At 48.9% G+C, this 141,446-nt stretch overlaps 4 protein-coding genes across 9 annotated transcripts in view; all 4 read right to left on the reverse strand.

The window, feature by feature from the left end:
• Window positions 1-5,470: 5,470 nt before the first annotated feature.
• EFHD1 (EF-hand domain family member D1) lies at window positions 5,471-50,810 on the reverse strand. Of its 2 annotated transcripts, none has more exons than XM_055345838.1 (4): window positions 50,456-50,810; window positions 26,614-26,761; window positions 17,609-17,743; window positions 5,471-6,758 (listed from the first exon to the last, which is right to left on the reverse strand). In XM_055345838.1, the coding sequence occupies exons 1-4, from the start codon at window positions 50,743-50,745 to the stop codon at window positions 6,624-6,626; spliced, it is 708 nt and encodes a 235-aa protein (XP_055201813.1). In that variant the 5' UTR covers window positions 50,746-50,810; the 3' UTR covers window positions 5,471-6,623. The 2 variants fall into 2 exon arrangements, with proteins under 2 accessions (XP_055201813.1, XP_055201812.1); XM_055345837.1 differs by having other exon boundaries at window positions 50,447-50,808.
• A 46,212-nt stretch (window positions 50,811-97,022) lies between these two features.
• EIF4E2 (eukaryotic translation initiation factor 4E family member 2) lies at window positions 97,023-127,207 on the reverse strand. 3 transcript variants are annotated; one of them, XM_055346266.1, is made up of 8 exons: window positions 127,110-127,207; window positions 120,970-121,084; window positions 119,154-119,288; window positions 112,501-112,605; window positions 110,759-110,911; window positions 110,525-110,661; window positions 103,738-103,815; window positions 97,023-97,549 (listed from the first exon to the last, which is right to left on the reverse strand). In XM_055346266.1, the coding sequence occupies exons 1-7, from the start codon at window positions 127,127-127,129 to the stop codon at window positions 103,770-103,772; spliced, it is 711 nt and encodes a 236-aa protein (XP_055202241.1). In that variant the 5' UTR covers window positions 127,130-127,207; the 3' UTR covers window positions 97,023-97,549; window positions 103,738-103,769. The 3 variants fall into 3 exon arrangements, with proteins under 3 accessions (XP_055202241.1, XP_055202242.1, XP_055202240.1); XM_055346267.1 differs by lacking the exon at window positions 103,738-103,815; XM_055346265.1 differs by lacking the exons at window positions 97,023-97,549; window positions 103,738-103,815 and adding an exon at window positions 108,527-108,792.
• A 2,105-nt stretch (window positions 127,208-129,312) lies between these two features.
• Window positions 129,313-134,741, reverse strand: CHRNG (cholinergic receptor nicotinic gamma subunit). The gene is made up of 12 exons (XM_055346264.1): window positions 134,687-134,741; window positions 134,352-134,491; window positions 134,050-134,094; window positions 133,749-133,858; window positions 133,054-133,209; window positions 132,220-132,317; window positions 131,707-131,907; window positions 131,393-131,507; window positions 131,066-131,180; window positions 130,134-130,350; window positions 129,810-129,943; window positions 129,313-129,558 (listed from the first exon to the last, which is right to left on the reverse strand). The coding sequence occupies exons 1-12, from the start codon at window positions 134,739-134,741 to the stop codon at window positions 129,385-129,387; spliced, it is 1,560 nt and encodes a 519-aa protein (XP_055202239.1). The 3' UTR covers window positions 129,313-129,384.
• A 4,878-nt stretch (window positions 134,742-139,619) lies between these two features.
• The window catches only part of CHRND (cholinergic receptor nicotinic delta subunit), a 7,104-nt gene continuing 5,277 nt past the window's right edge, over window positions 139,620-141,446 (reverse strand). For all 3 annotated transcript variants that reach the window (XM_055346270.1, XM_055346269.1, XM_055346268.1), the window contains 3 exons: window positions 140,956-141,160; window positions 140,747-140,865; window positions 139,620-139,874 (listed from right to left, as the gene is read on the reverse strand). In XM_055346270.1, coding sequence (XP_055202245.1) covers window positions 139,692-139,874; window positions 140,747-140,865; window positions 140,956-141,160 — 507 coding nt within the window. In that variant the 3' untranslated portion in view covers window positions 139,620-139,691. The remainder of the gene's footprint in view (window positions 139,875-140,746; window positions 140,866-140,955; window positions 141,161-141,446) is intronic.

Genomic DNA, 141,446 nt, shown 5'->3' on the forward strand with positions numbered 1-141,446 from the left:
GTGTCTGCCTTCAGCTCAGGTCATGATCTCAGGGTCCTGGGATTGAGCCCTGTGCCAGAGGGCTCCCTGCACAGCGGGAAACCTGCTTCTCCCTCTTCTTCTGGCCCTCCTGCTACCTCGCTTATGCTTCCCTTCTCTCTCTGTCTCAAATAAATAAATATAAATTTAAAAAAAACTATCTTGGAATACAATAAATGTATTTTTTTCACGTAAATGCCCCACAGTGTGTCCCAAAATGTTTTGTTTTCTCCTGGGTCTTTTGCTTATTTAGGATTTCATATTGCAGCTGTTCATACTGCAGAGGGTTCCCATATATATGTGCAACTGCCTTTTCACTTTCATGATGGTCAGTCTCCTCTCTTTATTATTAATTGTTGTTAAATGTAGTAAAGCAATACATGCTATGGTTTTTAAATTTTCAGAATGCAAAAACATATAAAGGAAAAAATTCAAATCCTCCCCCCCAAGACCTACCCAGGACCCTCAGGTTCTCCCCCATGGAGGTAACCCACTCTTGACAGTTTCTGGTAAGGGTTCCCCCCAAATGTTGTATGCATAAACAAGTATGATGTGCTTCATTCTCAGCACCATCAAGTGCTGAGGGTATGCTGATTGCCCCAAAATCCACTTGGTCTCTGACCTCATGCACCTTGGTCTACATGGGCTGGGCCATGATTTTGAATCTCTCATGTAAAACAAACAAAACAAAATACCTAAGAATTACTATACATGCTGCTCTGCCCCTGACCTTTTTCTAAGAAACAATATGCCTTGGTGTCCTTGGCATTTTTTAAATGACTGCCTCATATACAGACACTTATATGTCTGTACCATAATATACTTAATCGATTCCCTACTGGTAGACATCCTGATTGTTTCCGGTAGTTTTTCTATTGCAAGCAATGCAGTAATGAGTATCACCCTAAATATACCCTTTATTATGTTTATATTTACCTATAGGGTAAATTCTCAGAAGTAACACCACTGGATCAAACTCATGAGTAGCTCTGCAACGGACATCTGCTACTCTTTCACAGCTATTCTGCATCTGAAATACTTTCCCATATTTGGAGAAAACAAAAATCTTGGCCAGAGGCAGAGCCTGCCTCCCTTTACAGAAGAGAAACTGTCCAGATACTAACCCTTCTGACCCCAACATGTGGGCACATGACTGGACTTGGCCTCAGACTCTGGATCTGGATTAAGAACCTGAAGAAACAGAGGCACCTGAGTGTAAGGTAATCTCCACACCCAATGTGGGGCTCAAACTTACAACCCTGAGATCGAGAGTTGCACACTACTGAGCCAGCTAGGCACCCCCCAGAGTATGATTTCTTAAGCTAGATTTTAAAAGACATTGTGGCTTATATCTGCTGTCTTGTATCACTTGTTTGAGGAAGGCCAGTTGCAATGCTGTAAGGTACTCAAACAGCCCAGTAGAGAAGTTCATGCAGCAAGTGACAGTCCTCTGGCCAACAGCCAGCACCAACTTGTGAACCGTATGACAGAGCCACCTAGAAAGGTAGATCTCTAGCCCCACTTGAGCCTTCAGATGACTATAGCCCCAACTCACATTATGCAGCCTCATGGAAGACTCTGAGCTAGAACCACCTGTTAAACTGCTTCTGAATTCCTGACCCTCAGAAACTGTGTGAGATAATAAAATGTTAATCGTTGTTTCAAGCCACTAAGTTAGAGGATGATTTGTTAAAACAAAAATAAATAATACAGATACAATTTTAACAGCTTACCAAACTGCTCTTCCAAACCTGTAAGAACAGTGTGCACTTCCACTGATACCACGTGGCAGAGTACTGAAAGTGATTGGTTACAGAAAGGAGGCAGGAGAGGGACAACTGAACCCTGATAAGGTCCATGCTCAGCACTTCCTTAAGTTGTGGAACTCTATGTTGCCCCTCAGGACCTCCCACCAGCATAGGACCCAGGGGATGGCTATGGAACCACTGTTTTGTTTGCTTGTTTGTTTGTTTGTTTTGTTTTTTAGATTCTTTATTTATTTATTCATGAGAGAGACCGGGGGAGCCTCGGAGGGAGAGAGAGGCAGAGACACAGGCAGAGGGAGAAGTGGGCTCCATGCAGGGAGCCTGACATGGGACTCGATGCTGGGTCTCCGGTATCATGCCCTGGGCTGAAGTCGGTGCTAAACCACTGAGCCACCCGGGCTGCCCTGGAACCACTGTTCTTATAAGTCAGTCCTGTGAGCAGGGATGTGGCCAGAATCTGGCCTGGTGGACAGGCAGGGTCAGGAGGGTGAAATCTGAGCAGGGACAAGGCCACAGGTGTCAGGCCTTGAGATCCACCCAGGAGGGCTCAGCAAGTGGCAGCTGCAGAGGGTGTGGCAGGTAAACAGGCACACTGGCAGGAGTCCCTTGGGCTCATTGGGTCAGAAGCCTCAAAAGAATAGAGAAATGGGAAAGAAGGCACCTGTGCTTAGGTCCAAGGCAGCAGCCAGAACTGGGCCACCCTGGCCTGGGATCCTTTGCCTATGACTCTGGAGACCCAGGGCTCAGGAGGGAGCAGATTTACAGTCTTGCAAGGTGGAGGATAGAGAGGGAACCAATTATGTCCTGAGCACTAATAAGTGCCAGGTAGATGATCATCATCATTTTACAGGTGAGGACTGAGGATCACAGAAGCTAAGCTACTATTTATATCTGACTCCAAATCCCATTACATCACACAGCCCCCAGAACAGAGGCAGAACTGGTTTGTTGATTTGTTGGTTTCCCTATTGCTCAATCAAAGAGGGGGCCTTTGGGGAGTAGACTCATCACTTTTCCAGTGAGAATGATATCCCCACAATCTCCACTATCCTCACTTTCAGAGCTCTTCTCTCAGGCCAGGCTCCCGTGTCACTACACTTAGAAAGTCCTTGAGTGGGTGATAGAGGTCCTTTCTTACCCATCTCTGCTGCAACAAACCCAATTTGTCCTTATGAAGTAGGCAGGGGAGCCTGTCCCAGGCTGGGCACCATACTAGGCCTACCGCAGTGAGTAAAGCAGAGTTCCTTGTCCAAAGAAGAAAAAGAGAAGTGAAAGGAAGGCTATTGCATAATGCCATGAAGATTATACTAGAGGAAAAAGGAAACAGAAACCCAGAGAAGGGGCACCTCACCTAGCCTGGGGCATCAGGAAAGCTTCCTGAAGATAATCTCTGAGCTGAGTCATCAACAATAAGAAGTCCTTTGCCAGGGGAAGGGAGGGGGCAAGCTCCAGGCTGAGGAGACAGTCATGCAAAGCCCTCAGGAGCCGTACTTTCTAGGAACCACTTGGTTTTGCAGGTGTACCTGGAGCACAGTTTGGACAGAGAAAGAGGGGAGGGAAAAGGGACAAGCGATAGGGCAGGACAGGGGAGCAGGGGACTGGATCCCCAAAGTGGGGGAAGCAAAAACTGAAGGGGAAATATTACAACCAAATGTTATCCTAACTTCAGGGTGGACCATGCAGGCAAAATGATGGCAGGGAAAGCAGTCAGGAGGCCATTGCAGAGACCCAGAAAGAGCCCAGGAAGTCCATGGCCATGGAGGTAGAGAATGGGAGCTGCGGGTGAGAGGTGTAGAGGGACAACATCTATAGGACTCTGTGATCAAGAAGGGGCTAAGAAGTCCTATCCCTGGTCTCCAGTTACATGAACCCAATTATTTGTCCTTTTTGTCTTCACCTGTTCTGTGTCACATTTTTTATCATTTATAATCATGAGTTTTTAGTTCTTGCAGGGCATGGCTGTCCAGAGAGGCAAGTGGATGCTTGAAGTAACTACACACACACACACACACAAAATGAAGTAACTACACAGTTGTCCCCATTCCTTTTTTGTTTTATTCATAGACTATTTTTTAAATTTTTTTTTAGATAGCCACACACACACAGAGAGAGAGAGAGAGGCAGAGACACAGGCAGAGGGAGAAGCAGGCTCCATGCACCAGGAGCCCGATGTGGGACTCGATCCCGGGTCTCCAGGATCGCGCCCTGGGCCAAAGGCAGGCGCCAAACCGCTGCGCCACCCAGGGATCCCCATAGACTATTTTTTAAAGCAGTTTTAGATTTGCAGAAAAACTTAGCAGAAAGGATAGTTCCCATATACCTCTCTCCCTGTCCCCCACCCTTTCTTCCCCTGGTACTAACATCTGGCATTAGCATGCTATGTTCGTTACAATTAATGTGCACATAGCGATGCCTTATTATTAACTGAAGTCTATGGATCACATTAGGGTGAACGCTTAGTGTTGTACATTCTGTGCATTTTGGTTAATGTCTAATGACCTTATGGGATGACTATAGGACTACTAAAAATCCCCCATGCTCCACCTATTCATTCTTCCCCCTTTCTCTCTCAACCCCTAACTTTTTACTTCACCGTCTTTGTAGGTTTGCCTTTTCCAGATGTTATAGTTGGAATCATACTGTGTGTAACCTTTCCAGACTGGCTTCTTTCACTTAGCAACATGCATTTAAGTTTCCTTCGTGTCTTTTGGCAACTTGACAGCTCGTTTCTTTTCATTGCTAATATTTCTTTTCACTGCTGAATTAATATTCCATTGTATAGACATATCTACCAGTTTATCCATTTGCCTACTGAAAAACATCTTGGTTGCTCCTAAGTTTTGGAAATTAAGAAATAGCTGCTATAAACATTCATGTGCAGGTTTTTGTGGAGACAAAATTTCTTGGATTAAGAAAATACCAAAAAGCACATTTCCTGTATTGTATGGTAAGAGTGTCTCCATCCTGGGGTGCCTGGGTGGTTCAGCTGGTTTACTGTCTGCCTTCAGCTCAGGTCACGATCCCGGGGTCCTGGAATCAAGCCCCACAGCCTCCCTACTCAGCGGGAAGCCTGTTTCTTCCTCTCCCTGTACCATTCCCCCGCTTTTACACACTCTCTCTGTGTGTCAAATAAGTAAATAAAATCTAAACAAAAAAAGAGCATCTCCATCCCTTTTTTGTGTCCACTTCCCCTGTGGGGAGGTGACCCTACCTGAAAAATGACACCCAAGAATTGTAGGTCTTAGGTTTGTGCAAAAACAGGTATAATTCTCCATGGGGAAGCTATGAGTATTTTTTATTTTTTATTTTTTTAATTTTTTTGCTATAGGTGTTCTTGTGAGACAGAAGTCCTTACTCAGGTCCACAAATGCCCTAGAATCTACATGGGAGGGAGGGAGGGAGGGGTCATTGGCCCTCATCAGAGTTTCAAGGGATCTAAGAAGCAAGAGAAATCAAGCTACAGATTTTTGCCTGCAGCTGAGAATTCTCAGTGATGGGAAGGGGAGAGCAGCTGACAGACAACCTCAATACAAAGAGTGTCCCTGAGTAAAGCTGACCCTTAATTACCACTTCTAACTCTACTTCTGGGAGTCAGTGTCACACAAGAGCTTGGGCTGGATGTAGCCCCTACAAAAAACACTCCTCTCTCTCCCCCCAAGTCAAAGAAGACTAAAAGCACATTGATGTGATGGCAAAGTCCATTTGCATGGTTTATTTAAAAAGAGACAGCTGTAAAGTAGAAATGCAGATGTTTTCCTGTTATAAAGACAGCAGTTACAAAAGAGAAGTAATAAATATGATGCTAGGAATTATTTTTTAAAAATACAACCCCCCTGGCATTGGAGAGCAATCCCAAGAGCACACAATGCATAAAAATTTGCAGTGGGGGTAGGAACAGTTTCATCTTGACATCTTGGGAGCAAAAGTTGGAAACTGGCCAGATGAGGATGGTCATGACTTTGGGGATTTTGAAAAGCTCTGGATTTGTCACTTGGAAGTGTAGGGGTCTGCTGTAATATAATTTGCATAGTCAGAATTAACAGGGATTCTTCTACGCATTAATAGCACTTCTGGTAATTCTCTTTTTCTTTCAGGTAAAAAGCATAGAATTTAAGAGTAGGAGGAAAGGGTGAAATGAAAACACACGAATGGAGGGGGGATGAAGAGGGTGGGTCGTGGGAGACTGCTAGGAGGACAGGAGAAAGGTGATAGGAAGGAACAGAATGTTCTATTTTTCTACTATTTTGTCATCTCAGCAGTGTGCCACTCCTCCTGTTGAAGAGAGGACAGGCAGTGGTCCAGCCTAGCTTGCCTTAAACCTTACCATCAAAAAAGGACAGAAGACGCAAAAGCAACGGGCAGAATCAGGCTCAGAAGGAAAATAGGGAAGTCGGATGGCAAACAAAGAGGAGGGGGACCCAGAGAGGAGAGGGCCAGAGAATACCTAAGAAAACAGGCCACGTTAACATCAGAGCCCTCCAGGGACTATATCCTCTGAGGACCATCAAAGAAAGAAAGATCTGCACAAATTAATACTCTTTGATACAGAATGGCAAAGGGACAAGGAAAAAGTACAAACTGCCAAGTAGAGGCACAATCTGGCTACAGAGGAAGGGGGTCAGGAAAGAGAAGCAAGGGAGGCAGTTGGCTCATCCCGGGACCCTTGGGAGGGGCTCCCACCCAGGGATGAGAGCCGCCCCTGCCACCCCGTGAGGCTAAGGAGCTTGCATTGGGTGGTGGGGCGGAGGCTGGTTGGGGGCAGGGGTGGCAGGGGTGAAGATGCCCAGCCAGCTCTCTTGGGGGCATCTGTGAGGCACTGTGGATGGAGGTCAAGACAGCCTAAGTACTGAAGGCCGCCTTGAGCTCCCGGAAGGCCGCCTGGCGGATCCTCCTCTTCTCCTCTTCCCGCTTCCGCTCATCTTGCTCGGCTTTTAGCTCAGCTTCAAACTTACTGGCACAGGACAAAGCTTGGACCTGCAGAGACACAGCAAAAACAAACCAACAGCCTGAGGGAGGGGAGGAGAAGCTTGGAGATGGAGCCACGCATCAAACAGAGCTCAGGGGGCTGGAGCCCTGAGACAGGGGAACCGGTCCACTGCAGGGCAGGACCCCGCGCCCCCCAGAGCCGGTACCCCTCGGAAGTTTGATCCCCGTGGAGGATGGCATCACTTTATCTGCCACTGTCCTATACACGGTCCCACCCGCTACGGTTGGTCTTCCCACTTCACTTCTTTGCCGGGACATCGTTTAACCACCCGCCTATTACCGACTTCTGTGTCAACCTTTAATCTCACAATAATATAGTTTTGTTCTAGGGGGAGAAGACCAAAAACCAAACCAAACATTCTGACTGCAGTCGCATCAATCTGCCTGTGGCAAGCGGATACCTTTACAACATTATCAATCATTCTGAATTTACTTCCAAATATCATGTGTTCTTGTGGATGTTGTGGATGGAATTTGGTGCTAATTCTTTAAACCTAGTTTATCTATAATAATACCATATCAGATAAGTCCATTTTCCAATCCTCTATTCTGGGGGATCTCTGGGTGGCTCAGCAGTTTAGCGCTGCCTTTGGCCCAGGGTGTGATCCTGGAGTCCTGGGATGGAGCCCCACATCGGGCTCCCTGCATAGAGCCTGCCTCTCCCTCTGCCTGTGTCTCTGCCTCTGTCTCTCTCATGAATAAATAAATAAAATCTTAAAAAAAAAATCCTGTATTCTGGAAACCAATTCCTCCCACCCCCCCACCCGGCCCCCCGGCTCAGTGTCTCATCCATTTGGTAAAATTCCCAAATGCACTGGGTGTGCACGTTATTTTAATAAAGATTGCCAAATTGCTCTCCAAAATAGCTGTTCCAATTTATACCCCCACCATCCTCATGGAATGTGAGTACTCATTTCCCCACAGCCTCACCAACGTTTATCAGTAACCTTTTTCCTGTTTGCCAGTCTGATAGGGGGGGAAAAAACCCCACAAACCTGGCACCTTCTTTTATTTCCTCTTGGGTGAATTACCCATTTCCCCGGGATTTCCCACTTCACCATTCTTTACATAATTTAGTCTTAGTCTCTTTCTATATATTTTTCAGCTACTCTTAAGTCTTTTGCTGGTCTAACTTCAAGATACCTGAGGCCATGCACATATTTAAATTTTTTTTCACATATTTAAATTTTGATGTAATCTAAATTTTCAACCTCTTCCATTCTAGCTTTGAGCTCTCTCTCTCTAGGTAGGCTCTATGCCCAAGGTGAGGCTTAAACTCACGACCCCAAGATCAAGAGTCACATGCTTGGGGATCCCTGGGTGGCTCAGTGGTTTAGTGCCTGCCTTCAGCCCAGGGTGTGATCCTGGAGTCCTGGGATCGAGTCCCACTTCAGGCTCCTTGCATGGAGCCTGCTTCTCCCTCTGCCTGTGTCTCTGCTTCTCTATCATGAATAAATAAAATCTTAAAAAAAATCTAAGTGAACTATGGATATTATTTTTTAAAAAAAAGTCACGTGCTCTACCAACTGAGCCAGGCACCCACCCCATGGCCTTCCTCTCTTATGTCATGTTTAAAGTCTTCTATACCCCAGGGCTCTACACCCATCCTCCTTTCATACTTTTCTGGTTTTATTTTCCCATTCAGCTCTTAAAGTCACCTATATTTTATGTCAGTGAAGGAAGCATACATCATAGGAGGACTTGACTTCATTTTCCTAAGTGGAGAGCCAATTTTCTCATGCCTCTTATTGAATAGCCCATGATTTTCCCACTGATTTGAAAATTATCTTTTTCATGTACCAAATTCCCACATGAAGGAGGTCTGTTTTTACTATTTTTAAAAAATATTTTATTTATTCATGAGAGACACAGAGAGAGAGAGAGGCAGAGACATAGGCAGAGGGAGAAGCAGCCTCCCTGCAGGAGCCCGATGTGGGACTCAATCCTGGGATTTCAGGATCACACCCTGGGCCGAAGGCAGGTGCTAAACCACTGAGCCACCCAGGGATCCCATTTTTACTATTTTCTATCCTGTTCCACTGACTGATTTGTTTACTCCTACACATGTACCACATTATTTAATATTACTGTTTATAGAATGCCTGGATATTTATGAGGAAAGTATTCTTTTTTGTTCTTATTTATTTATTTATTTATTTTTATTTGAGAGAGAGAGAGAGAGAGAGAGAGAGAGAGAGAGAGAACAAGAGGGAGCATGAGAGCACAGAAGAAGAGGAAGAAGCAGACTGCCTGCTGAGCAGGAATCCTGATGCGGGGCTGGACACCAGGATCCCGAATCATGACCTGAGCCAAAGGCAAATGCTCAACTGACTGAGCCACCCAGGCAACCTCTGAGGAAAGTATTCTTTCATTATGCTGACTAAGCACACTTTTTTCATGTTTTCCTCCCTCCCTCCCTCCCTCCCTTCCTTCCTTTTTCTTTTTTAAATATTTTTTATTTATGTATTCATGAGAGACACACGGGGGGGGGGCGGAGAGAGAGAGAGAGAGAGAGAGAGGCAGAGACACAGGCAGAGGGAGAAGCAGGCTCCACGCAGGGAGCCCGACATGGGACTGGATCCCAGGTCTCTAGGATCAGGCCCCAGACTGAAGACAGTGCTAAACCGCTGGGCCAACCGGGCTGCCCTCTTTCTTTCTTTTTTATTCTTTTAAGTAGTCTCCATGCCCAGCATGGAGCCCAACGCGGGGCTTGAACTAATGACCCTGATGAGATCAAGAGTCAGATGGTAACTGACTGAGCCACCAAGGCATCCATCTTTCCATATTTTTAAATGTCTTACTATGAATATTAAACTTCACCAAATGTTTTGAGATGTCTTGCTGAAATGATCACATTTTTTCATATTTGATACCTATGAGAATTTTAAAATTATCCCTGCAGTCTTAACATAAATTTCACATGTCTTAAGAGTCCCACAGCTATATTCATTACGTTAATATGCTTTTTTTTTCTGACATGTTTTTATCTGATTTTCTTGTTAGAATCATGATGGCTTTAGAGAATGAATGTGAGAGGTGGTTTTGGCTCAGGTCATAATCTCAAGGTTGTGACACTGAGCCCCATGTGGGGCTCCGTACTCAGCAGGGAGTTTGCTTGAGATTCTTTCTCCCTCTCCCTCTCCCCTGCTGCCCAGGCTTGCTCAAGCTCTTTCTCTCTAAAATAAATAAATCTTTTAAAAAAGAGAAAATGAGTGTGATGTAATCTTTTTCAATATATTCGAACTAGTTTGTGACTTTGAAAAAAAATCTGTAACATTGAAGAATTAATCCCTAAATTCCCCAGCACTTAACTTGTGGGGTGTTTTTTTTGGTGGGGGCAGGGAGGGGGCTCCTAAATGTCTTTATAATTAATCACTGTCTACTTATCTCACATTTATAGAAGAGCATTCTGTTTTGTTGAGTGTTTAATAATGTTAAATCGACGTGTCCTAACCTCTACTTTTTTTTTTTTTTTGTAATTTTAGGTAGGCTCCACAGTCAACATGGGGGCTTGAACTCAAAACCCTGAGATCCAGAGTCTCAGGCTCTACCAACTAAGCATCCAGGAGATCTGACCTCTATTTTTAACTAACACGTTCCTAGATCCATCATCTTTTCCCCATCACAAGCTTCCACGTTTAGGTGTCTCCATGCCTATTCTCTGGTTCTACTCCCTTCTGTGCATTACAGCTGAGATTTACCATTTCCAGGAATGCTCTTTATCCGGTCCATTCTGGTTTTCAGTCCATTACATCCTTCGTAGCACAATGCAGACTCTCACATCTCAATGAAAAATGATAACACCCCTTCTCCCTGTAATGCACAGGGGTCCATGTCTGAACACAGGACACCTCTGAAAATATTAACCATGGAGCTTTATGTTTTTACTCTTTCTGAATCAGAATCCCTAGGGGGAGGAAATTATGTTTTCCAAAGTTCCCAGGTATTTCTTAGGGAGGCCCTGCTCTGTCTCAAGCAGTTCTCCCCTGGCATCGGAGTCACCAGAGGCCAGATTTAATTGCCTCAAGCAGAGTCTAGCTTATGCTGACTCTCATCACCCTCTGTTCCCAGACTCGGGCTGGAAGTTTGAACCCCAGTCTCCTTGTCTAGCCCTGACCCCTCTCCTCTTCACCTTTATTCATTTTTTTCCTTGTAGTTCTGTTTTCAGGAATTTTATGAGCTGGCCATTAAATATTAAAAGCTGAGATGCCTGGGTGGCTCAGTGGTGGAATGTCTGCTTTTGGCTCGGGGTGTGGTCCCTGTCCCAGGATGGAGTTCCACATCGGGCTTCCTGCAGGGAGCCTGCTTCTCCCTTTGCCTGTATCTCTGCCTTTCTCCCTTTCTGTGTCTCTCATGAATAAATAAATAAAATCTTTAAAAAATATATTAAAAGTTAAATTATATAAATCTATAAGTAAATTATATTAGAAATAAAGGTAACAAATATTAAACATTTTAATTTTTAAAATTTTATTTATTAATTCATGAGAGACACACACAGAGAGAGGCAGAGACACAGGCAGAGGGAGAAGCAGGCCCCATGCAGGGAGCCTGATGTTGGACTTGATCCCGGGACTCCAGGATCACGCCCTGAAGGCAGACGCTCAACGGCTGCTTTAAAAAGCAGAGACACCCAGGAGTCTCTGTAACAAATATTAAAAAGACATTGCTTTCCTTATTATCTTGCTACATTTTACTCTTTCTGTGTTTTTGAAAGTTGTCTGTTTCTGGTATAACTTTAAGGTGGAAATCCTATACAATAACACACTATCTTCCCAAATCCATGTTCAGCAATATCCTGTTGGAAGCTTGAAAGCAACCCTGGTGGGAGTATTTACACCTTGGAACCCAACAAAATGCTACAAAAGTAGGGCTTGATTTATTGTGTAATTGACAATCTTTTCCTAAGAAAGTGATGGGAATGGGCAGCCCAGGTGGTTCAGCGGTTTAGCACCGTCTTTGGCCCAGGGCCTGATCCTGAAGACCCGGGATCGAGTCCCAAGTCGGGCTCCCCGCATGGAGCCTGCTTCTCCCTCTGCCTGTGTCTCTGCCTCTCTCTGTGTGTGTGTCTCTCGTGAATAAATAAATAAAATCTTAAAAAAAAAGAAAATGATTTTTAAAAGTGATGGGAAATGTTAAAAATGCAGATTAACTGAAAAATGTGTAGTGACTGCGGTCTTTCCATTATGAATAGCTCCAAAGAAATTCAGGGAATATTCTTCCAATATTTTAAAAGTATTATCAAATTCAGCAAAGGGGCATGTATGTGGCTTAGCTGGTTAAGTGTCTGCCTTCAACTCAGGTCATGATCCCAGGGTCCTGGCATCAAGCCCCATGTTGAGCTCCCTGCTCCCCTCATCTGCTTCTCCCTCTCCCTCTGCCCACTCCCTCATGCTTGCTCTTTCTCTCTCTTCTCTCTCTCTCTCACATAACAAAATCTTTTTAAAAATTTCAGCAAACAAGTTGTTCACATCATTGAGGAAAGAATAAAATTCCGACATGCATCCCTTTACTTTTTCTTATAAATTAACTTACAGTATCAACTAACATTCATGTTGGAACTAGGTTCTGTTGTCATTTGCAACCATAGGCAACAGATACAGAGCCCAACAAAAATCAAGGAGTTGTTCTTTGAGGATCAATAGGCTATGTGGAATTTATAATAAAAGTAAAGTATACAGGGCACCTAGGAGGCTCAATTTGTTTTGTGTCTGCCTTCGTCTCAGGTTATGGTCTCAGTGTCCTCGGATCTAGGCCCGCATTGGGCTCCCTGCTCAGTGGGGAGTCTGCTTCTCCCTCTTCCTCTAGGTGCTCTCTTTCTCTCCCAAATAAATAAATAAAATATTTTTTAAAAAGTAGAGTATACTTTATTATTTGTAAATTGTGTCTACATATCCTTTATATCATTAAAATCTATAATAAAGTTATGCATATGTATATATGTATATGCATCCATAGGCATACTTCGTTCAGAGAGCCAATTGCTAAATATTTACCCATAAGCCACAGTTTAAGCCTCAGTGTCCTCATCTAGAGAGTGGGATGCCACTGCCTCCATCCAGAGTGTCTGTGTGAGTGTTAGATAAGACGTGACCCTGAGGTCTTCAGCTGAGGGCTTGGAGCACTTGCCTACTACTGCTGGCCAGGTCAGAGGGGGAGGGGACCTTGTGACTCCCTCCCTTGGGGTCCTTGTTCTCCACTATAAAAGTCTGCCTCGGGCACCTGGGTGGCTCAGTGGTTGTGTCTGCCTTTGGCTCAGGTCATGATCCCAAGGTCTTGGAATCGAGTCCCACATTGGGGTCCCTACCAGGAGCGGGCTTCTCCCTCTGCCTGTGTCTATGCCTCTCACTCTGTCTCTCATGAATAAAGAAATAAAATCTTTGAAAAAAAATATTAAAAAAAAAGTCTACCTCTCCCCTTGATTCTATGGTCTGTGAGTCCTGTCTCACCAATCACCCCACTCTGTCTTCATGTTTCCTTCTCTGTGGACCACTTCCCTGGGATCTAAAAACATGCCAACATCTGTCTATTCTAGGTTAAACACAACAACAACAGACATCTTGCCTGATCCCAAACTACCATCCCCATTTTGTCCAGGCCTCCCCCACCAGCGGTCTACATGGAAAAGTTGGGCTCTACCTCCCCGCTTCCCACTTCCCATTCACCTCTTACCCTACTGCCATCTGCCCTCCACAGGGAACCTGGGCTCCAAAAGTCTCCACTGACCCACTTGCTAGACCCAAGACCCGCACTCTGGCCTCATCTGACTTCAAGTCTTGGTTTCCTTGTATCTCCAGTCAGTTTCTTCCCCCCATCCAGTCACCGCTGTTTTCTACCATAGTCACCCCTGCAAGTTCTTGAGGAGCTGCTTGTATCCTGTGAAGGCAGATCCCGTGGTCCGTGAGCTGGGCATCCATGAAGCATTCATTTCCTCCCTCCTCTCATGCTTGGAGACGTGGCCCGAGGGTCTGGGGAGACTGACCTGTCTACCCTGAGCTCCACAGAGAGCCCAGTGGGGGTAATGGTATCCTAGCCCTCAGCCAGTGCTGGACATGTGTGGAAGAGATAATTCCATGACCCTCACTACCTAGTGTCCCCATCCTTGCTAGTAGCAGAATTACAGCTGCGCACACAGACCCCAAGAAAGAAAGGCAGGATGAAGCTATTTGTGGACTAACGTTGCGCCCTTCATTTTTTTCTTAAAATTTATTTAAGCAATCTCTACACCCCACATGGGGCTCGAACCCATGGCCTTGAGATCAAAAGTCACATGCTCTTCTGACTGAGCCAGCCTGTCAGGCACCCCCATGTGCCCTTCAAATGAAAGGGCACACCATCCCCTTCCTCACACTATTCCCATATTGGGAGGGAGGAGGAGCCCCTGTCCTGATTTTTAAAATATCATCAAGCCCTCTCTACACAGCTCCACAAATCTAGTCCTAATGGCATTTCTTACCATCCACCTCCAAGCAAGCAGTCATAAATACCGAGAGTGCTAGCTAGTTTGAGATTCATTACCACCTCCTTCTCAGTCCCACCATCCCTGTGCTCAGTGGACCCACAATTCTCCAGATGTCCATGGAAGCCTGGCTGATTCCAGCTTTTCCCCAGACACGTCCATCCCCAGTGCCCAGCGCTGGTCAGGGGGAGGCCCGCTGAGGGCCCCCAGCGCCTTCAGCTGTCTTTCCTGAGCATGTCTTTGCAGTGCAACTGCCTGCAGAGCTCATTCAGCTCCATGTTTCTGGGGCCCTACCCTGGAAAAATCCCAAGGAGGTCTAGGGAGGGGGATCTGAGAAGCTGGTCTGCAGATAATTCTGGTGGTTAGCAGCCTGGGGAGGCCTGACCTTCCGCTGGATGTGCACAGGGGCCAGCCTCCAAATGCGCTTCACACTCCGTGCCCGGAGCCTTTGCTCTTGCTGTTCCCACGGCAGGAACGCCCTCCCTTCCTTGATTACAGGTGAATTCCCATTCATCTCTGAACATCTGTCGCAAATGTCAGCTCCTTTATGGCCCTCTCCCAAATCTGAGTGATGATTCCCTCCGTTCGCATTTGTGCAAACATTTATTGAGGGCCATTATGTGCCAGGCTCTGTAATTACGAAGATAACACACCTACTCTGCCTTTGAGTCTGGCTTGAGGAGGCAGACACAGGACCGATTCAAAACATTGCATTGTTATTCTTTTAATCTTTTCTCCTCCTTATAAAAATACTGCACACATCACAAAACATTCCAAAAATATAAAAAAAGAAGTCCTTATGTCATAACTATTACTAATACTTTAGTATGTAATTATCTGGGTTGTATTTAGTAATTAACACGATTAGGTTTCAAACATAATGTTTTGCATTCTTTGTTTCGGACATTTGTCCCCACACAGGGTGTACAAGTGGGCGGGCCACCAGGATCTCAATTCCCTGATAATGGAAGCGTTGGTCACTTCCAATTTTTCTCTTTTAATGCTGTATGAAATCCCTGTCTCTAGGTCAATGTTTAGTTGCATTTTTATACTTCTAAGGGATAAAAAAAAAATCCTAGGGACAGAATCCCAGAGGTAAATGAGACGAAGCATTTACAGCTAAGCCCCAAATTGCTCTCCAAAAAGCTGGGACAGTTTGTACTCTTACCAAAAATGTCTGAGAATGGGGAAGGGGCAGAGGGAAAGGGGGAGAGAGAATCTTAAGCAGGCTTCATGCCTGTCATGACCTGAGCTGAGATCAAGAGTGGGACGCTTAACCTACTGAGCCAGCTAGGTGCTCTGTGAACAGATAAATTATAATACCATTCTCTTCATAGTAGAGGCCCACAGAGGAGGGTAGACTTTCTCAGGAGAAGTGGCCAAATGGAGGAAATTCTTTAACGTGGAACGAGTAGAGTTTTCTAGAGAAAGCCCTTTGGGTTGGGTATTCCAGGCAGAGGAAACAGCAGACACTAAGGCCCAATCATTAAAAGGCAGTTATTTGAAGAATTGTGCATCAGATGGAGGCCAGAGCAAGGATCAGAATCAGATTATAAGATTATTCATCATTGGGGCACCTGGGTGGCTCAGCAGTTGAGCATCTGCCTTTGTCTCAGGTTGTGATCCTGGGGTCCTGGGATCAAGTCCTGCATTGGGCTCCCTGCTCAGCAGGGAGCCTGCTTCTCCCTCTGCCTATGTCTCTGCTTCTCTCTCTGTACCTGTCATGAGTAAAAAAAATCTTAAAAAAAAAGAAAGAAAGAAAAAGATTTCCCAGAGACTGTGCTGATTCCTTTTTTTTTTTTTTTTTTTTTTTTTTTTGGTGGGCAACAAGTAAGATATATTGAGTGATAGTACAAAGCTCCAGAGGAGGAAGAGGACTTGAGAGTTGCCTCGTGCAGACTTTAACAACAGCACTTGGTGTGGTATGTTGACCGATAGCAGTGACCAAGCTAAACTTGGGTCTCAATCTTGGGCCCCACCCAAGGCACAAAAGATCTGAAAGTGTTGGCTCATCAGGCCTTGAATAGAGAGGACCCATCCTTCCAGAATTCACCCATCCCTCCTCTCTATTCCCTCTCTTTCAAAGCTGAGAGTTTTTGTTTTCCTCACTAGACTATGTGTGTCCTGGGGAAGGCAAAAGTTTTGTCTAATACCTCCTTGTAAAGGAGTTGCATTTCCAGAGCTTCATGTGCCTGGCATTGCCAGAGCTGTGTTGAATCCATGTTAAGTCATGAAGGAAGGACCAAACTACTTTCAGGATTGGGCATAGGATGCTGGTGTTCAAGGTGCCATTAGTGGTTGGCCTGTCCCAAGAATTCTCAGATGACGGCAGGAGGAATATAGGGGTTAGGAGTCCACCATGATTCACAGTCTACATATTGGCAGAAAAATGACTGAACCTGCCTCCAAGCAGCATTATAGGGAAGTCAGGGGACAGCCCTATTCAGGGGTCAGGGACACTTTGTTGTCCTGGATGTGTTACCAGGGACACTTTGTCTCTGGGCAAACTCCTGGAATAAACCAATACTCCCCAAGAGGCTGGCTTCCATCTGGGATGGAAGTCCCAATAGCTCATGTCACATGTGAGTGTTCACAGTGAGCCAGGCACTTATTAAACATGTGAGCTCATTTAATCCTCATGGCCATCCTATTATCACCTCCACTGTACAGATGAGACAACTGAGGCACAGAAAGGTAACAGGGTCAGTGGAGGAAGCAGGCAGCCCACCCCACTGCACTCTACTACTCTGGCTGAGAGGGGATTTAGAGGGTTCTCCGATTTCTCTTTCTGCAGGTGTGTTCTGTGGAGATGAAAATGACAGTACCCAGCCAGGGGTAGGCTCTCCATAAATGTTTGATGACTGGACAAATGTGTGAATGAATGGAAGCACCCAGAAGGGCTTTGGGGCCATGCACTGGAGATTGCTTCCCAACTCAGAAACCACTGTCAGTAGAGCAAACACTGGCTTGATTTGGGGCAGGCCAGTGGGGTTCCCTCCTCTGGCCCCATGGTTCACTTGTTCACACAGCATTTAATATCCTAAAGGTCGAAGTATCTGCTCAAGTAATTCAACTGTGGCTTGGGGTAGAGAGGAGTACTTTAGGGAAGTCTGGATCAAGAGCCGATCTGGGAGTGCCATACCAGCAAACCCATTTGAATAAGAAACCAGGATGGAATGCATTTACCATTTGACTGTTTTTCCACTTTGCTTTTAATTTTCAGATTACATGCAATCACACTCATTCCTCTTCGATCACACACGATATATTGCTGTTCTGCTTGTCCTGGGTGAGTGAATGAGGTAGTCACTAACCGAGAGCTCATGCTGGGCAGGGTGAAGGGAGGGAGGATGCTCCCGCACAAGAAGGAAGCACCTACCTTGGCTTCAAAGAAGTCCTTGGCACCTTTGACGCCCTCCTGGGCCACATCGATCTCCGAGAGCTTTGCCAGCGCCATCAGCCCGCTATCCTCCTCCAGCTCCCCGGCTGCAGCCTTGTGGAATATGAGCAGGAACTGCAGGAAAGGGTTGATCAGAATCAGGTCAACCTCACTGAGACTTAAGTGACCCCCTCCAGCCCAAGGGAAAGTCCTGATTGCCACACCTGTGAAAAAGGGTATAAAATGTGTATGTGACCAATTATTTTTGTCACTTACCACACGGTCAAAAATGAACACATGCCCATTTTTTTCCCAGGAACGTAGGGAAATGGGTACCTTCATATCCAGGGGAAGGGAATATAAACCGACTCAAAATTTTTTGGAGGGCACTTTGGAAATATTTACCAAAAATAAAACGCTTTCGCCCTTCCAACAATTAATTCCACAGCCGGGCATCTGTCCCTCAGAAACATTTGCACAACAGTTTAAGAAGTATAGTCTATAAAAGCAAAAAACTGGCAATGTCCTAGTTTGCAGCCCCAGAAGAAAAAAATCCAATAAACCTATATGGAGTATTTCCTATTTCAAATAATTTTGATGTTTTTTAAATCATCCATATTTTCTGTTTATATCCCATTTTTGCATTAGAGTTTTACTTTTGCTAATGATTTCTTTTTTTCTTTTAAAGATTATATTTTTAAGTAATGTCTGTATCCAATGTGGGGCTCGAATTCACCACCCTGAGATCAAGAGTCACATGCTCCAGCAACTGAGCCAGCCAAGTGCCCCTCACAAATGTTTTCTAAGAGATCTGTATAGAACCTGATATGCTTCAAATACTTCAGCTATCACTTACCTTTTAATTGTGTTTATGATCATTTTGACTTCCAAAAATTTTAAATAATTATCAGTCTTTTTCTTCGCTCTTTCCAGGGTACCAGTGTTATGCTTAGAAAAACCTTTCTTGCCATCAAGGTTACAGAAACAATCACCTATGTTTTTGTCTATTGCTTTTATGGCTCCTTTTTTTTTTTTTGTTAAACATGTAAATATTTAATCTCTGAAATTTATTCCAATCTATCCTGTGAGGTTGATCATTAACCCTCTTTTCTTCCAAATGGTTAGTTAGCAATCCTCACACCATTTATTGAACGATCCATCCTCTTCCTCCAGATTCCAAATGAGGCCTGAATGCATTAATCTTTTTTTCTTCCTGAATGCATTAATCTTTAAAGCCAATTTGTACTAAAGCCTGCACACGATACATTTTTAAATAAATGAATAAGCCAAGCTGAAAAGGCAGGCCTCCCATCTTCCACACCTTCTCTGGCAAGGCAATTTAAAGACTTTTATTTTCTTCTCTAAAGAATGTTGGTGAATTTATTTGTCAAACAACTGTTGTTTAAGCTTCTATTTGCTTTTCCAAGTCGGCACTGAAAGGGGCCTCTCCTGGTTCTTAGGTGCTATATAAAATGCATGTGTCTACAGGGGAATTTTGAGTTTTCAGGTTTTTTTTTTTTCCATGACCATCCCTTCTAAAGAATGGCTTCCCCAAAGGAAAAGAACATTACCCAAATAGACTAAGGGGCCAAACAACCTCATCAGGCTTTCCCAATTCCAACTTGGATGTCTTTTCCTGCCAAGAGTCTTAGTCCCTAGAGAGAAGTGTGTTTCACTAAGTAGAAGTCTCAGCCTCTACCACCACCACCCCAAAATCCGATGCTAATAAACCTTTCTTTTGAATTCTTGCTTCAGGGCTCCTAACTCCACTATGGACATTGCTGTATGCAAAACAAGGGATGGAGCAAGATGCTCCAAGATGGGAGCTTTGTGGAGACTGCCGTGGTCAAATTGGCTCCACAGAAATGCCACGTTCATCCACCTGCAGCTTCAAACTCTCTCACTAGAGGCCGGCAAAGACTCAGTTTGCTGCAGATATCAGAGCCAGAATACTGGCTCCAAGTCTTGGAAAACAAGCCCTTCAGAGGTGAGGCTCCCAAGAACAGGATGAAGGGCAAGGGGGCGGAGGACAGGGTGGGGTGGAGTGGGGGGGGACTGTTGTAGTTGGGCTCTCATGGAAGAGAACGCAGCAGCCAAGAGACAGCACTGCAAATGTGAGCCATTTGCAGAGGGAAGGAGTGAAATCCTGTCCCTCAGCACTCTGTCCATCCTTAAAATATTTACAGCATTACAGAACACCCCTATCCCTCCCTTGGTCTATAAGGTAAATACAACAGAGGTAGCCCTTCTACATTGGGAAAGCAGCTCTAGAAAGATGGAGCATGGCCCTAGCCTTTGCAACAATCCAAGTAACCTTGATGGTGGTGATGGTAAGGAGGGGTCTCCTCATCCCTGAGACTCTTTTCTTTTTTTTTTTTTTTTAAGATTTTATTTATTTATTCATGAGAGACACACAGAGAGAGGCAGAGACATAGGTAGAGGGAGAAGCAGGCTCCTTACAGGGAGCCTGATGTGGGACTTGATCCCAGGATCCATGATCATGACCAGAGCCAAAGGCAGATGCTCAACCACTAAGCCACCCAGGTGCCTCTGAGACTCATTTTCTCACATCTACACTGGAGGTGGTATATATGGAAGAGCTTAAAGTATTCCCCATAGATCTTTCTTCCTAGAGCAGGTCCTGGCCACATGTGCTCATTCTCACGGATGACCAACAGCAGCCCTGTCATAACATAGGGGGTCCCCACCCCAGCCAGTTAAAGGAAAAAAACAAATCCAGCTCAACCTGAAAATGTTCAGCCTTCCAGAAAAGCATGCCAGGCATTCCCATTTGATTTTATTATAATCACCAACTCCTGAATGACAATTTCTCCAACTGCCCAGCCTTGTTTGTCTTCCTATTTATAGTCCACAAAGACTGGTATGTTGTGGGGAATTGGAAAGTGTCCTAGCTGTGATTGTGAGCAAAGGGGGGGAGGGGGGAGAGAAGAAGCAGAAAACAAAGAAAAAGAGAGAGGACTAACAAAGCTAAAAGAGTAATTTCAGACACAAGCTATCAAATGCTTCTGATAAATTTAAAGAAAAATTTTAATTTAATTTCTTTTTTTTTTTTTTTTACATAAACTCTACCCTCAATCGGAGGCTCAAACTTACGACCCCAAGATCAAGAGCCACATGCTCTGCTGACTGAGCCAGCCAGGAATCCCTAAATTTGAGGAAATTTTTAATTTAATGGCTCTGGCTGGTAATGCAAACACTTCCTCCAAATTAGCACTCTAAGATCACAAGTGACAGAAACAAATTTCTTGGCTTAAGCAAAAAGGAGGTATTTGTATACAAAAATGATGTCCCAATGGCAAAGCACAGTAGCCTGGAAGAGGCCTGGACCTGGGAGAGATAATACTCTCAGGATCGCAGGCAACATCCCCTCTCTGGCTCTCGTATCTGGTCCATGTGGTGGGAATGGCCACCCCACGTTGACTTAGTCTCGCAGGAACAGCTACCTGCAGAACCAATTTGTAGTACCTCACCCTAATTTCAAATTCCCAGGACAAGGAAGGTCATGGACCTAGTCTGGCCTGGGGTCCATCCATGGCCCCATCAACAATGATGAGGCTGATGGGCAACCTAGCACAGCTAGGACCCCACCCAAGGGAGGGTACAAAAGAAGTGGAACCCACAATTGCCAGTACTGACAGGTATCCAGTAAACCTGTCTCCCAACCTTTGTACAAAACCACCGCTCACCTGGCCTTGGGAGTAATTCTTCTCTGAGAGAAATATAATGGAATTAGGGAGGAATACAAGAAAAAGAGAGGAAGATATTCAGGCTTCTCTGCTTGCCTCCAAAGGAGAAGGAGGTGGGAGACCACCTAGGATCCAGATTACTACAGCTACGGAGATAAAAATGCTAACCCTACCAATGTCACATTGTCAACATTTGTCCTCTGGTCATGAAACACTGCTGCATGACCACTTTTAAGGATTCCACATATGCCACTTTCTTAAAATACCCCAAATGTGCATGCATTATTTTCTTTCTTTCTTTCTTTCTTTCTTTCTTTCTTTCTTTCTTTCTTTCTTTCTTTCTTCTTCTTTTTTTTTTTTTAAAGTAGGTATCATGCCCAACATGGGGCTTGAACTCTGACCCTGGGATACCGAGTTGCAAGAGTCACATACTCTACTGATTGAGCCAGCCAGGGGCCCCCACCTGCATTCTTTTCATAATCAGAAAGGAAATGGTTTAAAAGAAAGATCAATTGCTTTGTGTGTTGGGGAAAAGCAGCAAAATAATACTTAACGGAGACATATCTTCCATATCAAAGAGATTTTATGTGGATGTGACTTGCTTTGGTCAAGTTAATCCAATGAGAAAGAAAAGGAACAGAAACATTCACTAAGCATCTATGAACTGTCAGGTTGTGAGGAAAGAACTGTAGAAGGGAGCAATTTTGCCTGTCTGGCAACCCAGCCCTTCCGTGAGGATGATGGTGGGGCTGTTGGCTATGGTGTCTTATGGCACACAACTTGGACCCAGCCAATCACGGTCCCCTGAACACAATGACTGGTCCAGGAGGTGGGCACGTGTCCCCAGTAGCACCAGTCAGAGGCCAACTGAGACCAGTCCAGGCCCTCAGTTGCTAAACTGAGACAAAGGAGTCTGAAGCTGCTGGTGGCCAGCTTGACAGGCATTAGGGAGAACATGCAATGTGGGGGACAGCCCCAGTGGCTCAGTGGTTTGGCACGGCCTTCAGCCCAGGGTGTGATCCTGGAGACCCGGGATCGAGTCCCGCATCGGGCTCCCTGCAGGGAGCCTGCTTCTCCCTCTGCCTGTGTCTCTGCCCCCCGCCCCCCTCGTTTTCTCTCTGTCTCTCGTAAATAAATAAATAAAATCTTAAAAAAAAATAACATGCAACATGGAAAGAAGAGGTGAGGTGGACACAGAAGGAAGAACAGTGGAGATATGACAAGAGAAGATGCTGCACTGCTGCGCCCAACGCACTTCCACTTCTTCATCTCCCAGCTATGCAAGCCGATAGTTGGTCGATAGTTGTTCTTTTCACAGATAAATTAGCTGGCATTCTCTGTCACTTGCCACCAGGAAGGGCATGGAGAGACAACTCCCTTCCCACAAGAGTCCTGAGGGAAAGCTACTAACATCCCTATTTTTTAAAAAAAGATTTATTGGGATGCCTGGGTGGCTCAGTGGCTGAGTGTCTGCCTCCTGCTCAGGGCGTGACCGCTGGGTCCTGGGATCGAGTCTTGCATCGGGCTCCCCACAGAGAGCCTGTTTATCCCTCTGCCTGTGTCTCTGCCTCTCTCTCTCTCTGTGCCTCTTTCTTTTTTTTTAATTTTTTATTTTTTTATGATAGTCACACAGAGAGAGAGAGAGAGAGAGGCAGAGACATAGGCAGAGGGAGAAGCAGGCTCCATGCACTGGGAGCCTGATGTGGGATTCGATCCCGGGTCTCCAGGATCGCGCCCTGGGCCAAAGGCAGGCGCCAAACCGCTGCACCACCCAGGGATCCCTCTGTGCCTCTTTCAAATAAATAAATAAAATCTTTTTAAAAAGGGACACCTGGTGGCTCAGCCGTTGAGCATCTGCCTTCTGCTCAGGGCGTGATCCCTGGGTTCCCAGATCGAGTCCCACATCTGGCTCCCTGCAAGAAGCCAGCTTCTCCCTCTGCCTAATGTCTCTGCCTTATCTCTGTGTCATCTCATGAATAAATAAATAAAATCTTTAAAAAAAGATATATTTATTTATTTAAGTCCAAGCAGGGGCAGAGGGAGAGAGAGAATCTCAACCAGACTCTGCATAAGAGTCTGACACAGGCTCAACCCCACCACCCTGAGCTTGTGACCTGAGCCAAAATGAAGAGTCTGACACATAACCAACTGAGCCACCCAGACGCCCCTTAACACCCCTATTTTAAAGACAGAAAGACTAAGGCTCATAAGTAAAATAACTTGCTCAAGTTACACAGCTCTGTGTGGAGATCGAGCTGACTGGAGGCCTCTTGCCATTTGATAAGCAAAGCACCAACACACCAGTGGCTCCCAACACTGGTAGAAACCAGCAGAATGAAAACATAAAAGCAGGGGTGCCTGGCTGACTCCAGTGGTAGTGTACAACTCTTGAGCTCAGGGATTGTGAATTCAAGTCCCACATTGAGTTGTAGAGATTACTCAAAAATAAAATCTTTTTTTTTTTAAGATTTTACTTGTTTATCTGACAGAGAGAGATAGAGAGAAAGCACAAGCTGGGGGAGAAATGTAGAGGTAGGGAGAAGCAGATTCCCCACTGAACAGGGAGCCCAATGTGGGACTCAATCCCAGGACCCCCGAGATCATGACCTGAGCTTAAGGCAGGTGTTTAACTGGCTGAGCCACCAGGCATCCCTCAAAAATAAAATCTTAAAAAAAGAAAGAGAGAAAAAGAAAGAAAGAAAGAAAGAAAGAAAGAAAGAAAGAAAGAAAGAAAGAAAGAAAGAAAAGAAAAGAAAAGAAAAGAAAAGAAAAGAAAAGAAAAGAAAAGAAAGAAAAGAAAAGGAAAAAAAAAGAAAAGAAAAGAAGAAAAGCAGGAGGTTGGGCTGTGAGGTGTTAATAGCAAACATGTCTACATTTCCAAATCCCGTATCTCTGGGTACACCTGCTAGGGATGGGACCACAGCAGGGTCCAAATGATAAAGGACAGACACAAACGTCACTGAAGCTTTGTGAGAGGGAGGAGACCCTACAACAGGAACACCTGGGAGATTTCTAAACTTCTGGTGTCCACTTGCGGGCATTTCTGTGCAAGATGGCCAAACCTGCCGTTAACCAAAAGCTAACCAAGCATCTTGGATTCAGGGAGGGGTGCGTTTGGGTGGCTCCTGGGACTGTGTCTTGGCTGGCTTGGTGACCTGCATAGACCTCTCACCACCCTCTCACTCTCAGTTCCCCACAGATCACAACTTTGCCACAGAAGCTCTATCCCTGGTGTTGCCTCCAAAGCTTTACCCACACGAAAGCTTTTCCTTTCTCTACCCCAGGGATAGCTGGGTTGAAAGAGCCAATGCCTGGCACGAATGATACAAAAGAGCCAACTGAGAGGCGAGGGAGCCAGAGGGACAGCTGTGCAGGCGAGCATGGCAGGTGATGATGGGAGGCTGTGGGCACAGAGGCTGCCACCCAGGTCCCGCCTTGAGCTGGAACGTGATTTCAGGCCAAGTGCTGACCATTTTGGCCCTCTAGCTCCTTAGCTCTGACATGAGAAGCCTGGCCTAAAATATCCTGAGGGTTATGCCCAACACAGGTTTTCCGTGATCTTCTATCTCTGCACCTGCCAGTTCAGGACAGAAGAGAAGAGGGGATCTGCGGTTGATTTGTGGGCAGTGAGAAGCAAGGCTGGTTTTATCACGGCTGGGGAGGGGACTCAATGCTGCCAGTTCAGCCACAGGGACCTCAGGACAGATGTCCATGGGCCCTATCTAGCCTGGAGAGAGGACCCATACTTGACCAAAGCTCTCACCGTCAGAAACCAGGATGCTGGAACTCCACTGTTTCTGGAATAATCAAGGTTGCACACCAAGAAGCAAGGACGGCGCTCTCTATTCCCAGCCCCCGAGGTCCCAGCTGACACATGACAAAATGGAACTGTAGCAGCTGGGCTAATGCCTGGAGCTCTTGCCTGCATGTTGTTCCCAAACCTGTTGTCACCAGGGCACACCGACACGTCTAGAGGCCTTATAAAGCTCACGCACATAGGACATGGAAGCCTTCCTTGTGGTGCTGCAACCTTGCCTTGAAACAACCCAGTAGCCTTGAGACTTCCCCCTAGATAGAAATGGCCATATACTAATGTTCTCACACATTTAGAGATCAGACACATTAGAGATTAGTGAATCTACTTGCACTCTTCCAGAAAGATATCTGCACGTACAAAATTTTGCTTGCAACTTCAGCGATCCAAAGGCCAAAAAGCCTGTTCTTGGATTGCTGTGGGGAGGAGGGGAGCTCCATGGGCACAGAGTAAAACCCTTTATTCAACTGCTCTTTGACCATCTTTAAATGCTTATTATAAAAATTTTAAATTTTAATGTATTAAAAAGTATAAAATTATAAAACTACCAAAACTTTGCACCCACAAATATCCACTATGAATATCTTGGTAAAACATCCTCCCGGATTTCTCAGCACTTACCATTTCACCAAGAGGAGGCTGTCCTACCCACAGTGGCTTTCAGTCTGCTTACTGAGCATTTTCCCATGCCAGCACCGCGGTTCACCAGCTTTTTAAAATATTTTTAAAAGAACTCTAGGGCGGTGCCTGGGTGGCTCAGCCGGTTAAGCATCTGCCTTCCGCTCAGGTCATGATTCCAGGTCCTGGGACTGAGTCCCCAACATCAGGCTCCCTGCTGAGAGAAGAGTCTGCTTCTCCCTCTCCCTCTGCCCCTCCCCCTGCCTAGGCTTTCTCGCTCACTCGCTCTCTCAAAAAATAAATCAAATGTTTTTAAAAAATAAACAGGACAGCCCCAGTGGCTCAGTGGTTTAGCGTTGCCTTCAGCCCAGGGTGTGATCCTGGAGACCCGGGATCGAGTCCCGCATTGGGCTCCCTGCATGGGGCCTGCTTCTCCTTCTGCCTGTGTCTCTGCCTCTCTCTCTGTGTGTCTCTCATGAATAAGTAAATAAAAAATCTTAAAAAAAATAAGTAAAAAATAAATAAAAGAACTTTAGGTTAACTCTCCAGCACTCTGGAGGACAAGTGGCTTTGACTTGTGCTCCAGGGGACTGTAAATATGAGGCTCCCTTTAGGGATCCCTGGGTGGCGCAGCGGTTTAGCGCCTGTCTTTGGCCCAGGGCGCGATCCTGGAGACCCGGGATCGAATCCCACGTCGGGCTCCAGGTGCATGGAGCCTGCTTCTCCATCTGCCTGTGTCTCTACCTCTCTCTCTCTCTCTGTGACTATCATAAATAAATAAAAAAAATTTAAAAAAAAATGAGGCTCCCTTTAGGGGCCCTCCCCCCTCGGGACTCAGGGCCCTTGGACCACAGGTGAGCAGGTACCTCACGGAAGCTGAGCCGGCCGTCAAAGTCCTCATCTACTTCCTTGATCATGTTTTTCAGGCCCAGGTGGGTCTGGGGAGCTCCCAGCTTCTCCATCATGAGCTTCAGCTCCATCAGGTCAATGAAGCCATCCCGTCCAGAGTCATACCTGCGGGATCAAAGAAAGGATACTGACCAGGGACCACCACGGCCAGAACAATAGGACACTTTTCACTCTCCCAAACATTCATTCTCTTGGCCTCACCTACTGGAAAATAATTCAGCTACCTGCTGTTTTGCGAGGCCCACCCTGGTCACCATATCGGAAGGGACCCCCTTATTGAAATGCCTTCGGGCTCTGCACGACACAGTTCAAAGGGGATCGTTTACCACACGGCTGTCTTCACACATCTCTTATTCCCTTAACTAGGCCAGAAGTTTCTCGAAGATGAGACACATGCCCGTTTACCTTACTGTCCCCCAATTTTGGTCGGCAAACACCAATCGAACCTCTTTTTTTCCCCCCAACCAAACCTCTAAATACTGGACAACCAAGAGCTGTGAGAGCGAGCCCAAGCATTCCCAACATTCTCACGGAGCCATGGGCAATTCCAGGAGCTTCCTCTAAGGTCTTTGCTTCCTCTACTCCCACAAATGCCTCTGTTCATTTTTTTTTAAGATATTTTAAATTTTATTTTATCTTTTATAAAGATTTATTTATTTGAGAGAGAGCACGAGCAGGAGGGAGGAGCAGAGAGAGAGGGAGAAGCACTCTCCACTGAGCAGGGAGCCTGACACGGGGCTTGATTCCAGAACCCTGGGATCATGAGCTGAGCCGAAGGCAGATGCTTAACCAGCTGAACCACCCAAGCACCTTAAATTTATTTGAGAGAGAGAAAGAGACAGAGAGAGAACATGGGAGGGTGGGCAGGAAGAGCAGGGGGAGAAAGACAAGCAGACTCTAAGCCAAGCACCAACCCAATGGACACTGGGCTTTATCCTAGGACCCTGAGATCATGACCTGAGCCAAATTCAAGAGTCAGACACCCAGCCCACTGAGCCCCCAGGCACCACTCTCCTTTCATCCTTCTGGTCTCCTGGGTGTGGAAGCTGGTTCCCACCCTTGCACGTGGCTGTCCTGGCCCAGCTCTCTGGTTTTGTTTTGCGCTTTGGCTTGCTCATCTGGCCTCCAGGTCCAAACTGTTACGTCTTTGCAAGTGACTGTTGAGAGGGGACCTGGCTCTGACCTGTTGGCCAAGTTTTTCCACAGAGCCAGCAGCTGTGCCAGCTGTCCCTCTGCCCCCCAGCCTCCCCCGACCTGGCCCTGCCCTCTACCCTCAGTGCCTGGGCTGACAGGAGCCCTCTGTAGCCTTCTGGCCTCGGCTTTCTCCCAATCTGTACCCCTCCACTTCTCAACACACCTGGGATGTGGCAGGTTTTTCTCAGGCTGCCCACCCCGGGTCTTCTCTCTTCACGTCCAGGGCCCATTTTCTGCTCCTCAGGGATCACTTATTGCTCAGGTGTGAACACCTTGCTTTATTTATTTTTTTTTTTTTTAAGATTTAAAACATGTATTTATTCATGAGAGACACAAAGAGAGAGGCAGAGACACAGGCAGAGGGAGAAGCAGGCTCCCTGCAGGGAGCCCGATGTGGAACTCGATCCCAGGACCCCGGGATCACACCTGAGCCAAAGGCAGACACTCAACCCCTGTGCCACCCAGGTGAACTGAGCACCTTGTTTTATAAAACAAATCAGTTCACGGGAGCCAAAAGGTGGAAAAAACTCACGTGTCCATTTTCGATGAACAGCTAAACAAAATGCAATATATCCATACAATGGAATATGCTATATTTATACAATAGAATATTATTCACGATAAAAAAAGGTATGAAAATCTGACACAAGCTCCATCGTGGAGGAACCCAGACAACCTTATGGCAGGGCTGAGATCAGCCAGGCATGAAAGGACAAATACTGAATAACCACACTTGTCTGAGGGACCTAGAAGAGTCCAATCATAGTGACAACGTAGAACAGTGGTTACCAGCGCCTGGGGAGTGACTGTTTCATGGGTTCGAGTTTTAGTCTGGGATGGGGAAAGGGTCCGGGGACAGATGATGGCGATGATTCCACAAGAGGGTCAGCGTTCACGGCTTACATGGTCATGGTGGCAAGTTTTATGTGCATTTTCCCCACAGTAAAATGAGATAAACACACCAGGCTCCTTCACTATGCACTGCCCTCCCCACCCACCACCCCACAACAAAAGCCCACCATTGTTGGCGCCCACACCCACCCACCAAGGAATGCAGCCTGTGGGCAATCAGAAATCTAACTCTGAGGGCTGGTGGTATTTTGAGGCCCACGTGGTCAGGCTGGAGGTGAGGCCCACTACTCCTCAGTGTGTTCTGTTCCAGCTGCAGCAGCCGGCTCATGCCATTATTCCCATCCAGAATGCACCCCCCACCCCATCACCCCGCAGTCCTCAGTGGCCTTTCTGCACCCCCAGCTCAGGGAGCTGCCCTTCCTTCTCTAATAGCTAACAGCCCCACCGTGGGGAACTCAGCAGACGCCACCTCCCCCTGCTGGATATTTCCTAACGCAGCAGCCCTGTGTTCTCAATCCCAAAACCTGAAAGAAGGGGACCACGGTCCTCCCCACCCTGGGACAGTCTTCTCCATTCCAGGCTGGCCCTGCATGTTGGAGGATGTGGGTCTGGTCGGTGGAGGCCACCCAAGGTCAATGCAAGGATGAGAGCAGAAGGAACCAGCAGTACCTGGCCCCAGGAAGCACAGCACCGTCTTTAGATTATGCATTTCAACTTTCCAGGAACATTCCCAAACTGCAGCAAGAACTGGGCTCTGTGCATGGAGATGACAGAGCCAGACTTTAGCCAACACAGGGGAGTGCTTTCTGGCAAAAACAGCCAACTAGTGCAAGACCTGAGGTAAGAAGAGCTCCTACAAACAGGCTAGAAGGGACAGGCTCTGTTACAGGCAGTCCTAGTCAAAATAAACAGGCCTCTTTAGTGTGGAACGTTCCAGAGCCTTCATATGGTCATCTGAAACCTGCCAGAGGGAAACAGAGCACGCAGACTCAGCTGATCACACAATCCTCTGTGCTCAGAAACTTTCCACTAGAAGGCGGCACATCTCGGCCATCTTAGTGTTCCAAGGAAAACTCTCTGGGAAGCGCCTCTCAGAACAATTCAGTGTTAGAAGGGGCGGTCAGCTCAACGACCACAGTGGTACTGATCGTGCTGGGACTTTGAATAAATGTCCTCTGCCCACCGCTCAGCACACGGTGCATGTTCTGGCGAAGTTTGTAGGGAGGAGGAGCCCTGAAGCGTGGAGGGGCATGCATGTAAGATGTGAAGCACTCGGGGCAAAAGCAAAGAGGTTAGGGTCTCAACACAGAGGAAGAAGAAGAGAAAGCTTGGGTGTAAGAGGAGTGGGGGGAGCCTCAGAACCAGAGAGAAGCTGGAAAGGAAGGTGGAGGAGACAACAGGTCAGGGAACAGGCAGGAAATGGTCCTCAGCCAGTGGAGGAAGGACGGACCAGGATCTCTGGCTCACACAAATCTTGCACAACCTAGAGCAAGGACGGCCTCCCCCAGCACAGGGGGGCTGGGGCTGAGGGGTCAGGCTCAGGGAGAGGCAGAAATTCCAGCCTTCCCTCTTCTCGGTTCAGACTGAGTCCAGAAGGTTTAGGAATTCTTTCTTTCTTTCTTTCTTTCTTTCTTTCTTTCTTTCTTTCTTTCTTTCTTTCTTTCAAGATTCTTATTTATTTATTTATTCATTCAAGACACAGAGAGGGAGAGAGAGAGGCAGAGACACAGGCAGAGGGAGAAGCAGGCTCCATGCAGGAGCCCGATGTGGGGACTCGATCCTGGGTCTCCAGGATCAGGCCCTGGGCCGAAGGCGGAGCTATACCACTGAGCCACCCGGGCTGCCCAGGAAAACTTTCTTTTAGGCCTACAAGCATGAAACATTCTCCAGGCCTCAGGAAAAGGACAGATAGGTCAGAAAGGGCCTCACTCAGCAAAGTCTGGAAACAGGCTAAGGGAATTTAAAGAAATCTTTAAATGGGCAGAAATCTTTCAGTGTGACCCATTTAGTGAGTCAGTGCCTGGAAGCAGAAGCCCGGCATTCCTTTGGACAAGGCCCCGGTTGAGCAGAGGGCCAAAGGTGCCGCTGGGTGGACCCGTCTGTGTGGTGCAGCAGGCCACCTGCTTGGCACAGGAAGAAAGCCCACCTGTGGATGTGGGAGGGACATCCCCAAAGCTGAGCAGGGCAGGGGAGAGCAGGGTCACGAGCCAGGTCCACCATCACTCCCCGGGACTCAGTAGAGGCTGCTTGCCTTTGTTCCTGCCTGAAGCCCTGGCCGAGGGCCAGCTATGTGAAGTCCTGGCAGGATTTTAAAGTGACACATGAGTGGCGTCCTCACCCCTCCCTGCGGAGCTGGGATTTATAATCCAGAAGTGCATCCTTCACTCTTCAAACGACCCTCTCTACGAGGGCTTGCCCATGGTCACTTCCTTCAGGGCCTGGCTTTGCAAGACAGGAAAAACCTCCCAGGTCCCCGGCGTCATCCTGTTTGATCTGCTCCTCTCAAAGCACCCAGCGACCGTACGGGCAGTGCGCACCATGGGATTCAAAGCGTCTAATAACTAAAACTGGTCTGCTCTGCCGTTCGCGACGCATTGTCTCATACACCAATCCTTTTCATCTTCACACCAGTCTTATGAGGAATTACTAGTAGCCGCTTGTGTTTCTGGTTTATCGAGGGCTTACTAAGTGCTGGGCACTGTGCAAGATCACCTCGTTTGGTCCAATCGTGCTGTGATGTGGTCATTAATGTCACCCCACGGGATAGAGGGTGAAAGCAGAAGAGTGTGCAGTCAAGCCACTTCCTATGGATGAGAACGAACCTGGGACTTCCCAGCAGGAGCCTGGCATTACAGGGGAGCAGGGAAGGCAGGGATGCTCATTAACTGAATCTATACCACGTGCCCCACAAGGGAGGGAGCAGAGTGCACACTCAATGTCCCAACAAATAGACCATTCTTGTGACTGTCCAGATGTACCCCTCTTACCACGTGTACCTGAAGACTCTGGCAGAAATGATACACGTGGCTGAGTCCTGAACATGCGTGGTTTCTGATTTGGGGCTCAGAGCACGGTGCAGTAGACCGCTCACACGTGCAAAGTCATTATTTTTGGACCAAAAGAATGCCAAGGTTGCCATCTCACAAACATTTGGAGAAACAGTCTCACCAGCCAAGCCCTTCAAATAAATTTCATCTGATTTAACTCTCCGGCACTTCTCTTAGGGGTAGAGGAGTGTCAGGCTGATGAAAACTGGGGCCCACTGAGGTGAACCAGGCCAAGGTCACTAGGTCCACCGAGGTTAACCGGGAGGACCCCTCGCCTGAGGCCCAAGCCCTCAGCCTGAGTCCTGGGCTGAGCAGCCAGGCCACCAGAATTAATTTGGGGGAGGAATAAGGCTTGATATCTAGGCAGCCCTAACAAAATGCCAAGGTTGCCTCTCAAAGCCAATGCAGAGAGAAGATTCCCGAGGAAGTATTAAAGAGATAAAGGCCTTCCTGAAGGCTGCAGGACTTTGTTATCACATCCCACAGTGAGTGTGGCTGCAGAAAGTGGGAGGTGACAGGAAGCAGAGGCTCTCAGGCTGGGCCAGGGGGCAAAACAGGCATCGTCAGCCTGCTCCGAGCTCCTCTCCACAAGCAGTCCAGTAGGGAAGCCCCTTTTGACAAGGCCGAGCACAAACCGCTATCTTTTACCAACGTTCGAGTCTGTGAGAGAGGGGAATGCAGCTGGATTTGTTTCCTGCATTCTGGAAACTTCCTTTGCCTACTACCCCGCCCCCATGAAAATGCCATCACCTTCCTTTTGATTTGGAATCCAGCCCCATGGAAAGGGAACAGGGCTTCCAACAGCCTGCCCAGACAGCCACCGGGGACAGAAAGCCTTCCCCATAAGGGAGGTGTGGGACCAGGCTTGGGAGGGGGGACTGCAGAACCCGAGCTCCAGCCCCAGGTCCATCTGGGGTTTTCCTTCTCCCTACAAGCCTGGCCTATACCTGCATTTCCCTCCCCCTATTTCAAACCATCAGAATATTCCCTTTGCCTTCCCATAGTTTCAGTCTTTCAAATGATTGCAGGCTTGTAGGAGTCCGTGAAGCCCTTGGGCTCCTCCCCTACCAACATCTTAGCTCCTTATACCTGTCTTTTTTTTTTTTTTCCAGTAATTTAAATTTCAACCCAGATTTTTCTTATTGAAGGCAACCCAGGACGCTAAAGGAAAACCAGCCAGAAACTCAAGACCCTGCACCTTTGTTTGCTTCCTAGGGTTTCCTTCTAGCCCTCCTCTGAATTGGTGAATTTTCCCCAAGTTTTTGCTTTAAGAGTGCCTGTCACCTTTTTACTCTCCAAGATCTGCTAGTGAGAGACTCTAGCCCTGTCAGTCCTGGGGACAGCCCTGCAGACACGGGCTGGTGTGGACACCCACTCTCCCCGTGGGAGAGACACTCGGGCTGGGGAGCCCTCTGCAGACCGGGTACAAGGAGAGGAGCTAACATGCCTGCACTCGGCCCTGGCACCCAGTGAGCTGCCAAGGAGAGGGAGCTATTTTTAAGTCATACCTGTCTGCAGCCATGAAGAGGAAGACAGCTTGCAGAGTTCCTGCTCGGAAGAGCTGCCCCCCCTCTACTGGGCCTCACACAGCTGTCAGCATCTTTAGCATGCTGGGGGATCCCAAATCCACAGCCTGCCGAGCGAGGCCCCTTATTCAGAATCTCCATGAAGCCCATGCTCCGTGAGGCCCAGCCCAGCCCAGCCTGTGTGAGAGGATCAGCTCTCTCACCAGGGCTCACTGGGAAAGGCTCTTTACAGACTGGGGCTGTCCCTGGATAGTGGGGTGGGGTGCAGCGGGATGGCCTACATCCCTACGTCCCTCACCAGTGTGCCGTGGGTGCCGAGGACCTGGGGAAGCCCCTGGTCTGGCCAAAGGGGTCCAGGTAACCCCACCAAACATCTACTTAGGCAGGGGCTAGTGTCCGGTGTCCATCTGGCGCTCGGCCCCTCCAGGCTCCGTGAATCACCTGCTCTCTCAGCTTCCACTGCGCAGAGCCCCTGGGTTTTCTTGGTTTCCCCTCTTCTGAAATAATCCTGCCATTAAGCAAGAAAGAAGCCAGCCAGCCTTTGTCTGCCAGAGGCTCAACCATCAGAAACTCCCCAGGGATTGGGGGGGGGGTAGTTCTCAGGAGGATGGCAGTGCCCCAGAAAATGCCTTAGTGCTGAGGGGCGCGCCTCCAGGCCCGGTGCACTGAACAGGCTGTGTTTCCTTAGGTAGAGAGGCCTCGTAAGGGAATCACGCGCTGCCTTTCCAAGCAGGCCTACCCAGGTTATTCGGGGTGTGGTCCCTAGACGGGCCGCCTCGCGGTCCCCCGGGGTTGCTACAAACGCAGAATCTCGGCCCCGCCCCAGACCCGCTGAATCAGAACCTACATCTTCACCACGCCCTGGGCTGCCCAGGTGCTTTCAAGTCAGAGGAGGGCCCCGTGTCAGACTATCCCCCAAAGCCAGATGCCTTTCTGGGGGCACCCCTGGTTCTCCTTGTGGGTGCCCCCGAACTATGCCTGTCCAGATGAGTCTCAGGATGCCCTGAGGTCACAAGACTGTCATTTCTCCTCCAGATTCTCCTGGTTGCCCAGTTCTCTGAGTTTCTGCTTTCCTATCTTTGGAGGATCCTCCCTAGCTTCAAATCATCTGCTCCTTCCTTCCTTCCCTCTTTCCTCTTCTCCTCTCTCCCTCTCTCTCTCTCCCTCCCTCCCTCCCTCCCTTCCTTCCTTCCTTCCTTCCTTCCTTCCTTCCTTCCTTCCTTCCTTCCTTCCTTCCTTATTTGCTACAGGCTGGGAACAGGCCCAGAAACCAACTCTCCAAGTGTTACAACTGCATGCAAAGTAAGAGTAAGCAGGCTCTGAGGAAGGGTTGGGGGGCGGGTAGTGGGTACAACGACTCGAGGACTCTGAGGAGTGAAGTATGTACAAAAGCTGGAGAGGCCAAAGTCTTTGATTTCCAATCAGCTCCTGGCTCCCCGCGATTCCATTCATCCACTCACTCACCACCTGGCTCCCGTCTACCTGGGGCCTCTCCAGAGCAGAAGGAAAGCACAAAGACCAGTCCCAGCGGGCAGGCAGATGTACAAAGAGGCTGTTGAGCGCTGATCCGGGCCGGCCGGAACTTGGGCAGAGCTGGAGTGCAGGCAGCCGGCTGGGGCGGAGGAGCTAACAGGGCTATGAGTACAGAGCCAAGGGAGGGAGACACTGTCACCAGGCCAGTCCAGGGGTGCCCGGATGTCCCAGAAGCAGCAAGTGGAGCCAACTCCCACAAGGCATTCTGGGAGAGTCGTGTCTTCCTAAGGGCAGCGGGGGACGGGAGGTGAGAGCAACCCCCAAAGAGTTTGAACCAGGGAAGCGGCATCAGAAGGCTGCTTCTCAGCTCAGGGTGTGGGATGGGTTTTTCCAGGTGGGGGCCCAGCTGGGGAGCACACGCTGGTCCTAGCTATGGAGGGATGCAGGGAGGGTGATGGGGAGGTGGGGCTGGCTCTGAGGGCACAGCCTGTGTTGTGGGGAGCTCACTTATAGTAAATACCCTTTTCTGGTAAGAGACCGACATCTTTGCAGGCTGCAGGAGGCCAGCGGAGGTTGGGTGCCTCCCACCCATCAGTCACAGCATCCTGCAGCATAGTTTCATACACGGTGTCCGGCAGTTCATTAAGAAAGGTGGGGACGCAGGACAGAGCTGAAGCCCCCCCCCCCCCACACTACTACAGAGTACCCACTGTGTGCTCAGGGCCTCACAAGACAACAGAGAAATCTGCTTTGTCCCAAATGCATGCTGGGGAGTGCACTGCCCCTGCCAGGGACCGCCCCATGGATTCGGGAAGAGAGGGCAAGGATGAGCTCACAGGAGGGCCACTTGCCTTACTGAGCACCCCCCCACACACACACTGGGTGCAGTAAACAGGGAGGTTTCAGCTACATGCAAATTCTCCCAATGATGCCAGCAACCCAGCATGGAGACAAAGCAAACCGGAATCCCATGATCACCCTCAAAGGAACATGCCAGTGGCAGGGAGACAATAGGCCAGCAGTGCAAAGTTCTTTGGCCACATTGAAGGCACAAATGCCAAGAACCCTCTGACCAAGAGTGACCGGCTGCAGAGGGTTCAGCCTCAGAAAGTTTGACTCAGCAATGCAAATGGAACAGGCACAGTTCAGTATTTTAAAGCTCCGGGGCTCCTCCTCAGGAAGGCAAGGAAGCAGTGGCAGGAGTGTGTTCCTCAGGTCAGAGTCCCCTGGAGCAAAGCCCCGATGACACTGTATGCTGTGTGTCTCTGGGCAAGTTACTCTAACTCTCTGGCTTCCAATTCCTCCTTCGTCCAGTTGTTGCCAAGATTAAAGGAAGCTAATAAGCACTCAGCATAACAGGGAGGGCTCACGTTTTTAGTTTTGGCTGTTACCTCATTAAGAAAAAGACTCTCATCCTGGGGGTCTCTCCTTGGTCCTTCTGAAGTGGGGGCACCCTTGCTGGGCTTGGGTAAGTACAGGCTGCTGGGGACTCAGATTGAGAACAGGGAGTGGATTGAATGGATCTGAGAATTTAAAGTCCCAGGTAAAAATCAGAAAGGAGAGGGAGAAGGACCAAGGTGGTGAGGACGTGGCATTTGCACTTGGTGCACCATGGGCAGCCCGCTCTGAGCAATCCCCAGGGGAAGTGGTGGTGAGGCCAAAAGAGTTCTTCTGATCAGGAATGTCAAACTGAGGGGCACCTGGGTGGCTCAGTCAGTTAAGAGTCTGCCTTCCGCTCAGGTCATGATCCTGGAGTCCCAGGACTGAGCCCCACATCAGGTTCTCTGCTCAGTGGGAAGTCTGTTTCTCTGTCCCTCTACCCTGCTTGTGCTCTCTCTCAAATAAATAAATAAGATCTTTAACAACAAAAACAAAGAGAATACGGTGCTGCTCCCCCCCCCACCCCAAGTAAACTCCTCCTCCACCTGCAAATCCAGCAGTCAGAGAGAGAAATGGCAGGGGGAGGCCCTGAGGGAAGGCTGAGGCCCCACCCAAGGGGACTGTGGGGGACTCAGCCTTACCTCTAAACAAGAAGAAAAAGCACCCGGGCTTCCAGCCTCTGGGGCCCTCGGGAACCCCACTACTTCCTTGCCAGCCAGTCCTTCTCCTAGGTCCCTCTTCTGGACTGGCCCCACTGTAAATCCTGCAGTCCTTCTGGGGCAGAGGGACATGCAGGCCCTCCATGGAAAAAACACAGGGCTGGAACCAGAGGGACCTAATTAAGGCTCTGCCTGCATGCTGAGTGGTCACACGATCTTGGGGATAACCTGAGAATGTGGTCACTTACCCATTTCCACATCTCACTTACAAGCCTGTACCCATGTGGCATGTGGTCTGTGGCACTGCTAGAGCCCTGGCAATGGCCCCCCTTCCTCTGACAGCCCCCAGAGGCAGTAATTAGGGCCACAGTGCAGCTCCAGAGGCAGAGCTCAGACCCCCAGAAGTCAAGGCACCCCTACCCTGACCCTGGCCTTGGGGTGGGCATGGGAATTGGAAGAAGATGTTTGCCACATTCGAGCATAAAGACCCATCTCTGCTTTCCCAGGGTAAACACTATGGAAAGGGATGGGAACATCACAAGAATCAAGTGACTAAGTACAATCGATTGGAAATTGGGGAGTATGGGAAAGTTGCGGGGCTGGGGAGAGACAGGCAACAGCCCAGTAAGAGTGGAGCCAGGCTGGGGCAACCAGTAACAGAGAAGAACACACTAGCCAACTGGGGCTGGTTTTACAGGTTATCATGAGGAGCCTGGGCCTCATCCCATTGGCAACTGGAAGCTACTGAATATTGTGTTTTCTCCAACCCACAGAGGAATCCGAATAGAGAAGCACAGCAATGAGTTCTGGACTCTTGCAAGAGGTCACATGTAAGATGGAAGGAGGAGGCCAGCTGCCCCTGGCCTGGTGGTCAGGCAGCCTGTAGAGGCTGTGTCACCCCTGACCCCCCTGGCTATGCAAGGGGGGCTGTCAAGGACAGCTGAGATTTGGAGCCTGAGAAGATGGGGGTAGAAATAACATTGAGGAGAGGCTAGTGGCACAGGGAACAAGAGTGTAGGCCTTCTGGGTTCAAAGCCCAGTTCCACCACGTACAGGATGTGTGATGCTGGGCAAGTTACTTAGCTTCTCTCTGCCCCCCCAGTGTCCCCATCTGTGAAATGGGGAGATGATAATAGTACCTGCCTCATAGTGCCTATAATATGTAAATGCCAAGAGCAGTGCCCGCACACAGTAGGTACTCTACAAGTGGTAAAGAGCAACCACTCTTTTGGGGGGAGCCCAATATGCAATAAAGTTGACCATTGTAGGGCGGGGTGGGGAGAGCATGAGGCATTTAGAGAGGGGTCAGAGACCGTGTCATGGAGGCCAAGCAGGCCAACACTTCTCCAGGGCCAAGACCGAGCTCACCAGGTCCCCATGGCCATAGAGCTGGGACAGTGAGCAGCCAGGTCTTGTCAGCAGAGGGTTGATGCCGGGCCTGCTGTCCCAGGCCCAATACTGTTCTCTGAGCAGTGCCAGGTGGCCTGGCAGTCCCCCTCAGGGGTGTCTAACCCCAGAGCTGGCATCAGCTGCAGCCTCAGTCCATCCTTCCCACCTGGAAGGGGCAGAGGGGCCAGCCCTGGGTACACGGTTTGTAGATGCTGGACAATGTCCTCCTACTTCTGCAGATCTGATCCAAGCTGGCAGAAGGCAGAAGTGCATATCGTCCACCCAGAGGCAGCCATGCATAGGGGGAGACCAGGCGGCCGCCTACTCACCAGAAATAGGGGTCCCTACTTCAGAACCAGACTCCAATGTGACTGGAAGGAGTCTGTCACTCCTTGCCCTGTCCCGCCCCCCAACCAAGGCTCTGCCTGCCCTGGAACCAGGCCCTGGCACCCCAGTCTTTCCCTCTAAAACCAAAGAATTTACCTCTATCCTGCAACATGGTGGGACAGTCTGATTGAAAGGGAATAAAACCAGGCCTAGGTACCCCTCCATATACCCATCCACCCCCCACACAAGAGGGGCCCTCAGCTACCCAGTACTAGGAGCCGCTAAAAGGAGGGAGAGCCATCAATGCCTATGATTCCCAGTCAAGATGGCGGCTGGCCACACGCACTCACTGTCTCTCCACCTGGAGATCCTTCCAGAAGGGATATAAGATACAAGAGTCATGATGATAAAAAGAATAAAGGAGGTTAGGGGAGGGGAGCTTGGGAAAAGCGAGGCATCATCAAAGACAAAAAAAACAGACTAGGAGTGTAATTGGTGATTCTGCCCAAGGGAGCCAGTTGGGTGCTCCAAACCCAGAGGCAAGGTGGCGGGTTCAGCCAGGCTCTTTGTAAGGTGGAAGGGTTACTTGAGGCAAATGTAGGGGCTTTACTGAATGTTGGCCTAGAGGGCAGTTACGAGGACACATCCCCCTCCCCACCCCCCAGATACACCACCGTCTTAGCTGCCAGAGATCTACAACCACAGGCAAAGAGAGAAATCAAAGGGGCTCTTGATTAAAATGGCAGCAGCAAGTGTCCCAGAGGAAAGACCTCTCCATTCAGGCATCCAAGGGCCCCCAGTCATGAGCTGCTCCCTGCCTGGTGTCCAGAATCCAGACCTGCTTCTGAAAGCCCCTCCCATACAAAAACAAAGACACAAGAGAGCCAAGGTCAGGGAAAGGCCCAAATGGAGCACTGTTGGACCCCAGCCCTCCTTTCCTCCCCTCCAGAACCCTCACTTTGACCAGGTTCCTGACCCTCAGGGAAGGACAGTCACTGGCCTGAGTGGGCCCATGACCCAATGCTGGCCAAGAGAATGCCAGAGGCTGGCTTACTGGATCTGTCTGGAAAAGATCTTCTCATTGTTCAGAACATAGGTCGGTGCACCTGGGTGGCTCAGTCGGTTAAGCGTCTGCCTTCAGCTCAGGTCATGATCCCGGGGTCTGGGACTGAGACCCGCATTGGGCTCCTGCTGCTCCCTCTGCCCTCTGCTCGTGCTCTCTCTCTCTCATTCAAATAAATAAATACAATCTTAAAAAAAAAAGTAGAAGAACTATTGGTCTTTCCTGCCTCTAATTTTGTCACAGCTGTACGTGACTTGGGGACTTGCTATCTTGCCAGCAGCCCCCAGATGAAGGCAGTGCCAGGCCTGGAGGAGGGCAGAGGACTGAACCTAGGTCTTTGAGAGCAGCCGCCAACCATGCCCAAGGGCCACCCTTGTCCTCTGGACTCCCTGTTATACGAGATGATTCTTCACTGATGAGTTCAGGGCAGGGTTTTCCATCACTTGAGCCAAAGGCCTTTGGACTAATACAAGGCAGATGGGCATATGTGGTCTCAACACTCATGTTCAGGAACTGGTACCTAATCTGATGGCAGCGATCCCTCGGAAGAGAATAGCCATCAGGCTTTCACTTTCCAAGTCACAACTATATTATTTTACAAGAGATTTGGAACAGGGACTTTATACTTTTAAACAAAAAATCGTCTTCTTTTTAGTCGTGAGATTTAAATTTGTTCCTCCAAACCAATGGATCTCAGCTTTGGGGAAATGGGCTTTAAACCCCACTGAGGGACACCTGGGTGGCTCAGTGGTTGAGCATCTGCCTTTGGCTCAGGGCGTGATCCCAGGGTCTTGGGATCGAGTCCCCACATCAGGCTCCCTGGATGGAGCCTGCTTTTCCCTCCGCCTATGTCTCTGCCTCTCTCTCTGTGTCCCTCGTGAATAAATAAAATCTTAAAAAACAAAACAAAAAATGTTGAGAAGTTGGATCCTCTCAGCAAATGGATGCCCGCAGCTGGATACAGGATTTGAAAGGGTCTGACTATATGACTATCTGCTCCAGCCATGGGGCTTAAGGAGGCAGACACCCAAGGCCGAGGTCTCTGCCACCAACTTAGCTTTTGTTTTTCCTTTTTAGCTGGAGTTTGTTCCATAGCCTAGTTCAGACACCTTGGACCACCTCTCAGGAGAATTAACACCAAGGCAGCCCTTCCAAGGGGACAGTGTCGCTCCAGGGACCCCAGCTGCGGGGCCTCTTTGCTGGCAAAAGAAGATGTGTTTGTGGCCAGGGCTCCCTCCTCCATCCCCTTCTGCTTCTGCCTCTTTTTCCCTCGGGCCCTGAGGCCTGCCTCAGGGAATGAAACCCAGGAAGGAGAAGAGTGAGACCAGCAGGGATTCCCACAGCTTAGGATCCAGCAAACTCCAGAGGGACTTAATTGCCTAGAACAGGGGTTGGCAAGCTACAGCCTACAGGGCAAATCCTGCTCCACGTGGGACTGGCGCAGTCTTGCTGGTGGGTGCAGTAAATGGCTGGTTCTGTCTTGTGGTGGCAGCTAAATAGTGGCAACAGAGACCCAAGGACCCACAGGCTGAATAGATTTACTGTCTGACCCCTTCTTGAAGGAGTTTGCCCGCCCATGACCTTGAAGGAAACTAGAAGGCCATATAGTCCATCCCCCCCCACCTCCCAAAAACCCTGCCCCAAATTTCTCACCCCAAGAGGTCAGACCACCCACATCCCAGCGAAGCCCCAGAGTAAAGGGCTTAACACCTTCCAGACAATTTTTTCCATTTCTCAGCAACTCCAAGCATGAGAAAACTTTCTTCTGTATACTGAAGCAAAGCTGTAGCTTCCCTTCCTTGTGCCCACCATGGTTGCGTGGGTCTCCACCACGCTCAAAGCTGTCAGCCACCATCCTCCACCTCGAGGATCCTCACTCCCAGGCCTTCAGTGCTTCCCTGTCTCAGGGACCTGGGTCCCCTCCCTGTCCTGGCTGGCTGCTCTTCCCTGGCTATGTCCACAGAGACCAGGACCCCTGCCCTCAATGCAGCAGCCTGGAGTCATAGTGCCCCTGGCATCCTCATGGGCTTCTAGGCCACATGAAGTGTCTTGTACATGGGTGGTGGATGGCTTTTCCAGAACTTGCATTCCTTCCTGTCAACCAGGATCATTTAAATCCAGCCATTAAGAGTTCAAGCTTCTCAGGACACCTGGGGGGTGACTCAGGGGTTGAGTGTCTGCCTTAGTCTCAGGACGTGATCCCGGAGGGTTCGGGATTGAGTCCTGCATTAGCCTCCTTACTGGGAGCCTGCTCCTCCCTCTCCCTATGTCTCTGACTCTCTCTGTGTGTCATGAATAAATAAAATCTTTAAAAAAAAAAAAAAAGTTCGAGCTTCTCAAGGGCAGTGACTCCTCTGGATCAATATGTATAATCCCAGCATGCAACAGGCGCTTTGCTGAATGAGTGAAAGAATGAATGAATGAATGAATGAATAGCTTATAAATAGTAGGTAAGAAGGAGGCTCATGATCATCACCATCATTGTGGTACCACAGTAGATTATGGTTAGCAAATGTATAGACATTGCTGGCTGTGGGAACCCAGAGGCGGGAACACTAGAAAAGGGGTCACAAAATGTCATGCAGTCTCGGAAGCAACCAGTCCATGTCTGGGGTCCATTTTCTTGGCAGGTCATTGACCATAAATCAGATTTCATCCTGCAGGAGAGTGTGGTCCTTGCTCCAAAGGCTCAGATGCCCGTGGACATGGGCCCTCCAAGAAGTACGTAGGATCGAGGACCAGTAGTGCTCTTCCATCAGCAACACTGATGGGACATGGGGGCTGAAAGAGGCTCTAGAGGCAGGACAGCATCATGTGGAGGAGATGAGCACTGAGTGTGTGAGGGTGAGTGTGAGGTGAGCACGAGAGTGCATGCACGCCCAAGGCACAGGTCTTACTTAATGAAGCGGGAAACTGAAAGCCAACGTGTGCCAACCCTAGAGCATGTGCTGGGCTCCTCCATGGCGTGACTCATCCCTGGTCACAGACAGTCCTGGCAGCCTCAGCTCCGAGACCCGATTTGCTCAGCCCATTTTTTAAAAATTAATTTTTACAGATTTTATTTATTTATCCATGGGAGACACACACAGAGAGAGAGACAGAGAGGCAGAGACATAGGCAGAGGGAGAAGCAGATTCCCTGCGGGGAGTCTGATTCAAGACTTGATCCCAGGACCCCAGGATCATGACCTGAGCCGAAGGCAGATGCTCAACCACTAAGTCACCCAGGCGCCCCCACTCACCACTCAGAGACCCACTGGCTCAGCTGTATCATGAAACTGCACATGGCCTCGCCCGGTGGAAATCAGACCCTCCTCAAATCCAGTGAAAGAAGGTATTTCTATTTCTTAGTTGGACTCGGGGTGCACCAGAGCTAGTGTATACATAAAGTTAGAGTCCCCTAGGCCCCACAGCTTTGAAAGCAGGCACCTGTTACCTGATCTTGCAAGGCAGAAAGGGAAAAGGAATTTTTTTCTTTTTGCATAATATAAGATTTTAATAACTCACTGAATTTCAACTTTAATCACTCCATTCCAAATCCCTCTTATTCAAATTCTCATAATATGTGAAGAAGGCTCTGTAATGAGAGTGGAGGAGACTCCCAGAGAGAGAGAGAGACAGGGAGCAAGGAAGGAGGAAGAAACTCCCTGCAAAGATCTAACTGCCAGGAACTGTGACCGCCCTTGCGACTCGCCTCCGTGGCCTGTGGCAGGCACGAGGGCAGATGGAAACAACTGGTGCTTGAACGGGCCTAAGTGGTAGTTCTAGTTCCAAGTCATGGTGCCTCTCTGCCGGAAGCCAAGGCCCCAAAACAGAAGCCAGCCCGGGTTCTGGCTGAACGCCCTCCAGGAATTCAGACTAGCCCAGGGTTCTCTCAGCCCCACCCTCCGGCAGCCGGGTCAAAGGTGCAAAACCCAGGGCAGGCGAGGGAATTTCAAATCCAAGGTGGGTCACTGTGCACTGAAGATGCAATCAGAGTCAGAAGCTCTCGCTTGTCTCTATGGGCTGGGGGGTGGGGGGAGCACTGAGCTTCCGTTGGTTCCATGCACTTTTCCCATCGTCCAAGTCAATTCACTCAAAAGATGCACCTGAGGGGCACCTGGGTGATTCAGTCGGTTGGTTAAGCAGCTGCCTTGGCCTCAGGTGATGATCTCAGGGTCCTAGGATGGAGTCCCACATCGGGCTCCCTACTCAGGGGGGAGTCTGCTTCTCCCTCTCCCTCTGCCTCTCTACCCTGATCGTGCTTGCTCGTGCACTCTCTCTCTCTCAAATAAGTTTTCTTTGAAAAGATTTATTTATTCATGAGAGACACAGAGAGAGAGGTGGAGACATAGGCAGATGGAGAAGCAGACTCCATGCAGGGAGCCCAAGGTGGGACTCGATCCAGAGACTCCAGGATCATGCCCTGGGCTGAAGGCAGGCGCTAAACTGCTGAGCCACCCAGGGATCCCCTCTCTCAAATAAATTAATAAAATCTTTAACAACAACAAAAAGATGCACCTGAGAGGGGGTGCCCTGTCTCTCTTCCCCGCCTCCTCCCCCAAGTAAAAGTCCTCAACTTCGCCTCTACAGCAAAGGGCTCCCCTCCAAGTCTACACCCCTTTCTTCCTCCCTCAGGGAGGAGAAAGGAGACTCGGGGAAGGAGCAGCTCCAGGACATCCCAGCCTTTCCCCAGCTCAGTGGTGATGCAGGGTTGGAGGAGTGGCCATGACATCACCATTTCGGATTCTCTCAATAAAAAGAGGATTCTCCCGGAGCCAAAGGCTCCCCTTCCCACCCTCTCTTTGGGGAACTGCAGCACAAGCTTTGAGTATAGCTGCAAAAACATCGCAGCCACATTTCAAGATTACAGCATTTGGGGCCTGCCCTTAGGTGGCTGCCCTAGGTACCTCCCTCCGAAAGAGGCCCCTGGAGAAGCCGGGGTAATTAAAATTTCCTGTCTAGCCTTAACCTCCCCCAGCTCGGGTTGCAGCCCTGGACACACACACACACACACACACAGAGTCGGTTTCTTCTGGGCCTTCTCGCTCTTCATTTAAAATCAGGCCACTGTTTTCTTGGCTCGGGCTATCCAGTAACACACTTGGAAACGGAGAAGAACTTTGTCTGGCCCAGGCTGATGGTGCCTCTGGCTTCCCGCACTCACTTGAAAATTCTCTTCCTCCTACAACACATCAGTTGGGAGCCAGGCTCATCTGCGGGAGACCCTAAGGGCACAGAGACAAGTCACCCCCAGCTCAAGAACCCAACATGCTCGCAGGCTGGGGAGAATCCAGTTTTTTTCCCAAACCTTAACAATCTCTAAGCAACAACATACTTTTTCTTGTCTTCTTCTTTTCCTTTAGCAGAACACTTTCAAAGAGGAAAATCAAATTTAAAAGATCACAGCCCATTCCCCAGCATCTGCATGAATCTCTCTAGCCCTGAACAGAAAGAACGGGCGTACTTTGTACCCGTTGTCGGGTTCTGAGTAAACTAAGGAGACATCAGAATTTGGATCTAGGAACTGATTAAGCAGAAATTCTTGCGGAAAGTAAGTGCACTCCTGGGGTGAGTTAGGGGGTGGGACAGGGTTCCATTGGTTTTGTGTTTTGTCATTAGACGGCAACTCCATTTCATTAGGATGGGGCTTTGGGAAGACTGATCCCCCTTCTGCTGGGGGTAGAAATCGTACTGGCTTTGTTGAAGCCACTGACATCCCCCAAATGCGGGGGCCTCCCCGCTCTGGCTCCCCACTCCCACCACTCAGGAGGAAGGAGAAGCCATCATGGAGCCACAGGGACTGGGCAACTCTGCTCACTTGGAGTAATAGGTTGAATCAGGTTCCTCCCCCCAATTCATGGCCACTCAGACCCTCAGACTGGGATCTTATTTGGAAATAGGATCACCACAGACATAATAAATTAAACTAAGATGAAGTCATACTACACTGGGGTGGGCCCCAAATCCAATGACCAATGTCCTTACAAGAAGGCCATACAAAGACACACATTCAAGGAGAGCACCATCAACAACGCTCGGCTGGACACTAGCAAGGTGTTGTTGGAACGAAGTGCCCACAAGCCAAGGGGTGCCAAGGCTTGCTGGCAACCACCAGAAGCTACAAGACACACGGAAGGATTCTTCCCTAAAGCTCTCGTGGCTAGCAGAGCCCTGCTGAGATCCTGAGTTCAGGCACCAGCCTACAGAAGGGCCAGAGAATGCATTCACACTGTTTGAGGCCACTTGTTACACCAGGCCGGGACACTCATCCACTCCTCCAGCAGTGGAGCGAGTGAGTCCCATCAACAGAGCCTGGAAGGGCAACAAGGCAGGGCACAGCCCCAGCGGGACCAATTACTCAGCAAGGAGCCAGGACGCCACTCTCCAGCTCAAGAGGAAAAATCAACCTCAAAGGATAATGCAAACATTGCAAAGTGGTTTTGAAATTTTTTCTTTAATGATTTTATTTATTTATTTATTTATTTATTTATTTATTTATTTGAGAAAGAGGAGAGAGAGAGCAGGAACTGGGGGGTGAGGAGCAGAGGGAGAAGCAGAAGAGTCCCCACTGAGCAGAGAGCCTGACGCTGGCTCTGTCCCAGGACCCTGGAATCATGACCTGAGCTGAAGGCAGATGCTTAACCATCTGAGCCACCCAGGCACCCCTGGTTTTGAATTATTAAGCAAAAGAAGGACAACATAAAATTTGCACATCCGCCAAAATGACAGCTGGGCGATCATCTGAAACTGAGTGATGCAAACCTCCTGGGCCCTGGCTCAGGGTCTGAACCCAGGAAGCCTGGCTCCACATTCCTGCTCTTCACAGCCTCCGCATGGCTTCTGCAGTGGATTAAGTTTAGAAAGCCAGGGATGCCTGGTGGCTCAGCGGTTGAGGCTGAGCGTCTGCCTTCAGCTCAAGGTGTGATCCCAGATCTGGGGATGGAGTCCCGCACTGGGCTTCCCACAAGGAGCCTGCTTCTCCCTCTGCCTATGCCTCTCCCTCTCTCTGCATCTCTCATGAATAAATAAATAAAATCTTAAAAAAAAAAGTTTGGAAAGCCAGGCAATGAGAAGTAAGCTGGAATTTTTAACATGCTTATACTTTTTTATGCATAGAAAAGCAAAGAAAAAGAAAAAGGGACCTAGGGGTCACACTTCAACTGGGGACAGAAGCACAGTAACAACTAGTGCCAGCAGGGCGGGTGCTGAGCTGACACCCCCATGGGGCAGGGAGGAGAGTCAGGGAGGGGTTGGCACATGCAGGGCTCCTCCAGGCAACCTAGGAGCCCAGGAGGCCCCAGTAAAGAGTTTCCTGGCCCAGCCCTCAGTGAGTGGCCAAGGCGGCTGTAGAGAGGGGTGAATGCAGGAGTGGGCATGGGGACAGAGGAGGGAGCAATCGGGTTTTCAAGGGGACCTACCTATGCATAGTTTAAAAGTTACTAGAGGTTTTTGGTTTTTTTTTTTTTTTTTTTTTTAAGTTATACAGGATAGCAGGAAGAAGAAAACATGAAAGAGAGCCAGTAGGGAATCAGGGCTGGGCTGTGGGCAGAGCTAGGACCAAAGAGCTCCTCGGCAGGCTGCAGAGAACCAGCAACAAGATAGGTGGCACTGCCAGGCCAGGTGGCATATTCTGGAATGCCAAGCGCCAGAGCAGCCTTCCTGCGTGCCTGGGGGCCCACAGCCTAGCCCAGCCTTGGCAGGGCCACAGGGGCAGGCAGCCCCTTGGACTGATGGGCTCAGGCAGAGAAGGCCCTCTGGAGGGAGGTGGAGGCAGCAGGAGGGCAGGGAGCCCTGGGGAGGGAGGGGGTTGGCAGGGGGACTGGCCAGATCTAGTGACCGCGGGCACAGCAGGGCCCCTTCACAAGATGGGGGATTTGTCCATCACCCAGAGTCACTGCCACATACTCAACTGCGTCAAAAGTATCCAGGTAACAAATCTCCCAAACCAGGGCCGGCTGACCCTGGTGGGGGTAAGGGCAGCCAAGTCTCGGCTGCCTCCCAGTATGGGAAGCTGGGCAGAAGCACCCAGGGGCAAAACCAATGAGCTCAGATAGTAGGTGCAGAGTTTGTGGAAGCCCAGGAGTTGGAGCAATGCAACCCCTGTTTTGTGGGGTGTGAGGAGCCTGAAGGTGGGGCAGGGCATGGGGACACAGGACTGGAGCCAAAGTTGGGGGGATGATCTTTAGCAAAAGGTTCCCCCTTCTAGGTCACATGCCATCTCAGCAGGTCACCCATCCATCTCCCCATTCTCACAACACTCCTTAAAAGGAACAACAGCCACCATTCTACAGATGAAAGGACAGAAGTGGTTAAGCCCCCAGAATAAAGGGGCTTCATCCCCACTCTCCCCCACTCATGATGCATAACTGGGTCTTGACACCAGGTTTAGGGGAGTCTTTCCCACCACAGTAGGGAAAGGCAGCACTCCCCAGTGGCCCCTGCCCCAGTGGCCACAGCAGCTACCTGGCCCTCGTGGGAAGGTAGCAACTTGTGAGCATCTTAGCAGCAAGAGGACCAAGGCTTGGAGGGATTATGTAGCTTGCCCAGGGTCACAGACCCGAGGCCCTCTCCGGCCTACGTCCATCGGAATCCAAAGGCGACACTGTTCCCACTGCCCTGCTGGTGTCTCCAGATACTGCTCAGCTGACTTTAACTGGAGGGGCACCTGTGCCTCTCCCGCCTTCCGGGACACAGGGGGCTGATTCCCAGGAAGGCTTCTATGCACCAGCTTGGGCCTCAGATCCCACTCCCTGATGACAGGGGCTCCCAGTCCTGCCTCAGGACACTCATGGCTGAAGGGGAGCAAAGCAGCAGGCCTGAGCCTGCCCACAATCTGGGTCCAGGATGACCTATGAAGGTCATTCACAGTCAACCCAGCACAGGACCCTCCTACTTCAGCTAGAACCCCGACATTTGCCTGTGAAAGCCATTCTTCCCCAGCACCAAGTCCCTGCTGCTAGGATAGGGCTGTCCTCCCCCCTCCTGGGGCTGGGCACGTGGCTCAGGCCTGGCCAATGGAAGCCACAAGTTCCCCTGGCCACAGCAACTGGTTCAGAGCCAATAAGAAACAATAGTAAAGCTAAAAAGAGAGAGAGAGACAATAAGGCCTTTGCTGTGGTTACTCTTTCCCCCTGGACTTACTGGAGCTTCTGTGGCCAGGCTGCCACCACCAAGGATAAGTCACCTGAGAATGGGGACAACAGAGAGGAAGCTGGCTTAAGATATGAGAAACTACACACCGATGGCATCATCTGAGCGCCTAGGTCCCGCCATACCTGACACCAATTGTGAGCCAATTAACCTCCTTTTCGTTTATGCCAATTTTGATTGAAAGTAACAGAAAACCCAACCTAGACTTCTTCCTGACACAGTAGCTCTGCTGGGACCCGGGACCACACGCTGCCTTCCCTCTGGCCTGTTTCCTCACAGATGCCACCTTGCCGGAAGACCCTCTGTGTGGATGCCCTCTGTTACTCTTAGACAGCCAACAGACAAACCTACCCTTTCAAAGATTGTTCTGCTGGCGAAAAAAAGCAACAGAATAAATTAATAAAAGAAGCCGAAGTCACCGTTAAAGCAGTCTGAAGATGGAGGTCCCTAAGATGCACTCCCCCAATCCAGCTGGGCTGGGAGGAACTGCTGGGACATGAGAGCAAAGGAGCCAGAGTCCTCCCAAGGGAGGCAGAACCCCAAATAAATCAAAGGGGCTCGGACAAACAATTCACCCATTGCTTTTCCATCTCCACCCAGACACTTTTTTTTTTTTTTTTTGGCTGAACTCAGCCTTCCTTAATTGCCCAAATTAGTCCCACCAGGTGTGAACACCCACGAACAGCGGCTGGAAGCCAGGGAAACCAGGATGTCGGCGAAGCAGAGGAGGCAGGGAGGCTCCGGGTGCCAGCCTCTGCTGACCTCCACAGAGGCCGAGGCTGGAAGGCAGCCCAGCCTCAGGACCGGGCCAAGGCTCCGGCCACACAGTGCCTGCCACAAAGCCTTTAAATAGAGCCTCCACGCGAAGGGACAAACACATTCCAAGGGCTTTTAAAAACGCCCCAAGCATGACCTGGCGGGAGGCCTCTGCTCCCCCAGGCATTTTTCTGGTCTTGGCCCAATTCTGGAAATAATATTAATAGCTCGGTTGGGAGCTTAGGGTGTGCAAAATACGGTATGGCCTTAAAAGGCCGGGACGAGTCCTGCCCTCAGTCTCCAGATGAGGAAACTGAGGCCCAGGGACCTCGGAGGATGCAGGATGCAAGGCCCAACAGTGGGAGCTCTCGGCGCCCCCCACCACCCCCACCCCCCCCGCCGGGGGAGAGAGCCCCGTCGGACCCGCTGGCAGCTGTCGCGCGTCCGGTCCCGATGGGCGCCTCCTACCCAAGGGGCCAGAAGGGGTCACAGCGAGGAGGCTCCCCGGACGCGCTCGCTCCAGGAACGTCCTGAGCTTTTGCAACCCGTTTAACAAACTCCCAGTTCCCAGCGTCTTGGGCGCGGGAGCCCCCGCGGGGCGGCCAAGGAGAACTTTCCTCTTTCTGTGTTAAAAGATAAAAAGGGACAACGGGGCCAACCGCTCCCTGGGGAGATAAAGTTGGAGCTGGCAGGTGAGGCGCTCCGGTTCCTCGAAGTTGCGCGGCGATCGGCCCCGGGGGCGGGGAGGGGGCGCGTGCGGACCCGGGAGCCGGGGGCTCGGGCTCGCGGCCCCGGGGGGCTCCCGCGCTCGGTCCGGGCCGCTGCGGCCCCTGCGGTCGGTGCCCCGCCCCGGCGGGACCAGCGGGCTCGACTGCCAAGGGCACCCCCGGGAGTCCCCCGGAGCCCACCCGTCCCGCGGGGCCCCGGCCCCTCCCCGCTGCATCCCGCTCCATCCGCGGGGTCCTCGGGGCGCAGGGCGGCGCGGGCGCTCACAGTTTGAACCTGTTCTCCAGGTCCTTGACGAGGCGGCGGCTGAGCTCCGGGAACTCGGAGTAGGGGTGGAAGACCCTGCAGCGGCGGGGCCGCGCGGCGCCCGCGTTGATGTCCAGCCGGCGGGTGAGCTGCGCGCTCAGCTCGGCGTCCGCGCTGCCGGGGGGCGCCCGGCCCGGGAGGTCGGGCTCCGGGGCGCGCGCGGCCGGGGCGCGGGGCTCCGCCTGCGGGGGGCCCTCCGCCGCCGCCGCCTCCCGCTGCAGTCGCCGCTGCAGCTTGAGCGCCAGCTCGGGGCTGGCCATGGCGACCCGGGACGCGGGCACGGCGGGCGGCGCGCTCCTCCGGCCTCGCGGCTCCGCGCTCTGCCCCCGCGGCCGCGGGCGGGCGGTTAAGAGGCGCGCGGGCGGGGCGGGGCTTCGGGGAGGCGCCGCGGGGGGGCGCAGGTGCCTGCGAGGCCCGGGATCCCCCCGCCCGGGTGCCGCGCCGCGACGCTCCGGAGGTCGGGACCGCAAGGGGAGCCCCGGTCCTCCCCGACCTCGCCGCCCCCGCGCGCTCCAGGGAGCCCCGGGCACCCCTCGGCCCCTGCGGAAACGGCAGCCGCGGGTCCCACGACCGTTCGGGCGGCTCCTTCCCCGAGGCGCACGCGGACCTCGAGGGGAGCTGCTCGCGGCCCAGGCCAGGCTGCAGGTGGGAAACCCCGAGCGCTCCCACGGCGGCAGGTGGCACCCCCGGGTCGCCAGGTCTGGGGGCGGGAGGCGCCCGCAGGGAGCCGGGAGCTGCGTTTCCAACCTCCGTTGAAAATAGATGTTGCTAAAACATACTAAAAATACTAAAAACAAATAAACAGAAAAGAGAGCAAGCAAGGGTAACGGGACTCGTGGCTCCCCCACCCCCACCCCCCAGAGGCAAGGCACCAGCCGCGTGGCTTGGGGGGGGGGCTCCAGCTTTTTCTGTGAAACGCACAAGAAAGAAAAGGGAAAAAAGGAAGCTCAAAAATAAATAAATAAATCAGCATTTTTATTTTATTTATTTATTCATGAGACACACAGAGAGAGGGCAGAGACACAGGCAGGGGGAGGAGCAGGCCCCATGCAGGGAGCCCGATGCGGGACTCGATCCCGGGACTCCAGGATCACGCCCCGGGCCGAAGGCTGCACTAAACCGCTGAACCACCTGGGCTGCCCATAAATCATCATTTTTAACAAGCGGGTAAAACTAGTACACTCGTCATTCTCCCTAAGGAAGGCTGATGCGGACGGCTGCTCCATGATCAAAGCGTTGTAAGTCCAGCTTGGACCCACTGCTCAGACCACCTGGTGGGCTGCTGACCCAGTCCTGTCTGTGACCTCTGCTGAACTGGGGGGCCTGAGACCAGCCTTTGGTATGTGTGTACACAGCAAGCACAGGTCCTGCCAGGGATTCAGAGGCATTTCTGGAGGCCTAGTGGGAAAAAACAAAAACAACAACAAAAAACCTGTTATTTAGGGGCCTCTGGCTGGCTCAGTGGGAAGAGTCTGCAGCTGGTGATCTCCAGGTCCTTGGGTGTAGAGATTACTTAAAACTGAATTTTTTTTTTTATGGTAGTCACACAGAGAGAGAGAAAGAGGCAGAGACACAGGCAGAGGGAGAAGCAGGCTCCATGCACCAGAAGCCCGCCGTGGGATTCGATCCCGGGTCTCCAGGATTGCGCCCTGGGCCAAAGGCAGGCGCCAAACCGCTGCGCCACCCAGGGATCCCTAAAACTAAAATTTTTAAAGTTATTTAAAATGAAAAAGTATTAGAGAAATATTAAGGTTTTTTTTAAGATTTTATTTATTTATTCATGAGAGACAGAGAAGCAGAGATGTAGGCAGAGGGAGAAGCAGGTTCCATGCAGGGGGCCCAATGTAGGACTTGATCCCAGGACCTAGGGATCAAGCCCTGAGCCAAAGGCAGATGCTCAATGGCTGAGCCACCCAGGCATCCTGAGAAATATCAAGTTTTTAAATGAAGATATCAAAATCTTTTCACATTCCTTCTAAGCAATTTTACCCAGTTCTGCAAAAGCAGCCTTTTTTATATCAGATGCCAATTGCTTGAAAAGGCAATGAACCCCTTTATATATATATATTACAGAGTGCCACCCTTCCTGACCTGATGGTATGAAAAGATTTTATTTATATGACAGAGAGCACAAGCAGAGGGAGCAGCAGAGAGAGAGAGAGAGAGAGAGAGGGAAAAGCAGGTTCCCCACTGAGCAGGGAGCCCGAAGCAGGACTTGATCCCAGGACCCTGGGATCATGACCTGAGCTGAAGCTATCTTCAGCTTAACTGACTGAGCCACCCAGGTGCCCCGAGAGTGGATTTTGAATGCAATTCAACTTTGTCTTTTAAGTGTTTCTAAAGGAGGAAGCACTCTTTTTTTTTATAGCTTTCTTTAATGTTTGGACATGGACAAACACCTATCATCCCATCACTACAATCAAGGTCATAAAAATATCCATCATCTCCTAAAGTTTCCTTGTGCCCTTTTGGCTTTTGTTTTGGGGAGCTTTTTGGGAACGCTGAACATGAGATTTACCCTTTGAAATTTTAAAATCCATTTACTGTATGCTATGTGTTAGACAGTGGATCTCTAAGGATATACTTTTGCAAAGTGTTCTGTAAAGTATGAGCTGTCACCTGGGTGCCATTCAAAAGACATATCACTTGCAAGGGACAGAGATTGGGGGCTGTGCCCACCAGCCATCCCCGAAGCTTCCTTGCCGCTGAGGTAGTGGAGGATGGAACACCTCCTGGGCAGTGCCCACCCCTGGCAGCAAAGTCACAGATACCCTGATGCTCACCAGGCAACACCTAGCCACCCCTAAAAATGAAGTCCCAGTATCTCATTAGTGACACAAGGTGAATCACCATCACTGCCATGATTGAAAAAGCCCTGCTCCTCATCTCCCCTTTTCCAGTGTCTAGCTGGGTGTCTGACAAAGTCAAAACAGGATTGCTGAATGATGGGTCAGTATCGGTATTTACTATGCAAACATGACCCACGTTTTGTGAAATAAATTTCTTAAAAAAGAGTAAAGGGACAGGGACCAAATTATGAATAGTTGTAAATGCTCGAAGTCAGATCATTTCCATTCTCTTTTTTAATTCTAATTTTTCTGTATTGTTTATAGTGAGATTATAAACTGTTATAATCAGAAAACAAAAGTTGTTTAAAATGAAGAGGTACCCCCCCATAAATAAATATAAATAAATAAACAAATAAAATAAATAAATAAATAAATAAATATAAATAAATAAATAAAATGAAGAGATACCAGAGGGTGGATATTTGCCATAGAGCAGCTGAAAGCGCTTCACCCTACATCATCCCATGAGCTTGTTAACATTCCTCCAGGGTGGCTAAAGGACCTTCTGCATTTCATAGAGATCAAATGTATTTTAACCTTTTTGCATAGACTTCTTTTTCAGTGTTTGCTGTGTAACAAACACTCCCCAAACCTGGTGGCTCTAAACAGCAGTATTTACTTTGCTCATAAATCTGCAGTTTGGGCAGAACTTCATGGGAAAAAAATCTCTTTCCTGACTCACCTGGGGTAAACAGGAGCGACTCCAGGGCAGGGGCAAGAATGAACCTGAAGGCTCCTTCCCTCACCGATACAGAATTGATGCTAATACATCAATTAATGCATTAGCCATCAATGAATGGCTAATGCTTGGTTCTTCCTTAGACTGTTGGCTGGAACACCTACACACGGCTTCTTCATGTGGTCTAGGCCTCCTTATAACACAGTGGCTGGGGGCCCAGGTCAGCCTTGCAAAGAGGGAGTCGCCTTTAAAAAAAATTTTATTTATTTGAGAGAGAAGGGGGTGGAGGAGGAGCAGAGGGAGAGGGACAAACAGACTTTGTGCCGGATGGGGCCCCAAGCGGGGTTCCATCCCATGACCCTGAGATTATGACCCGAGCCAAAATTAAGAGTTGGAGGCTTAACACACTGAGCCACCCAGGTGCCCCAGCGGAGTCGCCTTTTATGATGTGGGCTCAGGAATCACATAGCTGAACCCTATTAGTCAAGGCAGCCACAAAGGAGAGGGAATATAAATTTCCACCTCTCAGTGGAGGAGTGACAACATCACATCTAAGAATAGCCAGTGAGATGGGATACATACTATTGTGGCCATCTTTGGAAAACACAATTTGCCTGTTCTCCCTCCGCAGATCCCTGCCGGATTGAGTCCTATTCCGGTTCTGTGGCATCTGGACAAGAACAGATATGTCTTTGAGTCTGGATGCGTTGCTACAGATCTCTGCGCCCTCTGGGAAGGGCTGACCTGCAAGTCACACAGAAGATGGAATGAACTAACTTCCAGAAAGGGAAAAACCTTTCTGAGAGAGTAGAAAGCTGGAGACACTTACATCCCTGGAGGCAGAATGCCTCCTGCTTGTGTTTGCATTAACAACTTTAAAAAAAAAAAGATTTTTTAAATTTATTCATGAGATACACAGAGAGAGAGGCAGAGACATAGGCAGAGGGAGAAGCAGGCTTCATGCAGAGAGCCCGGCGTGGGACTCGATCCCAGGACCCTGGGATCACGACCTGAGCCAAAGGCAGACACTCAACCGCTGAGCCACCCAAGCGTCCCCCAACTTTAACAAGTCAAAACCTCAGAGCTTGGACTTGTGTTATTTTTTTTATCTTGTTTTAAAGATTTTATTTATTTATTCATGAGATACACACAGAGAGAGGCAGAGGGAGAGGCAGGCTCCCCGCCGGGAGCCCGACGAGGGATTAGATCCCAGGATCCCGGGATCACGACCTGAGCCAAAGGCAGATGCTCAACAACTGGTGCCCCTCGGTGCCTCTCGGATTTGTTTTAGAAAGAACTGTTTGGGGGCACCTGGATGCCTCAGTCAGTTAAGTATCGGACTCTTGATCTCAGCTCAGGGCTTGATCTCAGCGTCATGAGATCCAGCCCCACATTAGGTTCCAGACAGAGCCTACCTAAAAAAAAAGTTGGTCCCTTAAAAATTAAGTCATTATTGATGCCATGTGCTCTTCCCAAGTTTCTTCATCCTATCCCTCGTTGAAGTGAAAATATTCTAAAATTAGACCATGATGATGGTTGCACAACCCCTTGAATATATGAGAACCACTGAACTGTACATTTCAAAAGGATGAATTTTGTGGTTATGTGAATTATATCTCAATATACCTGGTATTTTTTTTTATATTCCCCGCCCCCCCACCCCGCTACCTGGTATTTTTTAAAAATGGCAATAATAATCTGTTGCTTCTTAACATAAATAATGTCAGTGAGAAGAACACTGTTTTCCATCTTAGTATATGTCTTTTTTTTTTTTTAGAGAGAGAGAGAATGCAGGGTGGGGGGAGTAGGGAGGAGCAGAGGGAGAGAGAGAGAGAATCTCAAGCAGAATCCCCACTGAGCCCTGCCTCGAGGCTCAACCCCACAACCCTGAGATCCCAAGCCCAGCAGAAATCAAGAGTCGGACCCCCAACCCACTGAGCCACCCAGGCGCCCCAAAACTCAAATATTCTTGGTAGCAAATACCACCAATTGTTTACCAGGAAGCAACAGGCTCACTTGGTTCATTGTTCAACGAAGTGTCTCCAAGTATCCCACTGTCAATAAAGGCAGTTCGTCAGTTGTTCTTTCACAAAAGAAGTAATGTTCCCTAGCAAAGGGGGCTAGTTCAGCTCACAGCTCAATCAATAGTGCAAGTGCTTTTCTCGAATGACTACTACACTTTGGTAAGAGAGCCCCAAAATGAACTCACGCTTATCTGGTCAATTAATTGACGACAAAGGAAGCAAGAAGGTAGGCTGGTGAAACGGAAGTAGTGGGACCTCTCAGCACTAACTCAGGAAACCAAGTGGCGAAACCTGGTGCTGTCAAGGCCAACTGCTGGGCATCCCGAGGGAGCCGGGCGGATCCAAAGCCCAGCTCTAGGCTGGGTTTGCCAACACTGCTGCTGAACAAACTCAGATAAACTCATCACAACAGAAACGAATAACTCCAGAGACAGGTTTTGGACAAGAGATAAGGAGAGATTGATTTCAGGTGGCTTCAGCCAGGGGGAGGGGGCAGGCTCAAGCTTTGACAACCTGCCTCTCTGCCAGCAAGATGGACATGGAAAGTTCTACAGGAGAGGTTCAGGCAGGTGCAAGAGGACAGGCAGAGTGCGTGGTCACTGCTGCAGGCTGGTTTGTGTTTAGCCCTTGATCTTGGGCAGGGAAGGGGACTGTGTGGGGTCCATTGCTAGGCATTCCATTGCTATCAGGGCTTCTCTGGCAGTTAGAACGTTCCAGTCATTGCCAAAGCCTCAAGAAAGTGGAATGAGAAATAACTGGTGTGGACTATGGTTGAGCTAGAGGGCTCGTTGACAATGGGGAAAAGACAGTCTCCAGCAAATGGTGCTGGGAACACTGGACAGCTACATGTGAAACAATGAAACCGGACCCCTTTCTTGCACCATATGCAAAAATAAACTCACGGATTAAGGACTTAAATGTGAGACTTCGAAACCACAAAATTCCTAAAAGAAAACATAGGCAGTGATTTCTTTGACATTGGCCATAGAAACATTTTTTTCTAGGGATGCCTGGGTAGCTCAGTCAGTTAAGCATCCTGTCCTACTCTTGGTTCTGGCTCAGGTCATGATCTCGGGGTTGTGAGATCGAGCCTTTAACCGGCACCACACTCAATGGAATCTACTGGAGATTCTTTCTCTTTTCCTCTTCCTCCTCCTCTGCCCCTTCCCTCAGCTCGCTCACATACACTCTCCCTCTCAAATAAATAAATAAAATCTTAAGAAAAAAAAAAAGAAACATTTCTCTAGATGTGTCTCCTCAGGCAAGGGAAACAAAAGCAAAATTAAACTATTGGAACTACACCAGAATAAAAAAGCTTTTGCACAGTGAAGGAAACCATCAATAAAACAAAAGGCAACTTACTGAATGGGAGAAGACATTTGGAAATGATATATCCTAAAAGGAGTTAGTATCTAAAATATATAAAGAATGTATTCAACTCAACGCTTAAAAAACCCCAAATATTCCAATTAAAAATGGGCAGAGGACATAAATCAACATTTTCCCAAAGAAGACTTACAGAAAGTCAACAGACACATGAAAAGACGCTCCACATCTATCAATAGGGAAAGGCAAACCAAAACTACAATGACATATCGCCTTACACCTGTCGAAACAGCTAGAATAAAAAACATAAGAAATGACAAGTGTTAATGAAGATGTGGAGAGAAAGGAACTCTTGTGCGCTGTTGATGGGGTGTAAATTGGCACAGCCACTGTGGAAAACTGTATGGAGGGTCCTCCAAAATTAAAAAATAAGAGGTACCTGCCTGGCTCAGTGGGTAGAGCATGCAACTCTTGATCTCAGGGTTGTAGGTTCAGACCCCACGTTGGGGATAGATATTACTTAAAAAATAAAATCTTAAGGGTACCTGGGTGGCTCAGTTGGTTAAAGGTCTGCCTTCAGCTCAGGTCATGATCCCAGGTCCCGGAATCAAGCTCCTTACTCAGTAGAAGGTCTGCTTCTCCTCTCCACTCATGCTCTCTCTCTCTGTCTCTCTCAAATAAATCTTTTTTAAAAATTAAAAAAAAATAAAATCTTAACAAAATTAAAATAGAAATACCATATGACTCAGTAATTCCACTACTGTGTATTTCCCCAGAGAAAATGAAAACACTAATTCAAAAAGATATAAGCACCCCTATGTTTTTTCTTTGGTTTTGTTTTGTTTTAAAGACTGTTTTTTTTTTTTAAGATTTTTAAAATTTATTTGAGAGGGAGAGCATGAATGAGCAGGAGGAGGGGCAGAGGGAGAAGCAGACTCCCCACCGATCAGGGAGCCTGACGTGGGGCTTCCTCCCAGGACCCTGAGATCATGACCTGAGCCAAAGACGGACGCCTAACCAATTGAACAACCCAGATACCCCAAAAGATTTTATTTTTAAATAATCTCTACACTTCAGAGGCAGCCAGAGTGGCTCAGTGGTTTAGCACCGCCTTCAGCCCAGGGCGTGATCCTGGAGACCTGGGATCCAGTCCCACGTCAGGCTCCCTGCATGAAGCCTGCTTCTCCCTCTGCCTGTGTCTTTGCCTCTCTCTCTGTGTGTCTCATGAATAAATAAATAAAATCGTAAAAAAAAAAAAAATCTCTACACTTCATGTGTGGCTCAAACTCACAACCCTAAGGTCAAAAGTTGCATGCCAGGCACCCCTGCATCCGTATGTTTATTGCAGCATTATTTACTTGTTTGTTTATTTATTTTTAAAGATTTCATTTATTTATTCATGAGAGACACAGAGAGAAGCAGGCTCCATGCAGGGAGCCGACATGGGACTCGATCCCGTGCCTCTAGGATCACACCCTGGGCTGAAGGCGGCGCTAAACCGCTGAGCCACCAGGGCTGTCAGAGGCAACCACCTTTTAAAGGATTTTACACCAGCCTGGAAGGAGCCCTCAACCCTTGCCCTCGTGTTAGATAGATGACAAAACCGCAATTGGATGACAGGCACACAGAGGGCTAATCAGTAAAAGAACCCGCCGGCAAGCCCCTAAAAACCCCTAGACTTGGAAACTCCGGTGGCAACCCTCTTGGGTCCCCTCCGTCTTCAAGAGCTTTGTACTCTCCCTCGATCAGCCTTACTGTACTCTCAATAAACTTTACTTTGCTGCCCAGCACTCTTCCTCTGGTCTACCTCTTCATTCTTCAAAGCAGGGTGACCAAGAACTGTGGGGGCTAAAGGAAAAGAAATCCTGTAACACCCGTAAGTCCCTGCCCTCATGGCCTACATGGGGTGGGGTAGTCAATAAGATTAATATATTAGGTGATGATAAAGACCAAGGCAGAAATAAAGCAGAACCAAGTGTAAGATGTGGGAAGGAAATAGGTTGCAACTTCAGATAAAAAAAAAAATTAAAGATGTTATTTATTTTTTCATGAGAGACACAGAGACATAGGCAGAGAGAGAAGCAGGCTCCCCACAGGGATGAAGGACTCTAGCTCAGGACCCCAGGATCAGGACCTGAGCCAAAGGCAGCTGCTCAACCTCCCTCAAGCCGGTAAGCACTGCCCGAGCCAGGGAGACCCTGCACGAGGGACCCCAAGACCTCGGTGGACTTGACCCCCACGGCCCACCTGCACGCACCCACTGACCTCCATCCCACATTTTCCTTATATAAACCTGGGAGCATTTTCGGCACTTCTGAGACCATCTTCGAGCTGCTAGTCTGCTGTCTCGCGGTGTTGGCCTCACTGAAATAATTCCTTTCTTGCTTCACCACCGCTGGTCCCCCTGCCTTTGGATTTTGTCAGCAGTGAGTGGCTGAACCTGGTCTTTTTGGGACCCCCGGAGCCAGGCGCTCCTGCACCCCTGTGCCCAGCTACAAAATGGCCAGGAGGAGTCTCCTCTGGGAGGCACATTTAAATAATGGCCAGCAGGGGCACCTGGGCGGCTCAGTGGTTGAGCATCTGCCTTTGGCTCAGGTGTGATCCTAGGGTCCTGGGATTGAGTCCCACATTGGGTTCCCCGCAGGAAGCCTGCTTCTCCCTCTGCCTGTGTTTCTGCCTCTCTCTGTGTGTCGCTCATGAATAAATAAATAAAAATCTTTAAAAAAAAAAATAATGGCCAGCCCCAAGAGCCAATTTCAGGTCTTTGTTTTCGTTTGAGAAACCCTGAAAGTGACTCCTGTCTGACCCCAGTGGAAAGCCCACAGGCTCTCCCTAAATGGGATTTTTCCCCTTTCTCTTTTAGCCAGGAAGTATAAAAGAATCCCTAACCGGGCCTTGCCTCCTCGGGACCCCCTGGCCAGGCCCTGGAAGGCCCCCCGCTGGCACGGTGGCAGAAGAAGGAAGGTGCTGGCCCAGAGCTATGGAGCCTGGGAGATTTTTAAACCTGACTCCAAGCTACAGGCCAGACCCAGAGGCTCCAACCCCAGGTGATGATGCCTGGTCCCCAGGCCCCTGAGGCACCAGGTATCCATGTCTGTGGCCTTGGGGACTTATCAGGGAGCCCCCCCAGGGGGCAACGTGCTCAGACTCAGGTTCCCTGGGTGGCCTCAGCTCTCTGCTCAGAAGACAAAGAGACTCCAGACAGCAAAAGCTGCTAACAGAGAAAATATTCACCTCCCTATTTCTCACCTGGTAGAAGCCACAAAGAACTAGGAGTGGGTGAGAATGAATCCTACAAGGTTGGACACCCCCCGCCCCCTACCCCGGCCTAGAGATTCCTGGCAGTGGCTGTCAGAAGCTAATCCCACCCTGGCCCACCTTCTCTCCACCCTTCTGGGTTGGTGCCACCCCGGGGAGCCTTTTCTTCCCAAAGCTCCTCTGTCCGTCAACTGTTGGTCCCCTGAACCTCTCTCGTCTCTCCCCTCCCCCCACCTCAGGCCAACCCAGCGCTTGCCTGGAACGGCAGTGGGTGACAATGCCTCCACTTATGGGGCCTCAGCCCGGAAGGGGTTGGTCCACATTAATGCTGTCCAGGAGGAACAACTCATATTTTTAATTTCAGAATGTGTATTTTGTACTTTAAATTTTCCAGTAGCCACATTTTAAAAAGTAAAAGAAAACAGGTGAAATTAATTTCCATAATGTTTCATTTAGCCCCATACACGCCACATGTTATCTTCTTAATATTAGTCAATATAAATATCATCAACATAAAAAATATTAAGACATTTTACATCATTTTATTTTGTAGCAGGGCTTCAAAATTTGGGGTGTATTTTACACTTACAGCTCCTCTCCATGAGGGTAGCCACATTTCCAGGCCCAGCAGCAGCTGTGGCTGGTGGCTACCGTCTGGGGTTACTCGACGCTCAGAGACAGATCGGAGCGGTCTGCTCCTGGGCGCTGACCCTCAACTGGGGAAGAAGTTCTGCTGCTGAAGACATTCCTGTCTGGCCTCCTCTCTGGCCTCCACTCCCTGGGTGGCTCAGGTCGTTATCCCAGGGTCCTAGGATCGAGCCCTGCCTGGGCTCCCTGCTCAGGGGGAGCCTATTTCTCCCTCTCCTTTAGCCTCTGCCTGCTTCTCTCCTTCCTTGTGCTCTCTCACGCACTCTCTCTCTCTCAAATCAATAAATAAAATCTTGAAAACAACAAAAAAAGATCGGACAAAACTTAGCTTGACTGGATGTGGACAATAAATACTCTCACACACCACTGGCGAGGGTGTAAATTGGCACAACCATTTGAAGATTCGCACATTTTACTACTAGTGGGTATATATGTTAGAGGAATTCACACAAATTCAGAGACAAGAATCCAAGGAAACATGCTTAAACATTTTTTTAAAAAGATTTTATTTATTCATGAGAGACACAGAGAGAAAGGGGAGCGTCTGCCTTTGGCTCAGGGCGTGATCCCAGAATCCAGGATCAGTTCCGCATCAGGCTCCTTGCAGGGAGCCTGCTTCTCCCTCTGCCTGTGTCTCTGCCTCTGTCTCTGTGTGTTTTTCATGAATAAATAAATATAATCTTAAAAAAAATAAAGTAAATAGATCTTTAAAAATGCTTATACCTATTGATGGAATTCAAGAAACACTACCCCAAAATATGGCAACTGGGCATATTGAATGTTTTTTTAAGAAGATTTATTATTATTTTTTAATTTGATAGGGGGAGAGAGAGAGAGACAGAATGCACGGGGAGGGGAGAGGCAGAGGGCGAGGGGGAGAGACAATCTCAAGCAGACCCCTGCGCTCAGCTCAATCTCAAGACTCTGAGACCATGACCTGAGCCAAAATCAAGAGTTGGATACTTAAAGCCACCCAGGCGCTCCTTGAATATTTTAAACTGAAGGACTTTGAGAAATGGAAGGTGCAGGAAGAATTTTGACCTTTCCCTGAACCAAGTCATAGACTCCGATTCCCAGAGGAAGGGGTATCATCTCCAGGACGCCAAGAAGATTTAAACAGACCGGTCTTGTCTCCCCCGTTTCACTATCCTGGGCTCACACCCCTTTGTCTTATCACATTTTTCCATGATTTTTCACTCTTCATCACCATCAGATCCAGCATCAAAATGTTCAAGTGTAATTTTGGGTCTTCATTTTCTTGTGAAGATTCATGTCACATAAAACTTACATTAGATAAATGTGTATGGTTTTCTCCTGTTACTGTGTTTTTTTCTTTTTAAGATTTTATTTATTTACTTTAGAGAGTGAGTGAGAGAGAGAGAGAGAGAGAGAGAGAGAGCAGGAGCAGGGGGAGCAGTAGAGACAGAGGGAGAAGCAGGCTCCTCGCTGAGCAGACACCACAACGTGGGGCTCGATCCCAGGACCCTGAGATCATAACCTGAGCCCAAGGCAGACACTCAACCCACTGAGTCATCCAGGAGCCCCTAATCTGTCTTTTGTTACAGGGCCCCAGCTGAGAACCTAGGAGATATTTTCCCTGCCCTTTTACTGCATTGTCATAGGAGGCAAAAAAATGGAAAAACCACAGGTATATTCATCAATTTGAATGACAAAAATAATGTTGAGTAAAAAAGTTGCAAAAGAACAGATATATTCTGATGGATACCAAACAGAAATGCACACGTGTGCCCTGAAAGACATGCATCATAATGTTCATGGAAGCTTTAAAATTTTTAAAAAATGTTTTAAACTAAATTTAATTTAATTAAAAAAATTTTTTTTAAGTTTCTATTTGTAAGTAATTTCTACACCCAATGTGTGGCTTGACCTCATAACCCTGAGATCAAGAGTCACATGCTCCATCAACTGAGCCAGCCAGGTACCCAATGGCAGCTTTATTATTAAAAGCCCGAGCTGCAAACAACCCAAACGTCCATTCATGGCAAAATGGATGGCAAATCCCTGCATCACAATGCTATATGTCAAAGAAAATGAACTGCTTGAACACATAACACAAACAAGGTGAGGAGAAAGAAGCCGGACATAAAAGAATGTTTCAATAAAGTTCAAATCAAGCAAAAGTTATGTTCCGCGTTAGAAGTCAGGAGTAAGGATTGGGGGAGCAACTGGGAGGGGGCACAGGAGGTGTGCCTGAGTTCCTGGTAGGGTTCTTTTTTTTTAAATTTTATTTATTTATTCATGGGAGACACAGGGAGAGGCAGAGACACAGGCAGAGGGAGAAGCAGGCTCCATGCAGGGATGAGGGACTCGATCCCAGGACCCCAGGATCACGACCCGAGCTGAAGGCAGACGCTCAACCGCTGAACCACCCAGGGGCCCCTCCTGGTAGAGTTCTGTTTCTTGATCTGGTTGGTCCCTGGGAGTGGTGCCTTCCGCAAAACTTCACCAAGCAGCATGCTCATGATTTGTGTACTTACTTTTTTGTATTTACGTTTGTGGTGGTTTTAAAACATGACCACAAATGACTTGACATTCCTCCCACTGAGAGGTGGGGTCTAGGTACCCTCCTCCCCTTGTACTTGGATGTGTTTCTGCTACAGGTGGATCAAAAGACCATGATGGAAGGAATGTGGCATCACTTCCAAGAAGGAGTCATAAAAGCCCGCGTTGTCCCTCCTTGCCTGCTGGGAACACTCCTTCTTGCCACCCTGAGTCACTCTGCAAGAAATCTGGCTACTTTGAGCTGCCAGACTGGAGGTGCCACCTGCAGCGCTGCAGTCTCCAGGCCCAGCAGAGGCTGTCCAGCCCAGGAGCCACATATGTGAGTCAAGAAATAGTTTCAGGGGCCTCTGGGTGGCTCAGTTGGTTGAGTGTCTGCCTTCAGCTCAGGTCATGATCCCAGCGTCCTGGGATTGAGCGCTGTGTTGGGCTATCTGCTCAGTGGGGGAGTCTGCTTCTCCCTCTGCCCTCCCCCTTCTTGTGCTTGAGAGCGCTCTCTTGGTCTCTCTCAAATAAATAAAATCTTTTTTTTAAAGATTTTATTTATTTATTAATGAGAGACACACAGAGAGAGAGAGACACAGGCAGAGGGAGAAACAGGCTCCATTCAGGGAACCCGACGTGGGACTCGATCCTGGGATCCCAGGATCACACCCCGGGCTGAAGGTGGTGCTAAACCGCTGAGCCACCAGGGCTGCCCAATAAATAAAATCTTTGAAAAAGAAAATAAAAGGAAATCATTTCAGATGAGTACTCTCCAGCTCCCACTCCTCCAGCCCAAACTCCTGACCCAGAGAGCCCATGAACATAATAAAATGGTAGTGGCTGTGTTACATCACTAAGCGTTTTTTTTTTTTTAATTGTGGCGAAAAACACGTAAAAGAAATTTATCATCTTTTTTTTTTTAATTTTTTATTTATGATAGTCACAGAGAGAAAGAGAGAGAGGCAGAGGGAGAAGCAGGCTCCATGCACCGGGAGCCCGATGTGGGATTCGATCCCGGGTCTCCAGGATCGCGCCCTGGGCCAAAGGCAGGCGCCAAACCGCTGCGCCACCCAGGGATCCCCAGAAATTTATCATCTTAATCATTGTTAAGTGTACAGCTCAGTAGTGTTAAGTATATTCACATAGTTATGCAACTGATTCCAGAACTTTCTCACCTTGAGAAAAGGAAATTCAGTGGGGAGTCTGCTTCTCTTTCTCTCTCTCTCTTCCTCTCCCCCCTGCTCATGCTCTCTCTCAAATAAGTAAATAGATATTTTTTAAGGACTTTATTTATTTGACAGAGAGAGAGAGCACAAGTAGGCGAGTGGCAGATAGAGGGAGAGGGAGGGAGAAGCAAGCCCTCCGAAGAGCAGAGAGCCTGATGCGGGGCTCGATCCCAGGGCCATGGGATCATGACCTGATCCAAACTCAGATGCCCAACCAACTGAGCCACCCAAGCACAGCAATAAATAAAATTTTAAAAAAAAAGAGAGATCATATGCATTTGTCCTTTTTAGGTGACTGGCTTATTTCACTTAGCATCCTGTCCTCAAGTTTTATCCAGGTGGTAGCATGTGCCAGAGTCTGCTTTCTTACCAAGACTGAATAACACTCTATTGCACACACATACCACGTTTTGCTGGTCCACTCTTCCGCTGATGGACACTTGGGTTGCTTCCACCTTTTGGCTGCTGTGAATAATGCTGCCGTGAACCTGACACGTCACTAGTTTCAAGGTGGCTTGTTACACCACAGCAAACAGCTGGAACAATGTTGGGCCTCACTAAAAATTAATTAAAGAAAAAAAGTGACTACACTTGAAAAAGAAGGTGTTCCCCAGCAAAACATTCCTACAAATATCAGGCAGCATGCAGACGCTCAGGGAATGCAGCACCATGACCTCTTCTCGAAAAAACAAACCTTGTCTGTGCCAGACAGCACCAGCCAGGGATAAATCCAAATAAACAAGACCAGGCATGGAGAAGCTGTAAGCAGAAGGTCTGGGGTGAGTACAAAATCTACTTAAATACGAAGATTAAAGAAAGGAGGGAATCATGATTACTTGGATGGAGATAGACGATATAAACTTAGATCTTGTAAAAAAAAAAAAAGTAAAAACACATACCATCTACCACTAGATGTAACCACATCTGTAGGCCTGTATCTAGTTGTACTCGGAACTCGACACATTTGAAGAAGGTGCCCTGGAGAGGGAGGGATGTAACAGTATGATGTCTTCCTCGAAATACCAGGAAAGCAATCAACTGTATCTACTCTTGACCTTTGGTGGGCACACCCTCCTATCCCGGCCATGCCACCAGCTCCAGCGTCCTTCCTCCCTCCACCAAAGGGGCACATGCACAAGGCAGAGAAGTGAACCCTCATGGGGGGTCAGTGGGCCCCCCAGAACCCTGGTAACCTGGATCTCTTTTCTGCCACCTTCCATTGATTTTGCCTATTCTAGAATTTATATTTAACCAGAGGCATAGGGGCACCCCGGTGGCTCAGTGCTGAGCATCTGCCTTTGGCTCAGGTCATGATCCCGGGGTCTTGGCATCGAGTTCCATATAGGGCTCCCCGCAGGAAGCCTGCGTCTCCCTCTGCCTGTCTCTGCCTCTCGTGTCTCTAATGAATAAATAAGTAAAACCTTTAAAAAATAAAAATAAAAATAAATGGAGGCATATAGTTTATAGGCTTTTTCCATTCAAAATGATTTTGAGATTCATTCAGGTTGTTATGTGTATGAGTCTGGCAGTCTGGGTTCTTTATTTTAGGGCTGAACACTAAGTAGTCCATTGTGTGGGGACACCAATTTATCTACTCATCATTCATGGAGGATCCTATAGGCTGAATTTTTTGCTCTCCCCCATTCACATGTGATGGTATTTGGAGGTGATTAGGTCATGAAGGTAAAGCCCCCCTGAATGGGGTTAATGCCTTCTAAAAGAGACCCCAGAGAGATTCCCCTCCTACTTCTGCCAAGTGAGGACACAGCGAAGAGATGTCCCTCTAGGAACCAGGAAGCAGGCTCTCACCAGACACCAAGCCTGCCAGCGCTTTCACCATGGACTTCCCAGACTCCAGGCCTGTGAGATATAAAATTCTGTTGTTTATAAGTCCCCCAGGCTGTGGCATTTTGTTACAGCATCCCTAATGGAATAAAACAGTGAGTATTGGGATTGTTTTCAATTTAGGGCTATTACTTGTAGAGCTGCTGGGGAAATTTGCCTGTGAGTCTTCCTGCGGACATACGCTTTCATTTCCTCTGATGACTTGGGAATGGGCTGGCTTAAGTTAAATGTTATGTTTCAATTTTTAAGAAGCTGCCAATCTGTTTTCCAAAATGGTGTAGTATTTATATTCCTAGAGACAGTGTATGCGGGCTTTATTTACTCCATATCCTCCCCATACTTGGCATGGTTGGTCTTTCAAATGGTTGCCATTCTAATGGGTGAGTAATGGTGTCTCACTGTGGTTTTAGTAGTGTTTCCCTAATGACTAACAACAGTGGCCAGTTTTTCTTGTCTTTATTGGCCATCCGTAGATCTTCTTTGGTGAAGTGTTCAAACCTTTTCCCATTTCTTTTGGGTTGTGTTATCATGGAGTTGTAAAAGCTCTTTATAGTTTCTGATTACAAGTGCTTTGCCAGATATACATATTGTGAATGTTTTCTCCATGTCTGTGGCTTGCCTTTTAATTTTCTTATTGGTGTTTTTGGAAATTCATGTTTGTTTTTGTGTCAGTAAAATATCCAAAAGAGGGAGAAGTTCAGTGCAGGGGTGGTGCTCCAAGCCCAGCCGACTGGGCGTCACTCAGCAATCCAGATAAAGGGAAGCTGAAATGCCACAGACTCTGACATCATGACTCCTGTCTGGGGTTAAGATTTCCACATCTCGAGTCTGGCTGGTGAAGGGCCAGGCAGGCCGGTTCTGTGCTAGACGCTGCCCCCTGCTGGCCACTTGCTCCTTCGGACCTCGGGGTGCCCGCTGGAGGTGTCCCTGAGTCACCTGGCTTGGAGGTTGCTGGGACCGCCAGGGCAGGTGGGCCTCCCACCTGGCCTCTCCCCTGGATGTGGGGAAGGCTTCCTGTTGGCAGCACATCGCTGGGACAGTTCTTGCCTCAGGCATTTCAGATTTAGTTCTTGGAATCTCCAAGTTTGGGAGGACAAACAGAACTGCTCTGCCCTGGGGAGGGAGTTCAGATGCAGGACACGGAAGTGGCTCCACCTGGCCTGGATGTAGCTGTGAGCACGGCTGGCCACCCTGAGTTCTCTGCCACTATTGGAAGGTCTAATCACAAAGGTAAAATGTGGCATCTTGGGGATGGACAGTTCCCTCCCAAGATGCCACTGTGGACCAGGGTGCAGAGCCCGTGTCCTCTCTCGGGTTTAAGCCTTTGGATGGACTCACCAAGGTTGCTATTTTCTCAGGCTGGATCCCCCTCCCAGCATGCTGTGGGGTCAAGGGACTGCAGGGACACAGTAGGCAAGGGTGGGGGTCCTGGTGTGGGCGGTCATCATTCTAGTTCCTCACCTCTACAGGTGGGGTCTGGAGCTTCCTCCCTCTGGGTCTGACCAGCGCTTGTCAGCTGGGTCCTGCACCTGCAGGTGGATTCTCTGGGGTACAGAAACAACAAAAGAAGATGGAATTTCGGGGACTTGATCTTTTTCTTGCCCTGACCCTGCTGGCATGTTCACCTATGGACTCTTTTAGGGTATTATTATTATTATTATTATTATTATTTTAAAGATTTTACTTATTTATTCATGAGAGACACAGAGAGAGAGGCAGAGTCACAGGCAGAGGGAGAAGCAGGCTCCATGCAGGGATCCCGATGTGGGACTTGATCCCGGGACTAGAGGATCACGCCCTGGGCTGAAGACAGATGCTGAACCACTGAGCCACCCTAGGCATCCCTTTATTAATATTATTTTTATTTTTATTTATTTTTAATAAGATTTTTAATTATCTATTCATGAGAGACACAGAGAGAGAGAGAGAGAGGCAGAGACACAGGCAGAAGGAGAAGCAGGCTCCATGCAGGGAGCCCGATGTGGGACTCGATCCTGGGTCTCCAGGATCACACCCTGTGCCGAAGGCGGAGCTAAACCGCTGAGCCACCTGGGCTGCCCTTTTAATATTATTTTTAAAGTAGGCTCTGCATCCCATGTGGGGTTCAAACTCACGACTCTGTGTTCAAGACCTGAGTGGAGACCAAGAGTCAGACACTCAACTGACCGAGCCACCCAGGCACTTCTATTCTAGAACATTTTTAAACGCAAAAAACAAAACAAATGGGACTACAAAAGAAACTGATTTTGTTGAAATACAATGATCGAAATATTTGAAAATGTGTACTATAACAGCAGGTCTACTAATGTCAGTATTTTCAAAAGAGAATAATGTGAACAGTATTTCAAGACATCCACGACGATTGCAATGGGATACAAATCCTGCTAGGTTGCTGTGTACACAATTGAAGAAAATGCTAGGTTCATTTTTTAAATTTAATTTTATTATTTTTAATTTTTTAAATATTTCATTTATGTATTGAAGCCGGGGGGAGAGGGAGAGAAAGAGGGACAGAGAATCTCAAGGAGACCCTCTGCTGAGCTGGGAGCCGACTCAGGGCTCGATCCCAGGACCCCAAGATCTTGACCTAAGCTGAAACCCTGTGTCCTCAGACACTGAAGGGACTGAGCCACCCAGGCATTTCTTAAGATTTTATATGTTAATCCCTATACCCAACATGGGGATCAAGAGTTGCATGCCCTACCAACAGAGCCATCCGGGTACCCCCAAAATCTTGATTTCAGTTGGAGGTTAATAAAGGCAAAGATGTAATTTTTTTCCTGATCCAAGTTCACAAAACCCTCTGGATTCTGTCCACTGTTGCCCAGGGGTCCATGGACCCCAGGTTGAAACCCTGCTGCAAGGGAGAAAGAGGAGCAAACGTGAGGACCCAGCCATGTCTTCGGTAGAGACGCTCAGCACGAAGGTGTCCTTACAAATCTCGGTGGCGCGGGCTCATTCCGCAGAGGCGGCCCTACACGTCTTGGCAGTCCCCGGGCAGGTGCACAGGCCTCAGGCTCCACGGACCGAGGCAGGCCGGACTGACGAGGGCCCAGCTCCCCTCGCCTCCTGCCTTCCCATGCACAGTGCCCCATGTGAGGAGAGTCCAGGACAAACCCCATTCCCCAGGCGTCGGCGAAGGCGCCCTCCTCCCTCACCCGTGGAACCAGAGACCCCTGCTCCTCCCTCCTCTGACCTCCTCAGGGCAGCCTCAGTGGCCTTTGGGTTTGGGCCTGCACCCACATCACAGCCTGCGTGTCCAGGTCCAGCTCTCAGGGTGAGGAGGGGCTCCTCCCCTGCCCCCCCCACCCACGCCAGGAGCTGCTGGGCAGCAGGAAGGCTCCCCTGGGCCTCCGCCCGGCCGAGGCCGTGTCCTGCTGCCCTAAGTGAGCAGCGGGCACAGCCGGCCTCGGTCCAGGCTGCCCCCATTTCCCTGACCCGGGGGTCTTGGGGGAGTATTCCACAGGCTCGAATAGCCCCCGCCGGCACGGGACAGGGCCACTGCCCCGAGCCCTGGCCCTCCACCTGCAGGGCCGTGAGGGTCTGGAGAGCTAAGCCCTCTTGGATCCCTCCCCCTGCCTTCTAGAGGGAGTGGGCCGGGTGACCAGTGACAGTGAGAGCTGTGGCGAGTGTCCTGAGTTTATTCCCCTGCTGCACAGAGTGGACCTGGAGGGCCCGCCCTGCCCCTCCAACGGCCAGGTGCCTGGGGACACTTGGGTGCTCACCTGGAGGATCCTGTGTTTGCTTTCCAGCTAAAGGGAAATAGCCAGAGGGAAAGATGCATCATGTGTTAGATGCAGCCGCTGTCAGAAATGGCCAGGGCCAGGACTCGGTCTGTCTCAGGAGGGACAGGTGGAGGGAGATGTGCAGCCTGAAGGCCAGGGAGCGGGAGGCCCCAGGGGACATGGGAGACGGTGGGCATGACCCAAATCAGGAGAACCAAGCCTCCCTCCCGTGTTTAACACCCATCTGGGCGGATATGATCCCTGCTGTAATGATTACATGTGCCCCTCCTACTGCAGGGTCCCTGGGGGGCCTTAGCCAATTCATCTCTGGATCCTGGTCCCCAACACGGTGCCCGAGACACTTGGCATTTAAAAGAATTATATATATAAAAAATTATAGTAATGAGGAAGGAAAGAAAGAAGTAATGGATAACTGGACTAGAGTTTTATAATTCTCTCAACCTTGCCTGCCCTGATCAGAATATGTTTACCTGTGATGTGTTTAATGTCGTTTTCATTTTTTTTTTAAAAAGATCTTACTTATGAGAGACACAGAGAGAGGCAGAAACACAGACAGAGGGAGAAGTAGGCTCCCTGCAGGAAGCTGGATGGGGGACTCAATCCCTGGACCCCAGAATCACACCCTGAGCCGAAGGCAGATGCTCAACTGCTGAGCCACCCAGGCGTCCCTAAGGTTGTTTTCATTCTAAGAGCCTTTATGCTTCTCCTCCTTAAAAAAAAAAAAAAAGAAAGAAAGAAAGAAAGAAAGAAAGAAAGAAAGAAAGAAAGAAAAAGAAAAAAAGAAAAAAAATCTGTCTCATACCATCAGTTAAAACCTATCCAAACGCATTATGGGAATAAATAGGTTTGAAGTTACTTTGTACTTTATGCTTTTTTTCCCCCTTGGTTTTTCCTTTCCTCTCTTCCTCTCTTTTGCTATGAAAGTTACGTGTTTTATTATTTTCTTTTCTTTTTCCCTAGCAACTGCAGTGTTATTGTTGTCTTAAACTTTTATTCATTCATTCATTCATTCATTCATTCATGAGAGACAGAGAGAAGGCACAGACACAGGCAGAGGGAGAAGCAGGCTCCCTGCGGGGACAGGATGGGGGACTCGATCTGGGGACTCTGGGATCACACCCTGAGCCAAAGGCAGACCCTCAACCACTGAGCCACCCAGGCGTCCCTTAGAGCGTTTTTTTTTTTTTTTTTTTTTTTTTTTTTGCCTTAAATTCTTAAAAAAGAGGGCACCTGGGTGGCTCAGTGGTTGAGCATCTGCCTTCGGCCCAGGGCACAATCCTGGAGTCCCAGGATCGAGTCCCACATCGGGCTCCCTGCATGGAGCCCGCTTCTCCCTCTGCCTGTGTCTCTGCCTTCTCTGTGTCTCTCCCGAATAAGTAAATACAATCTTTAAAATTTAATAAATAAAAATAAGTAACTCTTTTTAAAAACCTGCGCTGTTTCGGGGTGTCCCCAGCTGGAGGTATCCCGCAGAGGCCGGCCGGGCACTCCCTGAGGGTCTGGGGGCCGCGGAGCCTGCCCGGCGCGTCCGCGACCCCGCGCGATCCCCCGCGCGATCCCCCACGCGACCTGGCGGGGGCGCAGGTGAGTCCGCACCTGGCGGAGGGAAGGAGCCGGGCTGCGGGAGGCTGCGGGGTCCGGCCGGCTTTCAGGTACCGATGTTCTCCTCCAGGGGACAAACCCGGCTTATTTTTATTTTTTATTAATTTTATTTATTTATTTATTTATTTATTTATTTATTTATTTATTTATTTATTTATTTATTTATTTATTTATTTATTTATTTATTTATTTATTTATTTATTTATTTATTTATTTATTTTTCCGAGCACGGGTTTAAACTGGAGATTTCAAACCTGGCGCCCCGCCGGGAATTTAAAACTGGCAGTGCCGCCTAGTGGCGGTGGGGGGAATGACCGCGCCCCCGCACCGACCCAGACCAGCAAGTGGAGGGTGAGAGGCTGTCCTTGAACTTCAATGTCCTCACGCACGAAATAAATGCTACTTCGGTGAGGTGATGGATGTGTTAACCGACTACATGGGGGAGTTCTTTCACAATGTATACGTCTATCGCAGAGCCACGGTGTACCCCTGAAATATCTTACAATTTTAAAGATCTTATTTTATTCGTTTTTTATTTTATTATTTTTAAAAGATTTTATTTATTTATTCATGAGACACAGAGCGAGAGGCAGAGACACAGGCAGAGGGAGAAGCAGGCTCCATGCAGGGAGCTCCACGTGGGACTCCATCCCGAGTCCCTAGGATCACACCCTGGGCCAAAGGCAGTGCTAAACCGCTGAGCCACCCAGACTGCCCTACTTTATGGTTTTTTTTTTTTTTTTACTTTATGTTTTTTAACATTAAAGAATATTAAAGAGATTAAAATATTTTTAAAAATATTTTATTATTTATTTATTTATTTGAGAGAGAGAAAGAGAGCACAGGTGGGGGTAGGGGCAGAGGGAGAGGGAGAAGCAGACTGCCTACTCAGCACAGGGCCAGCCTGTGCCTGCATCCAAGGACCCCGAGACCATGACCTGAGTGGAAATCAAGAGTCTGATGCTTAACCGACTGAGCCCCCTGGATGCCTCTATTTATTTCTCTGAGAGAGAGAGCACAGCACGTGTGTGAGCCAGTGGAGGGCCAGAGGTAGAGGGAGAGAATCCGGAGCAGACCCTGTGCTGAGTGTGGAGCCTGTCCCAGGATCGATCCTATGACCCAGGGATCATGACCTGAGCTTAAACCAAGAGTCACAGGCTTGACAGACTGAGCCACTCAAGTGCCCCAGAAACATCTGACAATTTTAAATGTCAATTATACCTCAATAAAACTGAAATTTAAAAAAGAGAGGGACACCTGAGTGGCTCAGTCAGTTAAGCATCAGCCTTTGGCTCAGATCATGATCCCAGGGTCGTGGGATTGAGCCCCCTGTCAGGCTCTCTGCTCAGCGGGAAGTCGGCTTCTCCCTCTCCCTCTGCCCATCCCCTTGTTTGTGTGCACCCTCTGTCTCTCTCAACCAAATAAAATCTTTAAAAAAGAGAGAAATTTGCTGCTTAACGTAAAAAACCATAGACGTTCAAGCTTGAAAGGGGCTTTAAAGAGTATCTATGGCAAACACCCCCCCCCATTTTATGTCTGGGGACAGTCTCTCCCACCTATGAGGATGACGCTTTTAATATTACAGGTCATGGGATCCCTGGGTGGCACAGCGGTTTGGGGCCTGCCTTTGGCCCAGGGCGTGATCCTGGAGACCCGGGATCGAATCCCACGTCGGGCTCCCGGTGCATGGAGCCTGCTTCTCCCTCTGCCTGTGTCTCTGCCTCTCTCTCTCTGTGTGTGTGACTATCATAAATAAATAAAAATTTAAAAAAATATTACAGGTCATGACCTAAAGGGATTGAGTAGTGACACTTTATTTTTTTTTAAAGATTTTGTTTATTTATTCATGAGAGACAGAGAAAGAGAGAGAGAGAGAGAGGCAGAGGGAGAAGCAGGCTCCATGGAGGTAGCCTGATACAGGACTTGATCCTGGGACTCCAGGATCATTCCCTGGGCCGAAGGTAGGCACTAAACCACTGAGCCACCCAGGGATCCCCAAGTAGTGACACTTTAGAGAAAGGCCTCTGTTAATAAATCATGAAAAGGGGCACCTGGGTGGCTCAGTCGGTCGAGTGTTAGACTCTTGATTTTGGCTTAGGTCATGATCTCAGGGTCCTGAGATGGAGCTCTGCGTCTGGCTCCAAGCTCAGTGCAGAGTCAGCTTATCCCCTCTCCCTCTGCCCTTTCCCCTGCTTGCTCTCTCTTTCAAGTGAACAAACAAAATCTTTAAAAGAAGAGGAAGAAGAAGAAGAAGAAGAAGAAGAAGAAGAAGAAGAAGAAGAAGAAGAAGAAGAAGAAGAAGAAGAAGAAGAAGAAGAAGAAGAAAAAGAAGAAATAATCATGAAAAGGGAGACAGGAACCTTTTTACCTGCACCTACTATGCCTCTCGAAAGCACTCCTGGGCTTGAACCTGCCCAGATCCAAAAAGTATGTGGTTTGGAGCACCCTCCTGCATACCACCAGTTTGTCAGTGACCTTCTTTTCTTTCCTATTTTTTAAAGATTTTATTTATTTATTCATGAGAGAGACAGAGACATAAACAGAGGGAGAAGCAGGCTCCATGCAGGGAGCCCGATGTGGAACTTGATCCGGGGACTCAGGGATCACGACCTGAACCAAAGGCAGATGCTCAATCACTGAGCTACCCAGGTGTCCCTGTCAGTGACCTTCTTAAAATTTGCTTCAAAGACTGAATAAAATTCATTATGCCCATAGCATTTGTTCATGTATACATTCCCATTCATTCAGCAAATCTCTAGGGATGACACTGTGCCAGGCACTGGGCTTTGTGCTGGAGATTCAGAGAACACACTGGTCTTGGGTTCTTGGGCTCGGAGCATAAATGGTGGAGGGAGAAGCAGGCACCATGCCAGGAGCCCGATGTGGGACTCAACCCTGGGACTCCAAGATCACGCCCTGGGCCAAAGGCAGGCGCCAAACCGCTGAGCCACCCAGCGATCCCCCATTTTTAACTTTTTATTTAAGCAATCTCTACACCCAACATGGGGCTTGAACTCATGACCCTGAGATCCAGAGTCACATATTCTTCTCACTGAGGCAGCCAGGTACCCCCACTTTGATCTTTTTGAGACTCCTTTGTAAGCTCTTTCAAGACTGGTCTGGAGTAAGTCTTCCCTCTCTGGCTAATTGAACCCCGCTCTTAAGGTGTGGCTCATCTGGGATCTCTACGGAACATCCTATGCTTCCAGTAGAGTCTCCTACCTACTAGAAACAATACCTAATTCTTACCAGTTCGGGGAGACTGTTCAGCTTATGGCTCCGCAGTGATTGTTCTTTTCCTGGAAGGCACTTTCGCCAGGCCCTGTGGAGTTTCTCTACCTGCAGGCCCAAACTGGTCTCCGGTCAAAGACTCAGGGGACCCTATGCTCTTTATCTGCTCCTCTCTCTTCCCAGCAGCTCAGGCCTGTCCATTCTTGGCCTCTCCAAACCTCAGTCCGTGTCTCTTCGACTCAGCGAGACTGCTGGGCTTTGCTGGGGTTTCCCTTCATCGCGCTGAGTCTGGATTTGACTTGCAGGTGGGAAGCCTGGGAGGTGGCTCTTGGGTCTTGACTCTCGGTTCCCCGCGGGGGCCTGGATGCAGCAAAGCGGGGTGACCGCCAGATGGCGCCACGGCGCGCAATCCATTCGGCGCAAAGGCTGGGGGCGCCCGCGAGCATCGCCTCCTTGGGCCCCAGCTTGTGTTGCTGATCCCCACCGCGTGCCAGGCACTGTGCCGGGTTCTTGGGGCTTGAGTTGCCTTGATCCTAATAGAGCTTCAAGGGGTAGAGAACCATGACCTTCCCAGATGAGGACCTGAGGCTCCAGCAAGCAGGAAAGCACGCAGGGAGGCCGGCCTGACCCCAAAGCCTGTGCGCTCCACCTGCCCTGCACCCCCTCGGCCCCCCAGGGATTGCACTTCCGTGTTGAGGTTGCTTTTCTACATCATAGGACATCACGGAGACAAAAGCCACCTCCCTATGGTGAAGGGAGGCCGAGACTTTGAGGGACAAAACATTTTTGACGACTCGGTCATTAGTTTGCTACCATCCCTCCAAGACTGGGGGGCTGTGGCTTAGTGTCTGGGTGTCTGGCTTCATCACCAGCTGAGGAGACAAACGGGACAGTGGGGACAGTGAGACATCCAGGGAGCTGGGACAGGCCCTGGAGGGAGGGGTCTGCTGAGGAAGGGGCGCCTGGGGCATCCCCCCCTCTTCCTAGGCTCCACAATTACTGGATGTTCAATCTGGTAAAGCGCTTTCTTTCCTGGGGCCTCGGCTTCCTTATCCGTAAAATGGGATCACTGTTATCTGGCTCTCAAGGTGCGGAAGGACAGAATGAGAGTGTGTGTCAAAGACACAACTCCAGAGTCGTGTCAGTGCCAGTAAGTGAGCGCGATGGCACAAATGGCAAAGGGCAGCTACGGGAAGCGTCCCCAAGGAAACCCAGAGGACTTGCAGGAGCAACACAGGGGCGCCAAGGTTTCCGAGTCCAAGCCGCATGGGGTGAAAGGGACTCTTTCAGACTTGCAGAATGTGGGGTGACAGCGACATCTCGTGTCTAGTGGGCAGGTGGGGAGAGGCAGCGAGGGCCCCAGTGCTAATCTGAGATGCTATTGGTGGTGGGAGAAGCTGGGAGAAAGGGGAGCAGGAAGGGCAGGATCTGACTTAGGCCCTGGGAGGAACGGAGAGGCCCGGGCGGGGGACGGGGGGCAGAGAGACCCCCAGAAAGCTGACTGAGATGAGCCACCCGAGTCAAGGGAGAATGCAGAAGGTGCAGGGGGTGGGTTCCGGGGTCAGGAGAGTGTGGGTGCCTGCTGGGCCAGGGCATCATTTCCGAGGCTGGGAAGGGAAGAAAAGGGACAAAGGGGTGGGTCATGGGAAGTTGTTTTTAGCTGGGAAGAGAGAGACCAGTGCAGAGGAAGAGAAATTATTGCTGAAGACGAGGGCAAATACTGGCAGCAGTCCCACCAGGGCTGCGAACCGTGTGCAGATGTTCCTAAATCAAACCCTACATTGTGGGCGCCCGGGTGGCTCAGCAGTTGAGCGGCTGCCTTCGGCTCAGGTGGTGACCCCGGGGTCCTGGGATCGAGTCCCGCATCGGGCTCCCTGCATGGAGCCTGCTTCTCCCTCTGCCTGTGTCTCTGCCTCTCTTTCTCTCTCTCTGTGACTATCATGAATAGAAAAAAAAAAAAAAAACCACACACACACACACACACACACACACACAAAGCCTATAACTTTAGAACAAGTTGGTTTTCAGTAGAAGGTGGTTATAAGAGAAATATACAGACACAGTACACGGGCGCCTGGGTGGCTGTCGGTGAAGCATCTGCCATCGGCTCAGGTCATGATTCCGGGGCCCTGGGATCAAGCCCCGTGTTGGGCCCCCTGCTCAGAGGGGAACCAGCTTCTCCCTCTCGCCCCTGCTCGTGATCTCTCCTGCTCTCTCTCTCAAATAAATAAATAAAACCTTAAAAAAACAAGAAATATACAAACACAATACCTATTCTCTCTACCACAATGTCATTAAAATATAATGAAAAAATATATTTGCAATAACAACAAAAAATATAAGGTACCGTACCTTGGAATGAATTTAACAAAAAGGTTGTAGGACCTAGGTTTAAAAATTTTTTAAAAAGGGGGCAGCCCGGGTGGCTCAGTGGTTTAGCGTCGTCTTCAGCCCAGGGCCTGACCCTGGAGACCTGGATCGAGTCCCACTTCAGGCTCCCTGCATGGAGCCTGCTTCTCCCTCTGCCTGTGTCTCTGCCTCTCTCTGTGTGCCTCTCATGAATAAATAAATAAATAAATAAATAAATAAATAAATAAATAAATAAATAAAATCTTTTTTAAAAAGAGATTTATTTATTAATTTGAAAGAGAGAGAGAGAGCATGTGCACCGTGGGGGTGGGAGGGGCAGAAGGTGAGAGTCTCAAGCAGATGCCACACCAAGTGTGGGGCTCACTGTGGGACTTGATCTCACGACCCAGAGATCCGTATCAGAGCTGAAACCAAGAGTTGGAGATTCAATGGACTGGGCCACCCAGGCGCACCTACAAATGGTATTTTATTTATTTATTTTTTATTTTTTTCAAATGGTATTTTAAAAAACGTGGCTCACATGAAAAAAAGGGTTAGCTACCTATCCAATATGTTAAGCCACATTTATTCCAGACGTGTTCAGGATTTAATACAAAAGCAAACCAACAAACAAAAAAGCAGATTTACTGGAAGAAAACTTGGTATAGGTTAAAGTTCACATAACTTTAGAACAGGAAAACTAAAGCCAAAGCAAACATCATAAGGAAACATTTGATAAGCTTCACCGGGTAGAAAATTTAAGTACCATAAATAACATTCAAAAGCAAATGATGACCTGGGAAAAATGTTCGCAACAGATACGACAAGAGATTCGTACTTTTAATCTCTAAAGAGCTATTCAAAAATTAATTAAAAAGATGTTGATTTTAATAGAAAAATTGTCTCCGGGCATAAGTAGGCAATTTACAAAAAAAAAAAAAAACACACACACACACACACAAATACAGTGTCCAAAATAGAAGAGTATTGTTTCTTTTTTTTATTAATTATTTATTTATTTGAGAGAGAGAGAAAATATGGTGGCGGGGGTGGGGAGTGGGGGGCAGAGAGAGAGGGAAAGAGAATCTAAGCCAACTCCACAATGAGGGTAGAGCCTGACATGAGTCTCAATCTGATGACCCCGAGGTCATGACCTGAGCCAAAATGAAATCAGACACTTAACCGACTAAGCTACTCAGGTGCCCCAAACGGTATTATTTCTTACATATAAATTAGTAAAGATTAAAGAATAATAATAAAACCTAGAGTAGGAGAGTGTGAAGGAAAACAGGTACCGTATTTTCTGGAGAACAGTTTGCCAGTACCTTTAAAAAACATTTCAAAAGTGTGTAGTTCATATTGTGATTCCTAATATTACTAATATCCTTGCCCTATATTATGAAAAAAAAAAGCCCAGGGTGATCATCTCTTTTTCTTTTTAAAGATTTTATTCATTTATTCATGAGAGACACAGAGAGAGAGGCAGAGACACAGGCAGAGGGAGAAGCAGGCTCCCTGCGGAGACCCCAATGCAGGACTCAATCCCAGGACCCCAGGATCACGACCTGAGCCAAAGGCAGACGCTCAACCATTGAGCCACCCAGGTGCCCCCAGGGTGATCATCTTAATCCAACGAGGATAATCCCACTCGCTTGCCACAGAGATTGGCTGGGTAAAGTTCCCTTCCTTTGGCCAAAGGACTGGTTTTGGTTTGGCCACTTTACCCTATTTGAGCCAAAGACAGTCAAGCGGAGGTTTGCTGGGGCTGCTGGGAAAGATCACTTGTTCTTTGGCAAGGGCTCTCAGACGTGCACCCTCCGTCCTTCTCTGGAAGGAATGGAATGAATATATTAAGAACCCTGGAGATGCAGCGACCATTTTGCCACTGTGAGAGATGGAGCCAAGGATGAAGCTGTCCTGAGGGAGGCAGAGTGAAGAGAAGGACTGGGTCCCCGATGGTATTGTGGGACCCTGTGAATCACACCAACCCGAAGCCTTCTATCCTCTGTATCCTCTTGTTTTGTGTGCCAGTAAATCCCCTCTATCCCTTAGCAGGAGTTCCCCCTAGAGGCAGGCCTTGAGACGAGGATTCAGAGCAAGTGGTGCAAGGGGCACCTGGCTGGCTCAGGTGTTTAAGCATTTGACTTTGGCTCCGGTCATGATCTAGGGGTCCTGGAATTGAGCCCCACAGTGGGTTCCATGCTCAGAGGGGATCCTGCTTCCTCTCCTTCTCTCTCCCCTCACCCGTGATCTCTTTTTCAAATAAATAAAATCTTAGGGACGCCTGGACGGCTCAGGGGCTGAGAATCGTTGTTGTTGTTGTTGTTGTTTAAAGATTTATTTATTTATTCATGAGAGACACAGAGAGAGGCAGACACATAGGCAGAGGGAGAAGCAGGCTCCATGCAGGAGCTGGATCAGGCTCCCTGCGAGGAGCCTGCTTCTCTCTCTGCCTATGTCTTTCCTCTCTCTCTCTCTGTCTTTCATGAATAAATAAATAAAATCTTTTAAAAAATCTTTTTAAAAATCTTTAAAAAAAAAAAAAAGGAAAAAAAAGTGATTCCAGGAGGAGAGCCAGGGGAGGGAAGCGTGTGATATGAAGCCACTCTCCCCTGGGGGCAACGGGAACTTAATCCCACCGGGGAACTCAGGGATACAGCATCACACAGGCTTCCAAGTTATCTCAGGGGAGAGGCCAAGAAGCAGGGTGTTTATAGGGCAGCTCCCTAGCCCCCGTTAGATGGAGGCTGCTGTCTCCAGGCGCACTAACCAGCTGGGACTTCTAGTTTACTCATGTGTTGGCCAAGTGTGCTCCCCGGCCAAGAGGAATAAGTCCCGAAGCGGAGATGCACGCCCACAGCGAGCAAAAGCAGCCTGCTGTCTGTGGAATGAGTGTCCGGGGGACACAGGCGGGGCACCCACGCAGCTGCTGCACTGCTGGGAGCTGGTCACCCTGCTGTTTGAAGCAGATAGAGGGTGCACTTCAACCCAGCACTTCTAGTGATGACTGATGGCAACCTGTCCTAAGGAAACAGTGGAGGGGGGATCTGGGTGGCTCAGTGGTCCAGTGTCTGCCATCGGCTCCCATCAGATCTCGGGGTCCTGGCATCGGGTCCTGCATCGGGCTCCCCTCAAGGAGCCTGCTTCTCCCTCTGCCTGTGTCTCTGCCTCTCTGTGTCTTTCGCAAATAAATAAATAAATCTATAAATAAATAAATAAATAAATAAATAAATAAATAAATAAATAAAATCTTTAAAAAAAGGCTTTTCTGAATAAATGAGATAATGGATTTTTTTTGGGGGGGGCTATCTGTACTTTCTGTAATGGAGCAGTTTTAGGTGTGCAGGAAAAATTGAGCAAAAAGTATACAGTCACCAAATCCCCTCTCCCCCGTTTACTTTATTTTTACTTAAAGATTCTGTTTATTTATTTGAGGGAGAGAGAGAGCACCAGCAGGGAGGAGAGGGAGAAGCAGACTCTCTGCTGAGTGGGGAGCCGGATGCAGGGCTTGATCCCAGGACCCTGGGATCATGACCCGAGCCGAAGGCAGGTGCTTAACCACCTGAGCCACCCAGGTGCCCCAATTTCCCCTATTTTAGCATGGGATTTAGTGTGGTATGTTTGTTGCAATTGACAAGCTGATATTGATACATTATTATTAACTAACATCCAGAGTTCACACTAGGTTCCCTCTCGGTCTTGTCTGTTCCATGGGCCGTGATGACCGTATAGTGAGTGGGCCACCACAGGGATATCACACAGAATAATAGTCTCACTGCCTCAAAAATCCTCTGTGCTCCACCTATTTATCCTCCCCGCTACCACAGCAAACACTGAGGGTTTTGCTATCTCCGTAGCTTTGCCTTTTCCAGTATATCATATAGTTGGGTTCATATGCTATGTAGTCTTTCAGCCTGGTTTCTGTCACTTCAAAATATGCATTTAAAGTTCCTCCATGGAGGTGCCAGGGTGGCTCAGTCGGTTAGGCGTCTGCCTTCGGCTCAGGTCTTGATCCTGGGGTCCTGGGATCGAGCCCCGTGTTCAGGTCCCTGCTAAGGGGGGAGCCTGCTCCTCCTTCTCCCACTCCCCGTACCTGTGCTCTCTGTCAAATTTTTTAAAAAAAGGACGTCTGGGTGGCTCAAAAAAGGCGTCTGCCTTTGGCTCAGAGCATGATCCCAGAGTCCCAGGATCGAGTCCCACACGGGGCTCCCTGCATGGAGCCTGCTTCTCCCTCTGCCTGTGTCTTTGCCTCTCTCTGTGTGTCTCTCACGAGTAAATAAATAAAATCTTAAAAAACAAAAGAACAAAAAAAAGAATGCTGTTATGAACATTTGTTAAAAAAAATAAAATTCTTTCACATCTTTTCATGACTTGATAGCTTATTTCTTTTATTTATTGACGAATATCGCATTATATGGGCGTACCACAGTTTATCAAGTGAGCATTTTTTTAAGTGAACATTTTTTTTAAAATAAGAAATTGTCTAGAAAGGGAGATAAAGGGGATTTGGTAGGGCCGAGGCGGAGGGCAAAGGTGCGTGCAGAGAGGCACCTCACGACGACGGTGCTGTCGCGGGTGGGGAGGGAAGCCTGGCACAGCAGGGCATTCCACGGGGCAGGCCCTGGGCCGCCTGGCCCTGACCGGGAGCGGGGCCGCGGAAGGAAGGCACCGGCAGGAGGCACTTAGTGAGCCCTGGGCCTCCGGGTCTTAGGAGAGAAGGCAGAGGCATGACAGGTGCAGGGACGCTTGATATCTTGTGTCATGCTGACCTGGGCCTTGAGGAATTTCCTGTGTTGCTCATGGTGGGTTTCAAAGCACCCCTGTCTCCCCCTTCCTGGCAGCTGCAGTCTGGAAAAAGTTACCACTGAGCCATCGTTTTATAAATAAGCTATGAGCACGTCCCAGGAGACCAGGGCCTCAGAGCCTGGACATGTGGCACCTTCTCGGCCAAACTGGAAGGCTGCCTGTTGCCACAGGTGCCAGGGCATAATTCGCCAGCCGACCACAGCCCAATCGCCTGTCTGCCACCGCTGCCGGGGTAGCTACAGAGGCAGCGGGGGTGCGATGTGCACCCGCCACTCCAGTTCCACCTCCCAGGTTCTAGGACTGACCAGGGCCTTAACAGGCATCTGGTCTACCCTTGGGATGACCCTTTTGCCAGCCAAGAAATCTGATTGTTCTTCCTCTGTTAACCTCACACCAATTGTCTCCTGTTCCTTTTATGCTTTGATCATCAACTAAAAGGTCTTCTCTACTGCCCATGGTGGTTTTTGCAAGCCTCAGCTTGTTCTGGATTTATATGTTACCAATAGTTGTTCCAGAGATTCAGCTTAGTCTTGGCATGGTACCCTTTTCCTGACTTTTTGCCATGATTTTTGTTGATCTGTGACCACCTTGGCATGCCTTAGCCTGGGAGGGGACAGTCTGCTCACTGGCCCATCAGTGACCCAAAGCTGGGGGCAGTGCCTCCTGCATTTCAGACTCCAGCCCCTGTGACTCGTGCAGACCACCCAGAGCCCACCCAGGGTGGGAGGTCAGGAGGGGCTCCTTGAGGGGCACAATGGGCTATGTTTTCTGCTCTTGGGGGTGCCCACCCTGTCCCCTTCCTGCTGGTCCTTTGGGAGCCCCATCTCCTCTCTGGGGCTGCTTTATCACCTGCCAGTTGGGGCCCCCCCACCTTTCCTCCTGCTGCGGTCAGGGTGGGATGAGGGTGTCCCATTTGATCTCATAGCATGGTCTTTTTTGAGCTGAGCTCACAAAAATGTTTCCCTTGTACCAAGTGGGGCTCACATTCATTTCTTTCTTTTTTTTTTTTTTTAAGATTTTATTTATTCATGAGAGACACACAGAGAGAGGCAGAAACATAGGCAGAGGGAGAAGCAGGCTCCCCGCAGAGAACCCGATGTGGGACTCGATCCCAGGACTCCGGAATCATGCCCTGACCTGAAGGCAGACACTCCACCACTGAGCCACCCAGGTGTCCTCACATTCATTTCTTGTCAGGCTTAGGAACTTGTTCTGGAGGGAAGGAACCCAGGCCCCGTCTTGGAGCAAGATCCACCAGGCATTTAAATCAAGCATCACCCCTCATGCAAGTTTTTGGACTTTTTATTTTGAAATTATTTTATTTTATTAAAGATTTTAGTTATTTATTGGAGAGACAGTGAGAGAGAGAGAGAGAGAGAGAGAGCAGGGGGAGGAGCAGGGAGAGGGCCAAGTAGACTCTGTGCTGATCTTGGAGCCCCACATGGGGCTTCATCCCACGACCCTGAGGTCATGACCTGACGTGAAATCAAGAGTCAGATGCTTAACGACTGAGCCACCCAGGCACCCCTGAAATAATTTTAGATTTATACAACAGTTGCAAAGATAGTACACAAAGTTCCTCTGTACCCTTCACCTAGCTTCTCCTAATATTACTATCTTCCCTAACCATGGTATCCTGATCAAAACCAAGAAGTTAGCATTGGTACACGACCACGAGCCAAACCTCAGACTTCATTCAGATTCCCCCAGGTTTTCCACTGGTGTCCTTTCTCCAGTCCAGGCTCCCACAGTACATTCAGCCATCCTGGCCCCTTAGTTTCTCCTAATCTATAACAGTTTCTAGGTCCTTCCCAGTCTTTTATGACGTTGACACTTTTGAATAGTCCTGGTCAGGTATTTTGTAGAATATTCCTCATTGTGGGATTTTTATGATTTTAAGATTTTTTTAAAAAAGATTTTATTTATTTATTCATGAGAGACACAGAGAGAGGCAGAGACACAAGCAGAGGGAGGAGCAGGCTCCCCCCGGGGAGCCCAATGGGGACTGGATCCTCAGACCTGGGATCGTGCCCTGAGCTAAAGGCAGACGCTCAACCACTGAGCCACCCAGCCATCCCTGATTTTAAGATTTCATGATCTTTTCTCATGAGTAGACAGGTTATGGATATGGGGGAAGAAGACCTCAGAGGTGAATTGTTCTCATCACATCCTATTGGGGTGCATGATATCGACGAGACCCACCGATGCCATATACACACACACATCTCTATTTATGGCAGTATCTCTGTCTCTATATATGTATGTGTATGTGTTAAAGTAAACATATGGGGCCTGGGTGGCTCAGCTGGTTAAGCATCTGCCTTCAGCTCAGGTCATGATCTCAGGGTCCTGGGATCCAGCCCCCCATCATCAGGCTCCTCGCTCAGCAGGGAGCCTGTTTCTCCCTCTGGCCCTCTCCCCTGCTTATACTCTCCACCCCTCTTGTTTGCTCTCTCAAGGGGGCGCCTGGGTGGCTCACTCGATTGGGCATCTGCCTTCGCCTCAAGTCATCTCAGGGTCCTGAGATCAAGCCCCATGTCAGCCTCCCCGCTCAGTAGGTGGTCTGCTTCTCCCTCTCCACCTGCCCCTCCACCTGTGCTCCTGCTCTCTCTCTCTCAAATAAATAAAATCTTTAAAAATCAAATCAATCAATAAAAATAGAGTAAATGTAATCTCATACTGGTGTCTCCTCCTCTAACCTGGCACTATAGGGTTTGTTCTTTTTTAATTTTTTAAATTTTTTTTACTCTTTAATTTTTTAATTAATTTTTTTTTACTTTTTAAAATTTTTAAATTTTACTTATTTATTTAACAGAGAGAGAGAGAGATTGAGCACAAGTAGGGGGAGCAGCAGAGGAAGAAAGGAGTAGGCTCCCACTGAGCAGGGAGCCTGATGTGGGTCTCCATCCCAGGACCCTGGGATCATGACCTGAGCCGAAAGCAGATGCTTAACCGACTGAGCCTCCCAGGTGCCCCACATCTCATAGGATTTTGACGGGCTTTTGATGGCAGTAGTAGAGGATGCATGTTGCAGGAAGGCAACTACAGCAAACTGCAGTTCTTCCCGGAGACCTCGGCTTTCATCTGCACCTGCTCTTTCCCTGGCAGACGCTTTGCTACCAGACAGTGGACTCATTGACATGAGTTGACTGACATGCTGCCGGAGTGACACCTCTGAGCCCATGCTTGCGCCTAGATCCGCCCTGAGGTTGCACCAGGTCTAAGTTGATGATGGCTCCGGGGCTATAAGCTGAGGCTTCAGGCATAGGTTGGGGAGTCCGTGAGGGTAGGTTTGGATGAACCACAGGGGCTCCTGGTCTTCTCGGGCTTCATTCATACATACCCCCACTGCCCCATACAGTATAAAGTAGATTAACAGGGACTTAAGATACAACAGGAATTGTTAGAATAACAGATGCCTGGGCCCAGATACTGGCGAGTGTAATGCTTGTTCAGGGCTGAGGTGTGTCTGGGGAAGACATGGGGTGTGCAAGCTTTACATGGCTTTGGTCTCCCTTTGAACTTCAGCCTGTGTCATTGGACACAGGACATCACTGTCCTCCCTGGTGGTCCCTCGGCCTCCCCGGGCCCACCCTCTGGTCTCTGCCATCTCCTGGAGCCACTCTCTTCTTGGATCATGTACCTGTGGCCATTTCCTTCCAGTCTTCTGACACCCCTCCTCTGTCTGCCGTTTGGCCTCTTTGAGAACTCCTTGCTCTGCCATGAGTCACCTTCCTCTTGCCTGCGTGGGTCTCTTGGCCAGTCGCGTAGTCACTGGTGGCCAGCTCCATTCTCCGGACTGCACTTCATTTTCAACCTCACCAGCTCGGCCTGTTCCTGAGCCTGGAGACCCTAACTGGACTTATTCCATTCTGGTTTGGGGCAGCAAGCCACGCTCTCCTTGAAAAGTCCTTCTGTGGTGTGTAGTTGGTTTCCATCCCCCCTCACTGAGGCTCTGGAACTCTTCCAAACCTTTGCCTTTCTCTGTCAGTAGATCCAGAGAAGGCCTTTCAAGTATGATTCAAACTCCAGAAGTCATAAAAGGAAAGACCAGCCAGTCCGAAGAGATAGCAGCAAGACTCTATATGTGAAAACATTGGGCACAACCAAACAGTCTAGAAGAGAACTCTTGTGCCTCTGGTGGTCAGTGATTCCACGCAGAGAAGATGGAAGCACTCGGTAGCCCAGCAGATCAGAGTGGAGGATTGTCCAGGGGAGATAGGGTAATTCATGGACAGAGAAAGGAACTGAGCATGTCAACATATCATGGCCAGAATCCTTGCTCACACAGTCCAGAGGGACAGGAGACAGTGGAGCTGGACCTATCCTATCATCAGCTACCACAAGCAGGACGCACTGTAGCTCCTCCCATTGGGAGGAGAGTGAAAAAATGTTCACATTGCCCTAATAGCATCTTGTCTTCTTAGACCCTAGAGATTCCATAATAAGTTATATGGGCAGCCACTTTAGAGCCAATCTTACCTGCATACAACAGATTTGCTTGTTAAGAAGATACAACTCAGGGGATCCCTGGGTGGCTCAGTGTTTTAGCACCTGCCTTCGGCCCAGGGCATGATCCTGGAGTCCTGGGATCAAGTCCCACATGGGGCTTCCTGCATGGAGCCTGCTTCTCCCTCTGCCTGTGTCTTTGCCTCTCTCTCTCTCTCTCTCTCTTTCTCTCTTTCTCTCTGTCTCTCATGAAGAAATAAATCAAATCTTAAAAAAAAAAAAAAAAAAAAAAAGAAGATACAACTCATCCTGGGCTCTCTAGCCCATCCTTGGCCACCAACAGAATAGTGATTCCATCCTACCACATCGGATAAGCCATCCTGGACTCCTTACTAGCTTGTTGGTTCTTGCACTGGACAGGCAAAGGGATAGTCTCCTTAATACACAAAGAACTCCTAGAAGTTATTAAGAGAAGGACTACCCATTCAATAGAAAAAAATGGTCAATATGTGATCAGAAAAGCAAATACCAATTGTTCTTAAATATATGAAAGAAACTCAATCTCACTCATAAAGAATGACACTGGGATTTTTTTTTACCCATCAGAATTAGCATAAATCAAAAAGTTTTATAAGATACACTCTTGGTAGTTATTTGCATTCTGCTCTCAATTCCAATGCGTGTGTGAGGGGAGGTTCGGGGAGCCCCCCACCTCAGCAAGCAATGCTCAGACACCAGCTGAGTGTCCTACAATTCAACTGAGTTCTGACACTGTCTACCTGGGGATGGCAGCAGGTCCCACAGGTAAAGGGGAGGGTTTTGTCAATAACAAGACACCCATTCACCTTTGTGTTTCTGGATAGATTTCAGGAACTGAGGACAAGAGACCAAATATTAGAACAAAAGACGCTTCCATTGGTCTTGTTGCTCAGCAAATTCCAGGAGCAAAACCCAAATAGAAATATATGAAATACATTTTGGTTATCTGAATGACCAAATACATCTTTTTCTCTTTTTTTAGAGAGAGAAAGAAAGAGTGTGAGCTGAGGGGGTAGGGAGTGGGAGAGAGAGACAATCTCAAGTAGGCTCCATGTCCAGCTCAGAGATTTCCATCTTACAACTCTGAGATCATGACCTGAGCCAAAACCAAGAGTTGGATGCTTACTGACTGAGCCACCCAGGTGCCCCTATATTTTTCTTATAAATCACAATATCACAATGGGGCTGTGAGGAAACAGATACATCATTGATGAGCATGTGAGCTGCTGAGACATTTGGCTGTAATGATCAAATCCACTTTTTGACCTAGCCTAGCAATTCCACTTCCAGGAATTTATCCTGCAGAGGTGCTTATACATCTGCAAAATGATGGAGATACATACAAGTTAGTTATTGCTGGTTTCTTCCCATTAGCAAATGACTGGAATTAATCCAAATGTGCATTATATTAAGGGAACTGGCTAAAAAAAAAAAATCGTACATACACTCTGCTTTATAACGTTTACACCTTTCCTTGTCTTCTTTAACAGGATTAATATATCTTAGCTCCAAACTCAGCCTGGCATTTAATGGGGACCGTCAGGGGCATTCTCACCAAATCAGGAGCAAGAGCAAAGGCTCACCTTTGGCAGCATGATTTAAGAACGGACTGGGGGTGCTAAACAATGCAATCTGGGAAGAGAAGACAGAGGTATACACATTTGAAAGGAGAAAGTGAACACTTTCACAATTTGAAGGTAAGATTATCCACATGCCTGGAAAATCCAAGCAAATCATCGGAACAGCTACCACAAACAGCGAGAACTTATGAATTGCCAGTGAATGAAATTCGAACGCAGAAATCAAGTTTCATACCACTGCCTCGGGGTGATGGGCCGCAGGTGAGCCCAGGGGACCCCGTGAGCACGAGCCCATCGCTGCACTTCATTTGCTATAAAACGAGGTCTTTGGGCAGAAGCAGTGCTGTGCGGAATACAATGATGACTTAGGCATTTTGTAAATCTGCTTTTGGCAGAGGTGTTCTGGGCAGCCAGTGTCCGCGGGGGTCTGCTCCAGCCCAGCCCTGTTCAGAGACAAGGAGTGGCCCCTGCCATCGTGGAAGCCACCCCCCCCCCCCCGCAGGGGAAGGAACAGACAAGGGCATGGGCATGCACCCAGCACCGTAGGAACAGGGGGCCTGCCTGTAATTCAGGAAGGAGGGGGCCAGGAGGGCTCCCTGGAGGAAGCAATTATCTATCGGAAGGATGAGAGAAGCAGGCATAGGGTGGAGAGGGCGATTCCCACAGCAGAAGATGGGTTGTGTGGAAGCAGGAAGAAAGAGTGTATCTGGGGACACCTGGGTGGCTCAGCGGTTGAGCATCTGCTTTCTGCCCAGGGGGTGATCCTGGGATCCTGGGATCAAGTTCTGCATTGGGCTCCCCACAGGGAGCCTGCTTCTCTCTCTGCCTGTGTCTCTGCCTCTCTCTCTCTATCTCTCTCTGTGTGTGTCTCTCATGAATAAATAAATAAAATCTTAAAAAAAAAAAAGGGTGTATCTGGGGGGAACTCACCCTGCGAGGGCATTCACTGAAGAAATACGGGCAGTCCCTCAGTTAGCAGGGCCAGGCTCAGTCGAGTTGATGTGAAACATTGGGGTTCGGGAGTCAACAGCTGAAGGAATTCTTGAATCATTTTTGGTGCAAAAATAGTGGTTTTATGAAAGTGCTGGGACAGGACCCGTGGGCTGAAAAAGCTGCACCCGGGTGGTGACGAGGTGACTGGTTATGTGCTCGGTTGGGAGGGGGTCAGCGAGGGCGTCAGTCTCTAAGAAATTTGGAAGCAGGGTTTCCAGGACCGCGAGGGGCTGGCTGCTGCTAGGGTGAGTTCATTTAGCCGCGTCTAGCAGAACCCGATCGTGGGACCCTTCATCCGGGGTTGTCCGGGGTCAGGGGCCCGTAGGCTCGGAGGGTGATTGCTAACATTTTTCTGGGGAGGAGGGTAGAGATAAAGGGAGTTCCCAAAGGGATTTTCACGGGTTAGAGGAGGCTCCCAGGATCCTGGAGGTCAGGCTGGGGTCCTGCTAGGTTGCCTTCTGCCTCCAGCAAAGCCTTCACATCGAGGCGTTGAGCTCCCGGAGGAAGGTCCCTCTGCTCCTCTCGAGTGCTTCCCCATGGGCGCGAGGGAAATTTAATTTTTTTTCTTCTGCGTTTCTTTTACCTTTGTTCTCCCCATCGGAGGGAGCCACCCCACCTGGGCGGGGCTGTGGAGGCTGGGGGGGGGGTGAGAGCACGGGGACCCCAGAGGGGCAGTTGCTGGGGGTTGTCTGAAGCCAAGGCATACTCTAGGGGGCAGGCGGGAAGGAGGGAAGGAGGCGCCTCCGAGGCCGGGGCCTGGGTCTCGGCTGCCAGTTAAAACCTCCCAAGATGGGGCTCCTGGGTGGGGCTCAGCGGCTGAGCATCTGCCTTCAGCTCAGGGCGTGATCCTGGGGTCTTGGGATCGAGTCCCACATCGGGCTCCTCGGAGGGAGCCTGCTTCTCCCTCTACCTGTGTCTCTGCCTCTCTGTGTCTCTCATGAATAAATACATGTTGTTTTTTTTTTTTAAGATTTTACTTATTTATTCATGAGAGAGAGGCAGAGACACAGGCAGAGGGAGAAGCAGGCTCCACACAGGGAGCCCAACATGGGACTCAGTCCTGGGACCCCAGGATCACACCCCAGGCTGAAGGTGGTGCTAAACCACTGAGCCACCCGGGCAGCCCTACGTAAGATCTTTTTTAAAGAAATAAATCAAACCTCCCAAGAAGCACTCTGCTAAGGTGGAGGTGGTCAGGGATCTCTGCCAGGGGCCTCTGGCTGCTCCATCACCCAGGCGGGGCCCACCCCCTACCTTTTGAAATGAAGGGCCTTGGAGGTCAAAAGGGTCAAGTGAGAACCATCAGGAGACAGGGTGCGCATGAGGTCCCTGGGGCACGAGTGAGCACATATGGCACCGCACTAGCGATAGCACTGAGGGGCCCGGAGCACGGCCTGGGTGGCAGAGGCTGGGCATGGTGGGCATTTCAAGCAGGGAGAAGAGGCCAGGCCCAAGGAGCCCCGCAGGAGCCCCGCGCCAGGCAGGGCCAGGCCGGCCCCACCACGTGTGCTCAGCCCTTGCAGGACTCCCACCGCCCTCTTTGGACCATCCTGAGTGGAGAGCGAGTGGGGTCTGGGGAGGGCAGAATGAGGCCAAGGCTGAGGTAGGCCTCTGGCTCTTGGGGCGTCAGCGTTAGCGGTCCTCTAGTCAGCGACAGGAGGAACATCTACGGCTGTGGGACATTTAATTGATCCACCTGCTTTTTTGGGTTCGTGGACCAGATCTCCTTGACTCATGTTCCCGAGAGAGCGGTAGGTGGAGGGGCGCTCTGAGCCCTGGCGCGCACAGACGGAGGCCAGGGTGGAGGTCAGATCAGTCCCTGGGTGCAAAAACTCATTGTGTTCACTGGCTGGGGGAACGTGTAAAAATTTGGAAGTTTTGCTCTTGGGGTGAGAATTTGCTTCCCACAGAGCCGGTGCAGAGGGTCTGACAAGGCGGGGGGGGGGGGTAATGCAGAATGATTTGGGCAGAGGAACTTCACATATTCATGGTCGTGGAATCTGCACAGTGTGGTCTGGGGTGAGGCTTCCCTGGTGTCGGAAGGATGGCATGGGGTTGGGGAGAGGATATAAGACGTCACCCTGCCAGCACACCACTATGCCCTCCTGTCCCTCACTGGACCTCAGGGGAAGCTACTCTACTCACTTGCTCTTGATTCTCTGTGGCCAGCTGGGGGGCCTCTCACCCACTGGGACCCCCTTGTAGCAGCAGGGGTCATGGTGTCATCAGAGGGCCCGGGTGCACTCTGGACACCAGCCTATAGACAAGGGGAGCCGTCGCCTCCCTCCATTAGGAGGTTTGCAACCCAGAGCTCAACTGATCCAAGGTCAACCTCATCTCTGTCCTTATAAGATTCGTGACCTTCTGCAAGGCGCTAACCTGTTTCTTAACCATCGGTTACAGGGAGACCATACCAATCTACACACGGGGCTGCTGGGAGACTAAGTGAAGCGTGCACGGGAAGCGATCACAGTGCCGAGCACAATGGACTGTTCGCGAACGGGTACCATTTAGTGCCAGCCTCCCCCATAGGGACACCTCCTGCATGGAGCCCAGGTCTGCACTTGGAGAATCCAGGTGAGTGAAGGTTACCTGTCTGCTGGCCTGGGCCCCACTGACTACATCAGAACCCCCAATCCTCCAGGAGATCTTGCTCCCTCCCCGGCCTTCCTGGGAGGCTACAGCCCCACCTGAGCACCCCCGCTACACTCTGCACGCCTCCCTTTGCATCTCCCTTGCTGTGTCCCAGAGCTTGTCCCCTTCAGACGGCGAGCTCTGGCGGGGGGACCACCTCAGGGTTCCTGTTCACTCTCTACCGCACACACCATACTGCCCAGGCTCCCAAGCGGGAGGCCAGTGCTGGAGGAACATTCTGAGGCCTGCAGAAGCCAGCTGCGGACTCTCTTCCTTCACAGCTGACACATCAGAGAGCTGTACTTTTATGAGATACTGGGATGGAGATGGATGATTTGTCCAGGACGTTTGAGCTTGAGTCAGAAGGATCTTAGAGGGGAGTTCACTGGTGGAACGAGGCCTGGGACTAAGTGCCAGGGCTGACACTTTCAACTGGCACCAGACAGGACTGTAGCCAAGGGAAAGCAGACCCAAGGCCCAGGGGCAGGGACAAGGAAAGATGAGAAATATCAAAACACAGGCTATCCAGGTTTCTGCGGAAGACAGAGCTCAAAGGAAAGGACTGGATCAGTTCCATTGCCCTTTGGCAAACAGTGGGAGTAGCTGCGTCTTCTGGATGTGGATTTGCAGTCCCCGTCCATAATGCTTTCCCCAGCACAACCATCCGTGGATTGATGGAATGCCCTATTTACCAGCATGGCATTCTACATAGTACTTCTAATCAAAGAACCTTATTTAACAGCAAATGAAGTCAGGCAATGGCCTTGCGATCACGTAACTCACAGGCTTTACCACATCCCTCACCACACAGAAGTGCTGGATAGAGTGACGTGGCCTATTGGAGACTCAGCTATGATGCCGAGGGGAGACAGTACCCCGAAAGGGCAGAGTTCTACCTTAAAGGCTGCAGTATATGCTTTGCATGAATCTACTCTCCTGTAGCCAGAATTTGTGGGTCCAGGAATCAACGGATGGATAGAGGCGGGAGTGGTTCCTCTCACCAGTCCACTCATGGTGGCTCTGCTGGCTTGAAGGGCTTGGTTTCCAAAGGAATAATGTTTCCACCAGGAAACACAGCAATGCCTTCACTGGGTTGCAAACTGAGGCTCACCTGGCTATTTTGGGCTCATCAGGACACTGAACCAACAAGCTGGTCGGGGGATGATTCTACTGCTAGGAATACTGCAGAGGGGAAACGTAGGTGCTGCTACATGACAGGGTTAGGGAGGACTGTGGCTGGAACCCAGAAAACCCTCTAGGTCCCTCTTAGAAATCACAATGATGAACGAAAAACTAAGAAAACCAAGGCAGGACAACTAATTCAGACCCTTTAGGAATAAAGGTTTGGATCAATGGTGCCAAAAAAGAATCCTAACCAGCTAAGATCCCAGTTGAGGGCAAAGGAAATGTAGACCAAGTAGTGGAAAAGGTGGTTATAAATATCAACTCCAGCCTCACAACAGACTCTGCGTATTCTTTCTAGATTGCTGTGCACGTACAACACACAACTTCCTTTTTGCTCCTTCTCAGGATTTCACGCAATGTCTGTTGGAAAGCTAACTTTACCGTTTCGTTTTTAGGTAGGTACCATTCTGTGCTTCTATATTTTATCCAGACGAGACTGACTGGATGGGAGGAATTGGCGTGGCCCAGAGATCCACACAGCAGTTGCTGGGCTTTACAGTTTCCTCAGTGTGGGACACAGTAAGTCCATCTTCTTACAATTAGCTGCATCTTGGGCACAAACAGTAGCTCTGGGGACAGTACTGAAGTTCAAATGAATGTAGAAGGCTGGGTATTGATGCTGGGTGGCTGCGGGGCAGGGCCGTACCAACTACTAAGCTCTTGTCTCAGCTTCACGCCCAGCATTTTAACTGCTTTGGTGAAACTGGCCACAGCTCTCTGCAAACCTTCCTGCTTTGCTGGGGGGCATCCCGTGGGATGCTCCAGCACTCCTTCCCGTTCCTACAGCATTACCCCTTTGCAGCAGTGGGAGGCACGTTCCCGGAGCTACAGCTCAATCCAGGGGCTCTCCATCGCCACCATGCTCAGCAGCAGCTCCTTCACGCCAAGCCCGCCAAGCCCACCAAATCCACCATCTCTGCAGACGCAACCAGCACCGGGGGAATGGCTTCCATCCTGAGGCAGCTCTTCCTGGAGCTGCTGCCTCCTTGATTCTTCCTTTCTTTTTGCCTTTTTACTTACTATGCCAAAAATCCTATCCTCTTGTTCAAATGACTTTCATGTGTTCTCTTGTCTCTCTGGACCATGACTTGACAGACACAGGAAGTTTCTGTCCATTTCTATTGAAATGGAGCGTCAGGTCTGCATTGTTTTAAATCCTTTATCAACTGAGGCCCTGTGATGTTTCTCTTTCCCTGGGTATTTCACATGGGCATTTGGGGACTTCTTCAAATTCTAATCCTTCAAATTTCCTTCCATTCCAATGGTCCTCACCCCATGCTGGGAATGAAAATGAACTGTATTTTGATATTAAAACTTTATACCAAAAAGAATTTTGGTAGTTTTGGGAGTTTTGGCAATGATTAACACCAACTGGAAAATATTTTTACAACACATTTATGTCAATGACACTGATGGAGCGGCCACAATTACCAGTATCCCCACTTTCCTGTATTAAAGAGTCCACAACTTGGTTCTTGCGGATATTTTCCATTTATTACTGCAGTAGACAATTGCTCTGAAAGTGCAACACCAAATCACTTTGTCACAGCCTCTGCTCCTCTGCTGACAAATTCTTGGAAGTTCATTCTTGGAGCACCGTGGACCACAAGCTTCTCTTGAGGTGGAAATTTATTGCCACTGCCAATGTCACAGGAAAAAAACCCACACACATGAATAGCAAGATCAAATGAGAAGAGCACTGGAGGGGAGGAGGGGCCAATTTCAAATGGAAAACCCAGCAGAGTGGTCATGGGGAAACAGCCCACCTGTGCAAAGTGTGGAAGGGGACACCCCATCTCCTGGCACCAACCTACATCAGAGAGGTCGGCCTGCCGTGCACCTTGCCCCACTTTGCCCCCAGAGTAGATTGATACCATTGCCACTGCTGTGCCATATGGCAGTGTAGCAGAGGCCCACAGGGTCAAAAAAAAAAAAAAATGAGAGGACCCCTCAAGCTAGTTTGGAAAATGGGTGGTTTGGCTAAATTGATTCCTCACCTCCCACTCTATAAACTGCTGGGTGAGCTCTGGGGGTAAATCACTCTTGTTCTAACCAGCAGAGGATCAGCATCTTTTGATGGGAAAAGATAACTTTCAAATACTGCAATGACAAGGAGGAAGGGAAACATGAGCAGCTCTAGAAAACACAAGAGATTTGAAAATCTGAATGAAAAAAAAAAAAAGAAAATCTGAATGAGACCAAAAAAAGAAAAAAAAGAAAAGCGCAAAAATATGAATGTGAACGATACACCTAAGCACTCAGCCTGGCTGAGCCCTCCCTCCTGAACGCATCATACACATACGCACCCGCTCGCACACACAACAGTCAGGTAGGTGCCCCACGGAGGGCAAATCCAAACGTCTGCTCTTTGGAATTCTCACGGCAAATCTTGAGTGTAGGCAAAAGTGAAGCCCTTCCTGGGGTCTAGACAAATACTCAGGAGGCACCTTTGCTCCCCATTTTAGCCAATGTTGCTCCTGTATTTGCCTGAGCCCTTCACAGTGGTCTGGGCACTACAATTCATTCTTCATACTCGTGGAGTTTAAATCACTGCTAGATCTTCTTAAGCGATCTAACATCACCTGTAATGGAAGCACCTCCCTTTTGGCTCCTGTACTCCCGTTCTTTTGGGAAAAAACATCCCAAGACAGTGGTAATTAGAAGGTGTTCAGGAGTTGGAAAATAGGAAGAGAGTAATATCAATACAGTAAGGAAATGCCTGTTACTCTCATATGACTTCTCTGAGACCAGGCAGCTACAGCCCTGGCCTTCGAGGATAGGTTTTAGGAGAGACCTTAATTTAAGGTACTGCGATCTTTGCTCACAAGAGCCAAGTAAGACAGTGCTCCTTGGAGGTTGCTGTAGGACTCGTACTTAGTACTTCTCTCAACCCTAGGTGCTCTTTTGACTTCTCTGACTTCAGTCCCTCTGGAGTCAGGTCACCCAGCTTCTCTGATGCATGACTGGTCATTTTGAAAGCGTGCTTGCAGTGGCCTATCAGGTTTCCGTCCAGGTATTATGGGTCGGCACACATTCACGAGTGTGTCTACCAGTTGATGAGGACCAAAAGCCGGTTTCCTCAGCCACTGCAGACAGGCACAGCCATGCAAAGAAAGCCACCCATCACGGTCACCTTTTCTTCAGATGCCCATTTCAGGATCTTAGAATTTACCACATTAAGTGTTAATACCGGGTGACAACAAGCTTTTGCTTCCTTTCCTCAATGAGGGTCATGCAAGAACCCACAGAAACAGGCTGGACACACAGGCCCTGCTCATCTGGTTGCAGACAATGCCCTCAGCTCCAAATCCTGCACTTGGAACCGCTATTATAACCTAGCTCCTAATCACACTGGATTCTGCTCCAGTTTCATTTACCAAGGCATACCTTCTAAGCCGCCTCAGTGAAACCAGTGTGGCCCACTGGATTAAAGTTCTAAGTGCAGCAGTGCCTAAGAAGAAAGAGTCCCACAGGAGGGAGGACTGGAGGGCATAAGGCAGGAGACTATACAAAATCAGTAATACATTTTCAGAAAATGGTGGGCTTGGGGGAAGAGAAATAAACAAGATGTCCCAATAGTTTAATGGCAGAGCTAGAAGAGAGCATTTATAGCTATTCCGGGACTCTCCAACAGAAAGCTTTTCCTGGATGCACAGACATTCATAATACTGATAACTCTCAGTCGACAGCTCTGGCTTGTACACGTGGTCACGATGCCCTCCATACAGCAGAGAAGAGCACAACAGAACGCCCGACAGGCATCTGACAGCACACAGCAAAACGAAAGGCTGAACTCCCCCCCGACAAAACCCCATTAAAAAAAAAAGTTTGTCTATTACAAAGTCACGTTTTCTGTTTTTCCGCTTTATAAAGTCAGCGATGCTGGAGGGTGTCTAGCGGAATCCGTCCTCCAGGAATGAGTGCAAAAGGGGAGCGCACGGCTCAGGGACGTCCCTTCAGTGAGCAGATGGAAGGACCAGCTGGAGACCAACCATCCATTTCGGACAAACACACATATACAGAAAAGGATTATTGCCAGCTTGTGTACTTTCACAATGTGATTTTTGTATTTCGAAAGCTTGAATTGTCCCTGAAAGAAAAAAATGGGAGAGAACAGAACATTCAATACACAGATCTTCTATAGGCAATGACACACATATGGGGCAGGGGCAGGAGGTAGGGGTGGAGATCTGAACTCAGCAGCTAATCTAATGCCAAAGTAGCAAACCACCTCCCAAGTCCCTTCAAACACTTCAACTCAACTACTTCCAAGAACCAAACACTAGAAACCCTAATACCTGGCAAAAGGGCACCAATTAAATATGATTATGGCACATTCACTCAATGGGACACTTGTGCAGCTTTAAAAAATAAGCCAAGGAAGCTCACCACTAATATGGAAAGCTATCCAAGAGAAACTGAGAAGGTACAGAATGGTCTATGTATATAGTACACTACCTATTGTGTAAGTGGGGGTTGGGGGAATAAGGTCATAGTTAATATTGCTTGTATGGGCATAAAATCTATAAATAAGGTCATCTTACAAGAAACCAACAATAACGGTTACATGGGGCAATGGAGGGGGCGGGGGGCACAGCAGAAACTGAGCAGATGGAGTTAGAGTGGGAAGGAAACGCCTTTTTTCTCACACGCACAATGCACACACACACTTAAAATCAAATGATGTGATTTTTTCATGTATTCAAAAAAATCAACTAAACAACTGAAAACCTCTTGGTTGAAAACTTATAGCTCCTTATAAAAGGATATTCTACGAGGTGAAATCTGAGTACCACATACTTTAGACACTTAGCTGTAATTCTTGAAAGAGAAGCATGTATGTATGCAATACATGGTAATAAGACATGTCCTCTTAGTTGCCTTCTATTGGATGTGGAGAGGCTTGGCCACCGACCAGAAACCTTTCCTGTTCCACACTGGATATTCAACAGCATCTTAGCAGTTTCACACTGCCATTTGAATCCCACAATCTCAGGGCTGGAAAGGGCTTTAAAGGTCACCTCAACTGCTGTTCTAGCTCAGAAGTTGACTTTAAAGTACCCGAAATTCTAAAACAGAAATTCTTATTAATCTGATTTTTGAGTCATTATTTCCCTTTAGTTTTAATGGGGTATTTTAGAAGCTTTAGCTTTAACTGACCCATCTTTAAATTGCTACAATTTATTGGGGGTATGGCTATTGGTCCAGAATAAATATGAAAGAATATGCTTAGTCTAGACAAATAGCAGTTTCCAGTCAGCAACTGGCTAACAGATTCTCCTCCATGACAGCGGCAGGCGGCCCATAAATAACAGCCCTCAATACACAAAGAGAATGACTATTAAACAAGTAGACTAAGAGGGGAACCAGAGCTGGTATAGGTGAACTGGGAAGAAACTGAGGTTATCTCAACACCCACTAGTATTTTTATAACCGACAGTCATGACCATGGAGCTCATTTATCAATGGCTATTGAGCATTTTGATGATTTCCACCTAAGGAGGTAGAGACCAAACACAAAGAAAAACTTAATGGGGTGATCATCTTTTAAAAAGGACTTTCAAAAGGACAGATCCCACTGAGGTGCCACAAGTAGCTAGCAAGGGATGAGTAAGAACGTATCCGATCATAAAACAGAAAAAAAAAGCCGGCGTAACTGCTGTGTGAGATTTCTGAGTCCCCTTGGGGATGATGTACTACTGAGACTGCATGTCTGAGAACCCCTCTAAAGTGATTAGGAAGGAATGGTTTGCTCTGTTCCATTTCTTCCCTTATGTTGCCACGTCTATCTCCACAGAGCAACCAGATCACAAAAGTCAATCAGCAGGGAGAAATAAAATGAGTAAATAGAAAGGCAGGGTGTGGGACAGTAGAATCACAGAATTTTCTGACTGTGGGAGAATGATCTATTTGGGAATAAGAGAGCTGGCAAGCAAGTGTCTCACCCTAGCCCTTTCATCTGTTCAGTGATGGAGGAGAGAGCTTTCCAGACAAGTCATCACTGTAAGCAGGTCACCTTTATCTTTTGGAAGAGTCCCTGTACTGTGCTGGGGTTGGGCCACAAATTCTCTCTGTGGCAGGTAAAGTAAACTGAAGAGCCTATAATACTTTCCCATCCAGATATTTAGTATTTATTCTAAATATTTCTGTTGTCTTAGATCTCTTCATGGTCAGAAAATCTAAGGAGTCACAATTACTCTAAGGTTTATTTGTAACGTGAAAAGGAGAGAAGAGTAAGGAGCCAGGAAAATCGAGCTGAGCTTCTCAGAGTCTGATATAAAGGAAAACAAAGAGCAATGAGAATGGGTGACAAGCTCCTGACAATGACAGGCTGCTGGCAGCTGGTGGCTCTGGTCCAGCTTAAAAGAAAAAAAAAAAAAAAAGGGAGCTGAGAACAACTCACTGCGAAATTCACTCTGAGGAATGTGTTCACCTCAGACCAGCTGAGAACTAATCCACAGGTCAGTCCCTTGCCCCCGGCTACAGTGCCAGAGATTAGGATACAGAGAAAGGAAGGAGAAAGACAGGAAGTAGCAGAGGTCACAGGCAACTTTAAGTATTTTTTAAAAAGATGGGCTTCTGTTCTTTTAAAAGCAAACTATAATTTAGAAAACCCAGAGTGAGTTCCTAAAAGCTAACCCCTCTAGCTACCTAGCAATGCTGTGAGGGTGCACTGGTGACTGGGAAGGACTTTCTGGTGTTTCCGTTTTTTCAATGGTACAACAGATCTTTTAGAAGGAAATAAGAACATTGTTACACCCTCATCTGCGAATTTATGTAAAATAAGCAGCTGGGACTGGGTCCAGGGTATTGATTTAAAGGGGCTTTTCAGACATCAGTTTTTCCACTCTATCTTCATTTACTCCCAAAGATTTTACCCCCCAGGACACAGGAGCTAAAAGACCTACAGGGCTAGAGAAATCAGAAAGACCTTCTCTACTGCAGGACTCTTTCTTTGTCCTGGTCGTGGGGGCTCATGAATACCAGCGTCCCATCTAGACTGCCTTCCAACTTCAAGTTTCTAGGCATTTTGGGCAAAAGGACTGCCCAAATACTCTGAAACAGCTTTCTAATCTACTCTGCCTCAAAATAATCACCTTTCTTGTCCTTCTAAAGAAAAGGACACGTTCCAACTCTGGGAAGAATATGCTGAGGTAGAGGTTGGCTCCTGAGTGTGGACAACATAGGAGAAGGTGGTTGGTTGGTTCCTCAAAGGAATGCCTCTCTGTTCTGGCAGGAAGGTGTCCCTGTGCTAGTGCCTAGCAGGGGCGGCACAGTGGTTCTGGGGCCTCCAGGGAAAACTGGGAGCAGAGCCACTGACTAGGAACCCTAGTGGACTCTCCTCTGGATGGGGATGTGAGGGTACGCTCACAATTCAGCCTATAGGCTTAAGTACACACAGCCTTCAGAGGAACATTCTCTGGCTGTCAGCTGTCCAACCCAGGCCAGCTCTGGCTTCCTCCTCTCTCTCTCACTGCATATGAAATAAAACTACAAACCCCTCCTGGTTCAATGGAGGCAAGTTTCAATCTCTAATCTCCCACTGAGTGCCAACTTCATTCCCCAAATAACAGATCACTGCTCTGTGCATGTCAGCCCAGGCATAGAAGTAACCCTAAATCCTCCCCAGTAGCTAATTGGGACTTCTACTGAAGCCACGGTTAAAAGGGCAATACTGATTTGTAATGCAGATCAAATGAAACAGTTCTAGAACACTAGCAGCTATATGTAATAGCATAAAATATCAGATAAACTGAGAAGTATTTGTGGTTCAAGAATTACTTAAAAAAAATTACTTGGGGTACGTTGGTGGCTCAGTGGTTGAGCGTAGGCCTTTGGCTCAGGTTGTGATCCCGGGGTCCTGGGATCGAGTCCCACATCAGGCTCCCCGTAGGGACCCTGCTTCTCCCTCTGCCTAGGTCTCTGTCTCTGTGTGTCTCTCATGAATAAATTAATAAGTAAATCTTTAAAAAAAATTTTTAATTACTTAAATAGTTTTTATTTCTCCCCAGATCACAGTCTACTTGGAAAAAAGTGGAGAGGCTGAGGAGCTACGAATGGGAGGTACTGAGGAGCTATGAGTGGAACATACTCAGCCTCTTAGAGCATCTCTTCCAGGGTTAAGATGATAGAAATGAAATAGGGAGTCCTTTTCAGGTCTTTAGGACAATGAAGTGAGTCGACTTTTTTGTTTTTACACTAATACTCCTCTCAGACTTCCACGTGCCATGAAAGCCATGTGCTTCAAGAACACCTAGGGTCCACCTGACTGGCTCAATCCATAAAGCACCAGACTCTTGATCTCAGGGTGGTGACTTTAAGCCCCACACAGGGCATGGAGCGTACCTTAAAAAAAAAAAAGAAAGAAAGAAAAAGGGGAGAACACCTAAACTATCAAGTGCTCATGAAGTGCTTTCTTCATCTACCATATAAAAAAAGATACAGAGGCAACAAAAAGAACAAAGAGACTGCAAAACGGTGATGATACAAAACATGTTTCTGAGGTAATTCAAAGATATCCTTCCCGAGGGATTCAGTGTTAGCGAAGGAGGAGGGAATCGTTTTTAAATTTCCTCCCATTCTATTTCAGTTTCATTTTAAGGCTTTTTCCCCCCCTTGTGGAACATAAGATGCTATTGATTTTTAAGGATCCCATCATTTTATGTACTCTAAGCAAACACTGTCAACTAAACTATGTTAAAATTTTTAGCACATTTACTGTAAGCACCCTGATTTTAGTGACATTAAAACAAACAAAAAATCTTAGAATAATATGGTAATGTTATTAAAACAAGTCATTATAGCGCCAGGCTCCTGAAAATCTTATTTTGCATCCTGCAAATCAGTGGGGCTGTTATAGCCCATGCATGTTTTTCACCCCTCCTTGTCTATACTAGTAGCCACATGAGAATCCTGTTGACTATATTTTACAGAGAAACCTTGTAAGTACCCTGCAATTTAAAAAGTCTAATATTGGGATCCCTGGGTGGCGCAGCGGTTTGGCGCCTGCCTTTGGCCCAGGGCATGATCCTGGAGACCCGGGATCGAATCCCACGTCGGGCTCCCAGTGCACAGAGCTTGCTTCTCCCTCTGCCTGTGTCTCTGCCTCTCTCTCTCTGTGTGTGTGACTATCATAAATTAAAAATAAATTAATTAATTAAAAAGTCTAATATTAATTAAAAAATTTAATTTATAAGAAAGGAATTAAACTGCTAAAAAAGGCATGTGTGGCATCATTCATGCGTGCAGGAATACTGGGACTGTTTATCTACAGATCATTCTGGCTCCAGAGTACTCAGACACTGGGCCACCTGCTTCTGTCCCTCAGTGTCATTCTCTCTTCCTGTCCATCTGAGGGATGCAGGTCTCCTTCTCTTGAAAATGCTCATTTCCTTCCTGGGAAGGGGGAGATCTGAAGCGGCTACTACAGCTGACATGTTCTGCTCCACTTTTAGCAATTCTCTCTCACACAGGGATGGGGGTGGCTTGGGGGTGGGTGGGTGGCGGTAATGTCCAGGAATATGCTCCCAGGGTAGGCATATACAGACACTTTCCTCTCGTCCAGGATCAACTGACCCAGTTACCCAGTTCCCTCTGCTAAAAGACAGACATGGACTTGGCACTCTCTTAATTAAAATACATATGTTCTTAAAGTGAATGTATCAGTGGACCCCGCCTTCAATTTCCCAGGGCCTCTCCCTGCCAGTAAGCATGTGATGGTCTAGTGACAACACATCCTGCAGCTACCCCAGCTCACTTTCATTGTGAAACCCTCAGGTTCTATCATTTTGCTCACAACCAACAAACACCACCAGCAAACAAGAACCATACCTCTCACCTAACCCACACCGGAACCTATGGAACTGCCCTGTTAGTCCCAGGACACTGCCAGATGGCTTAACAATGGCCACATCTGGGTAAAAGACAAAGGATCTGTGGCACATTTAAAATCATGAAATAGCATCAGAAGAGATCCGAGACATTTTAGTCTGGGGAGCCTCACTTTCCCAAGTGAGAAAACAAGGTATAGTAAGTTAAGCAATCTTCCCAGAGGTTCACCAGGAGACAGGTGACCCAGCAAGGATGATTCAGTGGTTTTAGACTCAGTGCTTTTCTCTGAGACTGTGATAATCAGTCAAAGAGGACAGGCTGGAGTAGGCTCTATGTTGGGAGAGGCAAGGCTGGCAGTAAATGGGGAGAGGGCATGTCCTTGGGAAGAGGGGCCCTATGGCTGAGAGGTATGTCACAAGGTTACAGAGAAGATAGATAAGGCCCTACCCTGAGTGTGAGAGACAGAGGGGAGCGTCCGATCAGCGGCCGCTGCTGTTCACCAGGCCATGAAACTCCTCCCAGGCCCTGGCAAACCAGAGACAAAAAACACAATAGCACATTCAGATCAACAGCTTTTAAACAAAGAGCACAGACACGATAACCCCACACCCCACTTCAGATACCTCAAGGTCGAATGGAGCCCAACAGTACCTGGAAGCACAGTGGTAAGGCTTCCCACCTAGACTTTCCACTCACATTAGCAGTGGTAGCCAGTTCCTCTCCGGGGCAGTTGGCACTGCTCCCAGCTCACCCCCTCTCACTATTCCCTCAAGAATTTGCCGATCCTTCTGCCTATGCTTCAAGTCTACTGGGGAGGCCATGGAGGTCAGAGCTAAGCTCACCCATCCCTGGAGACACCTCTAATCACTGGGGCAAAGGAAAGAGGCGCTTTCTGCCTTGGGGGCATGAGGACAGGTGGAAGAAACAATTTTTTTTTTCATTAGGCTTCACCCTGTGAGTAAAGGCAGGTACCCAATAGCACTATGATGTCTGAAGATGCAATGAGGCAACTATAGTGCCCTCTCTGCTTTCACATTTCCCACCTTCTGACCCTTCTCAACTCACACTCCAAATCTGTATCAGGTCCCATCTGTTTCTGGAAATACCCATATAACTTAACTGTATAGGTCACAGCAGTTTAACATTTCTAGGGATCAATGCTCCTTATAACTTTCATGCCAACTAACTCGATTTAGTAATTGGGGTTAGGAAGGGATAAGAAAATGACTGAGAGGTATGTAGTCTTTCTGGTGCTGTTCCATGAAGAACAAGTCTTTGGGGACTGCTGGCCAAAACACAGGAGGAAACCAGATCTCCCATACATCCTGAAGCCCTGAACCACCTTGAGTTGACTCAGAGAAGTTGAAGTCCTATCTTTGTGCCCTAGCTACTTTTCAGCCCCATTAGGACAAAGTGCTTGGTCTGTTCTCCAGGAAGTATATATATAAAATGGACAATCTGGTGCTTCTAAACAGAAAATTCCTTATCGGCAATTATTCCAGTCTCTGTTTAAAGGGATGACAATACCCAGGGTGACAACATATTATGTCACTCACTACAGGTTTAATATTATGCCCAACAGAATATACTTCATTACCAGGCCTTCAACAGGTAACTTTTCTTTTCTTTCTTTTTTTTTTTTAAAATAGGGAGGGATTAAATACAGAGACCTGGTATGACAAATTCCTTTTTCCAGGTAATATTTATGCCAGTTTTGTTTTTCCCTCTTTTGAACAGCAGTAGCAATTAAAAGTTAATGATCTACCTCTTAGAATAAGAGATATAGATCTGTGGTTGATGGTTTCTTCAGAGAGTATTACCAAAGCTACTCATATATGCTAATTTAATTGAAGAAAAATGTAAGACCGCCAAACAAGCGTGCCAGTCTTTGTCAATTCACAAACTCAATGTCCACAGCAAGGTATCTGTTCCACAGCCCTTTCTGGAGAGGCGGAGAGGCGGTGAAGCGGTGAACTTCCTGAGTCCATGAGTGACATCAGAAGGCTATTTCATTCTCCATTCCAAAGGTAAGGGTAAAGCAAGTCCGATGCTTGGGCAGTGGCCTAGGAAACCCCTCTCTCCTTCTAATAGATTTCAATTCTATTTTAAGCACCTTAGGTGCCAACAAGAAATTACATGGCTGTGTTGAAGCTTCATCTCATTTATCCTTTTGTTTCCAGAAAGGCCTACTCTAGTCCAAACAGCAGTTTTCTGTGTGTTAAGAACCTGCAGAAATATAGATTTCAGAGTTCCCCCTCTAATCCATTCCAGTATGAAACTGCCCTCCCATTTTCTTCAGAAGAATCTTCTTCAGATGCTAAACCTCAACATGAAGAATCTGGGTACAGAAATTTCCTCACATGGATTCAGTAGAAATCAAACAGTTGGTCACAGTCACTGGAACAATCACTCTTACTCTTGTAGGCCAATGCTTGGCTAAGAGGCAAATTAACTACCTAAAGCTGGATTTGAACATCCTAGCTATTCTCCATCTGGTATCCCAGGCATTTTATGCAACATTAAAAGTTGGTTCTTTTAAAGGTAAAGAAAGAACAAGTTAAATGTTAGAAGTGTCATATGAATAGAATTTCTTAAAAAACAAAACAAACAAAACAAAAAAACAGAGCCTATAGGGAATTCTCAACAGATTCAAATGACAGAATGACTAAGAGTCCTTTAGAGACCACTCTGGTCTCACTTACCAGAAAACAAATTCAGACAGCAGAGATCTCATTTCTGTGTAACTGAACTTGCCTTCACCCTGCCTAAAGCTGGGTTCACAGCCTTGGGTTCAGCTGGCCCTTGATACTCAAGAATGAGTGCAGCTTCCTCATATTTTGGGCTTTCTTTGCTTCGAACGTCAGTATGGGGGGAACATTTCATAAACGCAAAGCCAGGCCAGCAATTAAGCTGGTTGTGACTCAGTGCCACCAGGCTATGATTCTGATTTAGCCAAAACAGGAGAATGATGGTTGGTTCTTGCCTACAAAGTTCAACGTTTAAATACAATGAAATCTAGAAATGGTAAAGCAAAGTCCCCATGTTTGACCCATCTCTCCTCTAGAATAAAATAATAAAGAGAAGTCACCTACCCTCAACTTCCTCTGCAGAGGGGTCTGGTCAGACTCCCCAATACTGTGGCCCACTGAAGCTGGCCCTGTCTTCCCCTTTTCCATTCCAGGCCAGACGCACAAAGGAACTCAATGATACTATTCCAAAGAGGAATTACCTCACAAAAGATATTGCTGCTTTATGTGGCTCTATGCCAAGTTTTATCCTGGTGGTCCCCTGGTGGTTGCAAGTCTGGCTGCATTATGAGATTTCTCCTCAAAAGAGGATACAGTTAGTTACTTAATGTTTGCAAGGACCCAAACCTATGAAACCTCAACTATGATTGGTCTCATAAAAGGAGCCATGCGCCTGAGCTAACAATCAATTTAACAGGTTTCCCATTTCTCAATGGGACCTGCTCACCCTTTAGGGGCGGAACTATTGGCAAGAAACAAGGATAGGAGGCAGCAAGTAGGAATCCCCTCTGCAGTAAAGCAGCTCACCACATGTGGTATGCAGCAGCGCTGGCCTCAGCTCACCTAGGAGTGCAGCAGGAGAGGCCGCAAGCATAGTGTGATTAGGGAAAGGCTGGAAAAACCAAATAGTTGAAAAAGGACATTAAAAACTGGGCTGAAACAGCAAGGTGAAGAAACGGGACTGAGAAATCTAAGCCACTCCTAGTAAAATGCCCCTCACTATTTCCAGCAGCCCTACTCTCCAGAGAACTTGCAGGAGAACAAATGTCAGCTCCTCCTTCCTCTACTTCCCCTGAATCCTCAAGTCCTCGGAGTTGCTGCTTCTTGGCTTAACCAAAGCCACACCTGTGGGAGAGCCACAAGGACTAGAACAAAGGAGAACAGCTCTGATGTCTGTTCACATTTGGCAAAGATCACAGGGGCCTCTGGGTGGGTTTGGTGCTTTCTGATCAACTCTTACTCCGGATGGAGGCATCAAGCTTATTTCGTGGACCAGTTATATAGCTGAAATTAAGGTCAATACATGTAACATAATATTGGAAGGGAAAAGGGAGAAGGCCACCCATAGAAGGTAATTTTTTGACAAATGCTGAAAATATAGAGAACAGGCATTTCCATTTGCCAAAAAATCTCCCATTTTCTAGGTATCCCAACCAGTTTTGGATATGCAATAAACAGAGGAACAATGACACAAACACCTCCAGAATGTTGAACGCTAGTCCCATTGTGTGTTCTGTGAGATCCTGGGCCACGTGCAGACCGTATAAGCGCAGGGTGTTGCTACCAAAATGGAATAGCCACTTTGGAAAACTCCACATTACAGCCATAGCCACCTTCAAGATGCTATTAGGCAACCAGACCTAAAGTTCTGCAAAAATTGTTTATTTTTGGTTTGGGGAGTAGCTCATATGAAAACTTAAAGTAACATGAGGCCTGCTGAAATTCCACCTGCAGGTTGCCTAAAGGGCACACTGCAGCACGTACAAGCCAAGTTACAAAGCATATGAGGGGCTGGTATGTGCTACAGTCAGATATCCTAAGGAGCAAACTCAGACAGGATGAAGACATTTCCCCACCCCAGATCCTAATGCACAATAACCCTGGTGAACTGGGAGAAAGGGAAGGGCTAGAACCCTGAAACCTTGCAAGCAGGACTAGCTCAAAGAGGAAGAGGATTTGGCTCTAAATGGAAAACAGAAGGGAGAAGGCTGGCAAAGAGCTCGTAGCTTGGGCAGCTCTGGCACAGTGAGAAAACCCTGTTAACACAAAGCGAGGAAACTACATACACACAGCCACACACAGAAGGAAGCAGGGCTTTACCTCCAAGCAAGAGAGTTCTTTGAAGTGAAGGCAAACAAAGTCAGCAAAGCAAAGGCCAAGGATCCCCCTTTCCAACTGTAACAGACTTTCAAGCTGAATTCTAATCAGAAATCATTCTGTTCTGGTCATCAGTGTGACCAGATGGGAACTACAATTCAAGTACCAGAAAATGGGGTCTCATTTTGAGAGCGAGATATCACCTCATTATGTCAGACCTCAGCAGAACTGGAAAAAATATCATGTGACACTACAATGGGCTTATGCAAATGAGGCTGCATTCCCCAGATGGCCCTCCATGGAGAAGTCTGTGCCATTCCTTAATATGGTGACAGTCAGTCTGAAAGGCCACTTCTTTGATGCACCATAAAGAGCGAGAGCATGAGACAAGCTAGTTTAGCACCATTTATTAAGTGATCTCAGCTGTTGTTGTAGCTGCTGTGTATCAGCCTGTTCTTAAAACATAAAATGCTCTTCCAATTCCTCTTGTCCAGGACAGAAGGATCTTCCAGGTAGCACGCCAACAGAACAAGAGACTCCGATGATGCCAGCTTCAATGATGGTGCCATCCAGAGAGGGAGAGGGTCATGGCACATTCAACCGCGGCTTCCAGAGGTTTTGAAAAAGGAGCCTTTGGGGGCCCAGCCTGCCTGGCATTCTAGTGGAAGTGCAAAAGGTGGGCACATTGGGAGAGGAAAGAGAGGGAGACGCGAGGGAAAGTAGCATCTGGGACTCAAGGAGGGTTTCTGGTCCCTGTGGCTGTAGGGCTGGAGTGCTAGGCAGATCTCTTGATAAAGCAGCGAGCAGCAGACTAAGGCAAAAAGCCCACGGGCTCTCCTAGACTCTGTAAGAACTTGTTCACATTTCTACAAAAGTCAGGAAGAATTGCCTCAGGGTATTAGAGAGGGAGAACAGTGGAGGGGAGAGTTGAAAAATACCTCTTTCCCTTTCCTATCCAGGTAAAAGCTTGCTTTTGTGGGGATTGGGGAGGTGGTGGGGGGCATTTGGGAACCTTGACTGTAAGAGTCCTAGAAAAAGTAGGTGTAGACCTTTCCAACCTGGACCATGTCTGGCTGGAGGGCAGAAACTATTCTCTTCCAGAATGAAGAATGTGGGAAATCTGCCTAGAGAAAAACAATGCTAACTCAGGAGTGCTAAGGCAAGCAACCGGGGCCACGGCTGGCTAGTAACTGTTGGTGTTTACGGAGGAGTCACAGCCAGCCATGTGATTGTGGACCAATGCTTGTGGCAGTGTTCCCAGTAAAAAACTGGCACTTGGCTAGTTTAAGCCAATTCCACCCACAACGTTATCTGTAAATGCATGGGAAAAAGATTCCCAAATAGTTTGCCTGCTGAACACCATCGCTGGGCTCATTACTGGTCTTTAATAAGAATAACATGATGAGGATATTATTACTAATGATGACGATGACAGCAATAATAATACTTGGCCCTGCAATAGCATTCTCCACCTGAGGACGTTCAATTACAAAGATTAAATCAGCCTCACAACAACCCTGTTAGATAAAGTATTATTATCCTCCATTTTACAGATGGGGAGACTGAAACAGAGTGGCAGAGACTTGCCAAAGGCACATATTGATACTGGAGTCAAAGGAGAGAGTTAAACCTCAAAGTCCTGACTCCTAGTTGGCTAGCTCTACCTCTAGTTTTGAGAAAACCTGACAGCCACTCCCCACAACTTCTTCATAATAACCTGAATTTATTTATGACTTTGGTCACTGAAGGAGCAACCCTAACCTATGATTCCAATTTGTGGACATCCAATTCTAGGTACCCCGAGTCCTAGGTAGATCGCAAAGCTTACTTCCCCTTAGATTCTACTCTCACAAACGCACTATTCTGCCTCCTCTACAATTTCAGTTCTACACACAAGGAAGTAGAGTCATCATTTCCGATAAGAAGTCGATTTCCCAGGACAAAGAAAACAGACTGACACTAACAAGTTAAAAAGACATGCAAAAGTGGGGTGAGGGGCAGACAGGGAGGAGGACTGGACTATTCAGTGAAATTATCCTTAAAAACAGCAAGAAAAAGAAGATCGCTTTGTCTTTCATTTTAAGATAGTGGTTAGTGAATGAAAGACAAGACAGCCTGTGTAAATGAAGCAAGCCCAGGCAGTGCAACTGGGATTCTGCAGAATTCTGCAGAAGGGCTCTCTCTGATACAAAGCGCCCCAAGTGTAGGTGGGCAGGGAGCCTCACCAGCAAACAACTGCTACAAGTGGCCAGAAGCACTAGAGGGGAAGACTGGTCTGTCCCTTCTCCGTAAGTCAGGCTCCTGTACAACCACATATCCCTCTGGGCCCAACTAAGGACCTATTTCTGCTAAGCTTAGGGACATGCCCCCCGAGCACCCCCAACACATACTTGATGCTGTCGGTGTGGGTTTTGTACTCCATAATGGTGTTGGGAGGTAGGTTAAGCACTCGCCGAAGGGTATCCCGGATGCGGGCTGTGGTTGCTTGGTCACTGGCAGTCTTATTCCATATTGAAATAATGTCCTCCTACAGGAGGAACAGAAGGAATCGTCAAAGCAAACCAGAGGAAGTGAGGAGAGCAAAGGCAATACAGGAAACCAGACCTGCCCATGGAGTGGCTTACCTGAAACCGGACAGAGACCACAGCCCCACAGATCTCCTCCCCAACCATGAACTGTTCCCCCAACATGGCCAGGATGAGATTCTCCCAGCAACGGGATGCTAAGCCCTTCCGCAGTCGAATAATCCACTTGCCACCATTTTTATTTGCATCATCCTGTACAAGAAAGAAACCATTAAAGTTAAAATGTGCTTTCACAGGTCTTTACTTTTACATGATAAAAGTCGGCAGGATAAAAGCCAAGTGTCCCTTGAACACTGAAGTCTTGTCACCTTCCAGTTATTCAACTTTATAGGAAAAATGATGGTAGGACAAGGGAGACAAGAAATGGGAAAAAAAGAAAAACAAGGTGGGAATCCTTGGTACAAGCCATTACAACAAATGGCTAAACTGACCCTTTAAAAACAATTCTCTCTCTTTGGAACTATTTTAGGAATCAAAATGAAGCGATGTCAGATTTCAAACACAGATTATTCCTCGCTTCATTCACTAAAAGTTTCCCAAGTGTCCTGATATCTCAAGCACACAGACATAAAGCCACAGTCTCTACCAGACCCAATCTAGTGGATAAACCAGAGCAGTACGTACAGTTGGAGAAGTGTTGCTGTACCAGAGATACACTACGTTAAAGAAAAACAAGATAGAAACACTCAGGAGGAAACATTTAAGCTGGGTCTTGAGGGATGCCCAGTTAGGCAAGTAAAGCAGGTGAAGGGCTCTGCAAGCATCAAAAAAATCATGTGTGTGTACACAGTGGTTCGTGTGTCAGGGAGACAGGCAAAGAAGAAGACTAGCACACTGAAGGGAAGGCTGAGGCATGCTGGGAGATGAGGCATGGAGGGTAAGTGAGTGCAAGAGCACATGAGCAATGCAGAGCTGCAAAGGGCCTGTAGTTAGGTGTGCATGTGTGTTCACATTTGTCTTCTAAAAAAAAAAAAAAAAAAGGGATCTCTGGGTGGCGCAGCGGTTTAGCGCCTGCCTTTGGCCCAGAGCACAATCCTGGAGACCCAGGATCGAATCCCACGTCAGGCTCCCAGTGCATGGAGCCTGCTTCTCCCTCTGCCTATGTCTCTGCCTCTCTCTCTCTCTCTGTATAACTATCATAAGTAAATTAAAAAAAAAAAAAAAAGCTGGGATCCCTGGGTGGCTCAGCGGTTTGGCGCCTGCCTTCAGCTCAGGACGTGATCCTAGAGTCCCGGGATCGAGTCCCGCATAGGGCTTCCTGCATGGAGCCTGCTTCTCTGTCTGTGTCTGACTCACTCTATCTGTGTCTCTCATGAATAAATAAATAAAATCTTTAAAAATAAAAAAAATAAAAAAATAAAAAAATAAAATGAAATAAAAAATGCTGGCATCAGAATAGAAGATGGATTACAGCAAAGAGATCAGAGCTCAGCTCTGGGTCTCCAACTACTGCCTATAAGCAAGCTTACTTTTTACCAGCTTCTATCACATGTACACTACAGTACTATATCACATACATGCACAACCAGTTTGATGGGAATGGGGTAATTAAAAAAAAAGTCCTTTAATGTTTTTATAATGCCATTTTAGTGATATAAACAATCTCTGTAAACCACGGACACAGACAAGCAATGACATCAGTACCTTTTCCAAGGCCCTGGCTCTAAGGATATACCAAATAGTGATGTAGCTTTGAGGCAAGATTTTAAATACTTTTACTCTTATTAGGGAGAAAAAACCCCAAACAACCAGAAAAGTGATCTGAGATCCTCCATGCTTACCTCCCACATGGGCTTAATTCCTTCTTTGAAGAGATGGAAGTCACTGTGGCCTGTCAGGTCCCCAGGACGTACCATGTGGCTATAAAACCTCCAGAACTGCTCCACCTGTAGAGAGAAGACCCCAGAGTACAAAAGATGTGTCTTTTCTTTTTCTTTGAATATGACATTTAAGAGAAGACAAACATGGAAGACACTTTGCTACAGACTCTACTTTTTTGAAGATAAATTTTCATTTGGGGAAGTATGTGGGAAGGAAAGCACGTTGTTTATTGATACAAGAATGAGGGTTATTTTTTTATTTTTAAAAGATTTTATTTATTTATTCATGAGAGACAGAGAGAGAGAGAGAGAGAGAGAGAGAGAGAGAGAGAGGCAGAGACACAGGCAGAGGGAGAAGCAGGCTCCATGCAAGGAGCCTGATGTGGGACTCGATCCTGGGTCTCCAGGATCACACCCTGAGCTGCAGGCGGCACTAAACCGCTGCGCCACCCGGGCTGCCCTGTTTTTTTTATTTTAAGATTTATTTATTTAATCATGAGATACACAGAGAGAGAGAGGCAGAGCATAGGCAGAGGGTGAAGCAGACTCTTCACAGAAGCCAGATGCAGGCCTTGATCCCAGATCCTGGAATCACGACCTGAGCCGAAGGTAGCCGCCCAACCGCTAAGCCACCCAGGCATCCCAAGAATGAATTCTTTAGGTGAAAAATGACAGCCTCAGCCTGGAGTCCTAGTTATAGAAGCTCCAGGATAATCACTGCATGCTAAGAGGACCTTGTTTTACACAGTGGAATCCTTTTATTTTATGTTATTTTATTTTAGTAGGCTCTATGCCCAATGTGGGGCTTGAACTCATGACCATGAGATTAAGAGTTTCCCATTCTAAAAAAAAAAAAAAAAGAGTTTCCCATTCTAGGGACGCCTGGGTGGCTCAGGGGTTTAGCGCCTGCCCCTGGCTGAGGGCGTGAGCCTGGAGTCCCAGAATTGAGTCCCTCATCGGGTTCCCTACATGAAGCCTGCTTCTCCCTCTGCCTATGTCTCTGTCTCTCTGTGGCTCTCATGAATAAAAAAAAAAAAATCCTTAAAAAAGGAAAGAAAAAAAAAAAGAATTTCACACTCTACCAACAGCCAGCCAAGTGTCCCAACACAGTGGAATCCTTTTATTTTTTAGGTATATTAGAGTGCCACATAACCTTAGCCTGAATGTATCTTTTGAGAACCAAATCACTTTTTAAAAAATACAATACGGGAAAACAAAAAACAGTATGATTAACTATAGTCATTATGCTGTACATCACATCCCCATGAAGTCTGATCACTTCTCAATCAAACACTGTTACTGGCAGACACAGCTTTAACTACAATGCATACAATGCATATATTTTTGTTCTGTTTGGCTACTAAGCAGAAGCGATAGAACCAACCACATGCATTACTCTAAACATGGAGCCCTTTGCTAAAGCCAGAATAGTCAAAACCAAATGGAGCACAGCCTCTCATACTTAGGGTTTAAGTCCCTCTTCTTAGCTAGAAAATTTGTTTCTCCTTGTCCCTCCTTCACAATCCTGTTAGAAAACTAGATAAGTTTCTCTATCAGATTCATGCTTATTCCTGATCATCAAGCTATTTCCGATTCACTCAGCAGTGCCATGATAAGGAGACCCTACTCCCTAGTCCTTTATAACTCAAAGGGGATACCCACAAAATACTGGCTAGTGAAGAGGCACACTTTTTTTTAATTTTTTTTAATTTTTATTTATTTTATGATAGTCACACACACACAGAGAGAGAGAGAGAGAGAGAGAGAGAGAGAGAGGCAGAGACATAGGCAGAGGGAGAAGCAGGCTCCATGCACCGGGAGCCCGACGTGAGATTCGATCCGGGGTAAGAGGCACACTTTAGGAAGAAAGGAAAAACATGGAATAGTGTGAAGACAGTGTTGGGATTTGCCAACACATCAATGAGGAGGCTCTAAAGAAACACCCAGAAAGACACAATAATGTGTAGTTAAAAATAGGTACTGAGTAGACAGAGATTCAAGTCATACTTCTAGATGTGGAGCGCAAGTAAGAAGAGACCTTACACTTTATGAAGCGGCTGTTCCTACAGTTCCTTAGAGAACCGGTACATGGGAACTGTCTCACATTACAAAGAAGTCAGGAACAAATGCCATCCATAGGAATTTGAAGCAGTGTCTCATCTCAATAATTGCTATGTTTAATTGTATACAGTGACTGGGGAAAGTAAGTGGCCATATGTATCCAATGAGCAATCATCTTTTTCCATTCTGACACAGTGGGAAGAAACAAAATATACCCACTAAAGCCTGTGGCTCATTGTGAATTAGGAATTGGAGGTAGGGGTGGTTAGGGAGAAAGTATACCAGCAACCCACAATTCCCTGAACAAGTACTGCTTTATTAACAATTTATTCTCTCCCGGGGATCCCTGTGGTGGCTCAGTGGTTTAGCGCCTGCCTTGGGCTCGGGGCGTGATCCTGGAGACCCGGGATCGAGTTCCGCATCGGGCTCCCTGGATGGAGCCTGCTTCTCTGTCTGCCTGTGTCTCTGCCTCTCTCTCTGTATTTCTCATAAATAAATAAATAAAATCCTTAAGAAAAAAAAAGGAAGTTCTTTAAAAATAATAATAATTTAGTCTCTTCCAATTTTATGGCCAGACTACAAATCTTACAGTTCCAATCTTATATCCAAAACACGAAGAGATGAGGTAAACAAATTGAGAAATACGATTAGGCTTTAAAAGATTTTTTCTTCTTTCTCTTTAGGCAATTTTAGTTTTTGAAACTCCTCACTGAAAGCAAAAAAACAAATGTTCAGACTCAGAATGTGGAGCTGCACAAAATACTTCAGAAATAATCTTGGGAAGCCTGGGTACCTCAGTTGGTTGAGTGTCTGACTGACTCTTGGTTTTGGCTCAGGTCATGGTCTTGGGGTTGTGTGACGGAGCCCTACATTGGCTACTTGGGGCTCTGAGCTCAGCAGGGAGTCTACTTCCCCTCTCCCTGTCCGTTTGCCCCTCCCCCCAGTCACAAATATACTCTCTCTAAAATACAATCTTTTTTTAAAAAAAGATTTTATTTATTTATTAATGAGAGAGACAGAGAGAGGCAGAGACATAGGCAGAGGGAGAGGCAGGCTCCCTGTGGGAAGCCTGATGCAGGGCTAGATCCCAGGACCCCGGAATCACGACCGACCAGAGCCAAAGGCAGATGCTCATCCACTGAGTCATCTAGGAGTCCCTAAATTAAAATCTTTGGGGGAAAAAAAAAGTCTCAACTAGGTTTCTCATTTTATAGTTGAGAAAATGGTTTCAGAACTCGCCCTGCCCTGAGTCCAGAACCAGAGCAGATGAGCCATATGATCCCCAAGTCCACTGCTCTTTCCATTTCAAGACACTGCCTTCTCAGTCACCCTGACTTCAAGAACTTTGAAATATGGTCAAATACTAGAATTAAGGAGCACTGAGATATACTACTTTGGATTTGATAAAACGTTCTTAAATGTGATTATTTCTCTGTAAGGAACCTAACATTGTTAGGCATTTCCTAATGCCTTGAATTACATGACAGTCAACAATGAACATTGTGGTCACACACCCACTGAGTCTGGAAGAATGATACCCTAGATGCTGCTGCCGATGCTGCTCTAGTTAACTGAACATTTATGCCAAAAGAGAGGCACCTGGGGGGGCTCAGTCAGTTAAGTGTCTGTCTTTGGCTCGGTTTGTGATCTGGGGTTAAGCCCCACTTATGGAGCCCCATGTCATATGGCTCTCTGCTCCCCAAGTCATATGAGCTCCCTGCTCCCCATGTCATATGGGCTCCCTGCTCAGTGGGGAATCTGCCTCTCCCTCTGCCCCTCCCCCCAACTCATGTGTGTGCTCTCTCAAATAAGTAAAATCTTAAAAAAAAGGGGGGGGGGGAGAAAACCCTTTGTGCACAAGTTGGGTAAATTCATATATAACACTTTCTTAAAAGGAAAGAAAAATGTTAGAAATATTCACAACTATCCCCCAAATAACTATACAGAATTCTGAATAAAAACTACCCCCCACCCAAGTTCAGTCTTCTCTGACCCTCTGAGCACTCATCCAGTTGTTCATAACAAAATGGGCTGCTATCTTCCCTGTAATGTCTAACATTCCCACATGGCAGGTCAACAACATTTCTGTGATAGATTCAGGAATGTTAGAAATGCTCTGATATTTTTAAAAGCTTATTTCTATTGTTTCCTTTACCAAGAATTCCTTTCTTTCATATCTCCTGTTCAAAATTTTAAGTTCAAGGTTATTTTATTCATATATATATTTAAATTTATTCATTTTTACTTTAGTAATCTGTATATATCCAACATGGGGCTTGAACTCTCAAAACCAGGAGATTAAGAGTTGCATGTTCTTCTGACTGAGCCAGCCAGGTGTTCCTTAAGTCTAATTTTAAGCCCATCTGCTCCAAAGAGGCTTTCCCCAAGTTGGAATTAATTCCTTCTTTCCTTTGAATTTCAAGAGCACTTTAGCCATGCCTTCCTTTTTAAATTTTTTTCCAAAGATTTTATTTATTTATTCATAAGAGACACAAAGAGAGAGGCAGAGACATATAGACAGAGGGAGAAGCAGAGAGAAGCAGAGACACAGGCAGAAGGAGAGGCAAGCTCCCTATAGGGAGCCTGATGCAGGACTCCATCCCAGGACTCTGGGATCACAACCTGAGCCGAAGGCAGAAGCTCAACCACTGAGCCACCCAGATGCCCCTAGCTATGCCTTCCTTATAGCACTTCTGTCTCCCTGTATTAGAAATCTCTGAGAATGACTTATTTCTCTAAGGGCAAGGTCCTGATTCATTTTAGAACTCTTACGGAATTCATTCAACAAACATTTCCTGAACCAAATATGCACCCAATGCACAAGCTCTTTTTAGTATTTCAAAAGAGCCTATATTTACCAGTAATAAGGGAGCACAGGCAGGCACTAGGCTGGCTCAATCAGTGGAGCATGCAGCTCTTGATCTCAGAGTCATGAGTTTGAGCCCCACACTGGGCATGGAGCCTACTTAAAAAAAAAACAAACCAAACCAAACAAAAAAAAAAAAAACAGGGAAGCACAGCTAACTAAAGTAAGATCCTTGCTTTGGGCTGAAACTGTATCAACTCCACAGAGTCATCAGATAATCTGATTATCAGATATATATAAACACATACATACATATATATGATTAGTAATAAACAGTTTGTCTAGTAAGCAACATTAAAAAATATTAGAGACACTTGACATGCACTTTGGTGTAAAGGAAGAGTGAATGAAAGAGTCTGTACGGGCTTTGGAATGTGGCTTTTACAGCCTAACCAACCTGATTGTAATCCGGGCTCCTCCACTTAAAGTAGATTATGACTGGCTTGATACTTTTGACCAGATACTTAATCCAAGTTTCACTTTTCCTTGCTTGTGAAATATGGATAAATATCACTAATCTCATAGGGCTATTATAACGATCTAAGGAAATTACATCAAGTGCTTATTACTGTCTTTCTTCTTTACCTATTGTAATGTTTACTATCTGTTATAGTTTCATTTTCCAGTGTCTACACTTTATTTTTTTTTCTTTTGATTTTATTTATTTATTCATGAGAGACACAGAGAGAAAGAGAGAGGCAGAGACACAGGCAGAGGGAGAAGCAGCCTCCATGCAGGGAGCCCGATGTGGGACTTGATCCTGGATCCGGGGATCACACCCTGAGCCGAAGGCAGACACCCAACCACTGAGCCACCTAGGCGTCCCGTGTCTGCACTTTAAATAGGAAAAAACCTCCACAAATTTCAAGAAAATAACAAATCCATTTGATTCTGCCCAGAGATCAAATGTATATAGCACATAGGAAGTGCATAAAAATTTTTGTTGAACAAGGTTGGTTTTAGCTGCAGACAGGTTTCAGGGTATACAAACCTAGACAACTGTGAGGGAGAGAAACAGAGCTTGGGTTCTGACAGGATCTATGAAAACAATTCTTAGGATTTAATTTTCTTTTTGAACACAGAGAAAGATGCTACTTCATGCATAATTACTAACAGGTTCAAAACCCTAATGAGAGGGTTTTTGTTTTGTTTTGTTTAGTTTTTTTAAAGTAAGCTCTATGCCCCCATGTTTAAGAGTCCCATGCTCTGGGGATTGAGTCCTGCATCGGGCTCCCTGCAAGGAGCCTGCTTCTCCCTCTGCCTATGTCTGCCTCTCTCTCTGTATCTTTCACGAATAAATAAAAATCTTAATATATATATATATATATATATATATATATATATATATATATAATGTATTATAAAATTTTTCATCCTCCATGACACTTTGCACTATACAATAGGACTCAATATGTATCTATTTAAACAAACCTATATTTTTGTATTGTCCCCTTATGGTCAATTTGACAATTCATATACTTCTTGATACGATACCTCTGTATGTTACCTATGGACATCTAATGAAAAATCTAAAAATGAGCAAACCTCACCTTAGAGACTCAGGTCAGTCAAATAAGGAAACCAGAATCCTAAGTAGGTTACCAGGAAGGTAAATAAACACAGTGGTGTAAGTATAGGCATGAATGCTACTACCAAGGCTTACTACATTAAACCAGTAAGTACTCACAGAGGCAAAGGTGCCGATCTGTTTGATATTCTGTTCATAGCTCTGTGAGCTGGTGGGACGGCCGGGGGTTCTTCTGGAGTACCAGAAAGTATAGTTGTACTGCAGGGGATGCTCTGCTGGCCCAGGGACAACAGCCTGTGAATTAAAGAAGCTGTGTTAATCTAGGGCATTTTTCACATGATCAGAGACTGAGAAAACATTTTACAGTGTCACCCCTTAATCACCTCCACAAAAAGGATACACTGCACCACCTGCAACATGCCCAAGATTCCACTTACACAGTAAATTTCTCTTTTCTTTCTTTCTTTCTTTCTTTCTTTCTTTCTTTCTTTCTTTCTTTCTTTCTTTCATTCATTCATTCTTTTTCTTTTTTTTTAAAGATTTTACTTACTTAGAGAGATGGAGCAGAGTTAGAGGGAGAAGCAGACTCCCTGCTGAGGGACCTTGAGATCACAACCTGAACCGAAGGCAGGTTCAACTGACTGAACCACCCAGGTGCCGCTACACAAAAAATTTCTTTAGTGTTTAACTGACTCTAAGTTCCTGTAACATTTTATCTGTATTCTTATGGCATTTGTAACTTTCTGTTTTCTATCTTAGGTATTTACATTTATATCTTATCCCAGCCAAGTACTCCCAGGCCAAGTACTGCCTCCTCTATGATACTTTATCACTCACTGACTAGTAACCTTGACAAGCTATGTAACCTGTTTGTGCCTCTGCTGCTTACTTGCAAAATGAAGAAAATAATAACAACCATATCGTAGAGCTGCTGAGAGGATCAAATAAATTAATAGAGGGGGCTCCCTGGGTGGCTCAGCGTTTTGGCGCCTGCCTTTGGCCCAGGGCGCGATCCTGGAGTCCCGGGATCGAGTCCCGCATCGTGCTTCCGGCATGGAGCCTGCTTCTCCCTCCTCCTGTGTCTCTGCCTCTCTCTCTCTCTCTCTCTGTGTGTCTATCATAAATAGAATAAATAAATCTTTAAAAAAAATTAATTAATTAATAGATGTAAAGTGCTTAGCACAGTGCCTGACATATAGTTAAGTGCTCAGTGTCAGCTACCATTATTACTGCTACTATTAAATATAAATCCCTTGATCCATAGTCTCATTCACCTTTCTCTTAGCACCTATAGTGTTTGTATCTGGATAGTACTTGACCTCATGAGATAAACAACTGTTTTGATATTCCAAAAAAAAGAAATTGATCCATCTCTCATTCTCTAAATTTTCTCCTTTCCAAGTCACTTTCAGCTTAGACTATTATTAACTAAAGAGTCTAAAATTTGAAGGGATGTGTAGGACTTGAAATACTTAGCAGCAGCTTATGAAGCAACAAATAGCCCTGTTAAACTCCAGGGTTAATCTCTCATGCTGGGAGAATGCTGTAAAGCAAGGCAACATCTCAAGATCCTGTGGCAAGGGAAAAGTTCTAACTTCCAATATGAACGTCAGTGATTCAACAATCTTTTTTTTTGAGAGCAAAAGCAGATATTCCAGGGGGACCTGGGTGCCTGACTCTTGATTACAGCTCAGGTCATGATCTCAGGGTCATGGGATAGAGCCCCAAGTCGGACTCCACACTCAGCTCAGAGTCTGTTTGTCCCTCTCCCTCTGCTCCTCCCCCTGCTCACACATCTTCGCATGCACATTCTCTCTCTCAAATAAATAAATCAACTCTTAAAAAAAAAAAAAAAGGCATATATCCCCAAACAGGGTGCCATGAAGTTAATCCGGTGTCTTTCACATAACAGATTCCACAAGATAACCAAATCTCAAGTCCAAGGGCAACTCTATCTATATAGCACAAAACTCACCTTCCTCTTACTGCTGCCCTGACTTTTGTCTCGTTCCGTTTTTTCCTTCTCACCATCTTTCTGTGTGCTGTTTTCTTCATTCTGATCATGGTCCCCACTGTCATCATCTTTCAATCTGAATGGGAAGGCAAAACAATGTTAGCCCATGACTGAGCTGATATTTGCTTACCTAACAAAACCACCAGGTCAATAGAACTACATTATAATCAACCCCAAGTCACTCAAAATACAGGCAATGAGATGTACCTGAGATGAGGAAAGGACAAGGAGTGCAGAAAGGCAGTCAGGAGGAATTCCAAAAAAAAAAAAAAAAAAAAAAAACCCAGTCTTCCAGTTTTCTAACAGGTAAAGGAGCAAAAGGCAAACAGTTTATTTTTTTTTTTTTAAGATTTTATTTATTTATTCATGAGAGAGAGGCAGAGACACAAGCAGAGGGAGAAGCAGGCTCCACGCAGGGAGCCCAATGTGGGACTTGATCCTGGGCCTCCAGGACCATGCCCTGGGCCAAAGGCAGGCGCCAAACCTCTGAGCCACCCAGGGATCCCCAGCAAACAGTTTAAGGGACAGTTTTCTTTGCCAAAAATAACGAGTCAATAATGAGAAGAGTTTCTGGATTGTATAACTGGCATTTCAAATGAAGTTTAAAAATTTACCTATCTCTCTCAACTCTACTAACCATCTCTCCTATCCTTCCCCATTGCCACTGCTTTAGCTCAGGCCCTCTTCTTTGTCCTCTGTTATTGCAATAAATTCCTAAATGGTCTCCCTGACACAAATAATCTCCACTCTCTATCCATCCTCCACATATCCATGAGCATCTTTCTAAATGCAAATCAGAGGGCACCTGGGTGGTGCAGTAGGTTAAGTATCTGACTCTTGGTTTCAGCTCAAGTAGTTGATCTCAGGGTCCTGATTTTAAGGTTGTGAGGTCAAGCCCTGCATTGGACTCCATGCTCAGCAGAGTCTGCTTGAGATTCTCTCTTCCTCTTGCCCTCCCCACTGCCTCGCATACACTAAAATAAATTTGAAAAATCTTTAATTAATAAATTCAATCTAGTCATTTAACTTCCATGCCTAAAACCATTAACCGTCCCCTGTCTTTGGATGACCACCCTGCAGGATAAAATACAATGAAATTTAAGATCCTCTAGAATCTGACTCCTGCCTACTGAAATCTTCTTTCCCTCCCCATCTCCCAAAGCAACCTATAGTCCCACAGCTGTGCTATCTGCAAACACTACCCCTCAGCCCAAGGTGCATTCCTCCCATGTCTGTTTTTACTATTAAGTGGAGGGATCTCTTAGAACAGTCTAATATAAATCTTTGTGCATTCAGCACCAAGGACAAGAAGATGCCGCCCTAACGTATAGCACGAGATGTTGAATCAATGTTTAATGAAAAGAGAAAGAAATGACTGAAAGAAGGAATGAATGTCTTTTCACCTGGTAAGATTGGTCAAATGCACAGTAGGTGCTACCCTCCTAGAAGCAGTGAAAAGTATCCTAAGGCTTTCAGGTAACATATAAAGCTCACTGGATTTAGACAAAAAGATAAGCAGGTGATGACTTCACAAATATATAAGAATGCCATTTAGTTTAGAACTGGACCATTAGCTTATCATGGATCTTTTCCAAAATCACCTCTGGCCCTAAGGACTATCTAGTCAAACAGAATTAGGTAATTCTCAAGAAAGGTACTAGAAATACTCAAATGATAACATACACATTATCTTACATACCTACAGAAACACGTTGCAAAGCATTTTGCATTTCTTTTGTCCATAAATTTCCCATGCCACACACATAAAAAGCACTCAATAAATATTAGAATGCACAAACTAGCCATGTATTGAGGTACCTCCTCTGCCCATTTCACAGCTCTACCTGTAGGATACATTCAGGCGCACCATACCCCAAGTGACCCCATCCCCTACCTTCCTGCTCACGACAGGACTATGAAGGGCACCTGAACTAAGGGCAGTCCATCCTGGCCAATAACTGGTGCCTTGTGGTCTTGCTCAAATTATGAGTACATTTCTTCCTTGGCCTTTCATTCAGGAGATGAAAGATCAGAGATTCAGGAGCTGGGGCAATCATATGGGTCCCATATGAAAAAAAGCCACAATGGAAAAAGTGAACAAGAGAAAAGAAAGCCAGGAGGGAGAAAGGGAATGGAGCAGAGAAAGCAGAGAGAAAAGGGGTTTTGTCTATGATGCTGCGACCTCACTGACTTGGTAAGACCTAGGAGACTTCTGGGAGAATGTTATCTGCGTTTATGATACTCCTTTCCCCTTATTAAACTCGAGTTGGTTTGATGTACTTTCCTAAAGGAGCCTGGATAGCACTAAGTCCCATATTTACCAAGCCACTTACTGTATCAGATGCTACTGCCTGTCCCCAAGCACCTGACTGAGGAGATAAGGTATACATACTCAGGCCTCAGCTTGGTTACAAAGGTCCTGCTCTGTGTGTATGTGCCAGTATCACCTCCTGCTTGGTCCCAACAAACACCTCCACTCTCCTGTTATCAACTTACTTGCAGCTTCTTGATCTCCCCTCCCTCTGTTATGCTCATCGTCTGGTCTCTCGTTGGAGAGCCTCTCTTCCCCTACTTAAATTGTCCTCTAGGACTCAGGATAAGGGCCACTTTCTCTTAGAAGTATTTCCTAATCTCTCCCTAGGCTGGATCAGGTTCCCCTCTTCTGAACCTCATCATATCAGTGTTTGTACTGGTCTCAGCTATAAGGTCATGCCTAATTTATCAGCTCCCAAACAAATGGTTTTTTATACTGAATAGGCCCAAGACAGCCCCTCGTTCTCTTCTTTAGGGCATATCTCAGGACTCAAACCATTTCCCTCTCTTCTTACCTCCCAGCCTCCACAATAGTCTTCTGGGGTCCCTTCCCTTTACATCTTGAAGAAAGGCAGTCATCCCACATCTCTCATTTTACTAGCCCTAAGAAAAGCACATGTTCCTTTCTTTGCTGCTATTCATGATTAGGAAACAGAAAAATAGCAAAAATAATTATATCTGAGAAGAGAGTGCTACTGTGATTCCTGGACCACACTTCCTGACTCCCTTCAGAGATGATAAAAGGAAATCCTAATGTGTTATTTCTTGAGGGTGGAGCTAACCAACCACCCAGCCCTCTAAGCCTATACTTAAAGGCAAATCACTTGCATCCTGTCTTCCAGAGGCTACTCTTCCCAGCTTGAAGCTGGATTTGAGCCAAGATACAATCAGGACTAAAAATCAGTGCTCCAGACTCAGGAGGGCAATTAGCATCTCTAAGGCTATCCAGACTGAGTGGCTCCAAGTCAACTCACCAAACCTCTGCCCAGGTTTATACTCACACTGCTCTCTAAGTAGACCAATTCCGGGCAGCCCTGGAGGCTCAGCGGTTTAGCGCCGCCTGCAGCCCAGGGTGTGATCCTGGAGACCCTGGATCGAGTCCCACGTCGAGCTCCCTGCATGAAGCCTGCTTCTCCCTCTGCCTGTGTCTCTGCCTCTCTCTCTCTCCCCTCTGTGCATTCTCATGAATAAATAAATAAAATCTTTAAAAAAAAAAATAAGTAGACCAATTCCTTGTGGATAGGAACTTAGATTAATTCATCTTTACATGCCCAGCATGAGAACGAGGCAGACAACAAACATGTTTAATGAATGCACTTCTAAAATCAAAGCAATAGAAGGCAGAATAGGATGGGAGCCAACAGGTGGTTCGGACAATACTGTAAGAAAGGGCCAAAAGCTAGCAAAGAGAGAACAGTAACAAAATCAAGTATGGCATCTAGATCTGAAAACTAAGGTAATCACAGTCTGGGACTGCAGAATAGTGAAATCATCCTAAGGTTTCACACATCAACAGGATCAATGACAGTGGTAGCTAACTGACTGGATAGATGTAGGGGGTGGGGTGCAATTATAATCCTAGATTACACTCTCAGAAATCGAGCCCACGCAGGAGGTTAGAGCTCTTCTTTAATCTGGGCTGCTCTAGGCACTGGACTTTTAGGATACTGGCAAACTGGAACCAGTCCTTAGGAACACGTGGTCAAGATTACAGAAGCCAAACAATCGTCTAAAAACTGCAGACTTTTGGGGAACCTGGCTGGCTCAGTCAGAGGAACTCTTGTTCTCAGGGTTGTGGGTTCGAGTCCCATGCTGGGTGTAGAGATTATTTAAATAAACAAACTTAAAAAAAAAAAACCCTACAAACTTGTTACATGAAAAATAAAAACTAGGGGCAGGAGTGTGGTCTCTAATTGCTAATTTCAAATAAATGAGAGCTTTTTTTTTTTTTTTTCCTGCATACCTAGGAGATGTCAAAAAATTCTGGGTCATTATAAGGCATGGTAAATAATTAGAACAAATTAAAAATGACCCAGGTTCATTTTTGTCAAGAGTTACTTGAACCAAGGTTAAACAAACCGGGGTTTGAATCCTGCTACGTGCGCCTTCCTGTTTTCGTGCGCAAGTTACTTAACCTCAAAGGGCCTCATTTTCCTATCTATAAAAGGAGGTAACATGATCCCCTTAGCAGAGTTGTTAGCAGTAGAAATAACATATGAAAAGTATCTACCAAGATTCCTATGAAAACTGTTACTATCATTCTCAAATTAGCTTACCGCAGATCCCCAAATGATATGGATAAGACTTGGCTTAGCTGACCCATAAAATGCCTTCCTAAGATGCAATGTTGATCTGTTCAATTCAGTGAAGGAAGAGGTATAGCATTTACAGAAAGCTCTACTGAGGGAGGAATTTGGTGTTGCAAAGATTTAAGATATAAGGGGTGCAAATGGGGGTGGGGTGGGTGGGGTGGGAAGTGTGGCTGTTCCTATTGAGATGGGCTCAGCTAAGCAGCAGGCTGGGGGAACATTTAGCCAAAGACTTTTTCCAAGTCCCAGAGACTTCTCAGCAATCAGGAACACATTCCAGAGGAGCTGCCTAGAGCGCTGGAATCCAGGACTCCGAATGTGCAAACCAGCACTCATTGTACTGGGGGGGGGGGGGGCACACAAAAAAACAAAAAAAAAAAAAAACAATTTCCCATCAGCAGCAGGTCACAACCTAAACAGTGATGCCACTTTAAATTCCTCCCTATTAGCAATTTACAGAGTCCCTTTAAGCACTTGCTGAACGCGATTTGATCCTCACACACCAGGGCAGCAGCAGGGCCCCAACCGCTAACGTGCTTTACGTTAACAATGGCTGGGTGACTCTTCCCCTGTCATATCAGCGGTAAACGGGTGGGTCTGGACCTGGGAATGTAGGTCCCTAGAGATCAACTATGCTTACTAGAAGCACATAACCTGCCTCAAGACACAATCGCTAGAGGGAAACGTGCAAAGAAATAATTCTGCATTTCCTTTTTTTTTTTTTTTTTTTTTTTTTTTTTGCGCCCCCAAACGATGCTGCTGGAACTGGGGAGGTGGAAACGGGGGCAATGACAGGGGGGTGCTCGGTGGACCAGAACAGGAGCAGCTCCTGGGGAGCGTGCTGGAGCAGGGGGCGGGGGGGAGAAGGGGGGGGGAGGAGAAAGGAAGCAGGAAGGAGCCTCGGGAAGGCCGGAGCATTCCGTAACTGAGCCGCCTGCAGGCGCCAACGGCCACATTACCTCACTGCATCCTCGCCACTCTCCGGCCCTGCTGTCACCGTCCCCACTCTGCAGAGGAGAACCCCGACTCAGAGGGGCGAGGCGAGCTGCCCAGGCGGGAGAGCGTGTGCGTGGAGCCCCCGCCGGATCCAGAGGCAGCGCGGCCGGGCTGCGCCAACACCCCAAAACCGCCGCCGTCGCCGCCGTCGCCGCCGTCCCCGCCCCTCCGCGCCGCCGGCAACCCGCACCCACCGGGGCGGGGCGTCCAAAAATCTCCTTCCGGGCGGCGCGGCCACCTCCTCCCGGGACCCCGCGCTTCGCCCTCGGGCCGTACCCCCCTCCGCACCCCTGCAGGACGCCTCCCTCCCCAGCCCCCCTTCTCCCCCGCCGGCCGCCCGGGCCGCGAAGGCCCGCAGCCCAAGCCCGAGCCCAGGCCGCAGGACGGCGCCGGGGAGTTTCGCCGCTGCCGGCCCCCGTGGAGGCGGGCGCGGGGGGAACGGCTGGGGGAAGGGGCCCCGCGGGGCGGCCACGCGCCACTCACGCGTCGAACTTGTTGTTCATCCTCTCACCGCCGCCGTCGCCACTGCCTCACGGAGTGACTTCCGCTCCGCCGGGTCTTCCCCCCCCCCCCGCCCCCAGTTTAGGGCCCGGCCACTTCCGGCTGCGCGCGGCGCAGCGGAACGTCTGCGCGCTAGTCCGGTGCGGGGCGGGTATCCCGGGACGCCGGCCCCGGGCGGCTGCGCGGCGGCTGCGCGGAGGCTGCCTGGGTCCCCGCCGCGCGTCCGAGGGGGCGCCCCGACTCCACACCCCCCGCCCCGGGGCGGCTGCTCCGTCCTGGACTCGCTCTTCACCTGCCCGAGGCTGTTTCCTCCTGGGCCCCGGCCACGCCCCTTCGGGTCGCCGTGTGGCTGGAGCCGGACCGCCGGTGTCCGGCGCGGCACGCAGCCGCCCGCGCGGAGTCTTCCGTCTTGCTGACCTGTGCGGGGGAGCGAAGGAGCTCATCGCGCCCCCCGAGGCGGTGGGAGATGTTGAGAGACCGACCCCAGGTGACACAGTTAGTGCGAAGCTCACCGGAACCCCAGATGGGCCCGCCAGGCTCGGAGCGAGCGCCTCCCGGATCCGAAGCCTCTGCTCCCGGGACACAGGGGCGGCGCGCACGGGAGTTAAGGACGCGAACCTGCTGCTGGTGGAGCCCCCAAGCCAGCACCCCTGTGCTTGGGGAAGGCGGTTATTACCAGCCCCCCCCCCGCCCCCACGATGTCCCATTGTCAGGTCTTATGCACATTTTTTTAAAAGACTTATTTATTTGTTCAGAGAGAGAGGGGCAGAGACACAGGCAGAGGGAGAAGCCGGCCCCACGCAGGGAGCCCGACGTGGGACTCGATCCCGGGTCTCCAGGATCACACCCCGGGCTGCAGGCGCACCCACCGGGGCTGCCCCTTATGCACATTTTTGATTCACTGTCACCCGCACCTTTGATCCTCTGATGGGGGTGGATAGGAAACGGAAATCCGAACCCATATTTGCGGATGAAGAAACAGAGGCTCAGAGGGCACAAATGACCTGCTCGGGTTCTCTCCTCACCAACAGAACTCGGGCCCCAGCTGTATTCTCAAAGCCGGGCCTTGCCTCTCCCGCCAGGAAGACCTCAGCTGGTCATCTTGTTTTCTAAGTGGATCCAGAATCTCCTGCCGGAAGGGAAAGCCCAGCCCATCACCTCCCAGCCTCTCTGCCCAGCTCCTCCTTGTCTTAAGCATCCTTTGGGACCAGTGCAAATGCTCCGACGCCCTTTGAGAAGAGAAGGAAGAGGGGTCTGTTTTCCAGGCCACCGAATCTTTCTTGGGAGTGTCTAAAATTGGGTTGGGAATTCTGCATTCCAAACATTATTTAACCACCAGTGTTCTTTTTCTTTTCTTTTTTTTTTTTTTTTTTATTTTAAATATTTAGGGGCAGCTCCGGTGGCGCAGCGGTTTGGCACCGCCTGCAGCTTGGGGTGTGATCCTGGAGACCCAGGATCGAGTCCCACTTCGGGCTCCCTGCCTGGAGCCTGCTTCTCCCTCTGCCTGTGTCTCTCATGAATAAGTAAATAAAATCTTAAAAATATATATTTTAAAATATTTATTCATGAGAGACACAGGCTCTAATGATGGCTGCCCTAGCCATCAGTGTTCTGGGAAGCCCCCTCTCACTTGGAGCCCCAATCTGCCCAAATGAAACGTGGGGAAATAGTGACCCTTGCTTGTCCGTGATGACATGAATAACTCTTCTGTGATCAATGACCAAAAAAAATGCATATGAATGGAAAGGTCACTTGTGCAGCAGAGTCTCGGATGCTTATAGCACCCAGAAAGTAGAAAAGGGACATACCAGCTGGCGTGGGCTGCTGCCCTTCTTTCAAGAGAACATTGTCTGCTATTCTTCACATCTCTCTTGACCTCTCTCCTCTGGGAGCCTGTGGGGAGGGACTCGTACTAAGGTAGGGAGGCCCAGTCCTGGAGGGATGGGACCTTGCCTAGTTGGGGACGTCATACAAGACAGAGTCCTTAGGGCTTCAGAAATAGCAGGAGTTGCTAACGTCTTGCTGAGGTGAGGGGATTGCCAGGACTAGCTAGCCAGAGCCATGTGGATGCTGATTCCAACAGTGCACCCTGCCCACAGCCATTCTCAAGGACTCCAGCTTGGTCTCTTTATTTCCCATGCTTTATTTCTCAGGCCTGGTGGTCCTGAAGGCCACTTCCCAAAGAGCACACTCATGACCCCAGCCACTGAAGAACACAGCTGATAAGACTCCACATGGCTCTCAGCAGTTGGTCAGCTCAGTCAGGTGAGGGCAGGTAGGAGCGGGGGTCTCCAGGGAATGGCAGAGCGGGCACCTGGTTGTAGTGGGCCATGAGGAAGATGCCAGCGGTGCCACAGACAAAAAGCGAGAGCATGGCCAAGAAGCAGACACGGTCCAACACGCGTCCCACCAAGAACCACTCCTCGCTACCCTGAGGGTGGGAGGCAGGGTGTGGGATGGCCAGCAGTGACACCAAGCCTGACCTGGGTCACTGTGCCATCCTTGGTCATCCAGCAGGCCTCTCTTCTCCGTGTCCTTCGGCCCTTCTCATCTCCTTCCAGACTTTAACCTGGCTTCTGCCATAGTCCCCTGGTCCATCCCATTGCCCAACCATGGCCACCCTACTCATCTTGGCCCCCGTCCCAGGTCCAAGTCCCTCCCTGGGTACTCAATCCCCCTTACGCTGTCAAAGTGACTTTGCTGGTGCCGGGCGAGGGCAATCAGGTTGCAGGCTTCCACACAGGCCTGGATGGCCGGAGCAGCCTGCTTCAGGCTGCCACACAGCTCCTGGCTCTGCCCTGGCTCCGGGCCTTTCTCTGGTGAGAGAGGGTAAGGTTTGGGGATAGAGTGGAGAAGTAGTCTGAGAAGTTAGTCTCTCCTGAGCGGCCTAGCTTCTCTCCCCTCAACCTGGACGCTCATCTGCCCTCCCTGGTGCTTTGGCCGACAGGCCTGCCTGTTTGGAGTCCCTGGGGAGGAGGGTCCCCAGTGTCATACCCCCTGCCTCACCTAGCTTCTCCAGCGCTGCCCTCACCAGCCCATTGCGCTGCCGCTGCCGGAATAGAAGTTCACTGCGAGGCAGGCAGAGAGCAGTGTCCTCCCCAGCTGTGATTGGCCATGCCAAGGAGGAGCCGTTCTGTAGCTGGCGCCGGGTGTCTCGCACAGCTGCTGGGGCTGGTGGGCGAACATGCATCCGCAACAGCTGAGGCAAGAGCCGTAGGAACACCTGGAGAGAGGGGTTTCTGGTGGGCTTAGCTTAGTAGCAGCAGACCTGGGCATGTGGGCAGCCAGGCTAGGCTTCAGAGCAGAAGGTGAAGGTTGGCACGGAGGGCTCGAGCCACCAGGGGCTCAGGGGCAGCAAGCACATTAGGGTCAGTGGCTTGACCCCAGTAGCTGGACTGTTTTGTGCCAGACGTGAGCCTAGGTCCTCACATCTGTGTGCACATCAGAATCACCAGGGCGCTCACTACACAGGTTCCCGGGCCCCACCCCGGCAGTTCTGGCCCACAATGCCTGAGGTGGGCCTGAGAATCTGCATTTGCAGCAAGGGTCCCAGCCGACTGCTACAGGTGGGCTGCAGATCACACAGGCTCTGACGCAGACTGCCTGGGCAGCACCTTGCTTCTGCTTCCTAGCCGTGCGACCTTGGGTGAGCGAATCAATCTCTCTGTGCCTCAGCTTCCTCACTGGCCGACTGGAGATGGTACTAACACCCACCTCAGAGGAGTTTATGAAGATCCAGTCGTTAGTGTGCATAATACACCTGCCACATAGTAAGCACTCGGTGTCATTATTAATCCATTTGGGCACATGCTTCAAGATACAGGGTAGGTGTGCCGCTGAACGTGGCAGGGCAGTAGAGAAGGGGAAGGGGTGGACAGGAGGATGCTTGTGAGTGGACTGGACAGGAGGATGCTGGAGTGGGCAGGGAGAGGCCTTGCCTTTCGGACCCCATGAGCCATGGAGTGTGTGTGGGGGGACCGCAGGGACACGTTGAGCACGACCACGGCATTCACAACAATGAGGATGGTCACCGCCAGGAGGAAGGTGAGGTACCTGCCGGAGTTGGGTAGGCAGGAGGTGGGGCTGGCCCTTTGGCACCTCATCTCCAGATGCACCCCCACCCTTAGCAGCTGACTCCCCCAGATTCAGCTGGGTGAGGGGTTGGCACCGAGGACAGGTGAGGTGGGAGTGGCAGGAGGGTAGTGCCCCGAGTTCCAGGGAATGGAGGGGAGGAGGCAGACGGGAGGCGCGAGGGCCAGCCTTACTTGCTGATAAGTGGCACTGCCTGGGAGGTCTCGGGCACCTTCTTGGCCACAAGGAAGAGGAAGACAGTCTGGGCCAGGAGCACGTTGATGGCGACGGTACACTTTTGGCCGCCCGCTGCCCATAACCAAGAGCCCTTCAGAGCAGATCTCAAGTTCCCTGCCATGGGGACCTCCCCTGCCCCACAAGGAGCCCAGTGCCCCTGGTCCCCGGGAACAGGTGGTCTCGTGTGTGATGCCCCAACGCCGTGCCCTCCCCGCTGGTCCCCGAGCTGCCAGCTGGGGCCATGGCCCCCCCTCCCCTAGGCTACAGCTACCCTTGGCAGGAAGGAAGTAGATGAGGATGGCAACCGAGGAGATGAGCACACAGGGTGCGATGATGTTGATGACATAGAAGAGGGGCTTGCGCTGGATGAGCACGTAGAAGACCACCTTCTGGTGGCCCGCCTCCTCGGCCGGCGCGGCCACGTCCAGCAGCATCTTGGCGGGCCGGTGCCGGATGGCCCACTCCCCGTTCTCTGCGGGCAGCAGGCCAGGGTGGGCACAGGGAGGGCAGGCCGGGCGGATCCCCACAGCCCCAGCGACCTAGCTACGGGGCGGCCAGCATGCGCCCAAAGAGCGCCATCGGGGGAGACTGGATGCCTGACCCCCTCCCACCCAAACTGGAGACATTATCATGGGGAAGTGAGAACTTTGCTGGGCCCTTAAAAATACACTTTTTAATGATTTACCGCAGTGCTCACCTTGAGTGACATGGGGCAGGGGGGTACGATCTTAGTCTGGCCGTGCCCTGGGGGCCAGGTCCAGCAGGGGTCCTGGGAAGAGGATACCTGTGAAGGCCTCGGGGTCGATGAAAATCCACTCGATGGTCTGACCATCTTCCTGGCTGAGCTGCAGATTGATCTCATTGGTGCTGTAGGTCTGGGACCTGGGCGATGGGGAGGGAAGTGTGTGTAGATCCATCTCTGAGGTCACACAGAGGGTCATCTGAGGGCAACTGAGGGCAGTATTGCCTCAAAGAGTGCAAAACTCAGAATTCCTGAGTTCTCCACAGAACCCTGGCCGGGAGATGGGGTAAGGGCGGGATGGGGACTCGGGCCCCCTGGGGGTCAGAGGAGTCTTCCGTGGAAGGGCTGGGAGACTGGAGCTCAGTCCACTGTGTTCCTCCCCTATGCTGCCTCCGGGGCAGGAGGGACTGATGGTCTGTCCCTGTCTGGTCTGTTTGTTAAGGAGGGTCTCCCTGTAGGGTCTCCTTGTAAAAAAGACTGCTCCTCTAAATTATGGGAAAGACCTCCTTTCCCCCATTTCTGGATGAGGAGACTGAGACAGCCTCTACCTCTCCATGGGGTGTGGGTGGCACTCGTGTGGACATGCATGTACATCGCGGGCATGCATGTGCCTTCTTGCCCAGCCGCCTTGGTCATGAATTGCTCCCTTGGCTCACAAGCAGGGAAACTGAGGCAGGGAAGGAGTTGAGCCAGGGGACTGTGACTTAGCAGGGAGGGATGTGGGTGTCTGGGTGTGAGATGGGCAGAGAGGCCCCCGAGAGATGAGGCCTGGCCCTTGGTGAGAAGCCTCGCGTCCGCCCCCCAGCCAGGCTCCTCCTAGGGCATCTCTCTAAATCCTCTCCCCTGCCCCCCCCCCCGCCCCATAAATGGCCTCACTGGAAGACGAGGGAGCAGTTCTGCCAGTCGAAGGGGAAGTAGGTGACAGAGACCGGGCAGGAGGAGCGGAAGATGGCAGGTGGCAGCCAGTAGACACATCCATCAGGAGACACGAGCACGTTGCAGTAGAGAGCCACCTCGAACACGCCGTCCACACTGCGCACAGGCCAGGTCCCGAGGCTGGGGGCTCACGTCCCTGGCAGCCCCGGCTCGCCCCAGTCCCACACCTTCGGCCAGCCCTTGCCCTGCATGGATGTGGACCAGGGACCCCAGCCCTTCACTGCCACAGGGTCTGCTACTCCCCACCTGCATCGCCCCCAGACTTCCTCCACCCCACCCCCTCGTCACCGGGGCCTGGTCCTAATGGTACTAACATCTCTTCAGCTCTTGCAAAGTGCCAGCGCCACGACGGCAGCACTTCATGCCTACTGACTCCTGACAGCTTCTGTGGGAGCTGCCCTCATCCCCAGGTCAGAGGGAGGGAGCCCACCAGATGACAGGTGGCAGGAGGTGGAGGAGGACGAGGAGGAACCAGGCCTCCAGAGGCAGGTCCGCGCACCGGGCCCCACCCTCAGCAGCACCTGCTCCAACCAGTGTTCCCCCGTCTGCACCTTCTGTCCACCTGTCCCTTTTCCCCAGAGCCCCCTTGTCCTGCTGGGCACTGCACTTGGTGTCCTTTTGGCACCCCTCCTCACTTGTTCTCCAGCACGATGTCCGGCCGCCACACCATGGTGGATGGCACCCTTAGCACCCACAGGTCTTCGTAGTCTTGCGGGTCCCAGCGCAGGCGATAATCGCACCACTGCTGCAGGGGGAGTGGGGTTGCCAGACCCTGCTCTCCTCTGGGACGCCCCACCCCCACCCCCAGAAACAGGAGCTGAGCCCAGGTGGGCCAGAATAGGCAGGGAGGGGGTGGGGGAAGGGAAGCAGCTCTAAGGGCCTTGGGACCCCAGGGTGGGAGCCCAGACAGGAAAGCACTGCAAGGTGGCCTCTTACCATCTCTATCCAGACATTGGTGGTGAGTGCCTCCTCTCGCTCATTCTGGGGGTGCATTACAGAGGGCTAAGCTCCTGTTACTTGCCCTCTCCGGATGTTAGTCCCTATAGACCCCTGTTGGGTACTCCAGGACCCCAGCCTCTTGGGAGCTTTCCAGATCTCCAGCCTCTTCTCTGTAGAGTCCTTCCTCCCCCTCTGCCCTGGCCTGGCTGCTAGAGCCAGCCCCTTCTCCCCAGCAGGTCCCAGGGGCCCGGTACACTGGCCCTCTGTGTCCCCCACTGTCCCACAGGCCTGTGGCTTACCAGGGAGATGAGGTTGGTGAGGGTGAGTTTCAGGCTGACATTGACCACATCCGAATCGTGCTCAGCGGGCCTCAGGTGGGGATTGTAGTTGTGCATCAGGTCTGCGAGCAGCCGCTCCTCCTGGTTCCGGGCCTCAGCTCCTGCAACAGCCAGCAGTGAGCCTGGCCACAGGGGCCTTGGGGCAGAAAGAGGGGGAGGCCACAGGAGGGTGTGATATAGAGAATTAGGGCGCTGGGGGTGGGAGAAGGCTTCAAAAGCCTCCAGACCCTCTGTCCCCTGAGGCCTGGGACCTCTACTCCAGGCCCCCCCAGGCTCCTGACCCCCTGAGTCCACACCCAGGCAGACGGCCAGCAGCGGTGGGAGGAGCAGCAGCCCCTGGCCCCGGAGCATGGTGCCACAGCCCTCTACAGTGACGGGTGGGACAACGGCTCCCCAGCTCAGGGTAGAGAGCTGTCGACTCTGGATCTCATATAACAGCCCATGCTCCCACCCCAGCCAGGCCAGCCCAGCCCCACCAGCTGTCCGACCACAGCACTGTCAGCTGTTCCAAGATGGACAAAATGCCAGGCTCAGGTTACCTGGGCCGGGGAGGGGACAGAGGGGGCCTATCTGCCCCAATAGAGACAGCCCAGCCTCCATCCCCTCTGTCTGAGTCTGCAGTCCCAGCCTATGTTCCTGAAGACACAAGCAGACATGGGAGAGAGCAGAGTGTGAGGAAGGGCCCAGAACTGGGCTCCCTCCTCTGTTCCTCCAGTGGGTCAGGATTTGAGGAGGTATGGAGGCATGTTCTGTACCCAAGTTTCTCTGTGACATGATGGAGGACCCCAAACCTGTCCTACCAGCCTAACATGGGTGGTGCACTGGGCCCAGACACTGGAGGTAAAGCCTAGGAGAGAGATGTACTATGTGGTCCAGGTCCTGATACCTTAATGCAAATTAGGGGGATAGTTTAGGGCCCACCCAGGCTCTGAGGCACGGGACATGGGCCTGGTAAGCTTTGAAAGAAGGAGAGTTGAGGAAGATCTGTGACTTGGGGCTCGTGGGAACAGAACAACCCCTGGATAGGGGTCCTTTGTGTGGCCTCCATATTTCTTAAGTGTATCCATAAACTTAGGGAGTCCCTCACATGTGGCAGGCAGCAGGCCAGACGGGCAGCAGGGGGACTGCAAGGGAAGCCGGGCTGAGCCTGGGTGGCTCACAGGAGGTCACAGTTCAGTAGGGCAGGCAGACAAGGTCAAGGTTGTGCCCCCAGAGAGTCAGGTGAGGGGACCCACCTGGGCCAGAAAACATGCTCCATCCAGTTTGTAGTTTGAAATTAGGGGAAGGGTAGGGCTGAGGCGGGTCTAGGAGCTGAGGGCCCTGCTGCCAGCTGTGGCCATGGGCTCACCTGTCTTTTGTCCTCCACAGCCTCAAGTCGTCCCTCCCGTCTATCCTCACAAGGACTTTGGGGTCAGGAGGACAGTAGTGATGGCACCTGCTTTTCCCAGTCATCCTTCTCTGGGCCCCACCCCCAAGCCTTGATCTCACCCCCAATCCTCGATCTTGAGGAGTATGGTGCCCTTTCCCTGGGTTTGTAAAGCCAGCTGCCCCTTTTCCCCAGCCTGCCCCTTGGTGCTCCCCAGAGAGCACCTCTCCCCCTCTGGAGTCCCTGCCAAGACCACTAATGGCACCTGCTAAATAGCAGACCACCTGTTCACCCTCAACCCCACCGCCCTGGTCAGTGGTGGTCTGGCTGATGCTCCAACATTTCTGACTCTCCTTCCCCTTGTCCAGGAGGGGAAAGGGCGATAGTGGAGATTGACCTCCCTCTGATACGAATTACACCACTTCCCTACGTATGAAGAGATTTCAGGTCCTGTCTTTTCTCCTTCTCTCCTGCTGTGGGAGAAGAGGCAAAGTCTCCTTGGGGTTCTCAGGACGGTGAGTCACCCGAGGAGAGTGGTGCTGCCCTGGAGGGGCTAAAGGGGCAGGTGCGGTGTGTCTGATAGTTAGTCCCCCTTTGCCACTTTGTCTTCCAGAGGCTGGAAAAGTGGAGTGCTCATGTCCCAGGCTCCCTTGCAGAGAGGGGTGGCCATGTAAAAACATCTTGACTGGTGGGACGTCCACAGAAGTCAGCTGGAAGGCTTCTGGAGAGAGCCTTTGCTTTCTGATTAAGGGGCTAGAAGTGGCCGGCTCCTTTCCTGCTTTAAGCACAGATGTGAACTGCGGACCTGTGGCAGTCAGCTTGCAACCTGGAGCGACAGGCATGAGGACAAAGCCAACATGCTAAGGAGGGAGGGCTGGGCAGAGAGCACAGGGCCTGGGGGGCTAATAGCTTTGTGGGGCAGCTGAGCCAATGGTGCAACCACTGCCTCGTGATCTTATTATGCAACAAAGAGGGAGCCTTATTTGTTTGAACCACGGTTCTTTGGGTTTCTGTTCCTTGCAGCCCAGTGCATCCCTAACGGATTCATCACTGTTTGAAGGAGGATGAGTAGCCCTGATGGCCTGGGGAGACTGTGTAGGGTAGGGGCACTCTGTGGTTCCACAGGAAGCTGGCTCCTTGTGGCTGTGACTTCCTGGGGAGAATCTGTGTCACCCAGAGAGGGGACCAGTGCTGACAGCCCCCTGGGGTTGCACTGCTGGAGGAATGGGTGCTGGTGAGGGTCCCGTTGTGACCCTGGGAACCTTGCATGGGGCACTCTTGTTGATCAGGTATGGCATTTTGTGGTTGTCTTCTCTGGAAAGTTCCATGCCACTGCCACTGAGCAGGGCTGGACGCCTGAGGATTCACCTGGCAGTTGCCAACAGTGCCATCGTGTGGCAGAGAGAAGCAAGGACAGTGACTGAGGGATCTGTTTCAGGGCCTCTGTTGGTGCTTGAGATGGGGACCCTCTCATGGAGGAGGATCCTAGGGAAGCCCCAGACTTCTGGCTCATCTGGTAGGTGTAAGTCTGAGCTACTCTTCCTATTTGGAGGGAAAAAAATTAAATATGTGTACCTCGAATCTGCGCACGGTTCATATTGGAAGTCAGAAGTAATGGGTCAGTTTTGCAGTTAAGAGGTCTGTCTTTAAAAAAAAAAAAAAAGAGGTCTGTCTTTTGTTCATTTCCATTGAAAGACCCAAAATCTCACCTTTTGTATACCTGAGCTAACGAGGTCACCAGCTACCTCAGAGGGAAATGGACTGAGCTGTGAAGATCTTAACTGTGTGTGTCAAGGAGGAGAATAATTGGGTTCCCTGTGCTTCCCTCAGACCCCCTGCCAGCCTCGGACATATGAGACCACAGGCTCATCCCCTGTGATCTAGTCCCACAACTGAGGAATGAGTTAAATAACCATCCCTTGGGGCACCTGGGTGGCTCAGTGGTTGGGCTTCTGCCTCTGGCTCAGGTCGTGATCCCGGGGTCCTGGGATGGAGTCCTGCATCAGGCTCCCCTCGGGGAGCCTGCTTCTCCCTCTGCCTGTCTCTGCCTCTCTCTCTGTCTCTCAGGAATAAATAAATAAAATCTTTTTTTAAAAAAACCATAACCACCCCTTAAATTTGTAGGACACATGTAAGGACCTTTATGCCTACTAGCAAATTCGATTTTCACAACACCTCACAAATGGGACTTACACACACATTTTGTTGATAAGAAAACTAAACCTAAGACATGAGAGTGGCTTGTCCCAGATGGCCCTCTGGTGTAACAAAGCACCCCAAAATTTTGTCTATTAAAGCAGCAAACATATACTATCCCACACAGTTTCTGAGGATCAGGAATCCAGGAGCAGCTTAGCTGGGTGGCTCTGGCCAGGAACTCATGGGGCTGTGCCCAAGATGCTGAGCGGGGTTGTGGTCTCATCTGAAGGCCCCACCGGGGCTGGGGATCTGCTTCCAAGGTCACTCGTGGGGCTGCAGGCAGAGGGCCTCCGATCCTTGCCAGGTGGGCCTCTCCAGAGGACAGCTCCCCGTGCCAGCTGGCTTCCCCAAAGCGAGAGATCCGGCTGAAAGCAAGAGCAATGGAGCAGGAGCCAGGGGGTGCCGCCCTGTCTTTTAGAGCCTAGTCTCAGAAGTGGCACACCATCACTTCTGCCTCATTCTGTTGGTCACACAGACCAAGCCTGGTGCAGTGAGGGAGGGGGCTGCACAGGGTGTGAATACCAGGGAGTGGGGATCACTGGGGCCATCTTGGAGGTAGGCAACCATGTCTCCCAGCATCTGCAGCCTCAGCCTTTGGCTCTTGGGATGGGATGGTCGGGGGCTCCCTTTGGGATAGGGTTGCCAAATTTAGCAAATAAAAATACAAGGCGCCTGGATGACTCAGTTGGTTGAGCATCTGACTCTTGATTTCGGCTCAGGTCATGATCTCAGGGTTGTGAGTTTGAGCTCCCATTGAGCTCTGTGCTGGGCATGGAGGCTGCTTAAGATCTTTCTCTGCCACCTCCCCCCAGAATGAAACAAAACAGGATACCCAGTTAAGTTGGAATTTTGGATAAACAATGAATAATTTTTCTTATTAAGAGTATGTCCCAAATATCATATGGAAACCCTACTTTGGGAAGGAGAATAGAAGCCCAAGAGGGGACACTCCCTGGGGAGGGCTGAGTTCTGGGGCTCTAGGATTGTGTGTGTGACCTGAGGTTGACAAGCTGACCTTTAGTCTTTGTGGGTGTTGACCCTGACCCTTCCACCCGTCCTCAGTTTCCCCGAGGGACCCAGACAGAGTCACCATGGCAGAAAAGGCTGGAGAAGGCCATTTTGCAACCCTGGTGCTCCCACCCCTGCTGGAAGCCTCTTTCCTTAAGAGGCCTAGAGAGGGAGGTATCCCCACATCAGCCCCAGGGGGGTACCCCAGAAGCCCAAGGGGGAGGGGTTGTGGAGAGGAGGGTGGCTGGAGGAACAGGAAAGTGAAGGCACAGGATCCCACTGCTCTACCCCCACCTCGGGGACGGAAGGCAAAAAGAGGCCTCTGCCTTTCTGACTCGTCACAGAGGGGTCTTAAAAGGCCAGCCTGAGTGGCTCCTCCCTGGTCCCCTGAGCCAGCCCCCTTTTCCCCCCAAATTGTTCACCCCCTCCCCACCCCCAGCCGATATCCACTCTCAGACCTGCTCGATGGCTCCTGTCTTTGGCTGCAGAGGATCTGCGGTTGAGGAGTGGGGTTTCTCCCTTCCTCTCTTAATCTCAGGAAAGCCCAGCTCTTCCTGCCTCAGCCTTGCAGGATCAGCTGGACTCAAGCCTCAGGGCCAGAAGCTGGCCGCCCCAGGAAGGACTTGTCCACACGACTACCCCCCCCCCCACCTGCTCATCCCTTCCAGGCCAGAGGCCCCACCCGCAGCTGTCTGGGAGCTGGGCCAGCGGGGCAGGGCAGGCCTACTCTAGATGAAGCGCTTGTCCTGCTCGTGGTAGGAAAAGGGGTCCCCGGGGAAGGGCTGAGATGGAGGCTGGTTGTAGGCACCCTGCAGGAAGATCCAGGCCGTGCCCACCACCATGATGGGTGTCACCACAAATAGGCAGAGTCGGTCCACTGTGCGGGCCACTCGGTTCCAGCAGTCCTTCTCCTGGGGGCGGGTGGAGACAGAGACAGCGGAGTGAGGAAGGCCCACACCGCAGGCTGGGTGCCCAATGACAGAGGCATGGCCCTGGTGGATCTGTGGGGGTTGCCTCAAGCAGGGCCCAGGCCCCCCCTGAAGCCAGGGTCTCTATCCAGGAGACCGAGAGTGGGGCCACAGCCTCCCTCCTCACCCTGCTGCAGGGCTCCAGGGCCTGAGGAAGAGCTGGGGGGCCCAGGGTCTCTCTCAGGGGTCTAAGGAGGGTAAACTGTCCCCCCTCCCTTGTCCCCCCTCCCAGCCTCTCATCGCTGTGCTAGACCATATGTGAACCGGCAAACAGTTCCCCTTTCTCAAGAGAGAAGTTTTAAAAGTTGTATCATATTGAACAATCACCTAAGGCTGCCTTTTACATGTCTGCTTATGGGGGCGCCTGGGTGGCTCAGTCGGTTCAGCATCTGCCTTTGGCTCAGGTCATGATCTCGGGGTCCTGGGATGGAGCCCCGCGTCAGGCTCTCTGCTCAGCCTAGAGTCTGCTGCTCCCTCTCCCCCTTCCTCTGTGCTCTCTCTCTCAAATAAATAAATAAAATCTTAAAAAGAAAATAAATGTCTGCTTATGTCTGGAGTATCAGACTTGTTGAGCAGGGACAGGAAATGATCGACCACTGGGACAGAAGGGCCCCTAAGGGAGCCGTGGGCCTGCAGCTATGCCTGGGTGTGCGCCCTGGGCACTGAGCCATGCCCAAGGGGCTCTGCCTCCTGGGGGGCCCTGGAGTCTGCACCCACAGTGGACTCCATCTAAGTGGGTGTGTGTCTCCGAGGGGAACCCAGCTGCCTTTCGACGGGATACACCCTATGTGCACGGCGACCCTGTGGCTACACACCTCGTTGTAATCGTTCTGGTCCTTCATGTGGTTGACGATGAAGTTGGCCCCATCCACAGCTGGCTTCAGCTCACTGAAGAGCTCCTGCTGGGCTTGCTCGGAGCCTGCAGGGGGCCGGCCTGCGGACACCAGGCCAGGGGAGGGCATGAGGACTGCCCCCAGCCCACCTCACGTGAATGGGCCAAACTCCCAAGCCACCGGGGACCCACGTGCAGTGGTGGGGCGCCGGGCCAGCCCGTGCCGCTCGGACTGCTTCTCAAACATGAGGTCACTTCGGGACTTGAGCAAGAAGTACTCCTCAGCTTTCGAGATGTAGCCCAGGGAGCTGCTCCTCCGGATGAGAGCCCCTGGGCTGGGCCCATCCTCTGCTGGGCGGGACATGTGTAGGAGTTCCGGCAGGGTCTCCAGGAAGAGCTGCGGCAGGTTGGGGGACACAAGGAGGCTATTTTACAGACATGGGGTCACCTTTACACGTCAAAACTGCTGTGACTAAGTTCCTGGCTCCACAAAGTACTCCTGACTCTGATGCTGTCACTGATTCCCCCGATCCCCTACTGATGGACACTTAGTTTGCTTCCAACTCTCCCCTATTGCTCAGCTCATGGCACACAGCAGAACTCATTCAGGGAAAAACAAACAAGAAAAATCCCCCAAATGTTGAGCACTCTTCTATGCTAATGACCCAACAAGTTGCTAAAGC

The sequence above is a fragment of the Nyctereutes procyonoides genome, unplaced genomic scaffold (genome assembly GCF_905146905.1).
Source record: "Nyctereutes procyonoides isolate TBG_1078 unplaced genomic scaffold, NYPRO_anot_genome, whole genome shotgun sequence".
Lineage (NCBI taxonomy): Eukaryota > Metazoa > Chordata > Mammalia > Carnivora > Canidae > Nyctereutes > Nyctereutes procyonoides.

Coding starts and splice junctions, on each gene's coding strand:
- EFHD1 (XM_055345837.1), bottom strand. CDS start 50,745: ATGGCCAGCCCCGAGCTGGCGCTCAAGCTGCAGCGGCGACTGCAGCGG. Junction 17,744..26,613: donor GCCGGCTCAGCTTCCGTGAG/GTACCTGCTCAC, acceptor CCTTTCCTGCAG/TTCCTGCTCATATTCCACAA. Junction 6,759..17,608: donor AGGACTTCTTTGAAGCCAAG/GTAGGTGCTTCC, acceptor GTGTCTCTGCAG/GTCCAAGCTTTGTCCTGTGC.
- CHRNG (XM_055346264.1), bottom strand. CDS start 134,741: ATGCTCCGGGGCCAGGGGCTGCTGCTCCTCCCACCGCTGCTGGCCGTC. Junction 133,210..133,748: donor GACATCGTGCTGGAGAACAA/GTGAGGAGGGGT, acceptor GCCTGTGCGCAG/TGTGGACGGCGTGTTCGAGG. Junction 131,508..131,706: donor CTACTTCCTTCCTGCCAAGG/GTAGCTGTAGCC, acceptor GGTTATGGGCAG/CGGGCGGCCAAAAGTGTACC.
- EIF4E2 (XM_055346265.1), bottom strand. CDS start 127,129: ATGAACAACAAGTTCGACGC. Junction 121,085..127,109: donor ATGAACAACAAGTTCGACGC/GTGAGTGGCGCG, acceptor CTTCCCATTCAG/ATTGAAAGATGATGACAGTG. Junction 112,606..119,153: donor AGATCGGCACCTTTGCCTCT/GTGAGTACTTAC, acceptor TTCTCTCTACAG/GTGGAGCAGTTCTGGAGGTT.